The sequence below is a fragment of the Antennarius striatus genome, chromosome 3, assembly GCF_040054535.1.
Source record: "Antennarius striatus isolate MH-2024 chromosome 3, ASM4005453v1, whole genome shotgun sequence".
Taxonomy (NCBI): Eukaryota; Metazoa; Chordata; class Actinopteri; order Lophiiformes; family Antennariidae; genus Antennarius; species Antennarius striatus.
The window spans coordinates 12,351,428-12,495,606 of NC_090778.1; the positions used below are offsets into that span (position 1 = coordinate 12,351,428).

The 144,179-nt window shown below is 40.6% G+C and overlaps 4 protein-coding genes across 6 annotated transcripts; 2 read left to right on the forward strand and 2 right to left on the reverse strand.

The window, feature by feature from the left end:
* The first annotated feature begins 1,946 nt into the window (after nucleotides 1-1,946).
* On the forward strand, nucleotides 1,947-24,875 carry camsap1b (calmodulin regulated spectrin-associated protein 1b). Of its 3 annotated transcripts, none has more exons than XM_068311873.1 (18): nucleotides 1,947-2,345; nucleotides 4,365-4,531; nucleotides 7,639-7,901; nucleotides 9,467-9,628; nucleotides 9,742-9,822; nucleotides 14,694-14,835; nucleotides 15,034-15,173; nucleotides 15,369-15,465; nucleotides 15,793-15,949; nucleotides 16,666-16,751; nucleotides 16,858-16,942; nucleotides 18,040-20,341; nucleotides 21,147-21,283; nucleotides 21,365-21,579; nucleotides 21,940-22,072; nucleotides 22,146-22,258; nucleotides 22,409-22,527; nucleotides 22,764-24,875. In XM_068311873.1, the coding sequence occupies exons 2-18, from the start codon at nucleotides 4,366-4,368 to the stop codon at nucleotides 23,058-23,060; spliced, it is 4,695 nt and encodes a 1,564-aa protein (XP_068167974.1). In that variant the 5' UTR covers nucleotides 1,947-2,345; nucleotide 4,365; the 3' UTR covers nucleotides 23,061-24,875. The 3 variants fall into 3 exon arrangements, with proteins under 3 accessions (XP_068167974.1, XP_068167975.1, XP_068167976.1); XM_068311874.1 differs by having other exon boundaries at nucleotides 21,970-22,072; XM_068311875.1 differs by lacking the exons at nucleotides 1,947-2,345; nucleotides 4,365-4,531; nucleotides 7,639-7,901; nucleotides 9,467-9,628; nucleotides 9,742-9,822 and adding an exon at nucleotides 10,246-10,274.
* Nucleotides 24,876-27,846: 2,971 nt separating this feature from the next.
* On the reverse strand, nucleotides 27,847-107,806 carry kcnt1b (potassium sodium-activated channel subfamily T member 1b). Its single transcript, XM_068311876.1, has 31 exons — nucleotides 107,683-107,806; nucleotides 104,940-104,988; nucleotides 103,940-104,107; nucleotides 59,861-59,940; nucleotides 58,612-58,717; nucleotides 58,001-58,057; nucleotides 57,861-57,909; nucleotides 57,591-57,650; nucleotides 56,228-56,302; nucleotides 55,827-55,910; nucleotides 54,643-54,737; nucleotides 53,720-53,900; nucleotides 49,775-49,939; nucleotides 49,136-49,272; nucleotides 48,086-48,149; nucleotides 47,853-47,961; nucleotides 47,636-47,744; nucleotides 44,677-44,826; nucleotides 44,353-44,588; nucleotides 43,252-43,465; nucleotides 41,919-42,024; nucleotides 41,603-41,775; nucleotides 40,375-40,446; nucleotides 39,930-40,064; nucleotides 39,494-39,605; nucleotides 38,497-38,598; nucleotides 37,987-38,070; nucleotides 37,785-37,913; nucleotides 36,863-37,160; nucleotides 32,351-32,435; nucleotides 27,847-32,149 (listed from the first exon to the last, which is right to left on the reverse strand). The coding sequence occupies exons 1-31, from the start codon at nucleotides 107,747-107,749 to the stop codon at nucleotides 32,029-32,031; spliced, it is 3,672 nt and encodes a 1,223-aa protein (XP_068167977.1). The 5' UTR covers nucleotides 107,750-107,806; the 3' UTR covers nucleotides 27,847-32,028.
* Nucleotides 107,807-109,483: 1,677 nt separating this feature from the next.
* Nucleotides 109,484-112,685, reverse strand: si:ch73-29c22.1 (kelch-like protein 20). The gene is made up of 4 exons (XM_068311961.1): nucleotides 112,654-112,685; nucleotides 111,462-111,673; nucleotides 110,516-110,622; nucleotides 109,484-109,709 (listed from the first exon to the last, which is right to left on the reverse strand). The coding sequence occupies exons 1-4, from the start codon at nucleotides 112,667-112,669 to the stop codon at nucleotides 109,631-109,633; spliced, it is 414 nt and encodes a 137-aa protein (XP_068168062.1). The 5' UTR covers nucleotides 112,670-112,685; the 3' UTR covers nucleotides 109,484-109,630.
* Nucleotides 112,686-130,950: 18,265 nt separating this feature from the next.
* LOC137592172 (uncharacterized) lies at nucleotides 130,951-140,670 on the forward strand. The gene is made up of 13 exons (XM_068310122.1): nucleotides 130,951-131,073; nucleotides 131,761-131,874; nucleotides 133,466-133,558; nucleotides 133,929-134,042; nucleotides 135,016-135,210; nucleotides 135,304-135,475; nucleotides 136,723-136,906; nucleotides 137,116-137,225; nucleotides 137,335-137,718; nucleotides 137,859-138,035; nucleotides 138,394-138,578; nucleotides 139,151-139,374; nucleotides 139,917-140,670. Exons 1-13 carry the CDS (start codon nucleotides 130,951-130,953, stop codon nucleotides 140,518-140,520), a joined length of 2,679 nt encoding a protein of 892 aa, XP_068166223.1. The 3' UTR covers nucleotides 140,521-140,670.
* Nucleotides 140,671-144,179: the final 3,509 nt, after the last annotated feature.

The following is a 144,179-nucleotide window of genomic DNA, read 5'->3' on the forward strand; positions in this document are numbered from 1 at the left end:
ATATAATCACAAAACATTTTAATTCAGAGGTGTCGCGGGATATTGCAGTCTCTGACTGCCTTGTTCAGTTGTTCAAGCAATGAATGTTTTGACATTCACTTTTCACTACAGTACATTTATTATAGAAACAGGAGTGCCTTGCTGCTATCTCAGCTCCATAAGCTGGGATGTAGCCAGCAAGAATGTCATCACTCATTAATTTGAATTAACAATTTGCAATGACAAGCATAATTATTACAAAACTAAAAAAAACTTGCAACAAACTCCCTAAATGTCTTATTCTTTTTATTATTAGTACTATTATTATTATTATTATTATTATTATGTGTCTTCTTGTGCAGGTCCCAAGCCCGGATAAATACAGAGGGTTGTGTCAGGAAGGACATCCGACGTAAAATGTTTGCCAAATCAAACATGCGAATCGAACACATGACTTTCTTACCCGATCGGTCGAGGAGCGGGTTAACAACGACCGCCCTCGGTGCTGTGAATGAGACCAAGAGAGAAGAGAAGAGATCAAGAAGGTGGAGGATTTTAAGTACTTAGGATCGACAGTCCAGAGCAATGGAGAGTGTGGAAAAGAGGTGAAGAAGCGTGTACAGGCAGGATGGAACGGGTGGAGGAAAGTGTCAGGTGTGATGTGTGATAGAAGAGTTTCAGCTAAAATGAAAGAAAAGGTGTACAAAACTGTGGTGAGACCAGTGATGTTGTTTGGTCTAGAGACAGTGTCACTGAGGAAAAGACAGGAGACAGAGCTGGAGGTAGCAGAGATGAAGATGCTGAGGTTCTCTCTGGGAGTGACCAGGATGGATAGGATCAGGAATGAGTACATCAGAGGGACAGCACATGTTAGAGGTTTTGGAGATAAAGTCAGAGAGGCCAGACTGAGATGGTTTGGACATGTCCAGAGGAGAGATCGTGAATATATTGGTAGAAGGATGCTGAGTTTTGAACTGCCAGGCAGGAGGCCTAGAGGAAGACCAAAGAGGAGGTTTATGGATGTAGTGAAAGAGGACATGAAGGTAGTTGGTGTGAGAGAAGAGGATGCAGAAGACAGGGTTAGATGGAGGAAATTGATTGGCTGTGGCGACCCATGAAGGGAAAAGCCGAAAGGAAAGAAGATTATTCTTATTATTTGTTAGTGCTGTGTGTGGTTTTTTTTCTCTCCTGTCCTTGTTGACCTGTCTAGTGAAAACGACACCAGAGGCTCCGTTAGGTTCAGGAATCAGGAGCGCCGTGGACACCCCTCTGCGTCAGCGACCTTCTCCTCCTTCTTCGCGGTGTCTGACGACAGCATTTGGGAAGATGAGGCTCAACAAACAAACAACAAGTTGTTTCAAACTATAATTTATTGATCGAAAGTAGCAAAAGTCTGCGTCTGTGTACGTACATATGTACGTATATATCTATTTGCATACACATGGTTTTATGATAATTATTATTGTAATTATTTTTATCTGTGACGACTGGAATACCACCAGTTATCAAAAGTTATTTGATAACACATACAGTAGTGCTCCCTACAACTACGGTACCGCTTCAAAGTCCTCCTCGACATTTCAACACTAGATGGAGTCCTTGGTCAACGACAGAAGAACAGAACAAATGTATTGAAGATATTTTTGAAATCATGCACATATTTTCTGATAGTTACAGGTTCATTCTGGAAAAAAAAATGCACGAGGTAGAAAGACCATTTTCGTAGCTTCACTTCAGTTGTCGTCAACAGATTTAATTACAATCCAGTTTCATTTGGGTGAGGAGGGGCAATAACGTTTTTTTCTGGTAACAGAAACTGAACCCTGTTATATTTTGAAAAAAACTGTTCAATATACAGTACTTTGATAAACCAGACGCCGAGTTCCTCAGATTTGCTAAAACGCTCAGAGGTGATCACGCATGCGCAGTAATGCTTAGACGGAGATTGGGTTAATTACGTTTGTTTGAGCAGTGCGTGGATGTACCGCTGCTTGTCACTGCGTAGCCCTAGCCACTGAGATATGTGTATCTGTTTACCACTATGAGGTGTCTACTGTACAGATAGATTTTTGAAAACAGTAGCGCTGCTTATCCAACGGAGAGTCCTCCCATTTCTGCCTGGGGTTTCTTTCAGCCGAAAGCCTGCCGCGGAGCTGTTGTCACACAGGCCGCGAATCGAGTCTTGTTGCTGGGAGGGGATCGCTCAGACTCGCCTCCCTGTTAGCAAGATTAGCGGGCTATGATGCGTCGCTTCTGGCGGTGTATTTTCTTCACAGCGGATTACTGTAAAGCAAAACGGGTTCTGAGTTAATTGTTTACCCCGAGGGAACCGAAGGGTGACTTGGAATCACACCACACCTTTCAAGGTAATGTGTTGTTTCTGGCTAGCTAGCTAACGTCATGCGCGGGGCCGTCGGATGCAGTGGTCCTCCGTTCATGTTATGGTTCACACAAACGAGCTAACGGTTAGCTGCGTCTCTTTTAAATGTGCATGCATGGACATTGAGCTGATGTTAACCAAATACAAAAGAGTAAAAAGTAATAAACTAATGTTCTGTCGTTCAGGGGGTTCTCATCACACCAGCATACTGCGGCTCATATCTGTTAGCAGTTATCTACTTTGTTCAACAAGCTAGCGTTGGGCCGATACTTGACTTGATGACGTTAATGCTCTAAAATAACTCCCGGTTAACCTTTATGCTAATTTATTGGTATTATTGCATCACAATTACCGAAATTTACTTTTAGTGTTTTCGGTGAAAAGAAGGTTTTCAGGGAAAATGCCTGATGGAATGATAACAGCAGGTGTTTGCACACCAAAATAAGCGAGCTGGTGATATTGTCATGTTATTACTCTGGCAAAATCAAGACGGACTGTCAGTCTACCAGGGTGTGAGCAGTCAGTGTCTATCCTGTCAAGAACATTCATGCTTTTTTTTGTAAAATGGATTTGTTATACTAAAATAATTGTGGTTAAAACAGCTAATATAACAGTTTATCTAGACTAGGAGAAGGGAACTGTATAACACTAACATCCTCTTCTCTGTAGATTTGTACTAGCACAGTACTGTACCTACCATCCTACCCACAATGTACACAATGACCTGCAACTTTCATTCTTGTATTTAGCCCTGCATAAACCATTTGCCACCAGGAATGTGGTCTCACCTTTAGGGATTAGGTACAGGCATCCTTCGATTTCAATGATTCTGATTCCTTTTTTGATTTTTCATTCCTCTTTCGTTTGGGGGCGGGGGTCTATAAAACCATGCTTTGATATTAGTAATATCAAAGCAAACAAAAACTATACAAAGCAGCCTGTGCAAAGAATGTTTCATTTATTCTGAATGATCCGTCAAACAAATTACTGATGTCCAACTACCTAAACGCATACCCGGTTACGACAAGGTGCTCAGGGCTGACTTGAGAAAGAGGTAGAGGAAGATGTAGCAGACCGACATAAAGCACAAAACATTGTAGACTTGTTGATTTTTAAATACATAAGTGTTAGTATTAGCAATGTCAGTTGTACATCCTTCCTTGCACAAAATATTTCCGGCAAAACTTAAACACTCTGCTGACCTTGCGTTTTTCAAGGCAAAATAAAGTAACGTTTTAGCATTGGCTGCTGTGGTTCATGGTAATATCTGGCTAAAAGTGTGTGGAGGACACTACAGAGGCTGGCTGCATGTAATCACCGTGAAAACCCAAAACTTAATTTGGATACCAATGAAACTTGTTTTTGAACAGATTAACAGGACTTTAATAAAATGTCATTTGATCAGTATTTCAGATGCACAACTCTGGCAAGAACAATACTTTGGCATTGTGTTTTGACCAGCATGAAAAACTGTTGTTCTTAATGATAAACCAACAACAGATTTTGTTAACAGGCACAGCTCACCTCCAAATCAAAAACACATTTTTCTTTTTACCTAACTCCATAAATATATTTATGCATTCTGCTGAAAATTGTTACAAAAAGAAACTCCCCAGAATAAGGCCTGTGCAGTGTAATTTAACTTGAGGATCTGAGCTATGTGTTCTGTGGACTTTGCTTTTGAGTATTTTTGTTGCTTTGAGCACCCGAAGTAAGTATCATCTAGTCCCATGAAATTTCAGAAAAAGCAGACACCTTCATGACGTGCATCTCTAAAACTTGGCAGCTCATACAAAGGCAACCCACATGGACAAATGTATCTACATTTCTTTAAAATTTACGGGTGAAACTGATAATTGTAAAAATACAATTCATTGAAATGTTCAGTCTCTCCAAGTTACCAGCCATAGTGATGAGAGTAAAAGCTTTGCTGAAGGAATAATGTCCTGTTATATAATTGTATTTCTTCTTACTGTAATATTACTCTATATTTATTTTTATAAAGGATGGACGTTGATTTGTGTGTTGGTGGGGACAGCCCTAGGAGAAAAGTGGACTTGACTGGGGTCGCAGAAGGTACAATGGACGTTGTACCACTGGAACTGTATGATTCCGCCAGGGCAAAAATTGCTGCCAACCTACGGTGGCTTTTTGCCAAAACCTATGGCATTGGTAAGTAATTCAATTTATATTCACACAATGCAAGTACTTTTTAAATCTACAGTTGGCAATGACTTGTATAGAGATATCTTTGTATACCATTGCAAAGTGACTGAGTATCTGTGGTCCTTAATGTCTTCTATTGAAAATCTGTGAAATGAGCTCCCTGTTGAAATGATCAGTTTCTCTGGGCTGGCCAGTAAATGTTAATGAGTTCCATCTGTCAATGCCTGCTACACGCCACGCATGTTTCCTGATGTATTCCTTATTTTTTTTATAGAGCTGTTAATTTTTGTACGGTTATCATGGAGCTGCTTTCTCAGTCAGCCAACTGTAACTCCGTGGCCACATTGTGTTAATGGGAGACTGAGAGGTAAACGTCGCAGAGGATTTGTGGAAAAAACACATTGCTGGGATGAAATCAGTGGAGGAGACAACAGATGACTTTGGTGAGGAGATAATAAAAGCTGTGTCTCCTGCAAATTGTCACAGACAATGGCAGATTTCTGGCTAGCAAGATGGAGGCTAACAGTATGCTATCTGATTTGATTCAGTGAAACGTGGTCTTGATCCCTGTATACATTTCCATTGAGAGCTTCCAGACTGTTTATAATGACAGGGATGGTACTGAGAGCGGCAAGAGGAAATCCAATCCAATTTATTTATATAGCAACATGTGGAGGTCTTGTCTTCTTCTCATGAACTACATTGAACTGCAGGCTTTTGGGCTCTGTTCCTATATTTCTATCCGTAAACCCTACGTTAGTGAACGTAAGGTAATACACAGGTATGTACAGGCATTTACAGTTTTTAGTGTCCTAGCTTCCATTTGTCATCCTTCTCATTGAGAAATAGGGTTAGTGGACTGAGGTAATTTCGGGACGGCGCCCAACAGCCAACAGTTCAATGAAGTTCACGAGAACAAGACAGGACCTCCATGTTTCGTATTACCGCTCCGGTGCCATCCCTGTCTGCACAAACAGGAATTCCTCAATAGAAATGTAGCTATCGTGGATCATATCCATGATTCACTGAGGCAAATCAGACTGTGTCCAGCGTTAGCTCAGCTCCCTCATCTTGTTAGCCAGTGATCTCTAGCAAACAAGACACACGTTTATTAATTTCTGTCCATAGTCCTCCGTTGACTCTTCCACTAATTTATTTCCCATTTGCAAGCAATGTCTTTTTCTCCACAAATCCTCCGCGATGTTTACTGTTCGGTCTTACATTGATCAGCCCCATTAAAGCTGAGATGATGCATCATAATTGAATTTCCGTGGACCTTACTTAAAGTAGAAAACATACATTAGCCCCAAAACATGGCAGCTCAAAGGAAGGACACTCTCAGATGAGGCTACAGTTATCATTCTCTCATGGAAACAGAATATAGGCCCATGGGGTTTTTGGCCTGTTATTAATGGTTGGTGCTGTATTGATAATGCTACAGACTGAATGACTCAGTGTAATTTTAAACAGTTGAAGAAACACATTTACATTTGATATACTTGCTGTCATGATTTGAGTTAAGGGATTCCCAAGCATTTGTTAATCAGTGTGTTCTCTATTCAGATTTTTGATTGTGCATATTTATGTACTGCATGTGCCCAACTGTCCTACTACCCTCCATATGGGCTTGCTGCTCCTGTCTGAGTGACAGCCAGCCAAACAGCACAGACAGGAGAGTTAACTTGTCAAGGCTAGAAGCTCATTGTTGGTTCTTAGCTTGCTGTGTCCTGCTTATGCTGATCACAGTGCACTCTGAATCATGGCTGAGTGACTTTGTTGGAGAATATCCTTCATCTGTCCTCGTGCTCCTGCCATCCCAGTTAGTGAATTTTCCTTGTTCATTGTGACAGGAAGGTGGGGGCAGCTGTCAGACAGCATTATTGTTTGTCAAATGAAGTCAAACGTGTCTAGCCCAGGCTGGACCCCTTTTTTAAAAAATATTCTCTGTGTTCTCATTTCTTAATTATTTATTTAATCTGATGCAACTCCCTAGAAATGACCCACACTTCTGGGTATTATGGATAATAGATTAATGCACTTGGACAATGAAATCCTTGGTTCATGTAAATGGTGGCGAGTGAAAACATATCATGGGTTTTGTAACACGTGGAATGCAGTAAATAGGATCAATGTGAACTCAGATTTAACAGCGAGAGGTAATGCTGGGCGCTGTCTGCTGCAAGCACAGCAGTCTGTCGAGCCTAAGCTTGCCCTTCAGTGGGCTCAAGTATCTGGAATTTTGGAAAAAAACTATTTACTAAATGGTATTTTATGTGATGTTGATAGAATGAATAAAGGTGGTGCTCAGCTGTGAGGGCAGTTCAGTGAACAGTTCACAGCATGCATAAAGCAGACTTGTCTTGTAATTCATTTTAAAAAAGGCAATTAGTTGTGAACATGGTTTGCTATAAGGAGTCAACAAAAGAATAACATGAGAAGTGTATTCTGCACATTCTATGTGAGGGATCCCAATGGGCTTTGTGCAGGCTTTGGACATCATTCTAAATGTATTTTGTGCCAAAATGCGTGCTGTAACTGACATCATTATTTTGTGAGTGTTTGCCTGAATTCTTGCCCTCATATGGTTGTGCGTTCTAGTTTTGAGACAGACCTCACATCCAAAGCAACATAATCTCTTGTGTAGATCACTGAAGTCTTTTTGTTTCTGTGGCTCCAGCTTTGTTAATTTAGTGCTGGCAAAGTGTACTGCGTCACCTGAGACTCCTGCTCTTACTGTGCAGGGATAGCGTTCCTGATGTATTCCTGACACTGTAAACTCACTTTCACTTACAAATAGATGTTTGCTTTGGATAAACTGAAGCCAGCATAGAGCAATTAGATCGAAAGATTTATGATCATTACATTCTTGTAGCCTTTGACACTAAGAATTCTAAGATAATTCATTTGTTTATCTTCAGTCAGAGTCAGTATTTGAAAGGTATACCAGACAGGCAGAAAGGGGAAGTACATATATAACAATTTCTGGACAATTCAGCTTAAGAACAGCCTCTCGGAAACTGTTGTGTTTGTAAATTGAGGACTCCCCGTATTTAGTATCATTACATCCTCATGACTTTCTGTGGCAGTGCCTACTACTACTTTTTCCATTGCAGACAATATTCCAGAAGACCTGAGGGACCCGTTCTATACAGACCAGTATGACCAGGAACACATCAAACCACCAGTCATCCGCTTGCTTCTGTCCTGTGAGCTTTACTGCCGTGTCTGTGCACTCATCCTCAAGACGGAGCAGGTGGTGTCTCTTCAGTCCCACCTGTCTGTCATCCAGGCTCTGTCCAGGAAGGGCATTTATGTTGTGGAAAGTGACGATACACCTGTGACTGACGGGGATCTGTCCTCTATGCCCATCAAAATGGTGAGTGGCTGAGTTTAAAGTACTTTTAGACAAGTTTTAGGTTTTAGACATACACAATTTAGTCAAATGTTAAATCTAAATGTAATATAAACTTTACTTTGAAATGTCTGTGAGGATACATGTACAAATACAGTCAACCCTCGGTTTTCGAACATAATCAGTTCCAGAAGGCTGTTCGAAAAGCGAGTTGTTCGAAATCCGAAACTATTTTTCCCATTATAATTAATGTAAATAATTTTAATCCGTTCCAAGTCTAAAAAACAACTTTTTCTAATTTTTTTAAACTATTTTACACCATAAACTGCACTGTATACTGTTTACCATAAATAAAAAGGGGTAGAAATAGACAGTGTTTTATTTTAATAAAAGATATCCTATTGAACTTTGAACACGAATGCGCTACGGAGGAAGCATCCTGGGCATTCGAGTTCGCTTGGCTCCCGAATGAGTCGCGTTCAGGTACGCTCAGCTTCTTTCGGTTTGGTCGAGAGCCGAATTTTGGTCGAGTTCAGACACGTAAAATTCTTGGATTTTTCTGGTCGAAAACTGATTTGGTCGAGAACAGAAGCGTACGAAAACCGAGGTTTGACTGTAGAATAAAACTGTTGGGGGTCCATTACTCTATTCACGACAATATATTCTTTCATTCTAATTCTTTACAGATTGAGTAACTGACTGGTCCTGATGTTGCAGTGTTTTTTTCCATGTTGATTGTAGATTGACTGTCAGAAAGGAATGTCAAGCCAGAGGTGGTTTTTTCTGATCACAGTGACGTCAGTAGATGAGTTTAGTGCTTTTATCCTTGTCCATTAGGACAATCAGTCTGGACCACAGGTATTTGAAATATTGGGGATCTAATGTCTAAACCTTGTGACCAGGTCACAAGGTTTAGACATTCTTATATTTAGACATCACATTATTGCCATTATTATTTTTAATTTATTGATTTATTATGATCATTGAAACAAGCAGTGATAATGAGCTGGCCTGTTAGGGTTGTTTGACAAAATAATCCACAGGTCCTGGTGAGAAGGTGGAATCCTGAGCCGGACAAATCTTCTTTCCGAGACTCCCAGTATACTGAATTGACAATCATTAGCAACTTACTTTTTTTGGCAAAAGTTTCTATGAATTAAGCTAGTTCTGTATCTGTATACTACTCTGGTCATTTTTTACTCTTGAAGATTGTTGTAGTGTAGAGGAGTCGGATAGCTGAAACCTTTGACTCCTGTTCTACTCCTACAGACCTGACAGGTTGCCAAAAGCCCTGCATCATTAGAACAGAGTTCTGGGAGTGTAATTCAATTCTATGAGATTTTCAATGTAAGACAAAGCCTCAAAGTGAAGAGCTTTATATGTGATCGTGAGGATCTTGAATTCTACTCTAGATTTTATTGGAAACTATGAAAGGCATGCTGAAAACACAGGAGGTGCAGTTGTTGAAATTGTGAGGTTTAAATTAGGTCATTTACAAAAATGAAAAACCTGATCATTTTGTCATAACATTAATGTAAGATGGGTAATTTCAATAAAGTTCAATTGTCTTTTGTTGTTTCCTCACCAAGAGTGCTCACATGCCCATGATCGATTCCCTGATGATGGCCTACACAGTGGAGATGATTAGCATTGAGAAAGTTGTGGCTTCTGTCAAGCGCTTCTCCACCTTTAGTGCCACCAAGGAGCTGCCCTTTGACCTGGAAGATGCCATGGTCTTCTGGATCAACAAGGTTTGAAAACCTGGACTTAAGCAGAGATAAAGCTAAAATAGATTGAATGTAAAAAAGCATTTGCAGCCTCATCTTCTGTTGACTGCACAAGTGTGATAAGTATTCTTGTTCAGGTGAACAACAAGATGAGGGAGATTACAGAAAGGGAGCACAAAGTGAAACATCACCACCTGGAGTCCCCCAGTCACCAAAAGGTAAAGCCTCGCTGCATTTCTTGCTGTTGGTTCTTTTACAGGAGAGGTTTTCCAGTTGTCTAGAATAGCAGAGCCAAACTTGCCAACAGATTGCAACCAACTTCTCTATATTTCTGTCTTTTTAAGACTAAAGTACATTTGCTTTTTGATAAAAAATTTTTCCTCAAGTCTGACTTCAAGCAGGTGTCATCACAAACACACAAATATTTTCTCATGTAAAACTTTCGGAACAGCAGGTCCCTGGTTTGATATAGAATGTTTATCCATCCTGGCATTTTGGAGTTGTTCTGAATGTGCTTTTCCTTTTCTATTAAAATCAGAAGTAGATCCAAACCTTTGTCTCTGACCTCTGACCTGTTAATCTTTCTGTTCCTGTTCCTCATCTATCCCCTCCTCTTTTATTCCTGCAAACTGGATAGTCTCCCTCCAAATGGTATTGGAAGCTAGTCCCTGTAAGTTGGATGCCAGCGACCCCCCCCCCTTCCCTTAAGCCCATTTTCGTCACCCTCTCCCCCCTGCACGCATAGTTCTGTGTTGATGTGTGCACACACTCCACCATGGCTCATTCAAGCTCATTTGTGTTGCTTGTAGCCGGCGTTGAAGCCAGGGGAGACCACTGATAAATTTTTTTGTTTTGTTTTGTTTTTTGTGACAAATTTTTCACAGAGGTTTGAGGTAATTCTGACCTTTTCAAGTGTTCACCAGCTATTCTTTTAGCCATGTAATGTGTGCTCTCTCATTCCAAGCTCTAGTAAACCTTGTGGATTAACTGTGCTTGTAAGTTCTGCTGGTATTTGATTGCTCAGTGAGAATTAAGAGCAAATCCATTCCTACAACACTACTTAACTTTGCAGTCCCATCCCTGACCACCTCCTCTCACTGATCTGCTTTGTCATTCCTTTCTCTTCTGCTCTCACAAACCGTTTCCTTTGTGCTATGGGCTCTTGATAGTATTTCTGCATTTGTGTGTGTGTGTCAGCCTAATGTCATGCTCAAGCTGGCCCACTGCATGCTGGAGCCAGAGGACTTCTCCAAAGTGGTGTAGCATTCTCTCTTGGTCGGGAGAAGTCTCCCCAATGTAGAGATAATTTCTTGGTAGAGCTCCTCATCTTCAGATGGTAGCATTCCCTGTGATTGTGGCAACACCTGCCCCAGTTACAATTATTGTAATGTTGTGGGTCGGCCTCCCAACACACTGTAGATGTATCTGAATAAATATTTAATCCATGCTGTAATGTTTTAGTAAATCAAATAAATATCCTTGTAACTGCCAAGTTGTGTTTTGCAACTTGTGATCTTTTTGAATGGTGCATGGTGTGTCATAGCTCCACCAGACCCGTTTTGACCCATTTTAGATCTTGATCTGTAGCTGGGAGTACTGCATTTGTACTGGTACTGTTAGGGAGTGTAGTGCAAGTATCTATCGGCCCCTTTTTTTTTTTTAAACGTAGACAAGCAACTTTTTTTAAGGGCGTTATGACCAAGCTGCACGCTTACCATGACATTTTAAGGTTTAGCTTGCTCTGTCGAAAAAGTTCTTTGATTGATTAACTACTTTGTTATTTTCTACCAAATCTTTCTTTACTACCAAAATATAGATGCAAGGGCTGCAGTGAAAAAACTAATTGTTGCTTTTCCTTAAGATCATCATTTGAGGCAATCTTCATAGCTTCATACTAAGGATATAGCGCCGTAAAGAAGAAAACATTTTGCACCTTCCTACCCTCCGCCTCAGATGCTCTTTGGTGTGTGTGTGTGTGTGTGTGTGTGTGTGTGTGTGTGTGTGTGTGTGTGTGTGTGTGTGTGTGTGCGTGCGCACATGCACACACATGCTCAGTGAAACAAAAAAAACCTTCGCCATATCAGGAGTAAATACTCCCTGAACCCATTGTATTAATTGCAGTTAATTGCGCATTACATGTAGATGTTAAAGTGCCACTGCCACCTACTGAACTGGATGTGCAATTACAACCACTTAAGTAGTTTCACTGTACGTTCACCAGGGTCACCCCCCCCCCCAAGAAGGTGCGCCCCTGTATTTGAGAATCATTAATCTAGGGTATGTTTCTTTATTAAATTGGGTTGGGTACCATTTGGCTGAAAATTTGATACTGGTATCCAACGTAACCGTTTTTCATACTGAACACCCTCAGGGGTAACAAAACTAACTGCATTTTGAAATGTGAGTAGCTTTGTTACAAACACGAGTGAAAATGCTGAGTTTATGTAATGTGAGCCTAGGCCCTGTTATCTCCAACAGTACCTTATCCAGCCTCACTTGAAATGTTATCACTCATGGAGGGTTCACACTGTAAAGATTTTAGATCGTTTCATGCTTGACTAGATATTTTGCTCGGTTGAATTAACCAGCTTTACATTTTGCAATAAAAATATGAGTGTAGAAACAGTGATAAAGATGATCAGATCTCAGGTCACACACACACACACAGACACGCGCGCGCACACTCAGACTCACATTCTCTCTCTCTCACCTCTGTCTCTCGCTTTCAGAATTTTGCCTACAAACACAGCCATAAAAAAAGAATGGTACTAAAACATCGTTCAAGAGCAATTTCTCACAACCATCCAAGAACAGTTTTGTGACAAATCAATACCTTTTCCAGCGTGGAGCACCTTGCCATAAGGCAAAAGTCATAACTACGTTGCTCGGGGAACAAAACATCAAAATTTTGGAGCCATGGCCAGGAAACTCCCTAGACCTTAATCCCATTGAGAACTTGTGGTCAATCCTCAAGAGGCGGGTGGGCAAAATACAAACCCATAAATTTTAACTCCAGGCATTGAGTTAATTGACAAAATGACAGGGCGAATTGCAGAGGTCTAGGGTATGAAGAGTCAACACAGCAAATATTGACCTCTTGCATAAACGTAATGTAATTGTCAATAAAATCTTTTGAAATGCTTCTAGTTATACTTCAGTATATTACAGTAAAATAAGACAAAAAGATATCAAAGCACCGAAGCAGCAAATTTTGTGACAAGCAATACTTGTGTCATTCTCAAAAGCTTTGGCCATAACTGTAGAAGTACCAGTGTTGTTCAGTCATTCCTCTTTGAATTACAAGAGTACAGTATTTTCTGTACTATCAGGCACACTGGACTATAAGGCACACCCTTAATAATTTGTGTGTTTTATAATTTATTCCATATACATGGCGCACCGGATTATAAAGCGCACACAATAAAAAATAAATAAAATGTATTTGATAAACTGCAGCGGCTGTAGTTGCGCAATCCGTCCACTAGATAGAGACGCGCTGCTCAGGCAGTCATGATTGCATTCATGACTTCCTGACTACCTTTGAATGGCCCCAATTGTTATGTCAATAAACCATTCTGAGCCTCAAAGAAACCTGATCACTTGATCACTTTGCCATCTTAGAAAGAAGTCAACACGCATATTAAAAAACCTGACATTAAAAACTGGTTAAATTCATTACGAGTGCAGTCAGTGCTAACAGAGCGGATTATTGCCAGTTTCTCCGTGTGTTTCCACAGACTAATGGAGTGGACCGTCACTAGAATCCAGATTACAGCATAATGGCATTTTTAAGGTCAATTAGTTTAAGGTGGGTTATTTCCGAAGCCACAGTAGTTGGAAAATAATGAGATCAGTCAGTCAGTCAGTCAAACTTTATTAATAGATTTGTTAAAAGTTCCTTATGTTTTGCTACGTAATCACCGGTGCTCCTACAGTCTGCTCTACCGTCTGAGAGCAGCTCAGTCAGAGCCGGGACTTCGGTGACGCCCCTTGACTACCGTTGTTAGGGGGCGTAGGCCCGAGTGGCTTGTGAGGGGGCTCCTCTGGTGCTTGAGTGCGGCATGACTGGCCGCCAGGCTTTTTTTCAGCGATCATGTTTTTGACCAATATTAATATGAATATTAATCCATATACAAGGCGCACCAGATTATAAGGTGCACTACGGGTTTATGAGAACATTTTAAATGGCTTGTAGGTGCGCCGTATAGTCCGGAAAATACTGTAATTCACACATTGCTCACAGGAGGCATGAATTACCCCGCTATGCCTCTCAATCAGATGGCTCATATTTGTATAACTCTATTCCAATATCAGCTTCCTCCCTCTGAGGCCTGTTGAGGCCTGATCATCCACTCTGCCTTCATATCATTGCTCTAACACCACATCTTCACAATTAAGATCTTCATGGTTCCCATTCAACTTATTTTGTCAGGCAGCATAATTTGTTTCAGAATGTACTCTAATTACCTGGAAATGAAAGAGAGAGAAAGTATACAGTAATCTCTCGTTACTTGCAGTTACCAACCGTAGAAAATGAAATTCTGCAACAAAGGACAAACTATTTTATTATTTACGGTAATTTAAACGTTTATGAACCCTTCCCATACTGATATTAACCCACCTTATATCTGTATTACCATTTCCCACACTCTTATAGTCTGTTTTAAACACTTTTGTGTTAAAGAAAAGTGTTTCTTTAATACACACACAGATGCTATCAGCCCATAGCATGTGCGTGCTGTATCACGTGACTACCTACTAAAAATCTGCGATGTAGTGAAGTCGTGAATTTTGAAGCGTGAATAATCGAGGGTTTACTGGAATAAAGTATACCTATCACTTTTGAACTCCAGCAGGTATGGACGATGAATGAACTTTTGAACTCTTGGGGAGAACATGGATGTTTTAGAATCTATAGCATTAAGTCAAAAACCATCCGTGATGAATATATGCTTTGACACAACAACAGATATTTTATTCTTATGATCCTAGTCGTTGCATTTTTTTTTTTAAATCAGTAGTTTGATGTTCCATAGGGTGGTCTTTGGCTTTTGTTCTCAAAAAGCCTTCATTCTGTCCTGGTGGTTAGGTACGATATCGTCGGGAGCATGCCTCCGGTCGACAGCTGCCCTTCTTCCCACTACTGGAAGACCTGATGAGGGATGTTTGTGATGGGGCAGCCCTGCTCGCTGTCGTCCACTGCTACTGCCCACACCTCATCAAGCTGGAAGGTATTCTGTCCTTACATGCACAGAGGTTACACTTCAGTAATTATCAGTTACCCTTAAAGAATGATTTCATGAGACCATTTAATAAGCATAAGTGATACTATTCTTAGCACTTACTCTTGACTTACTGCCCCAGTGACATTTAATAGCCCCGAGGTCATTGAGTTGTGCCCTGGTCTGCCCCACTTTCTGTGTTATCAGATATTTGCCTGAAGGAAGTACCCTCCATAGCTGACAGCCTGTATAATATCCAGTTACTCAGAGAATTTGCCAACGAGTATCTGAATAAAAGTTTCTATTTGACGACAGAGGATATGCTCTACTCACCGCTCGTGCTAAAGGTACACACTCCAAGACACAACACAGTTTTCATGGATATTTGAAATTAAATTATCATAGAAACATGTGGTACAGCTGCCATTACCAGATCATTTTAACTTAATCAGATTACATAGGATTTAAATCTGATTTTTTGACATTATGAACAATCACCAGTCTATTTTACATCTTTATAATTTCTATTATTCTCTATGTAGCAAAATGTGATGGTGTTCATTGCTGAGCTCTTCTGGTGGTTTGAGACCGTGAAGCCAGAATTTGTCCAGCCTAGAGATCTTCAAGAATTCAAGGATGGTAAGCATGTATTAATATTTCCTTACTACACTCTGGATGTAACAAAATGAAAGCATTTAGTGTTTAACATACAAAGTTTGATGTTTAGGAGACTGTATTCTGTATTGTCAGCGTAACAGCTGCAAATCCAGGTTTAAATCTTTACCGTTACGTTTACGTTTACCTCTGACATCTGATGAAAGAAAATCTCACCAGCTGTAGCAGTCTTTCAGTTTGGATCAAATAACTCGTTGAGTTGCGTCTCATCATATCTCAAATTAGTAACATTTCATCATCAGTACATGCATTAAAATGATCAGCGCCTCTTTGTTTTTTTTCTTTCCTCAGCTCGAGCCATTGCTCAGCCTAAGAGTGCCCGCCCATCAGTGCCTATCTCCAACGCCACCAAGCGCAGCTTCCGGGCCAGCCCTGGTGTGGCTGATAACCAGGGTAGCCCAGAAGTCTGTAACAGGTACTTCCTGCATCCTGAAGACTCTGAGACCCTGTAAGTCTTTTCACTTTCCTTTTCTTTATGCCTCATCATTAAGGCCTGCTGTCTGTGGATTGATCAAAATAAGCCAAACCCTTCCAGTCAAACAAGACTCATACTTGTTACCTTTGTACCCACGTTTAAGAAATGTCTGTTTGTATAGTTTTGTCTGCAGCCAATCTTTGCAAATGCATGAAGTCTGTGATGTGGTGAAGTTGATCAATGTTGACAGTTGTGTGTGCTTTCAACATTAAATCAGATATCTAATAAAGAGTTCTACTGGGAACAGTGTCACATTAATGATATTTTGTAGATATTACCCAGCCCTACTTATCTTCATTCTATCTGGAACTAGTTAAATTAGCCCTACCAGGATGGATAATTATGCAGTGGTGTCTAACCTACATTCTTTTGTGTCCTCTTATCATGCACAAAGTTGTGTTTTTGGCTGTGTATACACTGCTTTCACGTGTGTGGGAGACTCAGTCGAGTTAGCTCTCTTTCTGGGTGCTACTTTGTCATCTCATCTATCATATGCTTGACTTTTTTCTGTGTTGAATTATACATTAACTCTTTGAGGAAAATCTTGTAATTGTGTTGTTTGAAGCTTAGCGAGTGTAGCTGGTGACTTTCTGTTAAGGTGTGGTGCTAATGCTGTTTGAATGTTTTTATTCGACTTGATTTCTAAAGCAAAAAGATTTTTGCTTGTTATCTCTTTTTTTGGTCTTCAGTAAAGGGGGTCCGTTCTTCAGCCCTTCCCACCCGCTCCTGCCCCTCAGACAGAGGCAACAAAAGCAGCAAGGTGACGATGGTGCAGGTGAAGCCAACTTTCTATAAACCTGTGAATCTTCAACTTGTAGTCGTGTGATTGGGACCAGCAGCTTTTTATACTAATAGGTGTGTGTGTGTGTGTTTCTGATTAGGTCTCAGAAATCGATCCAACTCTCTGACTCAGATGGACCGACAGCCCAGAGGATCTGTTGTTGCATGGCCCGACAAGAAGCAAAGGTACATAGTTTGAAAACCTAGAAATGAGCTCTGATCTAAAACACGTTTGTATTCATGAATTTTTTTTTACATATAGCAATGTATTTATGTCTGGAGTGTAAGAAGACACAGAAAAATCTGTTGATATTTAAATACTCACCTAAAGGTTCACATGTTTCTCTTTGTCAGAATTTGAATATTTCACTTTAATGTAATTTTTATGTAGGACATTATTTTTGGTAAGCATTTTTGCATATCAATCAATTTTATAAGGTACAGTATTTTCGACACTATATGGCACACTGAATTATTAGGCGCGCCTGCACCGAATGGCCTAGTTAAAAATAAATAAATAAATAAATGCATGTAATAGGCTCACCGAATTACAAGAAGCACTGGACTATAAGGCACACTGGATCATAAAGCGCGTCTGATTATAAGGCGCACCTTCAATGAGTGGCCTATTTTCAAACCCCTTTCACATATAAGGCGCACTGTCAGTTTTTGAGAAAATTAAAGGCTTTTGGGTGCGCCTAATAGTGTGGAAAATACTATAGATAGATTGATAGATAGATATATACTTTAATGATCCCAAGGGAAATTCAGGTGACATCTGCTCGCAAGAGATACAATAAATACACATAACAATGACAGAAAGTAATGGCACAGCCAAAAGACGTTGTATAAGTTATTATTATTATTTACATGCTGTTACATAATTATAACAACAGGAAACAGAAGAACCTATAATAAAAGGAAGGAAGCATAGGGACATAAGAGAAGAAAGATTAAACAACTGGAAACATGTTTGTGTTTGAACTGTTGGACATTCTAAAAAAGTTCTAAAAAAGTTATTTTTGTTACTAAATGGTAGGTATGGTTTTACTGTGTCTCAGTGGTTTAGTGGTCAAGTGATTGTTGTTGTTTTCCCTTCTTGTTTTACATAATTTTGGGACATTTAGAATTCTGACGCAATTTATTTTGGACTTTTTTCACTACTGTGCCTTATGAATAAAGAGGAGTAGAATTTAAGTATGCTGGTTAAAGCAAAAAAAAAGTTATATAATGTACTCTGTATAGCATCTTGAAAGTGTTGTCCCTTTGCTTTCATTCTGCAGGCCTCTGTCCACACTGAGCCCCTACATGTTCCACACCGCTACAGACAGTGATGCTGACATTGCTTCTGGCGACAGCGTGAGTCTAGCTCGTTCAATAAGTAAGGACAGCCTGGCATCCAACGTCGTGAACGTCACACCCAAACACGGGATGGCTCCCCACCAGCCATCGCATGTTCCAATTCGTAAAGTCAATGGCCACAGCCTGGGAAATGTTAACGTTGAGAATGATGAGGAAACACAGGTGGAAGTGGCGAGGGCCGATAGTTTTGTCATTCCAAAACAGGTGGATGGAACACAAGCAGCTGCCGAAGCGGGACATAAAGCATCCACAGAGTCCAAGCCTGCATCAGAAGGCTTTTACCTAGAACCGTTAATGCCTGCCGTCCTCAAAACAGCTAAAGAGAAGTCTGTATTCCTAAATAAGGAAGAGGAGAGTGGTGAGGGGTCCCACTCTTCAGGAAGAGGTTCTCTAAATCGAGGAGATGTATCTCCGTCAGTCGTTTGTAGGAAAGCCTCCTGCAGTCTGAACAAAACATTTACGCCTACAGTTGAGAAGAAAGACTCGTCGGAGGAGCTTCCACGGGACCAGGCAGCTTCCAGGACCGGCGCTACCACCAGTGTGGACCCCTCATCCAGAGAGGCAGCTGGGGGCTTTTACCTCCATTCAGACTCTGAAGAACCCATGTCTGGCCTTGATGCTGAGCTGGAAGACCTGGACGAAGAGGAAGAGGAGCTGGATGAAGCAGTTAACACTAAAGACTCCAAATGGCCCAGGAAAGCCTTTATTGAGGATGATGATGAAGAGGAATCAGCCAAACTACAAGAAGACATGAATGTGAAAGAGCACAAGGACAAAGACATGAACGGCGGCAGCGGTCGCTCCAGTCCCTGCCTCAGCGTTCACTCTCAGGCTAGCAGCATGGCCAGCGGTAGCGTTCGCATGACCTCATTCGCCGAGCGCAAAGCCCAGCAGCAGCGCTTCGGCAGCAACCACGACCTTCGCTCCAGTGCCTCCAGCTCTCAAAGGACCACTCCAGATGGATCAGAGAGTAGCGGGCCCCTGACTTCGTCCTGGAGGCTTAAAAGAGACCAAAGCCCCTCATCGCCCTTGGGCGGATGCTTTCGAGCCGGCGACGGTAGTGGAGGTGCCAACTTACTGGCTTCTGAGTTTGTCCAGCTACGTATGCAGCTGGAGGAGAAGCGGCGTGCAATTGAGCACCAGAAGAAGAAGATGGAGGTGCTATCAGCCAGGCAGAGGCAGAAGCTGGGGAAAGCAGCCTTTCTGCACATTGTAAAGAAAGGTGGGGGCAGGAGTGACACTTTAAGTCACCCACTCAAGGCCAACATCTCCAAAGATGAGCTCAGTGGGGAGAAAGGATCATTAACTAAAGATGATATGTTTGTTGACGTCAGGAGGGGGGATAAAGAAGAGGTGGCTGGAACCACCACAGCAGGTGCCTTAGAAACAGACAAGACCGATAACGGCGGGAACTCGTACCTGGAGGAGGAGCTGGACCTGAATGAATGCAGCCGCTCCATCGAGCTGCTGAACGAAGCCATCGGCAGCATTCAGCAGCAGATGATGCAGCTGTCGCTGCAGCAGGAGATGTTGATGAAACAGAATGTACAGTCTCCCCCTGGGGCGACGCCTCCTCCTCCTCTCACAAGTGTTAAAAATGGTGACTCTAAGGGGGCTGCGAGTTTTCACTTTGTGGAGCACCTGTCTGGCCCCAGCACCGTCCCTGCCAGGAAACCCCCCAAGCTGAGCTCGGGCCGGGGCTCCAGGTCCAAGCCATCGGAGCTAAAGATAGGCAAGGAGCAAAGCAGACAGACGTCCAGGACCCCCACCCCCACCCAGAGTGGATCAGAGACACTGCCACACGCAAGGCAGTTCGTCGGAGGGAAGTCCCCCAGGACGGAGCAGCCCGACAGCCCCAGAAACACGACGGCTGGAGCGACAGTCGACAGGCTGGGCTCCGGCCACATGCGGAGCGCCGCCTTCCGGCTTCACGATGAGGCTAACATGCGCCTGCCCACCCGAGTGGACCTGACAGCAGTGGTCAGCCCAGAAGTGTCCTTCAACGAGTGCCTGTCCAGCACCATGAGAGAGTCTGAGCTCAGCGCCTCAGATGGGTCAGCAAAACAGAACGTACCATCAGAGGAGGTCCAGCGCACCAAAGCCCACCTGATTGAGGTCGATCTGTCTGAACTGAAGGCTCCTGAGGAAGAGGAGGCTGCTGAGGACGGAACATCAGAAGGAGGTGATGGAGACCAGAAATCAGTCATGGGCTTCTTCTTCAAGGTAATTAGATCGCAAAGCAGTGATGTATTGTTATTGTCAGTGAAAGATGAACCAAAGATCACATCACTCTGACAGCAAAGGGGATGAAATGAGATGGTGACCTTGACATAGAGAAAACTAGGTCAAGGTTAAATTTCTACTTCTATACACTCAGGAACCGGATAAGATGGAAAGAGGGACAAGGCCACTGTGGGTAAGACCATAGATCAAAGCGCTATCCTTCTATCCTGTGATATTTTCGCACATATCTCAGGAACCGGATAAGATAGAAAGACGAAACAAAAGGCGATATATTCAGGGAGGCAAGGAGATGAAAATTAGATCACAACCTTGACCTTGAAAAACTAGATCAAGGTTACATTTTCACTTTTATACCTTGTTAGGTACACATCTCTGAAACCACATGACATCAAATGCACCAGTTACATGTTGGATCATGGGTCGTTTATTAAATGACCCTGACCTATGAAAGTAGGTCAGGGTAAAATTTTGGAATTCAGGGGTGTCGCGGGATGTTGCAGTCTGTAAGCCTAGTTGTTCAATGGGAATATACATTTTTATTAAATGCATTTTTTACTATATGACAAATGATACACCACTTTTAGTGATTTGTTGTTTCTGAATTACCTGATCAGGTACTAGTAGTTGTGCTTCTGTTATTTTCTATGCAGATTCACATTACTTTGTGATTTTTCTGTATTTAGAATATGTAATAATTTAGTCATGAATAGGAGGAATATATTAAAGACTGATTAATTTTTTTAATATGTAACTGATGCCCTGATATTTTTTTTTCTTGTGATAGGATGAACAGAAAGCAGAGGATGAGCTCGCTAAGAAGAGAGAAGCTTTTCTGCTGAAGCAGCAGAAGAAAGCCGAAGAGGCTCGACTTCGTAAACAACACCTAGAAGCAGAATTGGAGCTGAAACGAGATGAAGCCAGGTAGCTTTGTTCACCAAAGTCAAGAGTTGGATTCAGACGCCACTGTTCCAAAAGAAATGACAGCACTCTTCTTTATTTCAGACGGAAGGCCGAAGAGGAGCGCTTGCGTAAAGAGGAGGAGAAGACGCGGCGGGAGCTGATCAAACAGGGGTATTTGCGGCGTAAGCAGCAAGAGATGTTTGAGGAACAAGGCCTCGTCAAGCCCAAGACGCCCAAACCGAAGCAGAAGCACAGACCCAAGTCTGTCTTCAGAGAGGAATCCTGCAGCGACAATTTCTCCAAAGGCTCTTCCACATGTGAGCTTTGTGAAGTCACTGGTTTGACATTTAGCTGTTACAGTCGTCTTTATGTCTGAGCTGCTGGTTCTGTTTCTGAGCTGAGGGCGAGTCGCTCACTGCCCGCGTTTCCTGTTTTTACTACATATCTTACAATTCATGATGACTTATAATGATCATAAATTAAGAGCTTCCTTGGATTAAATGAAAGGAATCGTTTAATTCTTCCATAAATCTAGGAAGAAATTCATTGCTGTCACCATCTTACTAAAGGGATATGTAAAATTTTAGCTTGTTGGTCCGACTGGTGACATTGGATTAATTGCAGGTCTTTAACTGTTGTAGCTTCATTAACTGTCTTTTAAATTGATGTTATTCTAGACAAAACGATTGAAAGTGTGTGTCACACAGCTGACAACCTGAGCAACGCCCAGTCAGGCTCCAGCCTGTCCCTGGCCTCCGCCGCCACCAACGAGGCAGACAGCGTCAACTCTGGAGGGGCTGGCTCCCAGCGGTAATACGTGTTTCATTTTGAACTATTTCGATACATGTCTGTCTGCTATGTCTGATCATTTATTCTCTTTTAGCTGCGACTCTGTGGAGTCATTTCCAGGTAGTCGTAATAACAGTCGGATTGCAGAGAGAGACTGGGACAATGGCTCCACCGCATCTTCCATCACCTCCATGGCTGAATATACGGGTGAGCGCAAAGATTTCATTCTGTCTCAGCTACTATTTAGTGTCAAACGTCATAGAATTTGTTTCACTCTGTTTAGTTTTACTTTCATACGTGTTTCCACTCACCAGTCAGACTGTTCGCTGCGTCGTCTTACCATTTTGTCTCCTGTAGGTCCCAAACTCTTCAAGGAGCCCAGCGCCAAGTCAAATAAGCCAATCATCCACAATGCGATCTCCCACTGCTGCCTGGCTGGAAAGGTCAACGAACCACAGAAGAACCAGATCCTAGAGGTCAGTTGGACCAGACAAGGATGTGATTCCATGGATTTAGTGATTGATACCCGTAGTAATAATAGATGTTTATTCTAAGCCTGTTGGACGTGTAGCAATTTGACTTTAATCTGAGTAGAGCAGGCAGTAATACTCACTCAGAGTTATGGCAGCCTGATGCTGAAGCTTTCCGACAACAAACTGTCCAAATTTATAGTTTTCAACATTCTGACCTTCATTACATTCTTCCATATTAGGAGTTGGAAAAGTGCGAGTCCAACCACTTGATGATCCTGTTTCGAGATGGCGGCTGCCAGTTCCGGGCACTCTACTCCTACTTCCCAGACACCGAAGAGATCCAGAAGCTGACGGGCACGGGACCTAAGAGCATCAGCAAGAAGATGATCGACAAGCTGTACAAGTACAGTTCAGACAGGAAGCAGTTCACAGTCATCCCTGCCAAAACTGTGTCGGTCAGCGTGGACGCCCTAACCATCCACAACCACCTGTGGCAGGCGAAGAGAAGTGCTGTGCCAAAGAAAAGTGTAAAATAACAAAGCTGAGTGTTCAAACGCTTCTATCGCTCAAACCATCCAATCCCCATTCTGCTTGTTTTCTGACTAGACTGATGTTCAACACCCAATCAGTCTGGAAACCTGGTCTGGAGAGGCCAAACACAAGGAAGTCACTGATAGGTGGACCAAGGGAGAAACAAGGGAAAAGGTGTGTGTGCGTGTGTGTGTGAGAGCTGGTCTGAGGGAGCTCTGCTCGCAACAAAAGGATGAATGTTTGTGGGCTGCTTCTTCTCTCTGTGCGATCTGTTTCTTTTTAGTCCAGCTCCGTTTTTCTACGATGACCACGACTCAAGCATGTGGCTTTTTAATCGTCCATGTCTCTCATGCCTAGTGGATGTATTTATTTTTGAGTTCAACACTGATCGAGAGCATCTCTCTGGAACCGCCTCTCCGACGGAAACATTCGGGCAAAAAGAGCCAAGGACTGGGAGATGTGTCACTGTCGTCTGGAGGCTGTTCATCCCGTTAGGACTCCGGCTCTGCTCTGCTGTCCCAGAAACAACATTCTTCCTGAACTGTTGGATCTGTCCAATCAGACTGGCATTGCCGATTTTGCCTCACCAGAGATCTCCAAAAAACAAACAAACCTGCTGCTCTGAACTGTCTTGTTTTGTCACATGGAGTTTCTGAGGCCTCCCTCGGACGTCTCGGCCCATCATGCATTGTGGTACCGTCATCTTATTTAGTCATCCGCTTCCTAAGTAAAACGCTGATCTTGTAGCACTGGATATGTGTATAGGAAAAGAAACACGTTAACAGCAGTCGTTTTAAATGCTTTTATTTGTCAGAACAAACTTTTTCTTGAGGATGAATGATTTTTGGTACACAAATTATTAATTTTTTTTTTAAATTATTAAAGTCATGTGGTAAAAAGTTTGAGCTGATGTTATGTGTTTTCATCATAACAGCAATTCTCTGATGTGTAGACCTCAGTTGTGTTTTCTCTCCACTGGACACTCTTGAACTGTCCCGTATAAAGGTGCACTCATTCAACACTTGTCGACAGCTTCTGTCTAGCAATGTAACCCCTCCCCTCCCGTCACCCCCTCCCTTGCCTGAGGACTTCCGTTGGCCTGTACCACCTTTTGTCCATGAGGGCGGCTTATGTACAAACTCTTGTTTTGAAGAGTTAGTGCGCTGCTGTGTAATCGGTCTGAATGACAGTATTTGATATCTTCTCAAAGGGGTTTGTGTGTGAGCGTGGGGGGTTCTGTGGATCAGTGATGTACCAACATTAAAGAACATTCCTCCGACGTACTGACAAACACTGCCACGTCGTCTCTCTCTTCTTCACAGATCGTCAGAAGTGCTTTTTTAGAAACCATACATTGGCCTCGAGAACAACCCGAAGTGTTGCACGAGCACTTTACTTTCTGTTTTTTTGGGGGATTTTTTTATTTCCTGAATGGGCATAAAAACTGAGCACTAATCGGTCTGACTGCTGCTGCGCACGCCATAAATATGAGAAGTGAACAAAACACTAAGACTAAATCCTGAGGCGTGGGGCTGAAGGGCCTCTGCTGATGAAACTACTGCTGTCTCCAAAAACAACAGAATACTTGATTTCTTATTTGCTGCATTTTGATTTTTTGGGGGTGGGGGAGGAGGTAAATATTTATTATGTTCACTAAAAGATTGTATTGGCTTTTGGTTAGCATTTTTGTTACACCAGTGTTCTTCTGTCATCCTTGTTGATTTTATTTTTGACCCCATGCCATCTATTTATGTTATAAATGGAAGCACTGAAATTGAATACATTTTCAAGTGAATAAAAGTCACCTTTTTCATTTTTCACTTTTCTCATGGTTTGATTTGTTCATTTGTGTGACTCAGTTTATTTTCTCTCACTAGTTTTACACACAGCCCTGAGTTCGACCTTTGTGCAACAGTTCACCTCACAAATCTTTTTGTTTTTTCCATTCACCAACTGTTAAATTTTATTCACATTTTTTCTTAAAACTAATCTCACAACCTTGAATAAATCTCAATCCAAGTGGATAAAAATGTCTCATCCAACATGACCGTGGAGTTTCTAATCTGAGTCGTCAAAGTCAGTGAAAACGTCTTCAGGCCCTTCAGCGATATTGTCTCACCCTCTACCAACCAACTGGAACTGCAGCTTCAGGGCTCGGTACCAACACGCATCGCTGTGACTAACTCCACTTTGCCATGGCAACAGTGAAAACAAGGCAAATCCAGTTAGCGTGTCTCCACACTTGCTGTTTGTCTGGGTTTGTTGCTGGTAAATGTGCGTTTCGGCCAGTGCTGTTTTAGAGAGGGGAACGTTTTTCTGCCTGGATGAACCACCAGGTGAGGACCTTTAGTAGAGCACTAAGAATTAAAACACGAATACATCGAGCTGATTAAAGCCTTTAAATCAGCTTCTTTTGGGGTTAATTCCTTGTTTTAACAGATTTCTTAAAATGTTCATACACTCATCCTTGTATTTGTTTATTCTTGAAATTTTAGTTCTCACCTTTTTTTAATCCAGGAATTGTAATTATTCTGTGATCAGTAACTTGTCATCTGGTGATCAAAATGTTGTGTAAATATTGACAAATTTGATGATAGAATCCAGATTATTTTTTAGAACATTCCACCACAGATCGAAAACCAAGCTTCTTATGTTCATATTTACGTTCACATTAATAAAATATCATCTGTCTATATCTTGCTCTTTGTTGAAGTTGCCAAAGACAACCGATGGATGGCAGCAGAAATGATGACCAAACATTCCTCTGCATTGTTCTCTCTGGTAGACTCAATAAAGTCTAAACATGGGAACAAAGAAACTGAACTCGCAGCATGTAATAAATATTTACTTTTATGTACAACAGCCCTTCTCTAACATTTTGTCAGTCTAGTGTTCAGAACTAATAGGACCTGAAAGAAATGATCTCTCTCACACCTTTCCCTTCAAGATATTCTTCTCTGGGGATGATTGTGGAGGGCTTTGGGTAGATAAACTCCACTGTGCTGTGTAGTAACAACCTCACCCCTGTGATCAACCTCTCGAACCTCAGTTTGAGACAGAATTTGCTGACAGAAATGAATCCAAACTGTTTTAAGCCGACCAAATATCCTGAGTGAGCTCAACCTGACAGAAAACCAAATGGAAGTTGTGAATGAGTTCATGTTTAATGGCTTTATTAGCCTCAGGGGGATAAATCTGAGCAAGAGCAGGAGTACAGCTTTTGGTCCGGTGTTACGTATGCCTACATATATATTGTGTATGTGCTGTATGTAGGTATGAATGTGCATGTGGGTGTTTGTGGGAGAGATGGGTGTGGTGTGTCTGTGTCCTGTGTACTTTGTCTGTCCTTAGACCCAGATCATCCAATCCAGCTCCAGTGCCTGCCTGGAGCTGTCCATCAAGGAAATTCCAATTATCACTCCACCTGCTGCCAATCAATTACCTGCAATTACATGCCCCGCCCCAAACACACCCTATATAAAAGTCTTTTGTTTGCCATTCAGAAGGGAGCTTCATCAAGGAGTCTCTGTCTCATCTCGCAATGCTACATCTCAGCTCTCAGATCTCTATCTCTGCTCCATGTTCTGTGTGGTGAGTAACTGCAGTTTAGTTATTCTTTGTTAGTTATTTTTATGTTGTTAGTCCATGGCCTAGGGGTAGCTAGACGGAGGCCTTTATACATACCACCCTTAGTTGTCCTTTGTGTAGAAACACTAGTTAGGAGGATGTTGTCTTTGTTGTATTTTTGGTCAGTTTCTGACTGTCTCGGTAGTGTAGTGAGGCAGGGTTTTTATTTTCTTGTTTAGTTACCTGAATTGTTTAGTTTGTTTGTTATAGATAATTTTGTTAATTTTGACAACATCCATTACCCTAGACCATGTGACATTATTTTTAGTTTAGCAATCTCACTGGTTTTGTGTTAAAGTCTTGTCTTAAAATATATAAAATCACCAGTTGCAACTGAAAAGTCTTTTATGTTGGCTCCAGTTTTACATTTCAGTTCAGCTCGAGTTCCTGTTTGATTATTGTCCTGGTTTTTGGTTTATGTTACTGCCATTTCATCACATACTGTAGTAAACATTCTGCAGGGTTGTAACATCCGGATAGTATCAGCTCCCACACTGTTTTAACTGAGCTGGATTAGCCTGGGAACAGGATGACTGGATGAGTGCCACCTCAGATCTTCAGGTCTCTCAGGTCCACCAGGGTCAGACTACATGGAAACCCCTGGGACTGTTCCTGCGACACTGAAGACTTTTATTTTCCTTAAAGGTTAGTGAAGTTCAAGAAAAGCACAAGTCCTGCTCAACGAGGAAATTCATCTTTCATCTTCCAGATCTACAAAGTAGATCTGTTCTTTTACTTTTATGTTCATTTTTGTCTTTTAGAAAATTGTAAGACATCATGAATGGCAATTGAAACAAATAAAACATCTGCACACTCTGTTATGATTTGGACGTTTGTTTTTCATTTTGTAGGTCAAATGTTTTAAGAAAAATATTATCTGTTGCTCCAGAATAAAGTTCTTCCTTCCAGTCTTCCACTTTGCGGTGCTATCTTTGCTCCTGGTCATGGTGTGTTTTCTGGTGGTGTTGATAGGATAGGAAGCATTGCAACAAAAACTGTAATGCTTGGATGTTTTCAAGAAAATGGGGATGAACTGAAAGAATATTGTATATATATTTTTTAATATAATGATCAGATCCCCTAAGGGAAATTAAGAAAGCATGCCATCAAATGGAGTCATACAGTCTCTAGGAGACAGAACAATGACAGACAGCTGGAATGGAGGAGGGGCTTTGTGGAGTCACTGCTGCTCTCTTTATGGTCCCTTTTGGTGTACCAATGAAAAAAGTTACTTTACAAAGCAAGACAGAAGTTCAGCTGAGGGACGAAAGTAAACAACTGAAGGAATGCAGAAACAAGGCAGTGAATCATGTGCAGATGGAGGATCAGAGGCAGATAATCTTAACAGTCACTACTGATATAAATGCTGCACAAGCTGCAGATGGTATCAATCTTGACCCCTCCAATAGAATACACAATACAGTAGACCTTATATCAATCAACCAATCATTAAATCTTCTGAGTCAAAGATCACAAACGGGGATTTGTATGAGGAAGATCTCAAGTCTCCTGTGGAGATGAAACTGTTGAATCATGTGGACAATTAATTTGGTGAAGATGAAAAAGAGCCAAATCAATTAAATCACCACCAGAAATTGAAAGAGGCTCAGATTAATGTGGAACATCTCTGGTCCTCAAAACTAAATGACAAGACCTCTTCATTCAGTACCCACACGCACATGAAGCAACAGAAGATGATGTTTCAGGGCCCCATTCCCAGGAATAAGCCAACCAAAAATCTGATTCAGGAACAAGTTGGTCAAGGTGGTCTAAAATCTAGAGGACACATCCCATAAGCAACGAGACCGAGCAGAGAGGGAGTTAAAGAAGCTGGGACAAAGGCTCCCTCTGGTGGATCCTCACCTGATGCTGGAGCTGAACCAAAGAGAGGTGGGGGCAAACGTGAATCAACAAGAAGGAAGGAAGAGCTTTAAATGAACCCTAACTCCCTAAGTATCATACAGACTTTGAGTTAAGTCCCAGAAACCCTCATCTGAGGCAAAACCCCCTCCTGAATGAGCCAACCTGTAACCATGGAAACAAGAGAATAAATCAATTTTCCAAATGTCTATTCCCTCAATAAAACTAAAGAAATGAAAACTTTAATTTTAGACTTAAATGGCACATTTACCTGTTTGTGATTGTTGCCAGAAAAAGACTAGGGATGGAATAAAGATGTCTTTTCCTTCAGTTCATCTGGCTGCATGCAGCATTTATTTATGTTTTATATGTCGAAGTACACACACTTCTCATAAGAAATAGTACAAAATGGATCAACCCCTTTTTGACAGTGAAATAAAAACAAACTGCAGGTAAACATAGTAAGTAGGCTTCCGGTAACACCTAGACAACATGCATGTCCATTCATATAAATACACAGTATCAAATAATGAACCCAACTTGCAAGCAGCTGACTTGATTACGATTTTCTCTCGTTGTAGGACGTCACGTGAAACATCCCGCTAAAGGTACAAAACGGTTGTTATTGGCAAGCTGAATATCAAAACATGCTTTTAAGTGTTTGCATGCCCCTTGTGGTTTCATACGTCTGGACTTTAGGAGGACTGGGGTGAATTGTTAGAGGAGTGTGATTTGCTCTGGATCAAGATCTAGGATGATGTCCACCAATCAAATCCTCTACTGGAGTCTGTCACACTTCCACCTCTCAGCTCTCCAGCCCTGTAAACTGAGATCTCAATGAGACTCTTGGTAAAATATGTACTCTCTTGAGCATAAAAGCTCACGCCGACTCCTGAAGGATGAAAAGAAAAGTGAGAAAAGAATCCACCTAAGATTTCTTCAGCATCAGTACAAGAATGGCAATTAACAAAATAAGCTACACACAACTAGGAATTAAAAACAAATGCATGACATATTTCCCCTACGAGGGATAATAACATAAATTTCATTTCATATCACTGCAGGTTTGTCTGTCTTTGCTTCACAGGAATGCTTGTATACTATCCAGATTCATATTAAAGGGTCATGCTGTTGTGCTCCACACACATCTGCAGAGCTCAGTGCAAAGAGAGTTCAAGTCCTTCTTCACTTTTATCCTAAGAGGTGGAAGCAAAAGACACAAGCAGCAAACAGTGGCCACGTGCTTTCCAAAGGTCCCAAGAACTACCGTACTTCTCAAGGAGCCAAACAAGGTTCTTCCAGCCAGCTGTCAACGGTTTGAATGAATTAGTCCACTATCGTGAAAAAGAGAACTTTTTTTTTCTAAAGACCTGACAATGTAATGACAGAGGACGATCGGTGGTCTGTCTGCATTACTTTCTTCACTGTTGGCTGAAATGAAGTGAAACATCAACCGACGAGATACGTTTAGCACTGCAAGTCTCTCCCCTACAGTTTTGGCAGTTCTGTAAAGTGCGGGTATATTTTATATGGCAGAATCTATTTACAGCCTTTTTCCTTCAGTGAACATTGATGACGATTGGTCAGAAAGTTACTAGACCAAGAGGAAACTTCCTGCAGTGCAAACATGGTAAATGAATCAATAGTTACAATTTACAGTGACTGAACAAAACATCCTGCTGGAGGATGATAGATGAGGATGACAGACTGAGCACTGACAACACCACATACACACGGTGTGGTCTGTACAGTTACAGGAAAGCTCAAATACATTCCACATGACAAAATACTGGTATTTAAGTTCAAACAATCCAATACTGATACTTCTGTCAACCTTTGGGGATACTTTTAACAATAGTTTTACACTTTTAAAATGCACTTGTGCTGTTATTCATGTTATATTTTAGTGAGAGATGAGATGACGGATACCACTTCCTTCTTAAACAGTTATGCCATCACAGCCAAGTGACTGTTAGCATAGCTTAGCATTTAGGCACGAAGAAGAAGGAGCTTAGTACCTCTGAAAGTCAGCAACAGGATATTGTTTGTTTAATCCCATGATTCAAAGCAAAATTGTAAAAAAAATATCTCAATTTCTATCAAGTGCTCTCACCAAAGTATGAATTCATCTCTTTAAATAACAAAAACTAAAAACAACACTAAAACAAAGATAAATAAAACTGCTACATAAGAATTCAGCTTGTAAGACTTCAGAACTCAGAACAAAAATAACCTGCAATAAAGACATGACTTCAGTTATGCACATTAAATACATTTCTTAGCCCATATTTAGCCTTCATTAATAGAAACTGGGTTTCTCAGTGTTTTTGAATCGATATGTTGTCTTACTTTTTGGATGATACATCCGCTTATAAAAAGAAAAATAACAAAAAAAACCCAAAACAAAACATCCATTTGTTCATTTTCCAAACCCCATTTCTGCTTTCATGGGTCACGGGGGTTGCTGGAGCCTATCCCAGCGGATTTACAGGCGAGAGGCGGGGAGACGCTCAGGACACGCCGCCAGTGCATCGCAGATAACAAAACAAAACAAAAAGAATCAGCAAGGCTCTAAATTTAGAACTAAATGACACTGATATCACAGGTCAAACAGAAAATGGCACAAACTGTATAATTAATGTTTCAGTTATTCACAAACCAGTAGAGTTAACAAAATCAAACATGATTTGGGAGAGAGGTGAATTAAATGAACCCACAATTAACACTCACTGTTCAGCAATAACCACAACATAATTCAGTGTCCACAACAACGAATGGAATGCTGATGATTGTCACATGGCCAAAGGAACTCGCACCAACAGTGTTTAAATTCTAATTGATCAAAACAAAATCCGACCAGAGACAAAACCCAATCACACATAATACATTAACTCCAGTGCACATTCACTGTGACTTCATGGGAAATATTTGAACCACTAGACACAACTTCCCTTCTTTCTTCTAAAACACACTTGATGGAGCGATGTGGAGGGGGGGGGGTGTAGTTGCCCAGGTATTCCTTGCATTTAGTTAGCGATGATTCATGGGATGAGGGCAGCTCCACCCCAAGTGACATGATTTGTTATCTTGTGTGGTGCGTGCACAAAAAACCCCCCACCTTTGACTCTCTGATGACTAGTTGAAACATCTATCACATCTCAACCCTTTGGTTGAAAGGTGGGGGCTGTTTCCGGAATGTTAGTTGGCTTGATGGGGGTAAGTACAGAAAAAGGTGGGGGTCGATCACGAGGCACTCTTCATGCACACTCCTATAGCAGCTTCATTGTGAACAGCGTCGTCCCTTCTCTCCCCCTCGGGTCTCTGATTTCAAAGGTTGGGTGTTTTTGAGGTGGAGACTCATGTAAAGCACATTCAGTACGGACTGCCGACACGCCTTCCTCTGCACCAGACAAACAAGCTCTGTTGGCCCAGACGGGGCTCAGATGTTCAGGCTCAGGATGTGGAAGACTCAGGGGCGGGGGGTGTTCAGAGGTGAGTCTCATCCTTCGTCTCTGTGCCAAACTCCTGCTGGCTCCTGGTGCTACGAGTTTGTCCCACTTGCGAGTCATCTGGCACATGAGCCAGCGGGTCCGATCGGATAATGTACCTGTGAAGATTAAATCAACTTTATGCGCCAGCATGGAGCAGGTTTACTTTAAGTGTTAAAATTAAAGTCACTGCTGGAGTTTTATTGGCACTGTGTGACAGCACAGAATTTAACGTGGTTATCTACTCAATGCTGCTGCGGCTGCTGAGCGTCTGCTGACGGAGGCAGGAGGACAACTGTCTACATCTTTTAAATTCTTACACAATGTCGTTGAGCTTCAGCATGGTGTCAGGAGGGGGGTTGATGAGAACGTAGGACAGTGTGTTCTGATGGTCATTCATCTCATCTGGAAAAATAAAAAGACCACAGAGACGTTCAGAGCCACTCTCGAGGATGTCCTTGTCTCCCTCTATCACACAGAACATTGACCAGAAAATGAGCCACTCAATCCCAGAAAATATGAGCCTCCTTCTGGTTCTACCTTTTTTTTGGCACAGACAAAGGCAAAGTAACCCACACACAATATCAGAGTGAGGGGAGGGAAAGTCAGGAAATAAGTGGAAAGACTCTTTCTTTAGTCCGGGTGTTAATGAAAAAAAGCTTGTAATGATTTTAAAATTATAATTCAATAGTTTTAAGGATCCCATGACCTACGATGGTGGAAGAACACAAGTTAAGCTGACAATTGAGCTTTAAACGAAGAGCTGAATATCCTGATTAGTCATAATAGTTATACAGATATCAATATATCAATGCTCTTTTTCTCTAGCCATCATACTTTTTTTTTAAATGAACAGGTTACACCAATCAATATCTCAGTATGGCGCAGTTCCATATCTTGTTTCTTTAATTAACAAGGAACTTTGCATTCACTGCCCTCTGCTGGTCAAACTAGGTGACTGCAACCATTTCAAATTCACAATACAGTATCCTGTACATACTTTTAAAATATAATAAACTGTTGTTGGCTTTTGATGGCAGTTATGTGAATGATTTAGTTTTAGACATTATATATTAATAACCATGAACAATAGTGATAATATTGTTTTATTGCCTCGGTTAAGAACTGATTTCAACCTTAAATATTAATAGAAATCATGTCAGAGCGCGTGTGTCTGTGTGTGTTGGTGTGTGTTATCTGCTTTCTGGCGGTGGCTCCTACTTGCAGAGTGGACAGAAAAAGGGCAGAGGAGGGCACATGTGACCACCCACCTGCTTGTGGCCCTTTACAAAGCCAGGCGGGGTGGAGGAGAGAGAAGGGCTAATAGTTACTGACAGGGCAGTTGGTGGAACAAGGGGAGGCCCATGCTGCCTGCTGACTCAAACATCACCCCTCATGCGTAGCTTCAGAACAGAGCCAGCATGCAGACAGAATCCGTGGCTAGTCCACAAATCCATCTCCACTGCATTCCACACTGGACCAGCAGGCTTGGCAAGGCCATGCCGACAGACGACACTCAGCCCCACAGCCCCACCATGAGTGACGTGTGTCACACCTCACAAACACAAAGGACATGCTCTAGGGTCTGCTAGACTGGACCAAATGCAGAGAGAGTCCAACCAAGTTGAGAGTGAAGCAGAACACATTGGGAGTGTGGGAGTGGACGAGATCGACCTGCTGCTGCTCGATCAACACGTGGAGGTGACACTATGATGGTGTAAACGTCTCTGATGAGAGGCCAGAGGCAGAAGTCGTGACTGATATTAATGCCTGTTTCCCTTCAGATCCACTTTACTGTCACAAACATAGATTATACCATGGCCTCGCCTGACCTCGCATGAACACATTCATTCCTGGTTCAGTAGTGAGACAAAAACATGGATACTCAAAAAGAATGAGATCAAACACAAGGTTTATTATTAAGTTTACTGATGCTAATCAGTTCTTCTGAATATCAGAATGAACAAAAATCATGCCAATAAAGAGGGTAAGGATTCAGATGTGCACAAATATAATGCATAATAATTATAATGCTGTCTACTAAAGACAGATTAAATTCACTGTAATCTTTGATGAGCATCACCAGCTACTATTAATTATTCAAACATAATTGTTTTCACCGGTTCAGCTCTAATCATGTGTTACAGCCAACAGGAGAACAGTACTGCTCTGTTTTTCTCAGTTACTGTGATTTTATCTGGAGCCTGAGCTCTCATGGTGTAGATTTATCACCACTGGGTGAACAGCGACAGGACGAGATGCCAAACCACTGCAGCTCAGCAGAAGCATGATTTTAAGGTGATCTGGGTTTCTCTTTAAAATTTGATTCATAACTGTGTTTTAGTTCAGTGTGCTGCAGGACAGTCCAGATGGCGTCCTGATATTAAGTCAGTAAACAGGCTGTTAAACTGCAGACAACCAAATCAATAGTCTTTTGTCATCCTAAACTACAAATTTGAAGAAATGTATTTGCACGCTTTCTCTTGTTGCCTGTGGATGAGTAGCCATGGTATAACACTTTGAGGTGCTGGGAGGAATACGGAGCGGGAGAAGAGGATTCTGTATTTGGAACACCTTTGATACATGTTATGTTTACCCACACATATAGACGGTGTTCATGCTAATTTCACGTCTAACTTTCCATCCACAGACAGAATGTGCTCCGCTCCACTCTGGAAGCCATACTCTGATGCCCTGCAGTAATTCCACTGGGCAGCCATTTGGGACGTCACCTCACAGGAACACAATGCAGAAAAAACCAGATAGGGAAAGAGAGTGATAGTGATAGAGGCTTGCTACTGATCCACCACTCATTCTGCAAGGACACACATACACACATTCACGAGCGAGCGCACGCACGCACGCACACACACACACACACGCACACACACACATACACTCATGCAGTAACATTGCAGTACTGTGATGAACCAGCTAACCTGACGGTCTGGTCTCCTTTGTATACGGGTTCTCTGAAATGTCCTGCAACTCTAAGCAACGGCATTCACTGTTAATGGCCCAACTTGTTCAAATAAATTTAAGCGCAATTTAGATATGAACCGAAATAAGTCAAACAAACAGCATGAAAAACAGACATCTAAAAGTGGCTGTGTGTAACTTCGGGGCATTTATCCTTAAGGGATGCTGGTGAAAATGCAAAAAAAATTCTTCCTCACAAGATGGAAGTGACCACTCACATGTTATAAATGAGTTATAGACAGCACACAAATTACCTTGCAAATATCCTAGATTTACTCGATTCATGACATCACTCGCAGTGAGATTAGAAACATCCTCTATAAGCCAAAGGAGGGAAGATAGAAGAGTCAGAGAGAGAAAAGAGGAGAGGAACAGAGGAGGGAAAACAAGAAAAAGAAAAAAATCAGGGAGGCAGCGAATGCATATGCAATTTCAAAAAGAATTTATACCAAAGGTGAGAGCAATGCAGAGAAAGCCATGCATTTTGTGTCTGCACAGAATCACTTCCAAATTATTCATTTGCCACTTGTGATGCTGTTGTAGTGTTCTTCACTGACATTCATGGTTCTTAAGAAGATCTTGAGCATTTGGGGTTCTTCCTGAAACGTATTCCATCAACATGTTATAGCATATTTAACAAGTGCAACACATCTGGAGCATGATTCTGTTTTTAATTTGAAGCATGAAGCTGGGAGGAGAGAAAGAACTGAAGGACAAAAGATAAGAAGTGAGCAGAGATGCAGGCGTGACTGAGATGAGCTTTGGTGCTCCTGCATCTTTACGTATGACGTGTTCATGTCTACATTTGGTTTGACCATGAGAATGCAGGGGTGTGTTTATGTGTGTGTGTGTTTGGGCATACAAAGGAAGACATTGATGAGTATGGAACAGAAGGGAGACAATGGTTTATTGATGGATAATAATGACAATGGGTTGGGATGTTAATGATCAGAGCCCATCATGATCACAACCCCACAACTTCACAGATAATGAGATAAAATGGCAGAAAGAGTTGATTTTTGAAAACACAATTTTTGTCATGGCTGAAATAATTTAACTGGTTGAGAGCAGGGAGTGGGTAGAGCAAAGATGAAAAGATTTGACTTCATTTTTCATATTCTTTCATGATCGCATGTGATTAAATGTTTTTAATGTTAATTTGTTCAAAAAAAGTCCATCACATTTTTCTTACAATATGTGGTAATATATATAAAATCATTTTGTCTGATTCATAAAAAATCATCAGATAAATTACAAACATGTTCACGTTCACTTTTTTACTTTGTTGCTTCAAAATAAATGTTATGTAATTATCAACTAATTAATTTTCTATCATCTTTTTGACCAACACACTGTCACAACTCTGTATTCCTTGACATTCCATGACAGTATTCATTCTATTTTTTTCTCACCATAAAACTATGACTCTACCCCTTGAGGTTTGACTCAACCACTTACATTATTTCTTCCTTGAGAGTTAGTTTGGCTTTAAAGACATGCTCATAGAACTGAGAGTCTAATCTGCAACAAACATAATTTTAATTAGTGTCGTTTTCAGGTAACTTTTGCCTGGCCAACCATGATAAAATAATCAGACATTATAAATTCAATATCTATTTATATAAATTTAATACTTATAAGGACTACACACACACACACACACACACACACACACACACACACACACACACACACACACACACACACACACACACACACACGATTAGTTATCATAACTATTTGTTCTTGTAAACTTAATTACTAAATATATCAGAAACTACTAGAGTGCATAAGTTAACATCTACTTGAAGTCATCCATTGACCACCCTACTGTCTTTGGCTGCCAAACTCACCGTATCCCACAGTGGGAAGGCCGAGGTGCTTCATGCGATTCTTCACCAGTTCGGACAGTTCCTGTCGTTCGGAGCGCCGGTACAGATTGAGCCTCTGCTGGGAAATTCGTTCTGCTCTGCTAGACGGCTTGGCGCTCTTCCTGCTGAGCCGCCGTGCCCACTGCATGCTCTTCTTCCTCAGCAGCGGGTGTTCCGACTGGTCACTGGTGGTGGAGTTTCTCTGGGCTGTCCTATCCTTCCAGGATTCTCCACGCTCACGGCGGTCCATGCTCTGTTCCATGTTGATGGACATTTGAGACTGGGAGAGCAGGGAGGGGGTGTTAATGCTGTTTGTGGTTAGGTTTACGATGGCTCAGCTGTGTCCTGCCAAGTTCATATCTTTGATCCAGTTTTTCTTAAATAAATGTTCATCTTCTTTTTAAGAAGCCTGCATTGATGAGTTTATATATTGTTAAATTCCATAAAAAACACCGGGAGGGCCTTGTCTTTACTAAACAAAGGGTGACAGCTGGTTGATCAAATCACAAGCAAGCATATATTGATCTTACCTGTACATCCTTGCACTGGAACAAGAAAAAAAGACAAACAGACATCGAAAGAAAAAGATTGCAATGAAAGATTGGGGCATTCAAAGCAAAATGAAATCAACTAAAGCTCCAAAAACAGTACATAAGTAATAAATACAATTTATAAGGGCAGAAAGGGCATCTGGCATAAAAACTTTGTCAAATATGAGCATACATCTAAAAATGGAAAAAGGATGACGTGCTGTGGCAACCCCTAACTGGACAAATCGATAGTACATTTAGGAAATAAATAATATAGGGGTCAAACTGGCAGTGGCGCCGCAGCATCAGAAGCCAAAGTCGTGACCAAACCCAAAGAGATTTCAACTATAAATAACTAATGAAAGTGCTGTTACCTCAGAGGTGGAGAACATGTGCGACTCGGTGCGGTAGATCCCTATCGGGATCTCAGCGCTGGAGGAACAAAGCTTCTGGAAGAGTCTGCCATAAGTCCTGATCCACAGATCCTCCTCTGTTATCTTCAACTGGAAATGAGAGTTGATCAGACACCATCACACCCTCTCACTCACTCGCCACCAGTATCAGATTCATACTTACAGCACACAGGTAGCCAGAGCCAGGTGTGGTGTCCAGACCAAGGAGAAGTCTCGCAATAGCGATCATGTAGTCCTTAACAAACGACTGTCAAAACAATACAAGTATACATTTAATAAGTATCCCAACACACTGGGAACCTAACCCATTCAAAGTGAGAAAGACGGTCGATTCCTGGCCATTGGTAGTCGACAATCTCAGAGTCTGAGTAAAAAGTCTTTTTGGCAGCAGTTTTCAATCGTTTTTTATTTACAACAAATCTTTAGAAACGTTTCACAAAACAGAATGTGAATGTTCTTTTAAAGGTTTTCTATCCAAGAGGCACTTTTAAGGAGACCGCTTAACTATTTCTACTTTTCAGACAAAAAAATACTTCCTCAGCTCCTTCATGTTCTTCCTCGGAAGCAGACAAGAAACACGAAAACTAACAGCAATGAAATCATCAAACATTCAATGGATACATGACATATACATTTATTTATCTGGTTCCATTTCTGCCCACAGACGTCCCACCTGATAGAGCAGCGTATCCAGCATGCTGATGCTGAACACTCTGCCTGCAGCAAACGGAAGCCGGAACATGAAAGCCAGATTGGAGCCCTTATCACGTTCTATCTGAAGAGAGAAGCACACATGCGAGCGCGCACACACACACACACACACACACGTACACACACCCACAAAGCAGGAGAATATAACAGTGTGAATAGCTGTAACAGACAAAGAGAGCGAGAGAAAGAAAGAGAGAGCCAAGGGGTGATGCATCCCAGCTTAAAATCAAATTTTAAAAGGCGTTTCATTTAATCCTTATTTGAGACAAGAGGTGCAAGGGAGAAGGGTGAAGATATTTGAGGTTTGAAATGAAATAGGTCGCCCGGTTTTCACCACTGAAAACATCCAGTTTGTTTGAGGAACAAGATTTTAAAGTAAATTGAAGCTAAAAGCGGCCCCCAAAAAACTCAAACATAGTCAGAGATGAGAAAACAACTGTGATCATGAATCTTTACCCCTCGTTCATCTTTGATTGTCGTGCTTGGCTTTATTTTTTTCCATGCAAGGTCTATGCTCTGCAAAGTAGAAATTAAACGTAAAAAAAGTAACACAGCAAAGCACAAACTTTTTACAAAAAGCTTTGAGAACGTGAAATAGCTCGATTATATTATATTTTGCCAGAATTATTTCACTTCCCTCCTGTTGAAGCAGGGGGAAAAAGAAGTTCACCAAACAATTTACAGTATGTTTGGTGAATAAACAGCATCTATGTGTTTATTCCATAATATATAATAATGTCTAATCCTAAGACGTTTCAATGCAGCTTTATTCACTCAGGTTCCACTCAAAGGCCACTGGAAGAATCAATAAAGACAAATCAAGAGAACATAAATATTTGTAATCCAAGGTGTTTTAGACATAATTAAAGACATTACACAAATAATCAACATCTTGTCTGACTTTGAAATCCATGGACGGATCATTAGAAATCTAAACTCAAGTATGAGCAACGGCTTACCTTCTCCAGTTTGGAGAGTGCTAGTGAGTAGCAATCCTTGGCTCTGAACTGCATGAACCTCATGTTGGATGGGTGTGTCAGCTCTGTGATGATGCTGAGACTGGGGAACAACCTGTAGAGACAAGAGAGAGGGCGCAGAGAGATGAAATGCTTTGTGCATTTTGTGCTATCCAGCATGGCAGTGAATAATGCTTTTCATTTTGGTTGTTCAATAAAAGAATAGTTTCCGAGCTTTGGCAACTGCATTTTTTATGTGAGACGAACTCGTTCACCATTCAGGCAAGATAGACATTACAGTCCACAGCATCAGACTGTGGACTGATGAAGAAGTTAAATCATGTTTGATCCCAAACTTGGCTGAGCTCATAAAAACAGTCAACAACTCTGGAGCTGCACTCTCCCATTATACGTACTGTATCTACGCACTTTGCTTTACCTGAACATGGTCTGGACGTTGACGATGGTCTTGGCGTCTGCCATGTAGTCCTCCTCAGCACTCATGGTGCTCTCTTTGTCCACAACCACCAAATTGTCAGCATAGATTATACCACACTGAAGCAGATTGTCCAAGCTTGTCAAGGAAACAACAGCACATATTACACAACAAGATAACATCGGCGCTACATCTATATCTGATGTTTATTGCATAAGAACCTGGGGTGCAGCATGTTTTTCTAACTGAACTGACACAGCTGATGTTCACTTGCTAACATATAACCTGATTAGAGATAAGCAGAAAATAACAAATGCTGTTATTGCCGGTTTTTTATGGTAAACATTCAGCATGTGTCGTAATATTCAAGCTGTAAAAAAATAACCTGACGGACAGGATTATTAAATTTGTTATTCAAATGAGCAAATATATTGATATTAACACATACTTATCAATCGTGCCAGCCATAAAGTAAACCATTGGAAAGCAACAGATGGCCTCAAGGAAGTGGTTGTCTGGCCTGTGGAAACAGGAAACATCATGAATGGACATCCCTTTCTAATTACCTTTGCAACCCCCTGTGACACATTATGACAGTATTTCCTGAAATGTGTTTCAGGGCAGTAGAGTCGAACTTTCAACACCAATAACTGTGTTGTGTTGTTTTATACGGCGGCAAAGGGGGTCATGGCAGCACACTAAATTCTCTGTTGTAAAGTAGGATTTACGTGTTCACTGTTTTCGCTGTTTGTATCTCATCAAGAACATCTTTGGCTCTTCGCCTTATGTTTTCTGTTTCAGTGGCTGCACAGGGTTGGTAGAAGCTAATGAAAACCACAGTGAGTTATAGCAGAGAAAGGTCTAGTACACAAACACACACAAATATATATAACACACAAAATGGATTTCTTCTGCAGAGACAACAGTTGCTTATGAATAATTGAAAAAGCATTTTCTTTGTTATCCTGACGCAAAACTAACCCAGAGTTCCAGCTGCCATGATTTAATCTCGGCTAAAAGCTATTTGGCTTTCGTTGGGTTGGCAGTAGCTTTGTCCGCCTGGGAACCAGAGAGCAGTGGGTTCAAGAACACAGTGTGGAGGGTGGACTGGTAGCTGGAGTTCACCCCCTGGGCGCTGCTAGCTACCCATGGGCAAGGCAATAAATCCCTACCTGCTCCCAGGGAACACACCACATGGCTGCCAGTCACTCCTTCTTCTCTCTAGCCACATTTACATACTGGCCTGTGTGTGTGTGTGTGTGTGTGTGTGTGTGTGTGTGTGTGTGTGTGTGTGTGTGTGTGTGTGTGTTTGTGCGTGTGTGTGTGCGTGTGTGTGCGTGTGTGCATCTGTGTGCATTAAGGCCTACAGTATATGTGTGATATTCTTAATTGAAAAAAGAAAACATCATCTACACTAAGACACAAACTTGCACGCACAGAAACACACACACACACGCACGCACGCACGCACGCACGCACGCACGCACACACACACACACACACACACAAAAATCTTTAACACATTAATACACAAAATGAAGGACACACAGGCATTATATGTGCTGGTGACTCTATACTACAAACAGTCCTAGCTCTACATTATTATCGACACATCAGGACTTTCTATGATGAGAAAGATCAGACACTAGATTGGAGACGACAGTAGGAAGTCTTACGGGTAGTCCAGCAGCAGCACAATGGGGTTGAGCTCCTTCCTGGGTCGATAATAAGCACGCAGAGGGACAATGAAGTTGTAGAGACCGTTTCCTGCTGTCTCTGCAGACACTATAATCAGCTTATTCTTGAAGCCGTATGCCTTTGCATCCTCAAAACTGCTATGTGTACAGCCCTGGATGGAAGCAAGATGTCAGTCAGGTTTTAGTAGTGCTGTGCTGTCAGGAGACACATCCCATGATAACTGACTATAAAAAAAAAAATCTGTGTTTTATGGCAGTAGTTGTTATCCGGTTCTTTTTCTGCATCCAAATTTACCTTGTCGAGACGAAGGCAGCAGAATGGAGCTTTCTGTGGTAGGAGGTGGCACAGAGTCGGAGAGCTGCCGATGTAGGGCGAGTTGGGAGGATAGCCCTTTACAAAACTGATGGAAAAGAAATGAGAAACACCTCTGAGGACAATGTCTTAAAAAAACTGTAAGTGACACACTGTGTTTGTCAAAGCGGGCTCAGAAAATCAACCAGTAATGTTTAATATCTGTGAAATTGATTTCTTTTCTTCTGTCTCTCCACCTTTTATTGATGGGACCAGCACACAGAAATAGTGTCAATCCTCAATTGACAAACATACCAATACAAGATGGTGGAACTCAGTCCACCTCCCAAAGAATCCCAGTAAAACAATCATGGCTTCCGTTCCTCCACTATTTCATGTGAGTGCCCAGACAACATCTTTCTGTTTCTCTCATTTGAATCCACACCTGCTTAAATCGTTGATGTTTATTGGCTAGAAGAACTGGTTCCTGCTCAACATCGACTATATCATCAATTACAATGTTTCTGTAACCCAGTCAGTTTAGGTTGAGTTTAATTTGGTGTTAATGTGCAAACTTCAATCACCTCAATCGTTTTTACAATATAATTTAGCTCGCCAATAAAACAGATTCAGACATTGTTGAGAGATGCATTTATAACCGATTAACCACATGATGGCACTGTGGGACTTCAAGCTATTTAGCTTTTTCCTTGCGTCCTCCATTTGCCCAACTACAGTCTTGACAATTTCTTAAGAGGAAAAACTGCTCTGGTCTCAGGGGGGGGGGGGCAGTAACCGAGGCTTATGTATGACGTTGAGACCTACTGATGAGCCCATCAAACAGTTACATTTTAGTTGAGTTGCACACTGTGAGGACAAACAGCTGATCCATCCAATCTGAAAACCACGCAAAGACACAGAGAAAATAGGAACGACCTGCTGAGATAAACGGCTGCCACAGTGACTGTTGTTCAGAATCGCAAATGAAGCTTGAGGATGAGAACAAACAACATGATCTACAATCAAAAGGAAAGGAGCTGTCATGGCATCCTCATCTATCAGTCATATCTGCACCTTACATTTCACCTCACTATATGACATTATGATTGCGCACCTATTCCAAACTCATCCATCTCTCCTCTTAACACCAGTCAGATGTGAGAAAGTAAAGGACAGGCAATATCAATCATCTGCAGAGCACAGGACGTTTACGTTATCTTTTTTTTTTTTTTTACCACTGCAGACAAAAGAAAGCTGCTGATCACTACCAAAACCACCAAATGTCAGAAAAGCCTCAGGATCCATATTCGTACATTTTAAAAGTAATGGTACTTACTCTGACCCCACAGAGCCATCCTCATCCGACTGATTGGTTTCATCCTCTGATTGGTCACTCAGGAGGTCACAGGGCAGAATGGCAGATGAATCAGCAATCTCTAAGACAGGAGCAATGCTGGGTCTGCGGCTTCCAGAACCATTCTCCGTAGGCAAGGACAGTTTGCTGGTTTCTTCTGGTGGTTCGGGGTTCTGGAGGTCTATGGCTACAGTACCTGAAAGTTACATCACATGACTGTAAGAACTGTATGCTATTTGGCTTTTCAGAAAAACCATCTACAGTAGTTCTACAGTAAAATCTCATTAAAGTAAAAAACCAATTACAATTTTGAAATACCTGGAAAACACATTGGACATAAAGCGACAAGGTTAATGCGTAGCTTGCTCAGCACCTCAGGCACTAACAACCCTACCAGCATATTTTGCCTCAGTTTAGACTGACCTTGAGGAGAAAATGTTTTGCAATGTATTGCATTCTGGAGCTACAACAAATGCATGCAAATGGTGTTGATGTGGTGTATTTGTCACTGAACATGAGCCTAATACACATCATATTAGTTGTTTCTAATGCGATGTAAAAGGCAAGTACAAAATGTGAATATAATAATAACATGCTACAGTTACAATACAGATTTAATCTTTAAAAAATAAATTAAAATCAGAAAAGAGGAGAGACATTAACGATTCAAGATGGTACTCCAATCTATTACACAAATAAGTAAGTGTAAAGGGGTGATGCATCATGCACAAACTTACCAAATGAAGTGGTCTGATCAACTTTTACAGGTCAAAGAAAAACAATACAATAATGTCAGCCCAGAACATAAAAAGGTATGTTTGAACAAAAATACCTAACATGCACAACGGTCAGCCAAAGCACCCGGTGTCACAGAGGCAGCCATCATTCAGAGTGAGTCACATCAAAACATCCATTTTCTCTTCTTTTATTTTAAAAAATGTTTAACCAAATAGTGGTTATAAGGATGTCCTTCAGTATAACTATTCACAATACCCTTTCTAAAATAATTTGTCTTTTATTTTCTTTGACATTTCTTCTCCAACTTTCCTAATTCCAAAAATATTCTTTTGCCGTCAGTCTCACCCATGCTGGCGATAATGCTGCGTACGGGCAGCCTAGACGGGGCGTCATAGAGGCCAGCGACTGACAGGCCCTTGTTGTGCTTCTCCTCCTGTTTGAAGATGAAGGCTGAGTTCTCCTCCTTGGTGATGTTGATGTAATAGCAGGTGTCAGTGGCAGCCATGATGTGGCGGGGGCCAGGGTTCAGGAGTATGCTCTTATTGTCCTCTCGCTTTACTCCGATCAAACACACACCATACCTGTAGAGGTCAGAACAGGTACCTGCTCCAAATGTATTCTAAGATAAACAACTATAATCAAGATGAGTCAAGCAGAAGTTTTACTAACTTCTTGTGGGCATGGAAGGAGGCATAGGTGAAGCTCTTTCCATCATACTCTCCAAAAAACTTGCTGTCACACAGTCGTATGTGATAGACCTCGTTTCCGGAGCAGCGTCCGTAGGTTCTCTGCCACTGCTCTGGTGACAACTGTCCTTCTCTGAAACAGCACAAACAGAACACTTCTGTTACTGAAATGTGATGTTCAGATCTCTGCAATTGACCGCTGATGAAAAGCAGCCTTGGCACATGGTTAAATTTGAATGTCAGAATGTTTTTGTGGTGTCATTAATGGCATTAATTATTTGTTATTCTTAACATTGACTCAGCCTTTTCATGTCATTCCTCACATTCATAGAATAATGCATCTTAAAATCAAATTTAACTTAATTTGTAATTTACAGCACCCATTTCTCCAGAGACTGATAAAGTGATCTGAAATTTCATGACCGTATCTCTCAGTCATCTAAAAATGTGGTTACGAAGGCAAATGGCTACTTCATTTATCAATCAATCAAGTTTTATTTATATAGCGCTTAATCATGGCAACAGACATTTCAAAGTGCTTTAACAGACAGAGAAACCAAACTGAACCCTCCAGAGCAAGCATAACCGACAGTGGCGGGGAAAAACTCCCTCAATGAGGAAGAAACTCCGGGCAGGACCCAGACTCTTTTGGGCGGCCATCCGCCTTGACCGGTTGGGTGGAAAAGAAATCAAAGGAAGATAAGAACAGGGTAAGAGAAAGAGAGAGAGTGGCAGATAGGCCAGATAGAGTCAGTGTCAATATGGTTACAGTTAGACAGTTGGGGTTGTTGTCTTCAATACATGTTCCCCATTGGTAAATTCATGGTACAATTACAGCTGCGTGAATGACTATATGGCGGCACGGAGGAAGAAAGGAAGGAGGACCCCAGCCGATGGATAGATGAGGGGTGGTACTGGCGGGCTTGGAGGAGAAGGTCCATAGCACATGGGTAGATAGGGGTGATACTGGTGGGCTTGGAGGTGCAGGTCCACAGAGGAAGGTCCACAGCGGAAGGACGGATGAGGGGTGGAACAGTACGGTGGCGCGGAGGAAATATTTAGGCAATTTGTTTACTCCTGTACTTTCAATCAATGTGATTTAACACCTTCCACAAAAGAAATCTAATCCCATTCCATTCATTTCCGGCCTCGGGCCAGTACAAGTTCTCACAATGGAAATTAAAATGCCTGTGCTGTTTTTCTTTTTTATCATGGGAGCAGTAAAGGTATATTTTGTGAGCACCGTTGCACAGAAGACATTATTTCTTACGACAAGAAGCAGACTAATGTTTACCGACTTGACAGTGACAAGTTTCTGCAGTGGGAATTGTACAATAGTCAGCTGTGTAGACAAAAAACAGCCTGGTGCAGCAGCATTAGTCGTCTCTTCCAAATATTAATCTTATTGGACTGCAATCTGTCTACATGAATAATGACAAAAAGGGACACTAAATACTACCATTGTTAGAAAGATGGAACATGTAATTAATGAAAGACATTTTTGTCAAGCCTAAACAATGTCACTGGTTCAGTTAAATCTCAATAGGCAGAAGCAGAACGAGTTTTTTAGATTGTTTTTTCTTATCTAATATTTATCCGACGGGCTAACTGGGACCTTCAGAGGCTGTTTCATGCTGTCTCGTGTGAAAACGTGTGTCAGCATGACAAATAAAGATTCTGATTCTGATTATAACGTTATTGTTTCAAAAGCTCATTAAGTCCTATGGTGTTATCTACACAGCAGTCAATGTCAAACTGGGTCTGGATCCCCACCCTGAAGATCTAAAAGGTTTGGTGGGAAATGTGCCATGATCTTTTACTTAATTAAACACTCAGAGACATGACGCTGAAGCCGAAAGATTTTTGTCAGGAGTAAAGAACTAGTCTGTTTAGGTCTGTAGGTAACAAATTACTGTACTTGCATTTCTAAAGTTCACTTTTTAAGATGCAGCGTCTCATGTCTTTAATCTGATTGAATCCCAAGCACCTATAGAGAGTTTTCAAATCCAGCTGTCTATATAACTACAGTAGTTGACTACTAAAATAATCAGTACAATAGTCACAGATGATTGCTAGCTGTCTCATATCTGGTATATGTTGATTTTTTAGTATAATTGAGTCTGCAAATATAGACAAACAAAATGGTACACTAAGTCTCGGGTATCACAGTTCACAGTTGTGGATAAAATTGCTTGTGATACAATTTCTAAATCTGGGCTAAAGTTTCATATAAATAGATATACTTTATTGATCCCAAACTGGGAAATTCACAATGTGTGATACACATCTTTCACCAGCTATACACAATCTGATTATAGGCTGTCAAATTCTTTACAGCTTGAAAATCTGCTCGTGCCTAAGCATTTTGTGAAATAAAAAGTAATTCACTCTGTCAAGATATGTGATGTGGGTCATAATGACCACACTTTTCTTGAAATGAGATCTTGGTTACAGTTGACTCATTGGCGTCAGCATAATGTCATTTCAAAAGAGTGAGTCATGCTCCTTGTCTTAGGCAACTACCTTTGCTCTTACCGCCGATGCTTGATACTGTTTACGTGCCTTCGATCTCATCGATGACAAACCAGAAGTCACAATCATGGGAAACAAAATGTCAGTTGAAATGATCTATTGGATCATTTTGGCCACAAGGTACTCAAAGCGTTAAATACTAAAAAATTTAATCACCTCAAGTGTAATATCTTTGGTGGGAGAAATTACATTGTGACTGATTAAAGTGAGTTTTGAACTGCCAGGCAGGAGGCCTACAGGAAGACCAAAGAGGAGGTTTATGGATGTAGGGAAAGAGGACATGAAGGTAGTTGGTGTGAGAGAAGAGGATGCAGAAGACAGGGTTAGATGGAGGCAACTGATTCGCTGTGGCGACCCCTGAAGGGAAAAGCCGAAAGGAAAAGAAGAAGAATATAGTTGTGTCTACTCACTGTCCTCTGGAAGTGTGAACCAGGAGTGTGACTAAGGTAGATGTGGCCGGACATACACAGTTCAGTGCCAACATGGCATATTTAAACTCCTCTTCACAAACGACATGATCTGAAGGAAATGAATAAATTGCAAATACATAGTATGTTAGATGAAGCTGCAGTTGATGGACAATAAAAAGTCAAACTGTGCTTCTGAAGTATTTCTTCCCTTACATACCTGCAAATTTAACATGGAATTTATTTTCTGGCTTGAGAATCTGGACATAGAGTGGACAATTTGGAGCAAAATCTTTTGCAGCCCAAGCCCTCAAAATTGTCTGATGATCCTGAGAGAAAGGAAATGACTCATTTGTAAATGCAAATGCAAAGTTCTCGTGAAATTGCTCTTATTGTGCAAGTGTTTATATAATAAATTTAAATTTAATAACTAATCATGATAATGGAACCTACTGCAGCAGTTCGGTCAACCTCATTCCTGCTGCTGAGGATGAAGCAGGCCTCAGCGTCATCCATCCTGAGGATCAACAACATTTTTTAATCAAGATCCATATTATTAAAAAAGTCAAATGCTCTATTTAAATTTAAAACTATCCTATCCAGCAGGGACCACAGTATGGAGTGTGGACCGCTAGCTGGAGAAGTGGCAGTTCACCTTCTGGGCACTGCCAAAACTTTTGCCAGTCATTCCACAATACACAACCTTCTGGGTAGCAACACTATGAATGACATCACTGTTGCTCATACATTTTCTGGCGATAGAGAAAAAAAAAAAAAAAGGAAAAAAAAATTCCAATGTAATCTTCGCCAGTTTTCATTGCTGCCTGTGTGTAGTCTTTCATATGAGTAGATGCTGAGTGTGTTGTGGAATGAAATCCAATTACAGTGATTTCCAAGCAGTGGGCAGCCAGCTAGACTTGGAAGCTCATCCTCTAACTGCATTGCAAGATTGCAGGACATGAACGTACTGAAAAAGTTGACTGAGCTTTTAAGAAAAAATGTTTTGTCTCTCATCCAAGATGCTTCTTCAGTTCTGAATGGCTGATATTTTCAGATAATGAACTTAGTGGATGTCGTTGAGGTCATTACATTATAATGACAGTCACTGAACACAGAGATGTACCATTGACTGTGGCTTAGCAGCTGAATGGTTGTCCGCTAATCGGATGGTGAGTGGTTTGACCCCCTGCAGCCTACATGTCGGGAATTTCTATTGTTTGTGTCAGTCTTGATATGAATTGTTACCTCTCAAAAAGAGCAGGTGGTACCTGGAACCAATGCCACCACTGTATGAATGTTTGCGTGAAAAGGTGATTCTAGTATTTTCACAGTCAGTAAGATTAGAAAGACATTATCTCAGTAACATCCTTTTACCATGACCCGGATGACAGAGACTGAGACATCAACAGAGAACATATTCGACTTTTTGACACATTTTCATGTCACAAGTGGTCAACAATGGAACTACATCAACAAGATAATAAGTGCCATATCTAAACTTACTTGGCCCTCATCAGGTCCTGGTCTTTTAGGGCTGATCCTTGAAGGTAGATGACCCTCTGGGACCACAAAGGGATTTGAAGAATACGGCGAACCTGAATGTCTATCTCAGTTGGACACAAAATAACCACATAGTAATCCTGCAAACAAAAAGATTTGGAAAGCATTTGTAAAAATCACGTATGTAAAGTATAACATGGCCAAAAATAATCCATGCATCTACCCCCCCATATCATAAATTTATTACAAAACAATACAGCACAAGTATACTTCTTGGATTTTTGTTTATCTTTTGTCATTGTCATCCTGTTTATCACATAACAGGGAATCTGTACATGAAATTAAAACACATTGGCAATACTGTGACAAAAGCAAATGTCAAACTAGAATAGTGTAAAAGCTGTTCAGTTTTATTTAATTTGAATAAGACAGATGTTCAACGCACATTGACAATACTGCATTTTATACAACAAATACAAAATTATATGTCACTTGTCATATTGATTAGCTCAAACCAGCACACAAAAAATGCACACACACACACACACACACACACACACACACACACACACACACACACACACACACACACACACACAGATGTATACACACGTGTATTAAACAGTAGAGCATTTACATTACCTGCAGTCTCGGATGAGCATAGAACTCATTGAGGAAGTCCATCAGCAGGTCAATCTTGAGCGAGCTGACACACAACACTACATGCTTTTCCGTCTGTGCTCGGTGACGGCTGTAGTTTCCTCCTAACTTCTGGCTCTCCATCCACAGATAGGCAAGTTCTTCAAACTGACGAAGTGACAGTACACACAAATGGGATGTCAAATTTAAAAAGACTGAAATAAATAATGAAAGACAAATAGATTATCTGTCTGCCCACAGATGGTGAAAGCACTGGAGCGAAAACTGGTGATGCAGAATTATCAGTGTAAGCAGTGGGAGTTCATCTCTACTTCCCACTCAATTTCCTCTCCAAAGACTGTGAACACAACAGAACAATCAAAGAACATGTGTGGTCTAATAACCACCTCAGTTAATTGCTGGATCCACTAAATTGAAAGTGTGAAACAGCTTGCCTAAATTGAGTGAGACTGACATTTTTCTTACTAAAAGTCAAAATAAAGCAATAAATGAAGCAATTTTGTTTTACACTTTATTCAGTTTTTATTGATTTTTGAGGCCTGAGAATGCTGCACAAAATGTCCCTCAGTAGTTGATGGTAGCCCAATGAAGTTCAGTATTACAGGTAGTTTTCAACTTAAGAACATTCGACTTACAAACATTAGGAGAGATGAAAAATGCATGCTGCCATATCCGACTATTGTACAGTATTTTATCTCTTTTATGTTATTTTTATGTCCTAAATATCATAGTATTAAGGAATAGTACCTTCATATTTAGGGTAGCAATGGCATTTAATTACCTCAAATGGCAATTATACTGTAGATTGAAATTTAATAAACAAAGACTTCCAAACACCCCCTTCCCATGGGCTCACTACCTGTGGGAGGGGCCATAGGGGTCGGGTGCACTCTGAGCTGGGCGGTGGCTGAACGTGGAATGTCACCTCTCTGGAAGGGAAGGAGCCTGAGCTGGTGTGTGAGGTTGATAAGTTCCGACTAGATATAGCCGGGCTCACCTCCACACACAGCTTGGGCTCTGGTACCAGTCCTCTCAAGAGGGGTTGGACTCTCTTCCACCCTGGAGTTGCCCATGGTGAGAGACGCCGAGCAGGTGTGGGTATACTTATAGCCCCCTGGCTTGGCGCCTGTACGTTGGGGTTCACCCGGTGGACGAGAGGGTAGCCTCCCTCCGCCTTCGGGTGGGAGGACGGGTCCTGTCTGTTGTTTGTGCTTATGCATCATACAGCAGTTCAGAGTACCCACCCTTTTTGGAGTCCTTGGGGGGGGTGCTGGAGAGCGCTCCCACTTGGGACTCCATTGTTCTGCTGGGGGACTTCAACGCTCACGTGGGCAATGACAGTGAGACCTGGAAGGGCATGATTGGGAGGAACGGCCCCCCCGATCAGAACCCGAGTGGTGTTCAGTTATTGGACTTCTTTGCTCGTTACGGACTGTCCGTAACGAACACCATGTTCAGAGATAAGGGTGTCCATATGTGCACTTGGCACCAGGACACCCTAGGCCGCAGTTCAATGATTGACTTTGTGGTGGTGTCATCGGACTTTGCGGCCGCATGTCTTGGACACTCGGGTAAAGAGAGGCGCGGAGCTGTCAACTGATCACCACCTGGTGGTGTGTTGGCTCCGATGGTGGGGGAAGATGCCGGTCCGACCTGGCAGACCCAAACATATTGTGAGGGTCTACTGGGAACACCTGGCGGAATCCCCTGTCGGAAGGAGTTTCAACTCCCACCTCTGGCAGAACTTCACCCAAGTTCCGGGGGAGGCGGGGGACATTGAGTCTGAGTGGACCATGTTCCGCACCTCCATTGTCGAAGCGGCCGACCGCAGCTGTGGCCGTAAGGTGGTCGGTGCCTGTCGTGGCGGCAACCCCAGAACCCGCTGGTGGACATCGGCGGTAAGGGATGCCGTAAAGCTGAAGAAGGAGTCCTATCGGGCCTTTTTGGCCTGTGGGACTCCTGAGGCAGCTGATGGGTACCGGCTGGCCAAGCAGAATGCAGCTTTGTTGGTTGCTGAGACAAAAACTCGGGCGTGGGAGGAGTTCGGTGAGGCCTTGGAGGACGACTTCCAGACGGCTTCGAGGAGATTCTGGTCCACCATCAGACGTCTCAGGAGGGGGAAGCAGTGCAGCATCAACACTGTGTATAGAGGGGATGGGGCGCTGCTGAACTCAACTCGGGACGTTATGACTCGGTGGGGAGAATACTTCGAAGACCTCCTCAATTCAGGCGACATGCCTTCCCATGAGGAAGCAGAGCCTGGGTTCTCTTAGGCGGGCTCTCCTATCTCATGGGTTGAGGTCACCGAGGTAGTTAAAAAGCTCCTCGGTGGCAGGGCCCCAGGGGTGGATGAGATCTGCCCGGAGTTCCTAAAGGCTCGGGATGTTGTGGCTGTCCTGGTTGACACGCCTCTGCAACATCGCGTGGACGTTGGGGACAGTGCCTCTGGATTGGCAGACTGGGGTGGTGGTCCCCCTTTTTAAGAAGGGGGACCGGAGGGGTGTGTTCCAACTACAGAGGGATCACACTCCTTAGCCTCCCTGGCGAGGTCTATTCAGAGGTTCCGGACAGGAGGGTCTGTCGGGAAGTCGAATCTCAGATTCAGGAGGAGCAGTGTGGTTTTCGTCCTGGCCGTGGAACAGTGGACCAGCTGTACACCCTCCGCAGGGTCCCTGAGGGGGCATGGGATTTCGCCCAACCAGTCTACATGTGTTTTGTGGACTTGGAGAAGGCATTCAACCGTGATCCTCGGGGGGTTCTGTAGGGGGTGCTTCGGAAGTATGGGGTACTGAACCCCTTGATAAGGGCTGTTTGGTCCCTGTACGACCGATGTCAGAGTTTGGTCCGCATTGCCGGCAGTAAGTCGGATTCGTTTCCAGTGAGGGTTGGACTCCGCCAAGGCTACCCTTTGTCACCGATTCTGTTCATTACTTTTATGGACAGAATTTCTAGGCGCAGCCAAGGCGTTGAGGGTGTTCGGTTTGGTGGCCTCAGTATTATGTCTCTGCTTTTTGCAGATGACGTGGTGCTGTTGACTTCATCAAGTCGTGATCTCCAACTCTGACTGGAGCGGTTTGCAGCCGAGTGTGAAGCGGTTGGGATGAGAATCAGCATCTCCAAATCTGAGACCATGGTCCCCAGTCGAAAAAGGGTGGAGTGCCCTCTCCAGGTTGGGGATGAGATCCTGCCCCAAGTGGAGGAGTTCAAGTATCTCGGGGTCTCGTTCACAAGTGAAGGTACAATGGAACGGGAGTTCGACAGGCAGATTGGTGCAGCGTCTGCAGTGATGCGGACTCTGTATTGGCCCGTCGTGGTGAAGAAGGAGCTGAGCCCAAAGACAAAGCTCTCGATTTACCGGTCAATCTATGTTCTTGCCCTCACCTATGGTCACAAGCTGTGGGTCGTGACCGAAAGAACGAGATCCCGGATACAAGCGGCCGAAATTAGTTTCTTCCGCAGGGTGTCCGGGCTCTCCCTTAGAGATAGGGTAAGAAGTTCGGTCATCCGGGAGGGACTCAGAGTCGAGCCGCTGCTCCTCCGCATCGAGAGGAGCCAGATGAGGTGGCTCGGGCATCTGGTTAGGATGCCTCCTGGACGCCTCCCTGGTGAGGTGTTCCGGGCACGTCCTACTACAGGAGGCCCCGGGGACCACCCAGGACACGCTGGAGAGATTATGTCTCCCGGCTGACCTGGGAACGCCTTGGGATTCTCCCGGAGGAGCTGGACAAAGTGGCTAGGGAGAGGGAAGTCTGGGTTTCCCTGCTTAAGCTGCTGCCCCCGCGACCCGACCCTAGATAAGCGGAGGAAGATGGATGGATGGACTTCCAAACAATTCATCTTATGGAACCAATTGTATTCGTAGGATAAGGGCTACTTTTATGCATTTAGTGAAACAAAAGTGAGTCCCTCACTGTACAAAGACATTACCTGCAAAGGGAGTACCACTAGGGCAACACAGATGAGAATCACTACCAGCAGCTTAGAGGGCCAGATTTGTGGTGTGACGTCCCCATAGCCTACAGTGGAGAAGGTGACGATGCAGAAATAGAATGAATCAAACCAGGACAGTTGCTTTCCGGCTCTCTCTAGATGCTGGATCCCACAGGCTCTGCCAAGAAATGAGGCATCAAATAATTAATCACAATATTTCATGAGACATCCATTCTATATATGGGAAAAGTGAAAAACCTCATGAGGGAAATCTGCTTCAATATTTTTCAGCTCAGGATATTAGATTTAAAATCCAATGTACCAAGACCAAAGGGTACAAGTGTCAATCTAGGTTAGACTCCAGCCTATATGTCATTTATAATGACACGATTGATTGCTCTGTCAGTTCCACTTCACTGCTGGTGCAAATTCATTTATGTTAATTTTTATTGACCCAGAGACAGAGGGGAATGAGGAAATATCTACCTGGACATAGGTTATACTGGATGTTGAGCAATTCATAAGAAGGATGACAAAGGGTTTATATTAATAAATTGACAACTTTATTCAAAATATGCTCGAGTTATAAATAGAAAATCAATGGCTCACAGAAAATACAGGGTAGGTAAATGGTTATTTCAACACAAAGTTTTCTTACACATTTCTCTGCTGCTCATTGCTATTTTTGGTTAAAAAAGTAGTTTAAGATAACATATGTGTTGAGATTCCAGGGACATTAAAATAATATCAATTAATTTATTTACTCTTTGCTTTTGCCAGTAAGATAAGAGAAGCGGCATTACGTAATTAAAAGCTTTTTGCATCTGTGCAAAACAAATGTGATTCATAATTTTTTCATAATAAATTTCCTGGTCATCAAACGATGCATTTGTCCGACAACAGCAAAAGAGGATACTCACCCAGTGAAAACCAAACATAGCAGGGTGCAGATGAGGATGAATACTTGGTTGAACATTGCAGAGTGGGTTCTCTGGATTGCCCGATGGAAGTCATTCTGCACATAGGGAAATGGTTTTTAGATAGATATGAGACTTCTCGGTAAAAAGAGGAACCAGATTAAACAAGAATAAATTAAACCCTGTTCTCTAATCCCCATCAAAACAAATAATATTCTGCTTTCTCCAACAATAGCATAATGTCTTGGAGCTCATATTCAGCTGCACCTTGTTAGCCTGTTCTGTCTGCCACCTCTCTGAATTGTCACTGCTTTCTCTCCACGCGCTGCTTCACTTGGCCTCAGATTCTACCATCTGCTCTGCTACCGATTTGTTATGAGGATTGTACTCTGTTAAGGTCTCATCTAAATTAGAGCAAGAGCAAACAGACCTAGGCCAGCTGGATATCATCTAATCGCTTTAAATTCTAAGTGCTGTACCAGTCTCTTTACGCCAATGGCAAATCATTGCTAATATTGATACTGCAATACCAGAATTCCACATACCAGGGTATTTTCCCTGTTTGTGGTTCTGTTGCACTGCAGCATTTTGTCCTATTTGTTTTTTCCTTCCAGCATTGGCTTGTCTTTCTGTTAGCTATGCCTGTACAAAATGTACTGTGGTCTAGAAACTCTAATGCATTGTTTCATCATTATTTAAGTATTTGCATACTTGCATTCCTAACCCCTAGCAACTGCTGTTGTTCCAAAAAGATGAACAAATGAATAGATAAGTCTTTCTCCACACATATGTTTACCTGAGGGTGTGGTTAGTCTTCAATTAAAAACCCAAGTTGAATAAATTACAGTACATTTTTTATCTTTACCAACAGTGAGAATATATCAATTCAAATACTTGGCGTTAGCTTTGATAGCAAAGTAATTAGCAGCATCTACATTTATTAAAATTTACTGATGTCACTGCCAAAAATGTTGCATAAACTGATTACGATAATTACACTACCTACATAAAGATACAGTATGATTTATCCAAAAATAAAAAAATATAGCCAGCTGTCATAAATTCTGCTGAGACTAAATTGTATGAAGTTACTTTGGCATCATAAAAATTAATGACAACAGGAAGGAAGTGACTTTTAGTCATGATAACTACAGTTTTTACAGTAAAACAAACATGTGATCACTTACAATCATGTTCTCCAGGGCACCTTTGGCTAGCCAGCAATTCAGAAATACAGGGACGAATATATTTCTTAATGGGTGCCAGAAGATCTTACGGAAAGCAAGAAGGAAGGGTAAATGAGTGAAACAAATTAGTGACATCTCAATAAGTCAACCTATCAAACATGAAATCATTATTCCTTTGACAGAAAAATATTAATATAACCTTGGCAATTTTTCATGAAAGGCATCAGGACGGTATTATATTACAGCCCGGGGAGACATCACATTTCACTGGGGCATTAAAATCAGATTATTTGAGAGCTCAGAACAATCAAGAGAAAAATGACCACCGTTTAAATGAAGGTGTTTGTGCCAATGCGTTCTGGAACGGACTGATGGATCATTTATTACAGTTAATTACTCACTGTGATTATGAATGGCACTGTGTTGATCATCTCCAATATGAAGGATATCTGGAACATCTGCTCCCAAATGTTCCCCTGAGAAGGAAAACAGACAGGAATCAAATGAACCACTGAGAGAGAATTGTAATAGAAGGAATAATGAATGCTGGACAGAATCAGGTGTGGACAAATATATACGAGAAGCAAAAGAACAGCTTGTTAAAATGTTTTCAATACGCATTATTATAGTTAGATTTTTTTGTTTGTCCCTCTTATCTGAACCCTTGTACAACATATAATACAATTGGAAATTGTGTTGTTTTCCAATCAGAAAAAAATAAAAAGCTCTCACAAGTGATACTCGATGTTCTACAGTCTACACTGGGTGCTCTGAGGAAATAGTGACAGTTGTAGAAAATATGACAGAATGAGATTCACTAAAAGAACCTGGGTTCACATTTTCAGCTCCATATATTTGAAGATAACTGATAGCATCAATTCCATTACATTCATACAACCCTGTCTGAAACTAATAATATCATGGAACGTGAAGATTTGATATTTAGGTATTAAAATCTGATGTGTTATCTAGGTGGGGCTTATCTCTGCTGACGCGCTGAGAACTCATACATAAAGTGACCATTTCTACTTGTTCAAACTTATTTACATAGAACATATAAAACTGGTTTCAGCCAAGCAGGCTGAGAATGGGTGGAAGAAAGTGTCAGGTGTCTTATGTGACAGAAGAGTCTCTGCAAAGTTTATAAGACAGTGGTAAAGCCAGCCATGATGTAAGGATTAGAAACACTGTTGCTGAAAGGTAGACAGCAATCAGAGCTGGAGGTGGAGGAAATGAAAACGTTGAGGTTCTCTCTAGGAGTGACCAGGTTGGATAGGTTCAGAAATGACTTCCTCAGAGGAACAGCCAAGATAAAATGTTTTGAGACAAAGTTAGAAAGAGCAGACTATGATGGTTTTGACACTTCCAGGGGAGAGATTGTGAGTATATTGGTAAAGATAAGGATGTAGTTAGGAAGACATAGGGCAGTTGGTGTTAGAGAGGAGGATGCAGAAGATAGGCTGACATGTAAAAGGATGGCACGCTGAAGTGACCCATAATGGGACAAGCCGAAAGGAAAAAGATGAGATATAAAGGTGGTCTCGTAATTCATAGAGGAAGGTCTATCTGCATATACAGCCCTGTAAACCTGTTTCTGCTACTAGTCCTTTGGGCAGAAACTAGTGGGTGATGTTTCAAATTAGTATTACAAGTAGTCTGGTCCTGTCCTGTTGGTATTTACTTTGGCACTGAAACTTCAACTGGAAATGGAAGCAAACAACCTCAGCATGAAATAAATGTGTGCACTTTGCACCAGTTCCTTACCTTGTAGCTGAGATATGTGATAAGCATGGTCTCCAAGAAGCTTATTAAGGCCACTGTCACCTGGAGCAGAGGGTGATAAATGGTAAAAAAATAAACCAGACAACTACAAAGTGATCTCCCTAGGCTGTCAGAACCTCAGAGAGGAAGCTCTGTAATGCTTTTATCTACAGCTGACTGCTAGTGTGGTTGGGTTGAATCTTTCCTTGTGATTCAGTTTATGGAGCAGAATCTAATTTGAGGCCACTTTCATAGAAGCCTTATCACTCTCACCTGTATTGCCCATACAGGAACCCGTCGGTTAACCCAGAAAATGAATTCCCTGTCAAAAACCATGAAAATTTTTTCTTTAAACTTCAGTGCATCTACATACAATTGCAACCTCATTTTGTAATTCAAAAACAAAATCATACCATTTGATTTCTGTCGGCTCCGTTGCATTAGCTCCACTGTTGTTATGACATAATGCACTATGGAGAAAAACAAGGCAAACAGGAAAAAAATGCATGAGGGTGTGTGTGAATGCAAGTATGTGAGGGAAAACATGCCCACTCGGAAACACTTCCATCACTTAGTAAGTTGCTAAAAAGAACAAACCCCACGGGACTATAAAAGCTGCTGGCTGTGAGTCTAATGCACATATTTTAAAGTTTCCATATGGCTGCACAGAAGCAATGATGTATTGAAAGTGTTTAAAAGAAAAGTCCACGAAATTTAGATATGAATAAATGTTCTATAACATTATATCTGTCATTGCTCTAATTGTGTTGGATGTGGCAACAAGAAAATATTCCTGGGAACATTCTGTCATACAGCAATCAGCACATTTTCAAAGTAGCAACCGAATGAAAAGATTCTATTAAAGGTGACAGGAAGAGAGCAAAAATCCACATCTAAAGAAAAAGACAGCAAATGTGTCAAATTGTCTTTACTTGGAATAAATGATGCTGCCAAATATGACACAACATCCAACAGACAAATGTACACATTTAAAATAGAAAACACCTCTGAATGCGACTCTCACCATGAGCTGCCATTGACCTCCATGGGGTCATCCAGGCTGACTCTCACAATGTAGAGCACACAGGTGAGGATCTTCAGCGAGAAGTTGAACAGGCGGATTCTCAGGCCTTTAGACCAACAAAAAGACATGAGTCAACCCATGGTCAGGTAGCACTAAAACATTGGTTTGTTGAGATATTTAGGTAATAGACTTAATTAGAAGTTGAGCAACCAGTTGTCTATCATCTTATGTGGCTGTGGTTCTACTGCTGGTGTCATATCTGCCATTAAGGACTCTGAAACCACTTCAACACCAGTATTATAGCACATAAATATAAACTGAGAATTTATTTGTTCCTTTGATTCCTGGTCATAACAGCTTTCCTCTGACACTCACTTGCCAAACCTCAAAGTAACATCACATGATAACTTTTTCGGAATTGTATTTTGACAGAGGACAAACAGTAAGATAAGAAAAAGAAAACAAGAGGGTTGCACAGATCAGCCATAATGTTTATGGAATCATTTTCTTGATTGGGTAAATGCACGCAATGCTATAGTTGCAGACGTGAACCCTACATATCCAGGTCTAATGCTTGTCTGCAGGTCTGCTTGACAGCCATAGGGAGGTGCTAACTATGTTCCCTGTTGCTAATCAGATTTAGCAGCTACCTAATCTCTCTTGACAGGAAAGCTTCACATGAAAGCAGCATCTATGAGTCAAACTGGACAAGCAGAATCTCAACAGAACAGAACAGGAGACCCCTGCAGCCAACTGTGACATTTCCACTGAACTCTGCTGTCAAAGGCTGTGGTAGCTCTGTTACAATGACAAGTTAATGGAAGGACAGTGGAGTCATCTCAACCAGAGACAGGGTTACCATAGCTTACATTTTTTCAACCACATATGAGTAGCTTCTACACACAATACACTGGACTGACGAGCTTCACTAGTGTTTCTTTCAAGGATGTTGTAGCACTGGCAGTCTTATCTCTTAATAAGAAACAAAAAGCAGTCCCGCCTCATTATTCAGCAAATGGTCTTTCTGTCATTGCCGGGCCACACACCCAAAAATAAAGTTTATTGTGATGAGGCAATCAATACGATAATGAAACCCCAGAGATACTGAACATGCGTCATAAATGACTGCAATTTCCTTCATAATGCTTTTATACGTCCATTTAGCTCTGAGCACAACCAAGCAGCGAGCTTGTCATTTGCATTGCAAGAGTGGAAGGAAATGATGTGATGCTCTGGTGGCTGTACTTACTTGACCTTTGGTTTTTGATAAAGAAAAGCTTCAGTCTCTCCTTGAAAGTGTTTTCGTTCACATAGAACTCCACCTGCACCCTGTGAAATAGTGACAAATTGTTAATGGAAATGTACAAGTGACTGTGTGCATGAAATCTGTCACCAACATGAATACACACTGATATCACCAGAAAACGTTAAATTGGCTGTTTATAAACTGTTTATAGCATTAAAAAAATATGCTCAACCAGCAGCTGACGATTGCCATATCAGACACACATTAGTACATGAGTGATCTGATTAACAAGGAGCATGACATTACACTTTTAAAGTCCTGTTGTTGATCCATGATGTAGAAAATCGGCACTTTAGTTTCTCCATCATGCAGTTTTTACAACTTCTGTACCATTACTAAACAGAACTAGATGTTGAAAGAAAGTAGCAAAAATTATTTTGATATATTTTCATGATTATAAATAAATAAATAAATAAATAAATAAATAAATCTTCTTCTTCTTTTTTAATGAACTTGAAAACATATAAATTATATATATATATTTTTATTTTTTTCTAAAGTATTCCTAAGTGGTAATTAAATGCCATGGAGCTAAGATTATTGGAAGGTAGAGAGTATATAATTGATTATTTTTTCTTTTTCATTTTTCAAAGTGTCTTATTTAAGTTTTTAACAGTTACATTTCAGTAAAATCTTAAGTGCAGATACGGAGTGTGTTCAGACAATTGAGCGTGAGCATCCACTGAAGTAGCAGATGTGTTGCTGCAGCCACAGGCTTGATTTTCCCCGTGACCCTTTGCTGCGTGTCTTCCCCTTCATTTCTCTTAATGATGTAACCGTGCATCCTGCTAGTGTACAGCTACTCTTCCCAGTGGGACATCATTGGAAAAATGAGTCTTAAGTAATGGTAATGTTACATGTGATATTGCCATAATTGTGTTTGGTGAAGGTTTCCAGTAAAAAAAAAAGGACTGCAAAGCATTAGCTTTGGGTTTAACTAGCACACAAAAAAACTATACTTCCCATCTGACTATGGTAATTCCATTAAACATCCATTATTGCCAGTTGTGTACAGTCCCATCACATAATGAAACAAAATCAGCCACAAATGCATATTAGATTCAATCCTAATGTGAAGCACTGGTACGTTATCAATAATGCAGATTGTCAAATAAATACCACACAAAACCCTGCCCTTTCATCCTCTGACATCTCTCTAAAGAGTTCATTATAGAGATATGAAGTGCATTATGTTTGAGCTTAGGTAAGGATTTTCATCTGCTCTCCTGAGAAAACAATATGCTCTATGTGTTACTTGTATTTACCCTAACTCTTTATGCACATATTTAGTTGCCAAACACATAAACATTGTTTACTTTAATTTGTTTAGTTTGTGCAGCAGTCTATATCACTTTCATTCAGACAATTGAAGCTATGAACGGACGACTTGATTTATATTTTGCGCTAACACAAATGCATCCATTAATAATTGACATCCATTAAAACTGACAGCACTTCTCACTTATGACTCACATAGTGACAAATCAAAAGCAATAAAGGTCTCAGCAGACATAATGGACATCGATAGGCATGAGGTCTTGACCTAACTATTGCTTTAGCATGATGACGCAGCTTTTGGAGGTAGCCCCATCATCATGTTAAAAAAATAGACTGAACCATTAACAGTCTGTGAAAGGGAGAAATAACTTCTTGTCACTAATGAGCATGGAGGTGAATGAATAATGGTCTTGTGAGTTCTGGATGGACCCATAAAGCCATCTACCTTGACTGACATGCTGAAAATATAGGGGAGGAGGGAGCAGCTATTAAAGCAACCAAATCTCAAGGGAAAAATATGTGTATGGATAAAGGTGTAGGTGGAAGCTATTCCAATCTGTCCCTGTTTCTGATGTATCACCATGGAAACAGTTTCCAAGGAAGGATATGTTCACCTGCGTCTGTGTTGTGTTTATCCACTGCAAGGAATTAGCCATGGCTGCACACATACATGCATTCTGATGTGTTTTTGTCTATGATCACCCTCAACACACTCCCACCCCCTGTAAACACCCAAGCATATATATATATATATATATATATATATATATATATATATATATACATATATATATATATATATATATATGTAAACCACATGACCAAGTGTATCTAGCACTGTATTATCTGAGAAGCAGTAAAATTGGATGAGAGTGGATCGTTCTCTATTGATAGCTGTCAGACAGGCGCAATGTTTACCCAGATTGTCTACGGGTACCCTTAATTACATTTCCAACAGAATTGACCCTATCAAAAGATGAAATATGATATAATAAGATATTGATGCTCCAGCTGAACATCTCCCCAGATGATAACTGCTGCTGTGAAAGTATTAAATGGACTGCTGTGATTGGGACTTCATACCAGTCACCTAATGAATGCTATTATTTACCTTTTTTTACGTACCAGAAACAATGACAGGACATTAAAAACAATAACAGGACCTTAAAACACCATCTAATAACATAAAATACAGGTAAAACACATTTTCAGTTAACTCGTTCTCAATTATAAGTCAGTTCTAAAAAAAAATTCCAAAGAAAAATAATAATCAATTTCAATTCATTTCACTCGACTTTACATCCATCGTACATAATTTTTGTACTCTTAAAATTATACGGAAACCATAAAAAGCACATAATATCATGTTACTGTACAATAAATAAGAATAAAATTTATATCATATTAAAATACGTATAGTTCCAATATCTACCGATATCTAAGTGTTACTCGTGATTCACGTCATTGTTTTGAATCCAGATTAGTTTACGGTAAGATTTTGCTCCTCATAATTTAATCCGTAAAGAGAAAAAGACGAAGGACACACTTCAAAGAGTTTTTTAAGAATATCAAACAACAACAGTAAGAGTCAGCTCTTGTCTTTGAGGATCCACTGAATGGTACTGTAGCATGAAGCATGCTACAGTTCTTCCATTCGAGCAAAGGAAGAGGAGGAAGAGGAGTTATTGTCGTTGAGAGCCAGAATTGTGATCAAAAAGACCACTAGCACTATCTTCACTAGCCTTTGATTTATCATTCAAAGTATCCATGGTACAATTTAATTAATTTTTTAAATTTAATTTACTGTTTTGATCCCCGAAGGGAAATTAAGAATGCACACTCTAGCTAATGATTCAAACGCATGCATATATACATATATACATATATATATATATATATATATATATATATATATATATATATATATATATATATATATATATATATATATATATATATATATATATATATATATATATATATATATATATATTAGTGTGTACAGGCCCCTGTAGCACACACACATACACAAGGGGGCCTGTAGGCATGCAAGGGAGGTAGAGTGGCAGGCAGCTCCATCTGGTGCGCCTTAAATGAGCAATTTGTAAAGGGGACGGCACCTTGCTCAAGGGCGCCTCGGCAGTGCTCCAGAGGTGAGCTGACACCTCCCACTGTCAGCTCACCTCTGGGTATTTTTTTTGGGCGGGAGCGGGAATCGAACCGCCGATCTTGAAATTGTAGGACCACTGCCACCACCACCACCACTGCCACCACCACCCCAATGTCTGACACCCTGAGATGCTCACAGGGACAACAAACAAGAACAAGACAGGGAGACAAGTGTTGGAGATATGCGAGCGCAGCGGTGCTGCTCAGTGGGAGTTGTGGCAGAAACGAGAACTGCAGGACAATGTGCGGATGTGCGTCCCATGTTTGTTCATATCTGAATGTTCCTAAGTCGAGGACTACCTCTAATTAATTATACACAGGTAAAGTATGTCTATTGCTTGATAAAAAAAAAAAAATTCAAATAATTTAGAAGGGTTTGGGCCTTTTTTACAAGGCTAGAATGGATTAAATTTTAAATTTATCTTGTTTCTTGCTTTCTCTAATACTTTTAGCACAGTTTTGTTCACAATACAGCTGCAGTACTCTCTTCAGCTGGTCACCATAGTGACGCCCAAAGACATCCTGTGACATAATGTGACATACAGTCGCTGTGCCACCAAAGTCTTCATTTCCTCCTGCCACACCAAACTACAGTGCGCCCTTGCACGTTGTAAAAACAATGAAAAACAATATATTTACTACAAAGATTGTGAAAGATAGACCATCAGGCTGCCAAAACCACTTTGATTTCACACTGCTCCCATTTCCTGTTGTTGTTCTTTGGATATGCGATCCTGTTTACATTTACCTGTTCTCATGAGACCGCATGAGGCTTACATATTGGGCCACCTAAGAATGAAACTTGTGCATTCTTGTGACCCCCCAACCTGTGGGAGCAAAGAAGAGAATTGCTTTGGAGCACAGAAGCAGGACACAGACAATAATATTGTGCCTTCATTGTAAGAAACACGAGAAAAGTTTTACAAAATAATCATTTTACATATCTTTCTCACATCTCAGGTTTGTTTTGGGCCACCGGAGGGAAACAGATAAATATAGAATATTTCCCTTGTACCACTCTAAGACAAGTATCGGACATAAAAGCTGTAGAGGCTAAAAATATTACCCTTGAACATGAGTATTCACAAGCCACATTATCTTTGCTTCTGTTACATCAACTTTAATCTAAAACATCACATGGAGGTGGTGCTCATCCAATAGTGTAACTAATATTAATAGACTCCCAGCCAGACATGGACTTCAGCAAATGTGCAAGGTACTTTGAAAAATGATTCCTGAAGAATGTCATGAAAGAAGTCCAGCAGTTCATTTCATAATCACCTGGGGGGAATCTACTGTCTACCGACAAGTAGATACACACGAATGTACAGGTCGACTCTGAACCTGTGTACTATGTAAGATATTCTATACGAGAGGTTTGTAGGTAGTCTGTATTCACAGCGTGTGTTCAAGGACACACTTCTTGATAACCCTGAATATTTCTGTTCTAAACACCTTTGTGTGAGCTGGCACAAATGCACTACAATCTATTTTATCATATCTTAGCCTTGAGTCAGCCTCTCAAGATGCAGTTTAAAGAGGTTGTCATCCAAGGGCTAACATAATGGTATATGTACATGTACTGTATAATAAAGAGGCTCACTTTATTATTACAGATATTATTTACAAAAAAACTTAAGTTGACTTAAGTTGAGATTTTAAGAGTACTCATGTAGAATTACTACATTTGGATGGAATACTATACAAAGAAATGTAAATTCATTTTAAAGAAATTATAAAATGGCTTTTAAGCTTCTGTCTGCTTACATTTTTCATTATAAAACCCACTACCTACCAAGTGCATCTACTCAGAGATGTTGCAGAAAGTAACGGCTCTATTTGTTTAAACACCATTTTACAAAATGGAGAGTTATTGAGAGTTATTTACTGTTCTGAAGACATGTTACAAAAATGGCTAAATTTACACCTACCATCTCAACTATTCAGTAAACCAACTAATTCTTTCTTTGTCCTGATTTAGCACAAAAAATGCAAAGGAACTGTCCCTAAGCCAATATTCGTATCATTAGTAAAGTAAGTAGTACAAAGGACATCACACAAACTTTCTAACTTCCTAAAACTCCTATTAGCTTTGGAAACCAGGAGAGTTGCCAAACTTTTCACTTTTCCAAAAATTATGTTTTCTATTTTACATAGCATTTGCCCATTAAGAATTAAAAGTTTCTTTAATATGGCCCCTCAACGACTGACATCAGTCTTTATGGCTTCCAGAACATGCTGTGATGTAAATGTTCATCGATGAGGTGAGACCAATACCTGACATTCTATTTGACATTAGATTCCACATCTTTGCAGTCACAACAAACATATTCACACCAGACATTTGTTTTTCTGGTGGAACAAAAACTCAAGGAAACCATCAATCACCTGAAACTTGTGTTGCCAATCTATGGTCTTATTACCATTAAAGCATTGAAATTCTGTGAAAATCTCCATCAAGACAATGAAGGTTGAGTCTCTCTGTATATGTATGCAAGGATTTAATTTTATGTAACACAAAACACTCCGTCAGTCTCACTAGCTATTTTTAGAATCACGAAGCAAGGAGATACCAATAATGGTAAGAGAATTTCGTATGTCAAAACATATTTGTATCACTCCATTTAGTATACCCCAAAGGACCAGAACCCATTTTCTAACAGGAACAATTGTCCAACATTAGACTCAAGCTGCAGTCGATCAATACAGAGTGGTGAACAAACACTACTCTGCACAAGGTCTGTTACTGATATGAAGAGCTGCCAGCAAGTATCAACGACATGATGATTGAAATAAAAATCATGGACTATCCGAAGCTGCAAGCCATTAAAAAGATCCAGATCAATTTGAGTATCTTTAAAGTAATCAGCAGAATCTGGACCTGTCACTGTCACTACTGCTGCCTGTCATCAGCCCAACTGTTATCATCACTACTAGCATTAGTATTTGTAATTTCAATGGTTCCTGTATAGCAGTTTTCTAATTAGTAGCTTCATTACCAGCTTCCTCCACATATTATGAAACACTGCACAGATTAATAACTATGTTACATTGTGTCAGCTCCTGTTTTCTCTGTGTTGGCTTCCTGTCCCTCTCCCTGCTCCTTTGTGTCATTATCTCTCTCTGTCCCTCTCTGTTTTTGGATCTCCCGATGTTTTTGCTCGGCTCTGCCCCCCCTCCACTCAACCAGTCAAACCAGATGGCTGCCTACTATGAGTCTGCTCAAGATTTCTTCCTGTTAAAGGAAAGTTTTGCTTGCCTCTGTCACTAAAGTTCTTGCTCATGTGGGACGAGCTGGGTTTTATAAGAGCAAGACTTTCCTGCTTTACCTGGAAAATGCCATGAGATTTGTTATGATCTGGTACTATACAAATAAAAATGTATTAAATTGGATTAAATTAAAACCTCATCTAAAACAAATCCCAATCAAAGAAGAAATGTAAGTGTAACGGACCTATTATTTGACAACAGAAACTCACACAACATACAATGGTGTGGATTCTGAAAGATGCTTACTGTAACACAGAGAATGGAGAGCTGTTGCATGCGTTTCACAACTGTTCTTTCAAATTCCCTACAAACAGTAACAGTACCGGTAAAAAATTAAATGTCAATGACGATAAAATAATTTCATAGACTTAAGACTTACAAACAGGAGATCCAAAATGTATAACTTACTAGTATGAACTGATATGTTATACATCGTTGAACAACACCAGCATCCTACAATGGTAAGATGTAGATGCTAGGTTTATGTTTATATCATAACAGATGAAATACAGATCACTAAAATAAGTGAATTCCTTAATTTACTTTTTACAATAAGGCAACAACTGATTAAATATTACTCATAGACGGTCATTGGTTTTAGACGGTCATTGGTTTTTTGAGAGCTTACTCAATAATAGCGTTCACTGCACAACTGGAGTAAGCTGCAATCACTGTCGCTAAACAACGTAGCACATTGCTAAATTTGCAAAATTTACAACCAGTCTTGTACCTCCTCCATCGGGCACTCTCCTACTTGGATGCCAGGGTCTGTGTAGTCAGGGTGCTCTTTTCGACTTCTCGAGCGCCTTAAACACTATCCAGCCCCGGCCCCTGCAGGACAAACTTTCATCCAGGGCTGTGGACCCCTACCTCGGAAGCTGGATCATGGACTATCTGATGGACAAACCCAGTACGTCCAGATGGGGGACTGTTTATCATCAGTGGTGACCAGCAGCACAGGGACCCCAACAGGGAACCGTTCTCTCCCCTCTTAAATACACCCTCTACATGACGGACTTCCAGCACAACTCGGATACATGCTACATGCAGAAGTTCTCAGATAACACCGCGATTGTGACATGTTATCAGGGAGGGTGATGGGGCAGAGTACAGGAGGGTGGCGACGGACTTTGTGGGATGGTGTCACCAGAGTGAGCTTCAGCTGAACATCACCAAAACCAAGGAGATGGTTCTGGATTTCCTGCGGGCACCCCCCTCCCCGCAGCCAGTAGTCATCGGGGGCAAGGAGGCGGAGGTTGTGGAGACACATAAGTACCTTGGGCAGCAGCTGGACAGTAAACTTAACTGGTCGTACAACTTGGACTGTGTGTATAAAAAAGGTCAGAGTAGGATGTACTTCGTGAGGAGGCTGACCTCCTTCAACATCAGCTCTGAGCTGCTCAGATTGTTCACCCAGTCCATTGTGTCCAGTGTACTGTCCTACATCATTGTTTGTTGGGGTGGTGGTTCCAGAAAACGGGACACTGAGTGCCTAGACAGGCTTATCCTGGAGGGCTGGTTTTGTGATCGGCCAGGACCTGGACTCTGTGGAGACTGTTCTAGAGAGGAGGACCATGTCCAAGTTCAGATCGATCCTGGGTAACAACACCAATCCCCTGCACACCACCTTCGCCCAGCAGAGGAGCTCCTTCAGCAGCACACTGCCATCACTGAGCTCCTCTACAAAGAGACTGAAGACCTCCTTTCTACCCCGTGCCATCAGGGGGCACAACCCCTCTTTCAGAAGGAGGAGGGGTGAAGCTGAAGCAGCAGTGTCATCAAGGTCACCCAAGAGGGGATAGACAGGCGGGTTGAAGGCAGAATGCACTGTGGGGATACTCTGTGGGGGTCATTGGTGTCAGTCCATACAAACAATTTTTAAAATAAAAAAATGCATAAGTGCAAGGAACTGATGGGATTCACCAACAGATTAAAAGGAAATAATAAAATATTTCACTGCTACACAAGCACATAATTATATAATCGTAAAAAAAAAAAAAAAAAAACAAGTGAAGAAATTCTAGCACTGTCGCCTCACAGCAAGATGGCTCCAGGTTCGAGTCCTGTTCTGTGAAGAGTTTGTATGTTCTCCCCGTGTTTGCATGTGCTCTCCGGTTTCCTCCCACCTCCAAATATATGCGCTGCACCTGGATTGGTCAGTTCCAAATTGTCCATAGGTGTGCGTGAGTGAAAGTTCATCTTTCGTGTGGTTCCGCGATGTGCTGGCAAAGTGTCGGCAGTGTCTAGTTTCAAGTTTCAAGTTTCAAGTGTCCCCCCGCTTTGTGCCCATAGTCTGCTGGGATAGGCTCTAGCAACCTCCATTACTCGTGAAAGCGGATGAAGCGGTATGGAAAACGAATGAATGAATGAATGAAATACTAATCAGTTTGTGAGATATGTTTTAGAAATTAAATGTGATGCTGAATGAATGGATAGGACCCACTCCTATATATCCCACCTTATTTTGTTTGAGATGGGAGGTAAAGAATTCTGTACTGAAACAAATTAGACCTACACAGGTAAAACTGCTGGTACTTTGTTTTCAGTAGGGTTGATGCTGAGAACACCAACAAGATGAAAGGTACGTTGAATGTGTAGCTCAGGAAAATATTCAGCCAAAAAGTAAATTATGGTCAAAAATTTTCATAACTTATAATGGTAATTCATACAATAATAAGACTCTGCGATGAGCCGGTCCAGGGTGTATCCCACCCCGTATCCAGCTGGGATAGGCTGCGGCATAACTCGCAACCCGTATTTCAGATAAGCGGTTGAAGATGAGACTATCTTGTCTTGTCTTCAAGAAGATGAATGAATGAATGAATAAAATAATAAACATAAGCTGAATTTAAAATTTTTAGACTGTGTATTTGTGTATCGTGGCTACATATTTTACACATTTTTTTGTCATATCAACTTCAAAGGCTTTCATTATTGATTACAAACTTTTATATGACTAGTGATTTAACATCATGCAAATGCAGCTGACATTTTTTGAAGTCATCAGTAATAAACAGTACGGTATTTGAGACACCCATCTCTGCTCACATGATTAATACACGGAGATGTGTGAAGAAAGTTTTAAAAAAAGTAAAAAAAAGTACATAAATGCTTCCTTTTCACCATTTCCTGTGGTGTGACAAAATCTACATTGAACTAAATATTTATTTTGAGTGTTTACCACAACAATTGTTGAAAAGGTAGCCACAATGATATTATTAATTATTCTTCACCATTACCACAACAATCATTGTCTACACAGAAGTAATCTAACCACTGAAGGCTTTCTCTCCATTTCCGGGGCTCTAGAGTGAACAGAGCTGCATACACAATGTGCTTATGTGGTTGTGAAAATTCCATGCCATGCAAGCATGATGCTGCCAAGGACTTACTGGGCATTGGTTGAGTCCATACTGTATTCCTCTTGATACCTGGACGCAGCACACATGGACACAGATAGGCACAGATTAGGAGAGGGTAGGTTTGTTAACGCAATAAAAGGATGCCATTAAAATGCTACTGCAACTTTCTTTTCTGCTTTTGTTTGCATTTTATATCAAAATGTATTTCTAAACTTGAGAATTGTAATACAGAAATTTACTGTATCTGAGCTTGAGGCAGAAATACAAAACAAGTTTCTCTGCTACTAAAACATAGAACTGGTTGAAAACATTTGTTGATTCTGGGAGACGGGAATTTCACAAGCCTATTGGCTTCTACCCATCAGCGGTTTTTTTTTGGATGTTAGTGTTGATGTGGTAAATGTGATTCAAGTCTGAAGTTGGTTATAAAAAAACCCTAAATAAAAAAATAAATTAAAATAAAATAAATACATTTCAGCTTATGAAATAACTGACTGCCGCATTTAATGCAAACCACAGGAGATGAGAGAACATACCCGTTTTCTTCCAAAGAAGGTGCATAACACGAGAGGAATCACAGGATATTAGTGTGACATAATCGCAATTCTGATGTGCTTCAGGTCAAAGGTCAAACAGGGTTTAATTTACCACCGAATAAATTAACTTTCACATTACATTGTATTAAATTTAACCTAGAGACCAATTACTGAAGCTGCACCACAGAGTAATTTTCTCCATGACAAGTAATTGCAAAGCTATTTCATCTCTACACAGATCCATTGAGACAAAAGCAGTACAATTTTATCAGAAGGACTGTTTAACTTTGTGTAAATGATAACACATGGTATAATTATTACATCCTGCGAAAGGGATGTATTGTAATTTTCAGTGTTTGTGTGTTCGTCCGTCCGTCCGTTCATCCACTAAATATCTTCACAACGGTTGCGGATAGAAAGATGAAACAAAGAGCACATTACTCGGGCGGCACCGGGGATGATAATGAGATAATGACCTTGACCTTGAGAAAACTAGGTCAAATTTCAACTTTTGTACACTCAGGAACCAGATTAGATAGAAAGACGAGGGAGAAGACAAGTGCAAGATCATAGGTCAAAGCACTAGCTTTGATCTACAGTATGGTGTGAGATATTTTCTATCCTATATTTTTGCACATATCTTAGGAACCGGATAAGATAGAAAGACGAAACAAAAGGCGTTATATTAAGGGAGGTAAGGTGATGAAAATTAAATCACAATCTTGACCATGAACTAGGTCAAGGTCACATTTTCACTTTTATACCTTATTAGGTACACATCTCTGAAACCTCATGACAAATAGTGCCCTTCAGTGACTGCCCTTTAGAGGATGGGTTCTTCCTGGAGTTTCTTCTTAAGTGAGGGAGATCTCCCCACCATTGTTGCTTATGCTCGCTCTGGAGGGTTCTGTATTATTATCAGGACTGAAAGGTAAATTAATCTTTTTACCGACTTTGCAACAGTATCATACATCAATATACAAACAGTATCATACATCATGTCAAATGAGACAGACCGGATGTTGGCAACCCGCGGCTCCGGAGCCGCATGCGCCACCCTTGCGGGTCACTGGAGAATAATCACAAAATAAAAAAATAATCCTTAAAAGAAAAATATAGACGGATATTCTACTCATAGCTAAAAACATTTGCAAATAAAACTTATTTTTGTAAATTCCCTACGTTTCTTACGTTATTGATACGTTTAAAAATTTAGTCAGGCACGTTTTAAGACAGCTCAGATGCGATTGAGTGAGTTACCGATATGATTAACAGAGGCTGTTTTCCTGTTCACAGTTTTAGGTTCTGTAGTCTTTATTAATAATTAATTAACAATGTTTATTAATAATTAATTAACAATATTAATTATTTAACAATGCTTATTAATACTTATTAAGTTATTAGTTAAATAGCAGAAATCTGAACTGTTCCCTGTGTGGTGATTGCTCTCTGACCAGAATTACCGCAGTGGCTAAGGTGGTTCCAAAAAAACTCTTTCCCCCTGAATATATCTCCAATAGACGGTGATTACACGAAGGATTAATTCATTAAAATAACGAAAAACAAAAGAGATAATACAGAAAATTAAAGACATGTTTCTCTCCGCAGACAGTTAAGGAAACGACACGTAACATCACCAATTAGCAAATCAAGGACATTAATTCAACTCCAGCATTATCAATTAAACGTGATGAGTCTTGTGATGTGATCGATATTGAACAGACAGCGCTGTTGTGTAGGTATGTAAACTCCGATGAGCCGTAAGAAGAAATGATCGAATTAATAGCACTGCTTATTTAGAACATGATACCTAAACATGCTCGATAAAAGTCTGCAGAGGATCGGAAACACTGTTTTGTCATTAGAGCTCAAGCTGACTGTATTCATCAGGGATGTACAGCGAGGCTCTCTCACCTCTCCTCCCTGAAAGAGTCCAGAGACGTTCATCACCATGACACACTGAACGGGGATTATTTAGGAGCAATCGTTGATATGCGAGCTGCATTGGGGTGCAGATTTAAAGAGTTCATCAATGCAACAAAACATAATACCATTAATGTAGTAATGGTTGTTAAAGTTAATGCACCAAATACTGTATAGTACAACAGAGTAGTCATGCGGTGCGTCATTCTCTCCAGGATGCGCTGCATTGAAAATAAACATTTAAACTCATTATGCATTTGTAAACTACTTAGTCAATTTGACAGTAGGCTACAAGTTTGATTTTTTTTTTTGGGGGGGGGTCCAATTTGGCTTTTTGAACTTTTAATGTTGCCGACCTCTAATCTAGACCATCCACAAACAAAACTATATATTACATCCAAACTACACTTGATTTTTTTTAAATTTCATTCATAATCATCCAAACTGATTGTGGATGAAATAAGTCAGCAACAGTAAATGGATCAAAATAAAGTTTAGGTTGATAATGCTTGAATGTTTATAAATTATGAAAGCATGTCAACGTAGCAATGAAGGAAAATTAAATGAATCTCCACAATTAGCCATAACATTATGATCATTGACTGAAGCGAATAACAGTTAGTACTGATTAGTGTGTGGGATGAATTAGGCTGCAAAGTAACTAACTTTACTTTTTCAAAGTTGATGTGTTATAAGCAGGAAAAATGGACTGGCGTAAGAATTTGAGTGAGTTTGACAAGGATCTAACTATGATGAATATGACTGTGTCAGAGCATCTGTAAAGCTGTATCTCTTGTGGGGTGTTCCAGATCAATATCTATCAAAAACTGTCCAGAGAAGGAAACCCATCACTGGTGACAGGGCCATAGGCAGCCATGACCAATTAATGCAGGCTTGGGGAACGAAGACTGGTCTGTGAGGTCCAATCTAATGGACAAGATACTATCGCTTAAATTGTAGCAACAATTGGCACCTACATGATGTTAGGCAGGTGTTCATGTCAAGGCTGATCGACGTATGCTGTTTCAAAAGTCATAATTTTGCTAGTTGAATTTTGAAGCGTCGGCCACGTTGAGGGTAGCACGGTGGCACAGTGGGTAGCGCTGTCACCGTAAGACAAGACACCTCCAGGTTCAAGTCCCACTCTGTGTGGAATTTGCATGTTCTCCCCGCGTCTGCGTAGGTTCTCTCCGGGTTGGCCGGCTTCCTCCCACTTCCCACCCCCGGTTAATTGGCCGTTCCAAATTGCCCGTAGGAGTGAGTGTGTGTGCGTGTTTGTATATCTTTGTGTAGCTCTGCGGTGCACTGGGGTTGCACCTGGAGTTTGCCCCCGTGACCTGCGCAAGCGGATGAAGCCGTCAGGAAAATGAACAAATGAATGAAAAGCCACATAGAAAGTTTCTGACATAAACTGAAGTCATCATAAAATACATGCCTTTTGAAATTGGCTAATGGAATGTCCATTAAACCCAGAAAGAGACAAGGTCACAAGAGAGGACATGTGCATTTCCAGTAATTAGCCAAAACATTTTGCCGAGTCAACAGCAGACTCAGTCAATTACTTTAGTCCCCCGGACCAAATGAAGTCATCAGCTATGGGATTCTACATATAGCCAAAATGGATTTTTGACAAAAGAATGGCATAATGTTCTCTACACTAGAACGTTCCAGAATGGCTGTAAGTGGTGTCATGACATGGTGTTTGTCATTCACAGAGGATCTTCAATTACAATTGTAAAACTCCTTGTAATCACAATTTGAGGTTATTTTTGATTATGAGAACCTTTTTCTTCTCCTTTCAGCTTTTCCCTTCAGGGGCCACCACAGCAAATCAATTGCCTCCATCTAACCCTGTCCTTTGCATCCTCTTCTCTCACACCAACTACCTTCATGTTCTCCCTCATTACATCCATAAACCTCCTCTTTGGTCTTCCTCTTTGGTCTTCCTCTAGGCCTCCTGTCTGGCAGTTCACTGGGCTTGCACTAGGAGCTAGTATGACTAAGCCACTGTAGCTCAGTGCAAAAGAATTGAGCAAGCCACAAAAAGCCCCACTCTGTGTCCAAGACAGTGGTGCACAGGCAGATGACCAACGCTCATCGAAATTTTTTTGAAAATGGGGTTGTTTTCCTGCATTCTGAGGGCAAAATCTTCTGTTCAGTTTACCTACAAAAATACACTAAAGTCAACAGTTCAAGCTGAACTATCTTTATTTCTGTCCTACTTTATGCAGGTATGAATGTGAGATTCGACAATTGAAAACTTCCATTCACTATGTGAAGATACAGTCATACAAAATATTACTCAATGTTTACTTGTAAGTTTTACTTAGAAGACATTTTAACTTTGACCACCACAACACCATTGGTATGACATAGTTTATTTTATTTTTTATTTTTTTAAATTCAATAACATGATTTTTCATTTCAATTTAAAAAGGCATGAAAAATAGCAAGCGAGGTTAATACATATTTACATGCATCGCTGGTTATTCCTGCTGGTCATAGGGAAAAAAAGTCTAAGACTACAAACAAGTATTGATAATATCTTTCATTTACCTTCTGATCGGTCACTCCTCCCCCCTCTCAGCATTCACCATTTGTTTATTAATGAGGACTTTAACACAAACTCTACTATAAAACACTGGATTCTTTTGATCGATCGACCTCGCCTTGTCTTACACCAATTCACGGGTTCAGTTTGTAAAAAAACAATATTTTTGTTTTTCATTGGACGAAAGGAGGTGATGACCCGAGTGCATATTCAATGATCGGGAGCGTTCGGGTCACTTCGGCTATTTCCGTCGGCATGCTTCGGCTAAATTCCGTCGGCATGCGGAAATAGCGGTGCTATTTTCGCTTGCGCCGCTCGCTAGCGGGAGTAGAGGCGCCAGCGCCGTTCGCTAGCGGAAATAGCCTAGCGGAAATAGCGGGTGCCGCTAGTGAGCAGAAATAGCGAGCGAAAAAGTTGTAAGTTTTAGCCTTTTTTCCGTAAAAATAAGAATGCCACTGTGGCTACAAAGTCTAAAAACCTTGTAGCCAATTTGGAATTTACTTCGCCTATGGCCATTCGCAACATCGCCCTGGGCTTGGCTAGCGCAAGCCCAGGTTCAAAACTCAGCATCCTTCCACCAATATATTCACTATCTTGATTACGAGAACCTACAGTCAAAATATTAATTTGCCTGACATCTTCCAAACCCCCCCCCCCCCCCCCCCCAAAAAAAAAACCAAGCACATTTTCTGGCTTTCATAGATTTTTCTATTGTTTTGTACAGTTTTGTACACCTTTCCTAAAATGAAAGGAAAGGTGTACAAAAATGTGGTGAGACCAGCAATGTTGTTTGGTCTATAGACAGTGTCACTGAGGAAAGACAGGAGACAGAGCTGGAGGTTGCAGAGATTAAGATGCTGAGGTTCTCTTTGGGAGTGACCAGGAAGGATAGGATCAGGAATTAGTACATCAGAGGGACAGCACATGTTAGAGGTTTTGGAGATCAAGTCAGAGAGGCCAGACTGAGATGGTTTGGACATGTCCAAAGGAGAGATAGTGAATATATTGGTAGAAGGATGCTGAGTTTTGAACTGCCAGGCAGGAGGCCTAGAGGAAGACCAAAGAGGAGGTTTATGGATGTAGTGAAAGAGGACATGAACGTAGTTGGTGTGAGATAAAAAGATGCAGAAGACAGGGTTAGATGGAGGCAACTGATTCGCTGAAGGGAAACGCAAAAAGGAAAAGAAGAAGATAGAATTTTCTATTGTGTCAAAAACTCTAATGTATTTTCTCATAGTCCAAAAGCAGGTTAGCATCCTGTCTTTGTCTTTTAGTGAGACATTTGAATTTCTGTCAACTTCTGATAGGAATTTGGATGCTGGTTAAATGAAAGTGCTTCAGGAAAATGTTATTACTGTATCATAACCTCTTCATTCTCTTCTGCAATGGTGGAGCACAGTCTGATGTAAAATATAGTGATATTCGATGAGAAACAACAAAACTTAAAGTGGTGGAAATCTACTGCTAATTTATAAGTGCTATCCTCTACTTTGTTCTGTTGTCTGGTAAGGGCATCTGGTATCACGTCTTCCCTTCAACCACCCACAGATAGATGTGCAGTGTTCATCTGGGTGCAGCTGGCTTGCTGATTTGGGTATGTTTAAATGCAGCCATGTCTCCATTACTACTGAAACTACTCTCGTCCTATTGTGCTACTGCTACTTGTTGGAGCACTTCTTTGCATTTACAACTACCTTTGACTGTAGTCAAAGGTAATTGTAGATGCAAAGACGTGCATCTTTGACTGAGGTAATTATAAAAAAATATGAAAAGCCTTTTCTTCCAGCTGAATCAAAAGGCTTCCCTTTTCAAGTTAAATTCCATTAGTTATCTTGTTACTTTATTTTAGACCTGTAATGCATATAGAAGAGCAACAATAAATAAGAAACGGCTGTCATGATCATCTGAGACTCGATAAATTACTTTTTGTGTAACAGACAGATGCACTGTAAGTAACACATCACACATTTCCAATCACATGATTGGTAATATTGAATATACAAAATAGTGGTGTTGCAAAGCCCTTAGAAAATGATTCTGATAATCAAAGATGGAGCACATAACAACAATATCAGCACTTCTGCATTGCCTTTACTGTCCATTTTGTGGCAGTGTAACAAGTCTTTAAAGAGCCATAAAAATTATATCTGTCTGCTAAAAAGCTTCAGCAGCTTAGATGTTCTTAAAAAATAAGTTCCTTTTGCATATATGGGACTCAAACTGAAACACACTAACATGGTTCTTTCCTTTCTCTCATAAAAATAAAAAACCCTAATGTTCATGCAGTTAAAATTAAGATGCTCTTCAATCTTTATACTAATAATGACAAAAACACACAAATGTGAAAATACAAACAGCCTCACCTCTTCACAGCAGATGTGGAATGACAAGCACGACTTGAGCTCATGAGACAAGTGCAAAACACTAAGTATGCTTTCAATTAGATTCACTCACAGCTGCCTCCAGGACTGTCTGATATAAAGTGGGAGGGCATATCACATATACAACGTCTCTGCAGCACTTTCATGGACAAATGGGATTTGTAGTTCTGAATCTGGTAATGTACAGCAGCAAGCTGTCCAACATTCTGTCTTATGTCACAGTTCCACTTGGAGCTTCTCACGTGCCACAGAGACCCTTCATGCTCACTGCAGAAATATGACTGACTAGTTTCAGAGAAGTAACTCAACACCTAGTTAAAAATGAACACAATCTTTTTCTATAGTTTCATTATATACTATGAAGCACTGATGTGTACATACACAAAATCAGAACCAACAGCTGCATGGCTTATTGTACCATTCTCTTACAAAATAAAAGTTGCTGGAAAGTGTACACCAAAGTCTTATTTATGATAGACCACCTCACACACGTCAGGTCAACAGCAAACACCTCAGACCTAAAATAGACTTCAGGTATATTAAATTACAAGTAACCATAGCAACAGTACCACCGTATCTCTTTTTCTACAGAACCTGCTAGTTTAACTATTGACTGTGAGCAAATGCAAATTAAATTAAAGAATGGATTATAAAATGTGTATTTCATGATTTGAACAAGACTATTTAACTCTGCTTTTTACATAATTTATATGTTTCCAAAATTATAACCATATACCATAATTTGACAGGCCAATTTTTCAAAGTGTTTGCTTTAATGCATTTATATAGACTTCTGAATTGAATTTTCAGAAACATATAGATGTATCAGGGCGGCACGGTGGCGCAGTGGTTAGCGCTGCCGCCGCACAACACGTCGGACCCGGGTTCGAGTCCCGCTATGTGCGGAGTTTGCATGCTCTCCCTGTGTCTGCGTGGGTTCTCTCCGGGTTCTCCAGCTTCCTCCCACCTCCAAAAGCATGCGCTTCAGGTTGATTGGCCGGTCCCAAATTGACCGTAGGAGTGAGTGTGTGTGTGAATGATTGTTTGTTTCTATGTGGCTTTCTATGTGGCTCGCGGTACACTGGCGTCGTGCCCAGAGTGTCCCCCGCCTAACGCCCTGAGACTGCCGGGATAGGCACCGGCTCCCCCGCGACCTGCGTTAGTGGATTAAGCGGGTTGGAAGATGAATGAATGAATGAATAGATGTATCAGTAGAAAAAGATGCATCATTGAAATGCGGCTCTTTGATAAAAGATTTAATTCAATTGGGAATTTTTCTCCATTTCCTTGTTTTCTGGCTCAAGCATCAAATGAAATTATTCAGTGTGAGATCTTTGTTGGCTTCAGTTCCCCTTCTCACTTTCCTCTGTCCCTCAAATTTATTCTCCTTAATTATCTTGAGAAACAGGAGAAGAGTTGTGATCTGGGTTACTGACCCTTAAGCCATTTTATGTAAATGCAATATACATACTGTAAACAATTATTTACAACACACCCACGCACAAACCTGATATCTCAGTGCTACAGAACCTTAATTAAAGGCCTAGCATTCATTGAGATGGATTCTTCTTACATCAAAGGTTCATTTAGTTTAATTGCATGCATAGCAACCAGGGAACTTGTTATTAGTTTCAACTCTCAGAACAACCTCTGAGAGATTTCATCCTCCATCTTTAATGAACATTAATGATGGACAACAGGCATGTACCACAAAGGAACACATTAAGACCCTGCAATAAACCGTTCGTAGACAAATCAAAATGAAAGTATAATTACTTTGTAGAAGCAGGCTACTATAAATAAACTTCAAACAAAAGAAAGGAGGGCATATACCAGTCCGTGCAACAAAAAAAGTGGCATGATATACAATTAGTTAAAACTAGGGTACAAATGAACAGCAACTCATTAAAAAGGAATGTGAACAAACAATATGATGGAAAGTTCACAGCAAAACATGCAGTGATTAAATACTAATAATAAATCTATAAATTCATATGTCATGAATAGTGGGATCGATATCTAAATAATTGATAGATATCAGTTAGCTAACTGAATTAATTAGTCTAGCATCCATGAGGGATTGCACTTCCTTCTGCTTAGTGATCAATTCTATGTGAGTGTGCTCACAATGAGGTCTATGGAATATATTCAATACTGGGCTTGCGCTAACCATTCGCCACTTCGCCATAGGCGAAGTAAATTCCAGATTGGCTACAAGGTTTTTAGACTGTGTAGCCACAGTGGCGTTCTTATTTTTACGGAAAAAAGGCTACAACTTACAACTTTTTCGCTCACTATTTCCGCTAGCGAGCGGCACTCACTATTTCCGTTAGGCTATTTCCGATAGCGAGCGGCACTAGCGCCGCTATTTCCTTTAGAGGTGCTAGCACTGCTACTTCCGCTAGCGAACGGCGCTAGCGCCGGTACTTCCGCTAGCGAGCGGCGCTAGCGAAAATAGCGCCACTATTTCCGCATTCCGACGGAAATAGCCGAAGTGACCCGAACGCTCCCGATCATTAAATATGCACTCGGGTCATCACCTCCTTTCGTCCAATGAAAAACAAAAATATTGTTTTTTTACAAACTGAACCCGCGAATTGGTGTAAGACAAGGCGAGGACGATCGATCAAAGGAATCCAGTGTTTTGTAGTAGAGTTTGTGTTAAAGTCCTCATTAATAAACAAATGGTGAATGCTGAGAGGGGGGAGGAGTGGTGACAGACCGATCAGAAGGTAAATGAAAGATATTATCAATACTTGTTTGTAGTCTTAGACTTTTGTTCCCTATGACCGGCAGGAATAACCAGCGATGCATGTAAATATGTATTCACCTCGCTTGCTATTTTTCATGCCTTTTTAAATTGAAATGAAAAATCATGTTATTGAATTAAAAAATAAATAAATAAATAAACTATGACATACCAATGGTGTTGGTGGTGGTCAAAGTTAAAATGTCTTCTAAGTAAAACTTACAAGTAAACATTGAGTAATATTTTGTATGACTGTATCTTCACATAGTGAATGGAAGTTTTCAATTGTCGAATCTCACATTCATACCTGCATAAAGTAGGACAGAAATAAAGATAGTTCAGCTTGAACTGTTGACGTTAGTGTATTTTTGTAGGTAAACTGAACAGAAGATTTTGCCCTCAGAATGCAGGAAAACAACCCCATTTACAAAACAATTTCCCGGCGGACCCCGGGACCCACCCCCCCATCCCCGCGACGAGCGTTGGTTGTCCGCCCATGCGCCACTGTCTTGGACACATATGGCTTTTTGTGGCTTGCTCAATTCTTTTGCACTGAGCCACAGTGGCTTAGTCATACTAGCTCCTAGTGCAAGCCCAGCAATAACAGGGTCTTAACTTCTACGAGATGTTGCTGATGAATTTTTAAAATTAGCTCATTGTGTGCTTCATGCAAACTGGCATCAAGTTATGTAATACTTGGGAGAAAATATCTCTGTGACCAGTATCCTTGATACAGGAGCAATACTGCAACTCACGCCAAAGCAGCAAGTAACACAAAAAACATGTACTTTTACTTTTGATGTGAAATGAACAGGAACTGAATTCTTTATTGGCTGTGCTACAGCATGAGCCACATTATTGATATCCTGTCACTCTCAGGCAGCTGGACCGAAATACCAAACTGAAAACATTTTAAGACCCAGAAAGCTCTCACGTATCTGACAACATCCTATCGTTATGCAGTAGGGGGTTTAGGAATATGATGAAACCTTTCCTTTCACCATTTGTTAAAATAAAGTGACAGAAGGACAATCTAACTTAAGAATTAATTTAGTAATTGAAAATAAAACAATTCCTTCTTGATTAATAGTGGTTGGTAATAGCTGGTCAATGGATTCCTTCAGTATCACAGCCTCAACAATTTTCAGACGCATTCATCGACCCTGAAATAAACAGTTGTATTGCAATGTAGCTGCAGTCAGTGGTGTTTGATTGACTGGCTTACGAATCTGTTTTCACAGCCATTGCCAGCGACTGCTGACCTGCTGATCACACAGATATCCAGTCATGGTTGTGGATAAGCACAACACAGACACAACACTGTGAAGATCACCCCCATTGATGACATCATTCCACACTAACTCATTTTTGATTATGTGAGATTATTATATACCATTGCAGCTGTAGCTGCACCACTAATATTTCTGCCCATTTCATTCTCATTAACTTTTCCTCACCTCTTCTTCATTCCTGAGCTCCATTTCCATAATCGCTGTCACCAGTTACAGTAAACGTTAGTCTATATTTTTGGACTTAAGGAGTAGCTGATCCAGTAGGGGACAGTGTTATGTTGTGATTTTTTTTCTTGTCATTATCATTTTTACATCCCCTGCTGATCAGTGTTATTAGGTGTTATTAATAGCGCCTCATACTGGCTTCACAAAAAGCTTTGATAAAATTATGTTCGGTACACAAAAACAAAAGACACTTTGCCCTAAAGTATTTAAAGAAGCACATGTTTCCACCTTTCTGAACAAACTACAAACTACATACAGCACACACAAATGGTCCTCAAGAAACCTTGGTTGGCAGCTTTCTCAGTGGGTCTCTATTATTAATGGGCTTGTGAAGGAGGAATAGCAGCATTTTATTAATATTTTAAAAGACTTCACAAAATATAGCCTCATTTTTACAACTTAGGTGACAATACCTCTAAACTTGCCAGATTAGTATGCATCCCATTTAATGATCTCCACCATTTTTACAACGCCAATATCCTGAATGAAATACAAGTACAGTACTTGCTTTTCCGACACAACTATTGTTGTGGTTGTTATCTGAAAAGCATTTATAGAATCACAGATGTGTGTATGTGTTACAGCAAATGGTATGTGTTACAGTGAAATTTAAAAAAAAAATGTTTTGGCGTATATACAGAGTGAACACACTGCACCACCAACACACCGTGTGTAAAGTTGTCCCTAAAAATTTGCCAAAAAATGCAATCTTGCTGTTCTCAGCACAACCAACTTTATATACGCAAAGATAATACGAATTTCAGAAATTCTCTGATGTTATTTTGTTCCCTGACAGAAAGTCTTTTTCAGTTTTTGCAGGTTAAACCCATCCTCCACAAACCACAACGTAATTTGTCTACCAAATGGTACAAGGTGGAAGGCTGCAAGCAAATTTTCTTGAATGGAACAGATGTGATGAAATACAAAAACAAAGGTACATCAGCTCAATCACCTGTGGTTTGCATTTTTATTTGATCCATCAATCTGATCACAATTTCACTTCAAGATCCACTTTGATTTCTGTGATGCAACATTTTCCCCAAACCCTATAAAAACATTAAGATTCATTAAAATGTTAAGGGAATGCAGTATCATCTAAATTATGTAATCACGACACACTGCAGCATTAAATTAAACCAAGAAATGCTGCGACTGACGGCAGAGCAGAAACTATTCAGCTGTTTGTCATGACACCGACTCATGCAGGCGCATGGCTTGTGTTTATGCTCTACCGTAATGGAGAAAATTAAGCCTGAGACACCTGGTGCTGAGCGATAAAACCACAAGTCATGGGTGGATAGATTTAATGGTGATGAAATATTTAGAATATTGATCATGGTGCAACTTTTGGCAAAGGTTATTTACGATCCAAGTTATTTAGAAGACTTCATGCACCATTCAGCCGTCTACGGTGTATGTACTGTATGTGCTGAAGCCGAATGGATTCAGAAACATGCGACTTTGGTGCGGATCTGAGGCAGCTACCTTTGGCCGGCATCGCTCCCAAAAGAGCCCATAGTCCGGAGAGGATTGGAGGGATTGACCCAGGTGGGCTCTGGTGTTTTCTGCACTTCAGTCTTCACGTCTGGGTCGATCTCCGATGGCGAAGGCGTCAGCTTCGCGCCTGCCATGGTTCCGGCCAACAGTTTCCCTCCTCCTGGTGTCAGAACAGGCGGCTTCACTCGGAGACTGACGCCGCTGGAGAAAACCGCATCTCCCGTCTCGCTGGTGCTGCGCAAAGGTGGAGGGGGAGCTTGTGCCTCTGCCGCATCACGAGGTCCTCAGACACAGTGAGGCGAGCATCGGCTTGTGTGCTGCTCGTCGAACGTTCCTCCATCCCTGATAGAGATGTGAGGTCTTCTTGCGTCTGTGAGATTCACGCGTCGTCACGGAAGAACGTCAAACGCTCGGCCAACCCCACAGGCACCCCAAACTATTCACACAACCGGTGATCGGCAATTGAAACGACGCGTAATTACTGATGAAGACACTGATCAACAACAATAATCACTAACTGGAGGTCTTAGTAATTAAAACACATTTTCTTTAAAGCAAATTAACGTTGTTTAAAAACCGAATTAAATTTTAAATCAAGCCATTATTACTATCGATTTACCTCCACTAAATCATAAACTAAAATGCAATTAAATTTTAAATCAAGCCATTATTACTATCGATTTACCTCAACTAAATCATAAACTAAAATGCAATTACATTTTAAATCAAGCCATTATTACTATCGATTTACCTCAACTAAATCATAAACTAAAATGCAAACCCAATATCGCAATACACTATCATGATGACGTGTCATTTACAATGACTTAATTAAACAAAAGATGTGTCCACTATCAATGAAAACAACTGTACTATGACGTCACATTTACAACACCTGGGCTTGCACTAGGAGGTAGTAAGACCAAGCCACTGTGACTCAGTGTAAAAGAATTGAATAAGCCACAAAAAGCCACATTCTGTGTCCAAGACAGCGGCGCAGCGCACTGACGACCAATGCTTGTGGGGGGCGGGGGTACCCCACAGGAGGGGTACGGGCCTCCCCTGGGAAATTTTTTAGAAAATGGGGTTGTTTTCCTGCATTCTGAGGGCAAAATCTTCTGTTCAGTTTACTACAAAAATACACTAAAGTCAACAGTTCAAGATTAACTATCTTTATTTCTGTCCTACTTTATGCAGGTATAAATGTGAAATTAAGCAATTGAAAACTTGTATTCTCTATTTGAAGATACAGTCATAAAGAATATTACTCATGTTTACTTGTAAGTTTTACTTGGACTAGAAGACATTTTAACTTTGACCACCACCAACACCATTGGTATGCCATAGTTTAGTTTTGGGTTTTTTTAAGTTCGATAACATGATTTTTCATTTCAATTTAAAAAGGCATGAAAAGTAGCAAGCAAGATGAATACACATTTACATACATCACTGGTTATTTCTGCCGGTCATAGGGATTAAAAGTCTAAGACTGCAAAAAAGTATTGTTATGTCTTTCATTTACCTTCTGATTGGTCTGTCACCACTCCTACCCCCTCTCAGCATCAACCTTTTGTTGTTTAATTAGGATTTTAACATATAACTTTACTATATAACATTGTATTCTTAATTTCTTTCGATCAATCGTCTTTGCCTTGTCGTACACCATTTCGCGGGTTTAGCTTGTAAAAATAGAATCTTCTTGTTTTTCATTGGATTAAAGGAGGTCATGACCCGAGTGCATATTTAATGATCAGGAGCGTTCGGGCCACTTTGGCTATTTCCGTCAACATGCGCCAACGGAAATAAGGGGAGCCCCCAGGGAGCCACTGTGTAGGGGTGAGCGATACCGGGAATTTTGATATTGATCCAATACCAAGTAAATACAGGGTAGTATCGGCCGATACCGATTCGATACCGATACTATTTGCTTGGAAATGTCAAGATCATTGACCCCCCCATGACTTATTTTATTATAATTGTGACAAACACAGCACAAAGATTTTTGGCGATACAAATGTTTCATTTTTTATTAGATAAATACAATGCAGGCTTTACCAGTATAAAAAATAAAACTTCTACTACAACAACTAGTTCAGAACAAAAGTCAAGAGAGTCAAACCAAAAAAAGCAGCAATGTAACATAATGTTATTTCAGGCGTTAACGTTTGTTTAACACCTTAATGTACATGGTTCACAATAAGTTAGAGATTATTAGAGACTCATTTTTGGGATAATAAATATTACACTAATGAAAATGGTGTTTCTTCTCATTCACTAAATAACTTTTATTTATATCATTACAATTCAGACCAAATAGGAAAGCAGTCACATAAATAACAATATCAATAACATATTGTGAACCTTGTATTTTTATCTGATTACTTTAGTTATAGAATTAATCAATAGATTAATCGACAAGATTTTTTTCAACTGGGTGAACATATAACCATGGAACCAATCTCCTAAAATTGATACCCAATTACATTGTGAAAAACAGATTACCCGGGTATAGTTGATTTTTTTGGCTGAAAAGCCTCTGCCAGAGTCCATTGTCTCTGTCCGGAGGATGCAGCAGGTCAGTGGCCAGGTAGGGGGAGGGGCTAAAGGTGTGCCTGAGTCACTCAGGCAGAGACTCAGGCCCCGTCCACACGATGACGGATTTTTTTAAAACGCAACTTTTCTGTTGCGTTTACACCTTCCGTCCACACGACAACGCAGATATCCGGAACGAAAACGCAACTTTTTAAAAACACTGGCCGAGGTGGATTTTTTTAAAAACGCTGGGCCTGCGTTGTTGTGTGGATGGCGTATCCGCCACTTTTTAAAAACGCTGACGCCTTGCCTGCGATGAAAACCGCTGTGATGTCATATTTATGAGCCTGTGTGTTGTGACAACAAAACACGGAGGATTCCTATTGGATAAAATTTGCTCAATACTGCCACCACATGGTTTGGCATGCTTATAGCTGTCTTCGAAAACGCACTGCTGCGTTTACGTGTGGACGTTTTTTTTTTTGAAAACACTGTCGTGTGGACTCGAATCGTTTTCGATGCATTTTTAAAAAGTTGCGTTTTCAAAAAAATTCGTCAGCATGTGGACGGGGCCTCATAGAGCAGCAGGGGGCGCTGGGAGAGAGAGACAGGGGGGTGCGCTATTTGCGCAGAGAAGCGGCGCTTTGAGGAAATTGGTGGAGGAGCGAAGTATCGATCCCAGAACAATAGTATCGATCCGATCCCAGTACTTGCTTAGTATCGATAATATCGATATTTGGATCGATCCGCCCACCCCTACCGCTGTGGGTCTGGCCGCTGGAGTGTCGGGTCTGTCTGGGGGCTGATGGCTTCCGACGGGTCGTCGTTGGTCCAGCGAAGCGGCGGAAAACAGAAAGACGCATTTTGGTTTTGAAACGGTGTCGGAAGAGGAGAAGGCACAGAGAGTGTATAAGGTGTTTGAAAATGTGGCGCTGACGGAAATAGCGGCGCTAGCAAGAGAAAAAGTTTGTTATGGCTCGGGGATTTTCACGAGTCCAGAAAAGTTGTACGTTTTAGCCTTTTTTTCCCAAAAATAAGAACACCACTGTGGCTACATAAGCTAAAAATCTTGTAGCCAATCTGGAATTTACTTCGCCTATGGCGACGTTGCGAATGCCTAGCGTAAGCCCAGCAACACACCCAATGAAGGACAGAAATCCCCCTCAGGGATTTGCTTCTGGTAATGTTTGCTATGGTAACAGCAGCATGGCAATCATCCAGCAGCTTCAGGAGGGCAGAACCAGACTCTTATAAATGAATTTCCCTCTTTCTCTGCGGAGTTTGGAGCCTCTGTGTTTTCAGAGGATCCTCCATATTTGATAGCAAAACACTGTAAGTGTTCAGTGGTAGATTTGTGTCAAATTTAGGGCTGTCAATCATCCATGTGGTTGCTGAATCCTTGATAAGTGAATAATGATATAATTAGCAGAGGTCTTTGAAATCATATATTGATAGACCAAAAATCACAGCTTGAACTATGGAAAATCTGCCTAACTAGTCAAAGCTAAATTATACATGGAACACAGTTACGATCATTCATTAGCCATGGGTTATTTTTCCAATTCATGTGATGATCATGTCTTTGATAAATAGATGAATGAAACAGGAAAATGGATGCAACATTGCCAACAACCCACTGACCAAAACCTCCTTATTCTGAGGTTAGCATGTGCCCCAGACGTAAGCATTCATAAGAAGTCAACAGCAAACTTAAAACTTATTAATCTTTAACTCATAACCTGAGAGGGATCAGAAGCTTTGTAAGTAATTTCTTTTCTACATTACCACCCAGGAAGCTGATGTATGTGTTCCCTTTGTTTTTCTTTCTGTCTCTTTTTTTGCTAGACATTAATTCAGTTCAGGCACTTGTATAAATTGCTGCTCCAGGTCCATTAACAGCCATGTACTTACAGGATACAGTTAATTTCTAATGTGGCCAGTGTAGCACTATGAGCTGAGCAGTCAGTGCTAATACGCAAGAGAATCACATAATAAAATTATACTAACCTTGGGTTGAGGGAAGCACACCCTTGAAGAGTGGGTCACATACAGTATTTAATCTGCATTCCCCCCAAACTGGGAGAGGTGATAAAATGAACACATCTAAAAAACTGTTATGACTATGTTATGGTTGCACTGGCAACAATAATGTGTGTGTGTGTGTGTGTGTGTGTGTGTGTGTGTGTGTGTGTGTGTGTGTGTGTTCTAAAGTAATTTTTTTGGAAGGGGGGGGGTTCTTTAAGGAAAGTATCACTTTGTGAGTGTCTACTACAGTGTGAAGTGTTTAAAACCAAGAACAAGGAATCCAAATCCAAAAAAGCCAGGAAGTGAATGCAGTGATAGATGCATTGGAAAGCAAAAAAGATGCAGACATCAGCAGCAGAAGCTGTTGTGGAAGCATAGATTTGAGCACAGCCTAGTGGTCAAAAGGAGAACTGCATGTTGTAAACGCTGACAGCTGAGTGAAAACACACCAGGCTACAGTAACCGGTTATGAGCCACTGCTGGAGAAATGTCATTATATAAATATATATAGACACCAGTGTCATCATTTGTTCCACTCCTGCAAAGGCACTAATGCTGCACCCACAATATTTACATGCTTCTTAAAAGCTGGGAAGAACCACAGACCCAACTACAAAACAATAAGACAAATCAGGGTGTAGACAAAAACCCTAAACAATAACAATTATCTAAACTGAAGAATAGACATGTCACATTAAAGCAACAGGGAGGGGCAGAGACATGGCACTGTCACACGTATGTAACTGAAATAAAGCAAATTCGGAGCTATTCAAGTGGATTTTATGTAACTGTTTAACATAAGAAATCATATCCAGTTAGATTAGAAATGAATCCATATCCACCATTATGGAAAATAATATCTATGTTGATAGCTCATAAATGATAATAACAGCTTGAGTCTGAATGCCAGGAAGTTTCCTGTGCCGAGGCATTAGGAGCGATTACTTAATTTGGCAGAAACAATGTCATTACGCTGGCAACACTATACCTTGGGCATAATGATACAACAGTAGATGATCTCCTTAAAGAGATTTTAAAAAAAAGAAAAAAAGCATGGTTCATCGTCTGTCATGACATTAAATATTTCTTTACTTTAATATCAGTGGTCGGTCTGAGCCTGGACTCTGTGGAGACAGTTCTGGAGAGCAGGACCATGTCTAAAATTAAGGCTATCATGAACAACACCAGTCACCCCCTGCACACCACCTTCTCCCAGCAGAGAAGCACCTTCAGCGGCAGACTGCTGTCACACAGCGCCTCCACAGACAGGCTGAGGTCCTCCTTCGTGCCCCGTGCCATCAGGGGGCATCATGACTCTCTCAGGAGGAGCGGGGGGGGGGGGGGTTGGCGAGGTCAGCACACGGTGGAATGGATTTTATTTAATTTTATACTGTTTATATTTTAGTTATAGTTTAGTATATGTCCTGTTCATGCTACATGTGTCTGTTAGTGTAGTGTGTGTCTTGTGGTATGTCCTGTGATGTCAGTGTTTCTTTTTCTCCTTGTGTTTATCCAGTATTTATTCGTTATGTAATGCCTGAGCAGTGAATATGTGCAATTTCCTCCTCTGGGATTAATAAAGAAATTAAAATTAAAATTAAAATAAAATTAATAAATACAGTATCCATCTATCTATTTATCTATCTAGTTGTTCGTGGAACTTACCAAAAGGACTTTACCATGTGAAAGCAATTCTCTGGTTGTTCAGGTGAAGTTATGACTGAAGAATGATTAGCCCACCTGGTTTATACTGAATATTTTTATATGCTATTTTTCAGCATAAATGCGAGGACAAAACAAAAAAGTGTGAGGCATATTAGTCAGTCAGTCATTTTCTCAACCTGCTTAATCCGCTAACGCAGGTCGAAGGGGAGCCGGTGCCTATCCCAGCAGTCTCAGGGCGTAAGGCGGGGGCCACTCCGGGCACGATGCCAGTGTACCGCAGAGTGGTACACTGGCGAGCCACATAGAGACAAACAATCACTCACATAAACACGCACTCCTACGGTCAATTTGGGACCGGCCAATCAACCTGAAGCGCATGCTTTTGGAGGTGGGAGGAAGCCGGAGAACCTGGAGAGAACCCACGCAGACACGGGGAGAGCATGCAAACTCCGCACAGAGCGGGACTCAAACCCGGACCCCCCGTGTTGTGAGGCGACAGCACTACCCACTGCGCCCTTGAGGCATATTAGACAACACTAATAGCTGTTAAACAGCTGAACTCTGAAATGCTAGGTGTATAAACTTGAACAGATACAAGGACTAGCAAGATGAGTGCTTTCCAACCATGGAGGAGAAAAGATAAAATAAATATGTCACTGCATACGTTAAAGTAAAATGTGGTTGAAGATACTGCTCAACAGAACATGAAAATGATCCTGAATAACAGAATAATTTTCACACACCTTATTCTACATTATGGTATTCACATAAGTTTGATGGTGAGCTGTAGATGATATTCATATATTTCCTTTTATTTACGACTTCAATTTGAGAATGACATTCAAATGGAGACACACCAGGAAAGTTAATGAGACAGATAATTTTATGTCTTGTGAGGAACCAGCACCCCCTTACACCCACCACCCATACCTCAACCACCCCCACCCTTTACATCCTATGCTTCAACATAGATGGCTGTGATAAAGCTTCCCCTGTGAAAGCACATTAAGGCAGTGAGCTGGCACCGCTGTGGGTGAGCTGTCTGTCTGCGTACAACATAGCCATAGAAAAGGAGGAAGTCTAGTCGTAGCCACTGGTAAGCTTACGCAGCACACATACACTCACCCCACACATACACAGGCCTGCTTCTGCTCTCCGACTGCTGTTTTGCCAAAGGCTGATTCATGTGAAAAGTAACTATTATAGTGGTCATAACCTCATGCTCTCTCCTACAAATGTCTGACTGTAGGTTTTATGTAAAGTCAGTTTGGCAGAGCCAGTGGTTCACCCTTAAAAAACCCCCAAAAAAACTCTCTGTGGGACCATTTAATCACTCCTTTCAACTTTTTATTTTGGCCCTGACACAATCAGAGAGTACTTTGACGAATGGGGGGGGTGCTACTTCAGCACGTGCAATTACATGTGCAGCATCACCGAACGTTTTGCCTTTTTTGCATATCTTATTTGGCTTTTATTAGACTGTATTGAGGACAAACGCGCAGCATTCAAGTATTATGAAGATTATGAAGATCAGAACTGTTCCCATCTTGATGCTGCACAACAAGAGGTTGTGTTGTTCTCATTTGCTTATGAGACAAAACCCCCCTGTTATTCACCAGCCTGTTTGCAAAGACTTAGAGAAAAATCTATGTTTTTCAAGAAGATGTGAACAGCAGGGGAATTTACTCATTGGATTGTGGCAGAAATGTTTATTCTCTACTTCAGTAATAAATCAAAATAGTGTCTGAGTAGTATTGGCGAGTGTGCCCAATTTTTTAAAGTGTTCACACCAAGTTTTCAAGTTTTCTTTCACAAATCAGCAGCATTGCCTTGGACCCCATTCCAATTTCTGACTCCATATTGACTCACATGGCTAAAAATCTTATTTAAGAAAAGAAACATGATTCAGTTGAATGTACCATTAGAGGAAGTTGCCCTGAGCCCTTTGTGAGAAAATAATGCTACAACCTGTAATCAGTGAGCCATGGCAACTAGATGATTGGCAGCTGATGTGTTGGCCAGATAAAAGTCAAACCGGCAGGTAAGTACGTCATCACAAGAAATTATATCACAGCTGGTATTTCTGACTACAGAAATAAAAAAAAGTGGCAATAGTGAGTCATAATTCATTTGCATTTAAGCTAGGCATGGGAAGTGACACATTTCAGAGATATCATAGCAAGTATTGATTCAGTTTGTGAGTCTGATTGCTTATGGATTCCCTCACTGTGTATGGATCAAAGTTCCATTCAAAGAAAATAAAGCCAAGCCAGTTTTCATTCTCATGACAAATGTTTCACTATAGGCTTGGAGTCAGAGCTTAAAAAAAGCGTGAATTTACAGAAGAAACTGTCCATGCCTGCCTTAAGCTGTATGTAACCTTTAATATTAATCTTTAGGACAGCAATCAAGGAACTATCTGCTTCTTGCAGCACTGAAAAAGAGCAAAAACCTATCATTAAACCTCTTTCTTTGTTCATTTTGCATCCCTGCACAGCAAACTTGAAATGGTTTTGTTGGCTTAAGGATGAGTCAAAGTGAATTTAGCCTGGCAGCTAGCTGTTGTTTGCTGTTAGTGTGACATCACTCCAACCATTAGGATGACCTCACTATCAACATCACTGGATTTCACTGTGTGTGTTTCATTCTTGTGAATAAAAAACACCTCTATATGTTGTGCATATGGTGTGTTTATTAATATAAGTGCAGCAATGATTGTTTATCGTGTTCTTTTGTAAAACCTTAACAATTACTCAATAATTTCCTGTGTGTATGAAATTATTCTGAACTGGTACAGCAATCATATGTTGCATCATCCCCACAGTGAAAGGAAATTACTGACACAGTCATTTTAGAGGCAATTAAAATCTGTGATTTATTTTGGAAGAGATAAAAAAATTTAATTCGATCAGAGAAAAAAATGTAGCCGCAAGAGGGCACAAGCCAGTGTCTTATTGTGCCGGTCCCAAGTCTGGATAAATACAGAGGGTTGTATCAGGAAGGGCATCCGACGTAAAACTTTTGCCAAATCAAACATGCAAATCAAATCCATGACTTCCATATCGGATCAGTCAAGGCCCAAGTTAACAACGATCGCCATTGGTGCTGTTCACCTACAGGGTGCCGGTGGAAATTGGATGACTGTTGGTCGAAGGAGAGGAGGAAAGTGTGTTCATAAGAAGAGAATAGGAACACCAAGAGTATAGGACTGAGAGTAGGGACATTGAATGTTGGAACTATGACATGAAAAGATAGAGAGCTGCTTAACATGATGCAGAGGAGGAAGGTAGACATACTGTGTGTCCAGAAGACCAGGTGGAAAGGTAGCAAGATTACAGGTACAGGTTTAGGAGCAGGGTTCAAGTTGTTCTATCATGGTGTAGATAGGAAGAGAAATGGAGTAAGAGATATCTTGAAGGAGTTAGTTGGGAATGTTCTGGAGGTAAAAAGAGTGTCAGATAGAGTGATGAGTCTGAGGCTAGAAATCGAAGGTGTGATGTTCAATGTTGTTAGTGGGTAAGCTCCACAGGTAGGATGTGAGCTGGAGGAGAAGGAGAAATTCTGGTCGGACTTTGATGAAGTGATGCAGAGCATACCTAGAAGTGATAGAGTTGTCATTGGTGCAGACTTAAATGGACATGTTGGGGCAGTAAACAGAAATGATAAGGAGGTGATGGGCAGGTTTGGTATCCAGGACAGGAATGCAGAAGGACAGATGGTGGTTGACCTGAAAAAAGGATGGAAATGGCTACAGTTAATACTTTCTTCCAGAAGAGGCAGGAACATAGGGTGACCTATTAGAGTGGAAGTAGGAGCACACAGGTAGACTACATCTTGTGTAGACGGTGTAATCTGAAGGAAATCAGTGACTGCAAAATAGTGGTAGGCCAGAGTGTAGCCAAACAGCATGGGATGGTGGTGTGTAGGATGACTCTGGTGTTGAGGAAGATGAAGAGGGCAAAGACAGAGCAGAGGACGAAATGGTGGAAGCTGATAAAGGAGTGTTGCCTGACTTTTACAAAGGAGCTAAGACAGGCTCTGGGTGGTCAAGAGACAACTACAGCTAATGTGATCAGGGAGACAGGTAGGAGAGTACTTGGTATGTATCTGGAAGGAAAGTAGATAAGGAGACTTGGTGGTGGAATGAGAAGGTACAGGAGTGTATACAGAGAAAGAGGTTAGCTAAGAAGAAGTGGGACACTGAGAGGACTGAGGAGAGTAGACAAGAGTACAGGGAGATGCAGCGTAAGGTGAAAGTAGAGGTAGCAAAGGCCAAACAAGGGGATTATGATGACTTGTATGCTAGGTTGAACAGTAAGGAGGGAGAGACTAATCACTACAGGTTGGCAAGACAGAGAGACAGAGATGGGAAGGACGTGCAGCAGGTTAGGGTGATTAAGGATAGGGATGGCAGTCTATTGACAGGTGCCAGTAGTGTGATGGGAAGATGGAAAGAGTACTTTGAAAAGTTGATGAACGTGGAAAATGAGAGAGAAAAAAGACTAGAAGAGGTGGTTGTTGTGAACCAGGAAGTAGCAAAGATTAGTCAGGATGAAGTGACGAGGGTATTGAAGAGGATGAAGAGTGGAAAGGCACCTGTGGAGGTATGGAAGTGTCTAGGAGAGGTGGCAGTAGAGTTTCTGACTGGGCTGTTCAACAGGATCTCAGATAGTGAGAAGATGCCTGAGGAATGGAGGAGGAGTGTGTTGGTGCCCATTTTTAAGAACAAGAGATATGCAGAGTTGTGGCAACTACTGAGGAATAAAGCTGATGAGCCATACAATAGAGTTAAGGGAAAGAGTAGTTGAAACTTGACTAAGGGCAGAAGTGAGTATTTATGAGTAGCAGTATGGTTTCATGCCAAAAAAGAGTACTAGATGTGGCATTTGCTTTGAGGATGTTGATTGAGAAGTACAGAGAAGGCCAGAGGGAGCAGCATTGTGTTTTTGTTGATCTGGAGAAAGCTTATGACAGGGCGTCCAGTGAGGAACTGTGGTATTGTATGAGGAGGTCTGGAGTGGCAGAGAAGTATGTTACAGTGGTACAGGACACGAGGACTGTAAGACAGTGGTAAGGTGTGTTGTAGGTGTGACAGAGGAGTTCAAGGTAGAGGTGGGACTGCAACAGGGATCAGCACTGAGCCCCCTCTTGTTCGCTATGGTGATGGACAGGCTGACAGACGAGGTTAGACAGGACTCTCCATGGACTATGATGTCTGTAGTGAGATCTGGGAACAGGTGGAGGAGAAGCTAGAGAGGTGGAGGTTTGTCCTGGAAAGGAGAAGAATGAAAGTTAGCCACAGTAAGGCAGAGTACATGTGTGTGAATGACAGGGACCCAAGTGGAAGAGTGAGGTTACAGGGAGAAGAGATCAAGAAGGTGGAGGATTTTAAGTACAGTATTTTCTGCACTATAACGCGCACCTAAAAGCCTATAATTTTCTCATAAACCTGCAGTGCGCCTTATAATCTGATGCGCCTTATATATGGATTAATATTCATATGAATATTGGTTAAAAGCATGATTGCTGAAAAAAAGCCGGCAGTCTGGCCGGCAGTCATGCCACACTACGCCACCAGGGGCACCCTCACAAGGCACTCGGGCCTACGCCCCCTAACAACTAGGGGCGTCACCGAAGTGCCGCTCTCACTGACCTGCTGTCTGACGGCAGAACAGTCTGGGGAGAGCGCCAGTGCCTGGCTACGATTCCGTAGCAAAACGGAACTTTCAACAAATCTATTAATAAAGTTTGACTGACTGACGGATCTCAGTATTTTCCAACTACTGTGGTGCTGGAAATTGCCCACTTTAAACTTAATTGGTCTAAAAAATGCTATTGTCGAGTGTCAGTGCTGTAATCTGGAATCTAGTGACGGTCCATTCTATTAATCTGTGGAAACACGGAGAAACTGGTGTAAAGGTGAATGAAAGACCTCAAAGCTGAACTTCCAGCTTTTTCTGAAAATTCAAGAGCAGTCACTGCTAGACAAAGGTGACTGGTGGTGCTGCAATAGATTTGCAAATGTAGTTGATACCTGAAATAACACGTTGGGGGGGGGGGGGGCATTTAGGCTAGTGTATTCTGTCTGGCAGCAACGTGCAGTGAGATTCACGGCGGTGAGACATCGATGTTAAAGTCAGTTCTAGGAGTAAAAAAGTATCGTATTTGTCAGTAAATTAGGAGCCTGACATTAAAAACTGGTTAAAAATTGTTTAGGACACACAGCACAGCAGCAAATAGCTGCACCTCACCTCCGACTGGACTACCGATCAATCGAAACTATATTTAATTAATAAACGAAGAAGAACATCGGAGCTTAAATATCTGCTTCGAATTTCAGATCAGGAAATACTGTAAGCCGCCCTGTTCGAACTGAGTGGTCCACGAATTTAACAAGGTTTTAATGTCAGGTTTTTTAATATGCCGTATTTTGCAAATATGCCACTTTGTCTGGCTCAAAGAACTGACTTTTTTTATGTCAGTGTCTCACCTCCGTGAACCTTGATGTCTGTGTAGGTTCTCAATCATCCAGGTCATGGTCATCCAAAAGCTGTTTAAGTCAATCCACTGGACATTAAAATTCTTGAAGATGTTTCGTCTCTCATCCAAGAGACTTCTTCATTCCTCCCCACACATCACTGAGAGCTATAGAAATAAAATCTAATTTGACTATGTTTTTCGATAATTTTGTACACCAGTATTTTGTAGTACTTTTATCAGTAAATCTCAGCAGCTAAGGAAAAAAACCATGCGTGTTGACTTCTTTCTAAGATGGCAAAGTGATTAGGTGATCACGTTTCCTTGATGAGGCTCAGAATGGCCTCATTGAAATAACAATAGGGCCGTTCACAGCTGATTAAGGGTACTCACAGTCATGAATGCTCTAGCTACTGGACAGACAGCCACTAGTTTTTAAATCTATTTCTTTTTTTAATATTATATGCGCCTTTTAATCCAGTGCGCCTCATAGTGCAGAAAATACTGTACTTAGGGTCAACGGTCCAGAGCAATGGACAGTGCGGAGAAGAGGTGAAGAAGCGTGTACAGGCAGGATGGAACGGGTGGAGATAATTGTCAGGTGTGATGTGTGATAGAAGAGTTTCAGCTAAAATGAAAGGAAAGCTGTACAAAAATGTGGTGAGACCAGCGATAATGTTTGGTCTACCGACAATGTCACTGAGGAAATGACAGGAGACAGAGGTGGAGGTAGCAGAGATGAAGATGCTGATGTTGTCTTTGGGAGTGACCAGGATGGATAGGATCAGGAATGAGTACATCAGAGGGACAGCACACGTTAGAGGTTTTGGAGATCAAGTCAGAGAGGACAGACTGAGATGGTTTGGACATGTCCAGAGGAGACAGTGAATATATTGGTAGAAGGATGCTGAGTTTTGAACTGCCAGGCAGGAGGCCTAGAGGAAGACCAAAGAGGAGGTTTATGGATGGAGTGAAAGAGGACCTGAAGGTATTGATGTGAGTGAAGAAGATGCAGAAGACAGATGGAGGCAACTGATTCCCTGCTGCAACCCCTGAAGGGAAAAGTCAAAAGGAAAAGAAGAGCAGGGGATGAAAAATATGTGTCTACTGTATATTATTGTGTAGTGCAAAAGACACACCCTCCCTAGGACATATGTTGCTGGCTGGCAGAGTGATGTGTTTTCAGGTGTCCTGTTCTCCGGCTTGACCCACAGTCCAAATATTTTTCTCGTGGGTTTTGTGCTGCTACTTTGTGCAGTTTTGAGTCTAGAAGGGGCTTAATGAGCAAACTGCTACAAAGGTAGGGTAGGACACCAAGTGGCGGTTCCACATTGAGACTGTGCAAAATCAAGTTCAATAACCAGATGTACAGTATATAATTCTGATAGGTCAGTTCTCAATTCCCTACAAAGATCAACAAACTGAACCAAAATTAACATGTACTGTATAATAAGAATGAATAAGAAAAAATTAGCCATCGTACATTACTATTGTATCTTTGGTTTCTGAACAGTCATCTGATGCTTTTTCTTCTTCCACATTCTGGAACAATGCTGACAACCTCATCAGAATGCCTCCATTATCACAGCTGCTTATTAAGCGAACTCCACAGATACCAATTAATGTTGCAAGGCAGAGTATGGGGGCTAAGCCACTAATACGCCAGAGATTTCTAGTCACAAGATGCAATGGCCCGGAAAAGAAGCAAGCTCTGTAGGGTGTGGGAAATCTTATTTTTCTCCAAGCAACCTGCCTATGATAATCTGCCCTCTATTTTATACCAATAACTCCTTTTGTGCTGTCCCACTCAGACTGTACACTGACATTCTGAAATGTTCAACACTATTTCATTTGTAGAAGATGAATAATAGTGCTCTATAAAGATTTATGCTTTCCAGCTCTTTATTTTTAAGACACTTTTGTTCAAAGCTCTGATGAAGGGGAGAAAAATCTGAGAGGAAATAGCTGAAATGGAGCCCTGTCCAAATTGCTTTTTTTTTTCAGGATGGCAACATCTCAGCTCTCTCTCCATTACAACCACTGTTCATATTCTCGTTCTTTCTCACTGACTGCACCAGTCCTTAGAGTAGCCCGCCCCTATAGAATGTGACAATGTGTTTTGAAGCCTCTGCTTCAATGTTGTAATAACAATAATCCTTAAACTCACAGAGGGCCAAACACATAATCACTCTGCAACTCATCAGAACAAGTAAAGCACACGTTCAACATTGCTCACTCTTGATGTGTTGACAGCAGTGACTATTGCCACCTATATATTCTAATTCCAAGCAGTGGTGAAGGGACGCAAGGGGGAAGGGAATTTGAAATCAATCTTAGAGGTTGAGCAGAGTTCTTAATTGAGATCTTGGATTAAACATGGATGTAATCCTTTATCATCGTCACACATCACTGCCTCCTTTTTCTCTGAGTGTTTTTTCACCTCTTTTTCTGTCATTTATTCCCTTCTTCTTTTTCCCCTTGTTTAGTTTTTTTATTCTTTTTTTCCGCATTCCCTCTGCTCATCTAGTCACTAGCCTCTAAAACATGTTCAGGTGAAAATCAAGCCATTAATCCCCGCTGCTACAGAATTAGTGAAAACAAACAGATGCTGCCTGTATCAGTCCTTTCATTGTGTCAGAACACAAGAAAGAAAAGAAGCACTGATTGCTAAACACTGCAGTCTGAATTATGAGATATATTTTCAGAAAAAAACGGTGATTGACGGTGATTGTCAGTAATAGTTGAGACGCCTTCTGTGCTGTTCCAAAGCTGTCATGTTGGACATTTTCACAGCAACTTGAATGAATGATCCATGTTCAAAACTAGTTGTTGCTTTAGAGTAAAATATTCATCAATGCTGGGTTAAAATTTCAAGAACCATGATATGACTCACAACAGGTGCTAAGAGTTGATTTAGTAACTAATACTCCTCACTCTGACCTTATTCATTTTTCTGCATCCTGTCTTGATTGGAGCAGAAAAAAAAACAACTGTGGAGAAGCCGAGGAATGATTTTCTCCCTGTTGCACTGTTTAACACTGTCGGCAGGAAGAAAAATGTTTAGTGATTTGTTTCTACTTTTGGTGTTGACTGGGGATGTCTCCACCTCTGCTAGCTGACAGATGGAGAAATAAAACCCATGTCTGTAGACTTGCGTGTATAATCAGGTACTCACAGGTGAACACACTCATACACAAGTACACACATGGTGAATGCAGTCTCTCTCTCTCTCTCTCTCTCTCTCTCTCTCTCACACACACACACACACACACACACACACACACACACACACACACACACACACACACACACACACACTCACACACACACACCAAATGCTTGTCAGACCAATGACTTCGGCGTGATATCTCCTCTTCAGCACCCACACAGCCAAGCAGTCATTATGGCCCTCTAACACCCAACCCTGGAGATAATGACAGCTCAGAAGAGAGACAACCCCCACCCCCACTTCACTGCACACCCACATCCACACCAAAGACAGGAAGAAATGAGTGGAGATACGACACTCACTCACACCACAGCAATGAAGGGCTCCCTACCTTAATATCATTACACTGATACACATCTTGTACTTACCGCGAGACAAGAAGACACACATTCATGTGAACATGCACTTCATCACACTTGATGAATTAATTCATTCTACATGGTTGCAAAGGGAAGTTCAGCTCTTACTGTGATGTCAGTCTTGCTGCCTTTGCTTTGTACAGTTTTGGGGACGTTAAGATGTGACTTTTTTTGCATGGCACAGTAACACATATAATTAAAATATGTATCTGGATGTAGAACTAGGCGATCTTGATCTCCTATGTTTGTCAAATGTAACAAGTTTCTATGCCTCTTTATGCCATTCCTCAAAGGAAGTTAAAGTTACAAGAAGCAAAAATAACAGCAGAATAATAATATTAATCCTAAATTCACAAAACTGAAAATACCTAGTCAAAAGCTGCTTGTGCTGACTGCACAAAATAATTGTTTTTGTCTGAACTTTAAAGGATATTAGGTCAAATTTTATGTTTTCATGATCACTGCAAGTTGGGAAGCTATTTTTTCTGTGTTGTGTGAAATTATTAAATGTAAACAGTTAAAACTCTCCATTTATTTACGGTTTGGCTTTTTATGTGCTTTTCTGTAATGATTCTTAAAAGGGAAGGGTTGTTACAAAACAATGATTGGTGAACAGTGGTAATGTAGAGCACACGTGTTTTACAATTATTAAATGAGATTTCCTTCAAATGTCAGTTGCTGCCATTGCTACAGCCTGCATGAGCATCTGGCTACTGATCCTTCGTGAACCCCCTCTAGAGATGTATTATGCTTAGAGTGTTAACAGCACCGAAGACCCTAACCCTTTGCTAAAACAAGGAGGAGAGGGTTGTGGCTCTAACATACTCTCTGGGGGTTAATTTGTTCAGAAGCTTCACTTTTGACAAAGCGTAATCACCGGACATAATCAACATCCTAAACCACAAGCATGCCAGAGCTAATAATGTAAAAAAAATAGAGCATCCCCAAAGCCCTCTGACATTCCGCTTCTGTTCCCAGTCCACAGCACAGAAAGCACTAATTACAGAGCAACACCATACTGTTCTATAAGTCTTTCGTGTCCTCATTTAAATCCAGACACAAATTATGCAGAGGTGTACATGTGTGTGTGTACGTGTGTGTGTGTGTGTGTGTGTGTGTGTGTGTGTGTGTGTGTGTGTGTGTGTGTACGTGTGTGTACGTGTGTGTGTTTGTCTGAGCATGAAGCTGCATTTTATAGCTGTTTTGTTGTTACAGACATAAAGGCTGCTCTGTTTTTCATGGCAGGATCTGTGATTTACTGTAAAAAGCACTGTGAAAAAGACTTAGCGAGTGTTTAGAGACAGACAGCAGCGGGTCATACTGGCTGTCGTTATATGGAGCAAAGGATGAAAAGCTAACAGAATTCTTGTGAAATTGAGCAAAATGTTTTATAACTGTGTCCTCTTTCTCTCAGTGAATGAGGCACAACCAGCACTTTGTGGTTCTGACTGGCAAGTATGATGCATTGATCTCTATGCACCCACAGTAGAGTCCATCACACCATGGCTGCTGCAGAAGCTGTGGATGTAATCTCCAGAAAATCTAAGCATAGTTTCCGAACATAAAAGATACAACAGGGGTTTTAAAGATCTTTTCTAAAACACCCAAAGGTTCTATTGTGAGTGAAACCAAAAGGCTGCCAAGGCAGCTGGTCACAGAGAAAAAGACGGCATACAAACAATCTCATAGGAGCAAGTGAGAAACAGAAAACCTCACCACAAAAGCAAGACTGCAATTATAAAACTTGTGAGCACACCTTTAAGGACACTACCAACACAAAAATGGATGTTAATTTGAAGAAGCTGCAGGAGTTTAAAGTCATTATCTATTTCACACAATGTGGATGATCTAAATGTTTCCAGTAACAGTCTAATCAAATTGTGAATCTAATGAGGATGACACACAAACACACACACACACACACACACACACACACACACACACACACACACACACACACACACACACACACACACACACACACACACACACACACACACACACACACACACAGCTGGCAGTCAGAGGTTGTAGCAGATGCCAAAGTAGACTTTCTTGATGCCCGGGTGACACACTGTAATTATTGATGGTATTCCCGTGACTGGGAAGGAAAACCAGAAGGGAAGGTGGTGCCTTTCCTCAAACACAAGCTACATCTGCAGTTCAACTAGAGAAAATGGAAGCTGGAATCCCTGATCGGTCCTAACATCCAACATTAATAATGAATTTGAACACACCCTTCAACACACTAGCACCGAAAATGTACTTCTACCAGTGTAACCTTATTATAGTATTTTACCCAAGCTTATTACAAATCAAACTGCACATATAACAATAGACTGAGGATCCCCTCGGCACATTCCCAGCTTTGGTTTATTTCATGGCTCTTTACCCTGATGGTAAGAACATCCCATCACATGGCAGTGGTTCAGTATTGTTTTGTTGTTTGCTAGCAGACAGTTAGTGAGAAACCTTCACACAATTTACAGTCAAGAGAGACAAATTGTGCAAAGGCTGATATGTTGACAGAGAGAGACATATTGCTTTTCTCTCCGGACTGGGTGTGGCTTCATTGTGCTGCGTTTCTGTACGATACAAGACACACACAGTGAGTTACCCAGCAACAAACCACAATTACACTTTGCAAACTAATGCTGATCAGCAAACCAAAACAAGTGGGATGAGCTCAATGAAACATGAAGCACATACAAGCGCACAGACTCAAACACGCACACACCCACACCCACACACACCCACACACACACACACACACACACACACACACACACACACACACACACACACACACACACACACACACACACACACACACATGCACACACCACAGTATGCAACATACATCAAAATATACTTGATGTTACTATATGTTGTTGACGATGTATTCATGTAATTACTGTGTAATGTAATCTCCACAGTAAGTTGCTGTTCGGAGCATTTCTTATCCTTAAATCAACAACACCGATAAATTGTGTGTAGCTCCAAACAAATAAAAAATAAAAAATCAATCCGTACCGGTTTAACAAGTATTCCCTGGGAAGCACAAGGGCTGATACGTGAAGGGGAGTGGACAAACAGTGGAGCTGTTCTCACACGTAGACACAAGGTTCTACACTGATGTCACACACAATGACAGCAGATTACTGGAGGGAAAGGGTGACTGAATGGAAAATTTTCCAGGAAATTCCGGCATCATGTTGATTGCTCATTCACACAAGATAATTGAAAAACACATCCACTTATTCCTGAAACATAGCTGCTGCTCCAGACAACTGAGAATCTGGAGTCCAGCGATAATACAGACAATTTACCATCTGTCAACATTATAAATCAAGTGTGCTGTTAAACTCTAGAACGGCTGTGCAAAGTGACAAAACAAACAATGAAATATGATGTTGGTTCAGTGACGTAACCCTCGTTGTTCAAGTTGAACACCAAGCAAGTTTTGAAGAGGAGGGGTAGAACCACGATATCAGATTACATGAGTCGGGGTTATATGTTTTCCACAAGAAAACCAATTACAGGATGACATAAGACATGAACATTTCGGTGGCAAAGATTTAACTGACGCATCTGTACTTTCATGTCTAACAAAATGTACTTTACAACTTTAAGGTGATTAGCCCATTCTGTCTTTGCTTTGTTTTTTTCTTTATAGACAAGAACTCAGCTAACTCTAGACCGTAAAGAAAGTATGATTGTGCTTTGATGCTGTTACTGTACTACAAGTTAGTGTAAAAAACAGTTTTAAAGAGATCACTGAATAAAACTGACGTGGATTTGACATTGTGCTAGAAGTAGCATATGATTGATTGATTTGAAGTCAGACAAAGTTAAGCTCTCCATTCACTAGTGGTGAGGCAGTGCTGACTGACTGCTGATGTTTCAGTGAGATGCTTGTACTTCAGCACCACGGAGAGTTCCACAGCGCTCCAACATGCTCGTTTCATTCTCAAAGCAAATACAGTCTGATTACAATGGAACTCTTTCATTTCAAGATCTCCTTTCTGGATGTTGAACTCCTTCCTATAGATAACAGCCAAACAGACAATTGGTTTTTGCATCCAACCTTCAAAATGAGAGAGGAAAGACTCTAAACTACACCACTAGGCAATTAAACAAGGTCAAATACCTGATCAATGGTAGCACAACTTCTTAGCAAATGGCAAAGCTCTTACTTTTTTACTAATAAATCTCACTCAAAAGTTTGCTTCTATTTCCACTGCTGTACACACCTACACATAAAACCAATAGCTGAATACAAGTACTGCCACATTTCCAGCGGGCTGTCATGAGGAGCCAATCTGGGAAATGCAGGAAAACAGGAGCCCAAGGAAAAGTGGGAACAGCAGTATTTAAAAAAAAAAAACCAAAACACTGAGTAAAAAGTGAACGTGTGAAATATGATCACAGGTCAAAATATGTATTCCAAGCATTATTTTGACAGTAGACATACACAAACGCCAGCTCCGCTTTCATGCTACCTGTCATCATTCTGAAATGTTTGGTCTCCCAGCAGCAAGTCCCTGAATCGATAACGAGGCGGCAGAGGAGGCACCTCCGTATCCACCTCCGCCATCTTGAGGGACGAGATGTCCAGAATAACACCAGAGTTGCTGCTGTTGTTCTTCTGCAGGGTCTCAGTGGATGGCCTGCAGAACAAGAAGAAGAGCAGCATCAGCTCATAAACTTCAGCAGTCCGTGCCTGTGGTTTTCAGCTACTTTAACACATAGTGGACACTAACAACAAGGCAAATGCAAATATGAACAAGAAGTAGTTATTGAAAAATTTACTTGTTTCAGAACCGATTTAATGGTATGGGAAAATTGTAAGCTTTCACAGGGTTCGATACAAAAGTGAACATTTTTGCAATTAACATAATCAATTACCAATACTGATATTAATATTGAAGGTTATCTGATAACCTTATTGTTACTAGCAGGACAAATCTTCATATTTTGCCTGTGAAATGTAGAATGTACATCTGAGCATTAATTTGCACAGTAGGGTAAACCTTAACTTAAGATATTTTTACTTAGTAAGAGCTTTGCCATTTGCTCAGAAGTTGTGCTATATTAATATTAATATCAATTTTAATGTTAATATTAATATTCATCTGAGCAGGACAAAGAACTACTTGCACACCGTCATGTACTATCCTTTATCTGAACCAGATGATTACATGCTACTGTCCTATTTGAAACACATGATGTATTATTAGATCACCTGAGACACATTAAATACATTATTCAAAAACAAAGCAAAACAACAAAATGGCATTTTTGCTTAAGGACTATGCTACAGCAGAGGCAAATATGAGAAGACAACCTACCTCCTTACACGGAACATTACGCGTGCATGTATGTGCGAACATCTAGTGCCTGCAGTATTAGCTGCATATTCACTGTGACATGTTTGTTTATGTGTTTGCACTGTGTCACTTAATGTTACATGTAGGGAAATGAAGTGCTTCAGGAGATTACCTGTCACCATGGGAACTTGATGATCGGCGTGGGGGGCTCATGACTGCCTCTTGTGGGGGGTTTCAATGACAAAAGGCGGGTAGGAGACAGTGTGAGGAGAGAGAGAGAGAGAGAGAGAGAGAGAGAGAGAGAGAGAGAGAGAGAGAGAGAGAGAGAGAGAGAGAGAGAGACAGAGACAGAGACAGAGACAGAGAAATTAATTTCAATTCAACTCTAAGTCTTTGCTTTTTTCTCTTTCAGCTTCAGTGAGACCTCAAAAATGTGCCATTCTTTAATCAGATCTGGAGTCCTCAGACACACTTTTGCATTGCAGTGCAGTTTAATATTAATTTGCTTGCATTGCTATATATTACCATGTGAAGCAATTCACTTTTTATAGCATATATGTTCTGATAAAGTGGAAAGCAGCACTTCAAGTGGGTCTGTCTACTATTATATTAACTGAAGAAAAGGTTTAATGTGTGCAGCTATTATCCCCTTGTTGAGGTGGTGTTAAAACCATTTTCTGCTCCTGAAGCAAAGGAGAAAATAGTGTCAGAAATGAGACACTGATATTTCTTCCACACATAGCAGATGTAAACGTGTGAATGTATGCTCACTGTGGCTGAACAAGATGGAATGCTCCTTGTGACTGTAAATGGGAGCACAACGCATAAGAAGTGAAAACAAGGAAGAAACAGTAAAGAGTATGGGGTAATGGAGACATTGTGGAAACCTGAATGGGAAGATTTAAGCGTACAAAAGAGACAAAGAAAAATGCACCACCGTGAAAATGAAATGTGGTTCGTCCTCTATTAAAATACAAAGTCTGCATTAGAAAGTTGATTTAATGGATGACGCAAAGTGATCACAATAATACAGTGGCTTTCGGTAAGATGCTTTTTCCTCTTAATGGAATGAGGACCGCAGATTCAGACCAAAGAAAACAAATGAAGCGAAGAAAAAACAACAACAACCCATAGAGCACGGGGCAATGAAAAAAATAGAATACAAAAAAGCCCTGTGCCAGAATAAAAAAAGATTCAAAATTGACTTATATAAGGTCTGTGGAAATTTCTAATCTTCTTTATTTTGACTGTTCAAACTGTTACTGGATGTTCATGACAGAGGTCACATTTAATGTACAGATCAAAGACCAGATACATTTTATCTGAAGAAAAATCACAGTTTAAAAAAAATGTCATGATACTCAAACTTTGTTAGTGAGATGTCAAGACTGAGTAGAGTATTTCAGAGCTGTGTGACACCAGTGGGTTCATCCCAAACATCTGCATTAATGCATTAAAGTCAACCACTGGAGTGGCAGCATGCTAATGGCTAACTGAGCCCACGGTTACGAATATGAAAGTCATTATAAGGTTATAGTGAAGAAATGCATTAGAATGAACAAAATCTTACTAGTGTCACTGAAATTACACAAATTAAATTAGTAATATTTAAATTAGTAGTCATTTGTAAACTTACAAATGAGCACCACTGTTACTGAAGGTACCGTCGGGCTTCCTGGAGACACATGAAGGCACCATGGGTCGACTTTCCGGGGGACACAGGATGTTCGCCATCAAACGGGAACCAGACACAACTCTGTCATCCTCGACAAATGGCGCTGGTGACGATCAGGAGCGCCGGCGGTCAGAGGCTGAACAAGTTCAGCGTTCAGTTAAGTCAAATCCGCCTGCGGACCATCCTGGAGACGAACGGGGATTCAAGCTAGCGGTCTGCGCGACGCGTTGTGTTCAAAGACCCGACAGCACACCTGGACGCGCGAGCCCGAACCGGCATCCACACGTGACACTTCCGTGTCGCATAGCAACAACTTTGTTTGCGAATTTTAACGAAATAGCGGCATTTTGAGTTGATTGGTCGCGTTATCCCGATGCTGTCGATTATCAACTTGATTTTTTTAAGAAGGTGTCCATCGGCCACAGCCGTCCCCAGATGCTCCGTCGTAACGACACAGTGGTGAAAATCCCCGCTGCTTCTTCGGACTTTCTCAGTTGCTCTTTTCTGCCATATAATAAATACTAATAATAATAATAATAATAATAATAATAATTGCATCTAAGCTGTGGTAATCGCATAGGTAAGTGCACTGTCCCCGGTCAGTGATTCCATCGCTGCATCAGCATCTTCCTTCGTAGGACGGAGCAGCAGAAAGTCGTTCCCCAAGCCGGAGCCTCCTGCAGGAGCTTCGCCATCTGCCGGACAACCACGACACGATCTGGCGTCTAGTGGACAAACCTGTGCTGCCAGGAAACTTCTCATTAAAGGCTTTTAGCGAAATTAATTTACCCAACAATTCCGTGGTCTGATCGCGCTCCGTCATTGTTTTGCCTGTAATTTCTGCCAAGTCTTGTCTGGGTTTGAAAGAGACTGTAGGTTGGAGTGCAGACAAAAGATACTTATTGTAATATAAGCGATGTAATAATGTGAAATGTCAGCGTGAATTAGTGTCAGGTACCTTGTGGTGAGGGGTATAAAGGGCAACTTTGATAATGCAGAATCGTAACTGAAGAGATAGCTCTTATAAAAAATACATTAGCCAAGCTAATAAATTAAACAGCTGGTATAAACATGATCAAATAAAAAAACACCAGTGCATTATTAAAAACTGTACTCAATAATACTGTCTTTATTTTTTGTCTCCTTATTTTCCAACATAAATAATGGAGCGTACGCCGACATGCAACTTCTAGAAAATCCCAGTCTCTTCAGACTATATATGACATTTTTTTTAACATACCTGGAACAGCTCTGTCTTCTGCTATTTGTCTCACCATGGTCCCCCTCAAATTGAAAAAAATATTCATTCTGTGTGCACAGAGGTTTAGGTGGGAGACACCGCTGACTCGTGTGTAGCTCCAGAAAAGACGTGTTGCTGTGTGTGCGCTCCTGCGCTCAGCCTCTCCACATTTCAGACCATTATTCTCCAGGGAGAAGAGCTCTGAGCGTCATCAATTTAAAGCCCACACAGCCACTTGTGCTTTCCCAGGCCAGCAGTCACAACTCGATCCCTCTCTCTGATGTCACTTAGGATCTCGATTCCCACATAATTCTTTTCCATAACTTCATCCAGCTGATTCTGTTATTTTACAAGCCGTTGCTTTACATATTGTAGGATGTTATCATAAGCTGAATGATGAAAAGTGAAGGAGCTGCTATTTCCATCCAGCGCTGGAGCGTCATTTGTAACAATGCAGCTATTAACATCAGTTGATGTGTATTCAAAAAAAAAAAAATCAAAGGTGTAAAATGGGACAGCAGTAGAGCAATAAATCGTACAAAATATTATTATTACGTTTTAAAATGTTATTTTTCAGCCTCTTGAACTATTTCACCTTGAAAATATTAAATGCACTTTCCAAACTTTATTACATTCAAAGCATCCTTTCAGAAGTCAAGGTTGAAGTTACAACTTTAATTTCAAAAATAACAAGTGACGAAAGACTAACTATTTTATCACTTTCAAATCTGACACTTTCTATGAGTACAGTAAACACCAGCGTGTTTTCTATGGTCACGTACTTTCTTTACTCAAACACGTTTACTCAGTATCAATAATGTATCAGCACACATATCAACAGTTTTTTCTTACAAGGAGTGATTCTGAACCATTTTTGTAACACGTTAGATCTCTCTGTTATGTTTAAATTGTTGGGGGTTTTTTTTTTAATCTAATCCATCCATTCATCCATCCTGTGGTGAGACCAGCAATGTTGTTTGGTCTATAGACAGTGTCACTGAGGGAAAGACAGGAGACAGAGCTGGAGGTAGCAGAGATGAAGATGCTGAGGTTCTCTCTGGGAGTGACCAGGAAGGATAGGATCAGGAATGAGTACATCAGAGGGACAGCACATGTTAGAGGTTTTGGAGATAAAGTCAGAGAGGCCAGACTGAGATGGTTTGGACATGTCCAGAGGAGAGATAGTGAATATATTGGTAGAAGGATGCTGAGTTTTGAACTGCCAGGCAGGAGGCAAAGGGGAAGACCAAAGAGGAGGTTTATGGATGTAGTGAAAGAGGACATGAAGGTAGTTGGTGTGAGAGAAGAGGATGCAGAAGACAGGGTTAGATGGAGGCAACTGATTCGCTGTGGCGACCCCTGAAGGGAAAAGCCGAAAGGAGAAGAAGAAGATCCATCCATCCATCCATCCATCCATCCATCCATCCATCCATCCATCCATCCATCCATCCATACATACATACATACATACATACATACATACATACATACATACATATATCAGTCTTGCATATTTCAGATTTACTAGGATTAAAAACAGAGGAAATCTCTATCCAGATTCTTTAATATGTCATAAATATCAGCCAAGATATTTATCTGATTTTTAACAAAATATATATACACTGTTCATTCTGGGAAAAAACAATCTCGTTTTTCAGTTTTTAAAGGACAAATCAGTTTTATTTTCCATTGAGTCATCTCTGCTTTGTAAGATGGGCACACGGAAATACCTATAATTTTAATGGTGACCCAGTCACCTAAAATGTACTTCAATTTGCAACAGCAGTTTGTTTCCCGCAGCTTTAACCAACATTGCAATGTCTCACGGTGGAGTGAACTCTTCAATTATTCAGTCATTATGCTGCCTTACTTGAACAATATAACAATATGTCCTGGAGGCTGGGTACATCCATTAGGCTGTTTCTCTAACACCTCAGTCATGTTCATATTATGTGAGGATTGTAGAGTCTGAGTAAAGCACAGCCACTCTCCCTCCTGGATGCTTGCTCTTCATGCTTCCAAAGTGTCTAAAAACAGATAGAGATAGAAGGACTCAGACAGTGGAGTAGCCGAAAGGCATATATAATATATAGGAGCCTCATACAGTGCGTGAATCATAAAGTGACTCCATGGATTTTTCTGACTAGGAAAGTCAGACTTGTGATGTAAAGAAGTTTGGTCCTGACCTTGAAATTAATTTGACAACTTCATCGTCATTAGGAGATAGATAATAATTTTACATGAATTAAAGTGAATCTCCATTTCATTATCAATGAGTGGGAGTAATTGCTGTTATCACGGGCCATTGTCGTTTTCCTTTCTTATTGTGTCTTTATATAATGTCTTCTTTGACTTTGGCTAGCCAGAGTCAGCAGCTCAGCTATTTTACAGTGATTGAATGACACATAATGTTGCACTATTATGAATGCTCATCATTCCAATACTTTGCTTCCTCATGACTGTGCCACTTAAATGTATATTCAGTTATTTATGACATTTAAGTTGCGTCTAACATCTCTCTTTTATTAATCACACTAAGAGAGTTCTTAACCCGCTGCTAAAATATGTACTCTGAAGTTTAGTCACACACATCACTGCGTTTTTGTATTAAAAGTTTGGTCGTCCCTGTTCCATGTTGTGTCATATTTAAACTGAAAACTGTTCCCCTACAGATATTTCTAAATTGTAACTCACTGCTGCTACTTTCTCTCAATAGTTATTAAATTCATATGTTGTTTCTTCATGTTATAAGGATACATAAAGGATGAGTAAACATTAGGAAACCCACATCAATGATCAGCAAAAGGAAATTGCAGCCCTGGATTCTTCTTACCTCCATGTGTTGGTTTGGTGACAGTAAACCTCTATTGTTTTAAGATTGGTGACACCATCAGAGCCCCCCACAGCCATTAAGGTGCCATTTAAAACTACAAGGGACATCTGGGGTACAAATAAGAAAGAATCGCTGTGAGAAAATTATATCAAACTTTATCATCATATTACTTTAAATGTAATACATTTCTGACTATTTTTTAGATTTTGTAAGCTAGTCGGGGTTCCCCTAGAGAAAGACACAGACTGTAATTTTACACTGATAAACATATACTCCTAACTTCATGCATGTGATATTTGTTGCACACACCACAGAAAATACATCTAAAATTTCTTTAGTGGTATAGACTAATTGTACATATTCTTACTAGTCAACTGGCCCATCATCCGGTCTAGACTGAAATGTCTTTTATACCAACTGTTATGAACTGTTATGAAAATGAATCCTATGATTTTCTTCAGACTAGGAAACTGATTTTCACCAGTTTCCTAGTCCATTACAAATGTTGGTGATTCTGAAACTTTCCTGAAGCACATTCTTTAAGTATGAGTGAAATTAATTATTTTTTATTTGATGGATTGTTCTTGTATTTGGTGAAAATATCCATGTCTCCCTCTGTATAATGTATAATACCATGGATGGATGGATGGATGGATAGATAGATAGATAGATAGATAGATAGATAGATAGATAGATAGATAGATAGATAGATAGATAGATAGATAGATAGATAGATAGATAGATAGATAGATAGATAGATAGATAGATAGATAGATAGATAGATAGAATGTTTAAGATAATCTGTCACAAATGGTTTTAACTCTCTGTTCTGTAGCCATGTCCGTGATATTACCTCTGTTTTCTGTTCCTATTGTTTAAATCAGAGGGCAGGTCTAACATCTGTTGTGTAACCCATTGACCCATTATTCATTGACCCATTACTCACGTTGTCCCGCTTGTTCCTCATATGCTTGACAGGAGTCCACGTCATATTGTCTGGGTTGAACCTCTCAGCGGTCCAGAGCTCCAAGTTGAGCTCATCTTTGCCTCCAGCCACATAGATGTGACCCAAGTACACAGCAGAGCCAGCGTTCTCCCTAGGACTCAGCATGTGGGCACATATTGACCAAATGCCATCCTCTGGGTTATAGCGCTCCACTGGGTGATATTAACAGGGTAAGAGGAGTCAGAAAAAGCCCAACATGCCATATGAGACACAACTCTACATACAATCACTGTTAAATGAGTAACACTACCTACAAAAGACAAACAGTGTTTATATTGTATGTATGTTAAAGCTACATTGATCTATTGTAATTTAAGGTAGGCACAGAAAACTAAAAATATCCTTCAGTCAGCAGAGCCCCACTGAAATGAATATACGTTCCTGGTATTCCAGTAATATCTGATGGAAACTTTGATTGGTTGGTTTGTTTCCAACCACTTCCATCAACTGTGAACTTGATTGAAACCCAAAAAAGGTTGTGGGAATTTTAATGACATGAACTTCTCACAGACTGAAATAGTCTGTGGCAAGTGGCAGCACAACATAAGTCTTGTTTATCTTTGGCAAGGTCAGGGGTCTTAGGGATAGATGTGTGCATGTATACAGTACAGTATGTGTGCGTGTGTGTGTGTGTGTCTGTGAGAGAGAGAGAGAGAGAGAGAGAGAGAGAGAGAGAGAGAGAGAGAGAGAGAGAGAGAGAGAGAGAGAGAGAGAGAGAGAGAGAGAGAGAGAGAGAGAGAGAGAGCGCGAGTGGGAGCAAGAAAATATGGACTATTCAGGGAAAGGTTAAGCTTGTCGTAAGCCACCTCAATCCTGTCACACATCAAAGAGCTGTCAAAATAAGCAAAAAAGGAACAAGTCAATTGAGAAAATGTCTCCAAGAACTCTTATTTGTTTGCAGGCCACATTTTGAATGTAAACAAATGTCCAGTTATATTTTGAGAATTCATATCAGAAAAAAAAATCATATTGGTGAGAATAAAAGCATTCCATAGACCACATATTCAGAAATTTTTAATAGTCATTTAATTTGTCTATTTCCTTATATTTTAGAGATTTAAAAATTAGAAAAAAAATCTGATTTAACTGAATAATTTGTATACTTGAGGTTCAAAATTAAAGATTATCTCACCTGAATTTAAAGCCATATCACCGTCATTCCCTCCTATCACATACAGAAAACCCTCTAGCACAGCTGCTACTGCTCTGGTGCGTCTGGTCAGCATTGGTACCTGCCTGCGCCACGCGTTCATGTTTGGATCATACCTAGAACAATAACACAAACATAGTAAGACCAGTTTACCTGGTGGTCTTTTAGCTAGCTTTAAAAGTAATATAGTGGAAATTAGATGATTTTATTTTATTTAAAAGAGGTGAAAGCACATTCAAAACTTTTTTTATTGTATTTTCAGAAAAAGTGGGCTTTTATTGCTGGATTTGATGTGGTAAATGATAAAAAGGCTGTGCCGCTCAGCGCTGATGGGTCATCTCAAACAGCTTCATTTCTTTACAGCAAGAAGATTCTGGTAAGTGGAAGTGATCTTTATTCCATCCAAGCTGAAGTACCTGTCCACAGTATTTATGGCAGAAGTTCCATCATGCCCTCCAATAGCATACAGGTATCCATCCATTGACACCAGACACACTCCACTGCGGGGGCTGCTCAAGGGCTCTACATCTGTATTCCAAGTGTCAATGTCAGGGTTGTACCTGGTGGTCAAGGAGCAGATATTTGCAGAAATAAAATCAGATGCTAACAGTAACAGCTTAGGTAGAACAAAAGAGCAATCTTTCACAGAAATATTTGTTTTTCAAACGCTTTGTATGCTTGCAATTTTGTGCTTCTGAGGAACAAATGACACATTCACACTGGGAGAAAACATTTCAGTCATGTGGGAATATGTATAAACATCTGTAATAGTTCTTTTTTCTCCACTTGCAGGCCATTAAGATTTTTTTTTTCACTTTTCAGAGTCATTACTGAAAAACCCATAACCCCAAAACAACAGTTCCGCCTTATCAACCAATTTTCTCTCTGGTGGGAAGTCTGAAATTCCCTTAAAATGTGACAGCAGCACTGTCAACGCCAGATTGGGTAACCACAATGAGATATTGTGTTTTTAGCTATGGCTGTTCGAGCTGTTGGTGAGCAGCCAGCTGAGGATGATCATTATGGGGTCATTCGGTTGGCATTCACTTAAGGAGTGGCAGTCTGTGGGAATTGGGAGCAGAGCCAGCTCTTTTGAGACATTTAATATGTGGGAGTAGAGAAAGTGGCAGAACATAGGAAGGAGGAGAGTTTGTCCTGGATGTGTGTGCAAAAGTTTATATTTGGCTTTCTCCTCCTGTGGGAATAGATACTTAGACAGCATGTAAAGATGAGGGAAATTCCAGTCAATGGAAATAATATGAAGGAAAAAATGATGTCCATATTCTATTCTACTACTGCACTGTGTGTGTACTCCCTTCTATTCCAAGTTTGTCTATTTTATGCCTTAATACTGACCTCTACTGTTCATTAATGTTAAGAACAACAACAAATCCATGAGAAGCTATTTTTAACTCATCAATCCCACTGATTAAGTATTAAATTACTGAGCTCAAAAATGTTCAGTTACAGTAAATTAAACAGAACCTCTCTCACCGCTCCACACTGCTGTAACATCTGAGTTTGTCTTCTCCACCCACTGTGTAGATCTGACCATCCAGTACACCCACTGCCACATTGTCTCTGCTGTTGACCATACGTGCTGCTGGTCTCCACTCATTATACTCAGGACAAAACTGCTCCACCAAACTGGATGGATTGTCTTGGGTCCATCCACCAACTGCCAAAAATATAAGAGTAAAAAAAAAACTTTTTTGTTTTTTTTGAACGAATGTTCTTTCACTGACCACCTCTATGGTGTGGTCATGAAAGGGAAAATGCAATATTTAAACTGTTCATGTAGCGGTGTGTGTGTGTGTGTGTGTGTGTGTGTGTGTGTGTGTGTGTGTGTGTGTGTGTGTGTGTGTGTGTGTGTGTGTGTGTGTGTGTGTGTGTGTGTGTTTGTGTGTGTGTGTGTTTGTAGAGAGAGAGAAAACATAAAAATCTTTATATTTTATCACATAAAGACACACGACCAATTGAAGGAAGTAATAATGCTTAATGTGCTACTCAGGTTTCTGGCCAAGCAGCACTGCATACCTAATTTCCACATTTGGGTTTGGATGAAGGTGGCAGAGAGCACTGACTAACACAGTGGGGCTGAGGCATGTTTATTCTGAAGGCCATAACAGATGATTCACATCATTTTCTACTGACGACACATTCACTGTCCTCTTGCATTTGTCATGCTTCTTTTATATATATATATATATATATATATATATATATATATATATACAGTATACACACACACACACACACACACACACACACACACACACATACACAAGAATTCATAGACCACAGGCTAAATCTTTCCAAAAGTGTGGATTCAGTATCATTTTCTGTCAGGCATTCACACCGTCATGACCTCCTGATGGCAAAAACAAAAAAGCCGAGGTTGGACACAGTAAGATAGTCATTATAAACATAAAAGATCCTCAAGGTTATGGGAAAAAAAGTGAAGATGTAGAAAAAAAATTCACCAGCCGTGAGCCGGAGGATCCAATTGGTTGTTCCTTGGGACCATCCTTGGCAGATGTAGAGTTGTTGCAGGGAGATTCCTCATGACTAAAGACCCCCGCCTGTGTGGTCACGACTGGGTTTTTCAACTGGACAACGCTGCAAATCACGTCTGCCTGACAAAGGACATTTTCTAGGGAAACAACATCACTCTTTGGAAACCTTCCTGTGTGCTCCCCTGATCTAAACCTAAAGGAGAGCATTTGGGGTTGAATGGCAAACAAGAGTGGACACAAATGGACACCAGTTCCAGGGAGTGGATACCCTCTGTAAAGCTGTCTTCACCACCTGGAGCAATATTCCAACTAGCGTCCTGGAAAGACTAGCATCAAGCATGACAAAATAAATTATTGAGGTGATTAACAAGAATGGCGAAGAAACTCTTATCTTAGTCCTTTAAGGAGTTTTTTTTGGAGTCGTGGTCTGAAACTTTTGATCAGCTAATGAACACCCTATTTCAGTTAGTTGCTCTTATTTCACTCCCATTTACACACACACACACACACACACACACACACACACACACACACACACACACACACACACACACACACACACACACATATATATATACAATGTATATATATATATATATATACACTGTACTGTATATAATATATATATATTATATTATATACAGTATATATTATTATATTATATTATACACACATTTACACATGCTGTTATTGCTGTTGTTACAATTTATATTACCATACATAAATATAGTATGGATATATATTATATCTATATTGTGTGTGTGTTTTGTTTTTTTTGTGTGTGTGTGTGTGTGTTTGTGTGTGTTTGTGTGTGTGTAAAAATGTGCTTAGCAAAGCAGAAGTACAGTCTTGTGAATCAGAAGTAATTGAAGGAGATCCTTCAGTGCAGACTGAAGCATTAAGGCTTGCGATGCTGTCTGTACACCTGATGGAAGTCACAGCCTTAAACACAGTAGACTCAAAATGCAGCATAATTTACATTTTAAATGCCACATAGTGAGAGGATGAAACAATAACCTTCATTAGATAAGCTTTACACAATCTTTTGTTGGCATGTAAAATTTTCTTTTTTACATATTACATGTAGCCCTCTCATTCTCAGTGTTCTGGTTGCATGTATCACTGTTTACTGCAAAATATGCATGAATGAAAAAGAATTTTGCTATTAGCATACATCAGCCTACACTACAAATGAAATCTCACCAATGCAGTAACTAACCTATGAACATCATATCGCTTGAGAAGTCTTTGGGGGGAACTTTGCTTAACTGCCTGTGGAGGGAATGGGGACTCGTCATTTTGCAACAGCTGGAGGACCCTCTTCTGCTCTTTTTGATCAATGCATCTTGGAACTCTGGTTTTTCCAGCTCTGCCCTAAAGCATACGATTAGGCACACAAAAATAAATTGCCATTAACATCATACAATCTGATCAATTTCTAATTACTTACAATTATACAAAGGATGAAATATGAATTTAAATGGCAATTTTGCATTAAATATTAAATATGCCACCACAGAGTCCACGTGCAGATTCATAATCTTACCCTTGTTCATTGTAAACTCCCATGGTTTTATCTCCTCAGGACTTTCCTCAGGGTCTGCAGTCAAGTTTGATGTTTCAGAGAAGGTCCTTGAAGACAGCCAGCTCAGGAATAATTGCTTTGCTTCCCGAAGACTGTCCTTAAATATCAAACTGTCACAAAGTCCTTCTCTAAAGGACAACTTGACAGCACCAAAGAGTAAATCCTCCTCCTTCTGCCCATAGCAACACCACTAATGTCCCTTCTCACCATGTGACTCATGCCACCATCCCTGCATCCTGAAACCCAAGACACACCCTTGTTTGAGCTTCTTTTGGACAACTGTCATACCAGAGGAAACAATAAGTAACTGGAGCACTGGTGTACGTTTACACCACAGGCAAAAATGTGTCATAAAAGCTCAAAAATATTGCTTTTCTTACATCAGAGGTTTCTGTTAATGTGGATGCAACATACAACATTAGCACCAACATTAATCGTCACTCTTTCACATTTTTAACAGAGTGAGTAACAGATCTATTACTGACCTCCTCCTTCAGCTCCCACCTGCAAATCTCCTCCCATTCCATTGCTTTGTCTTTCATTCCTCTGAAGGTTGCATGCCTACCTATCCTCCAAAAAAACTATATTTATATCTGTGCCTGGTGGAAACACCTCAGTTGCCACCATGATTAATTCTGTGTAGGTCAAGGAAGATAGGTCGGAATGCAAATCCTGTGTAGTCACGGCTGCTCTGCTGCCAGAACTTGGCCTTCAGTGGGATGACTAACAAACTGTGCTCGAATCATTAGCATTAAATGAGTCAGAAAGATAGAAAAGATTAATTTCCTAAAGACTTCAATCCTGTGTAATATTGATCAAATTCTCCTCCCATTCCTGTGAGAAGTTGCTGACAGAAGCTAGAACATGCTGTTAGAGCGTTGGACCTCATCAATCCCAACATCCTCATTAGAAGACATGTCTGATGACAAGAATGTCTTTGTCACCTCTGACAACATGAGGCTATGTGTCATGTTGTCAGGAGATAGCAGTGTCTGAGCAGCATATTCATAGAGAGTAAACTGCGATTTTTCTTTGAAGAGAAAACTTATTCAAGGTGTCAGGTGGCATTGAAGTTGTGAATTTGCCCGCTTAGGTAGACAGTGACAACAATCTGTCATCAGTACTGACAACAGATACATCGGATTCTCAAGACATGAGGATCTGTCTTCCACAAGGACACGAATGAAATTATTAAAGCTTACTTCCCCGAGAAATCCTTATTCTTCCTTCACAGAATCAACAGTGAGATCCAAACACTGTTATTTACTATTTTTTTAACCTCAGCAGTGGGACCTGACCCACTGCTGGAGTTAAAAAGCCTGTGTGATCCATTCAGTAGCAAAATCCCAACATTTAAAAATGATTTATTTGATTCTGTGAGTCTTTAGTTGTCTTTGACCTGTGATATCAAGTGAAACTATAAAAAGTGAAAAACACCAATAATATACTGTAGGTTGCTGAAGAAAAGCTTTGTTTTAAAGAAATAACCAGGCAGCATATGACCATCATTCAAAATGAAATATACAGTAGTTCTGTTTTCAGTAATTACCTATTCGCTCAAATATTCTTGACTCAAAACAACATCAAGAAAAATATTCAGAAGAAAAAAAAAGGGTACCTGCCAAAATTTGTCAAAAAAAGTAACAAGCTAGTTTTGTAGGCCAAACTACATAGCACATTATGCAGCAGAACCAGTAGTAGACAGTGATAGAAAACCTACTGTCAGAATCTTTCTGCTGTCTCACACTACATATGAACTTTAAAGACACACTCCAACATTTTGACAACTTGTTTTCAATTTTACACAAATTGCATTGACAGATTTATTTCAAACATTCTTCTGTCTGTACTGATCAAAGCAATAGAAACATTTAGTCTCATTATTCCACTAAAATTCCTTCTAACTGGCAAAACCATGTATTTCCTCTGTTCAGACTGAAGTTGTGGTGTAATTCTAAAGCAGCTTATGCATCAGAACTATTTTTAACAAGCAGCTGGGTCCAGTAAAGTCATACGGTGCTTCGGTTGTCCTGTTATTACATTCATAGATCTGACCTGGAGCCAGGATGTCTCAGTGAAGACACACAGCTGTCTTTGAATTTAACTATGCAAACATATCCTGCTCTACACTTTACACTCAATTTTGTTTTTTTGGGAAAGTGAGTTAAAAAAGTCCTAAAAGAAGGGCACAACACATTCATTTTGAGGCAATGAGGAAGGTGACCTGCCATCGCTTCATTTAAAGATGACATGAGTTTACGTAGCAGTATGGTGGTCACATGTGAGGGAAAACCTGAGGCAGCTGTCTCTCAGATTGTCCTTCTCCCGCTGATGACACATTAGCCAGCCTGCAGCTGTCTCTGGAGACTTCCCGCTGCTCACATGTCATCACAATAAAGAGCAGAAGGAATCCCTAACCTTAACACGTCATCTCCCCTCAGAATGTGAGACTTTATACTCGGGAATGTGTCCAAGGTGTAGGGTGGGAATGCTAGTTACTGATTTATGTTTCTGGGTTAGGTTTTGGAGATGTTCCATTGGGAAAAGTGGGGGTTTAGAAATATGAAAAATTAAGAGTGAATCAGAGACTAATTTTAATCAATTATCATCTACCATGGGTATAATAATTATTGCTAACAGGAAGTTTAATTGGGAAAAGTGGAGGATAAGAAATATGAATAACTTAAGAGTGAATCAGAGACTGATTGAAATCTATTATCATGTGCCATGGGGAAAATAATTATTGCTAACAGGATTTTTGTGGCAATGATGTAAATGAATAAAATCCCTGATTTTTTTGTCTGAAAGAATTCAAATATCTGACTTAATTAATATTTTTAATTTATGCAGATTAATTTAATTATTTATTTATTTATTAATTTTTATTTAATTTATAGTAGTAAGAACATTTCTAAATCTATGAAGTACAAATGTATTTTAAAGAATGTCTTAAACTGTACGCATATACAAAGTGCAATTTCAAATTACAAAGAAGTTGAATAAACCATCAATGTCCAATTAAAAAAAAGCCTGAAGAAACTAGATCTTCATCCTAGACATTTGGTTTGGAAACCAGTTAATGTGCAACGAAATTTATAATTTAAAGTTAGATGTTAAAGGCTGGTTAGTAATAAAAAAGAGACTGAACTAGGTCTTAGTTACTGTATGTACAAATATAGAAGAGACATAAACTCAGTTAGAGCTGCTGTCAGGTCAGCTCAAACCCTCCCATCATGTGGTGTATATTTTGAAATGTAGGGTAAGTGCCAATGAATGCCGTGCCTCAGAACTGATATACGTACCTTGATGAAGCCTCACTGTGCTCAAACTGTCAATTTATGTGGCTGAGGTTGGTCATTAACGTGTTACACTTGACGCAAAAACCAGTTTGGGGGAAAGTGATATTGAGGTCTGGTGGATGGATGTCAAGACGTTATATAGTTGACAGCTGTTGGGTTCCTTTGGTGATGTTTAAGGGGGAAGACGGAACACAGGATCAGACATGCAGAAAGTTAGTGCTCGATTGTAATAAAAATGTAGTTTAAGGAATTAGCCAGATCTTTCATCCTCTTCAGATTACCTCTCAGTTTGGTTCTGTTGTTTGATTGAAATAATCTGAACCAGAATTTTCTTATATTTAATGTTTCTTTCAGTTCATTATTGTGGCAACTTCTGTGAACGCATCAGTTATAAGTAATTCTTTGTTCATTTTGTTTGTTTTTTCCTGTTTGTATTTCTGAAATGAACATTCAACCTAAACTCTGTTTCATGCCTTATTGTTCATACTGCCTCTGTGACATGGTTAGTTTATTCTAGCAATGCTTTATCCAAATTAAATTGAAGAAAACCTCTAAATATAGTTTTTCATGTTTGATATTTTACCACTGACATTTTAATTTGAGAATCAGAGAATCAGAGTCTTTATTTGTCATGCTGACACATGTTTACATATGACAGCACAAAATATGTCTCTGAAGGTCCCAGTAAGCCCGGTCGATAAATAAGATAAATAAGATAAATAGGATAAGTTAAGTAAAGATAGGTTAAAAATGTAAGATAAATAAGAGAACAGAGAAAAGTTAAAAATGCTTAAGAATTTGTTTTCAAAAACTGAGAAATATCAACCTGATGTTAGTGAGTAATCCAGGTCTAGTTGTCCAATGCTTCCCTGTGAAGCCTTTTAAATTTTCTCTCGTCTTTTTCACAGCAGCTGCCGCATTTTCCTAACTAGCAATAAGACTGAAACTTAACAGAACAGTTCTAGAGAATTACAAACCATTAAATCAAAGAGAAGGAGGCTCACTGTCTCAGCAGTCTGTGTAACTATTTTCACCAAGATCCTGATCCATTACAATATCAAATACGCACATATGGTTGACTATCAACAGTAAAAGCTATTGCACATCCTATAGCTGAGTGTGGGCAGCTTTAATGCTCAGGTGTTGATTAGTCCTGAAACTCAGGGGCTTAGCAACCATCTTCACGTCTTTATTGACCTTCCAGACAGGTCTCAGAAGAACCTTATATTCAGCCCACACTCCACTGTCAACCACCATAACCTCCTGTGCATGTGTGTGTCTGTGTGAGTGTGTGTGTTACTTTACACCACAGTATAGTGGATGATTTAAAGTCATGTTGATCCTTTTAAACTATTAGCTACAAATTATAGAACTGGCTGACTTTCAATGTGGCCTCTTCCCATCAACAAATTGCATCAGAAGATTCTTTACATGTTCGCAAACTGACTTTTGCTATTTGTAGTCTGACTCAAATGTAAGGGTGGGTGGAAGGTAGGCTGACTCAGCAGACATCTCGGCTTCCCAAAGGTGATTTTTTTTTTTTTTGTTGACAGTGCTTTCCATTTACAGCTGCAACTCAAGCAAAAATTCAAACAAACAAAACTTTACAACGTAACTGGAAATATCTTGATGGAACTATGGAAGCACAGCCTGATCTTTCTCTGGAGAAGAAAGGAATGTTAACAAGAATTTAACATATTAATTGTGTTCAATTCAAATTGAAAATTATTTTTGTTGTGAAATGTTACTGTAGAGGTTTAATCAGGCGTAGTAATACTTATAAGAGCAGCTCTCTTTTTTCATTTAAATGAACTCCGAAGTGAGACATGTGTCTCTCTGGCAGCCAATTGCAGCATTAAGTTTATCAGTTGGCATCGGACCACTTTGATTCTCTGCTGTTTATGTCGAACAGCTAGTTCACAATGGTAACAGTTGTGATCAGAAATAACAATAAATAAATTAATAAATAGGTATAGCCCAATCTTTCTCTTCTGCACTCGGGCTGTTTTGGAAAAAATAGGGGCGGCATCTCCTCAGTAAAGATCCTACTGTGAAATAAATGAAGCTGGAGACCGAGAGTGGCACCCCTTCATGTTAGATACACTAATCTGCCTGTAGCACTCCAGCAGAGATTTACTGATGACTCCTCTTCGCCCTCTATCACAGAGAAATCATCTGAGCTGTGAGAACAAACTATGGATGCTTGTTCTTATCCATCTTATCCTTCTCTTTTTCTGTTTTATTTTGGGTTTGAGCCCTTACATGAGTACCCCAGTTTATCTCGGTGGGAAGAGTTTTAAAGAAGAGCTCCTGTCTATCTTTTATAAAGTTCAAACCTTAAGTCTAACCTACAGTATTAACATACCGTAATAACCCCTCTATTCTACTTTGACATCAGTCATTCTCAGACAGCACCAGTAACAGACCAAACATTTGTTTTCCAAGGAGGCTTAGGGTGCAGGCTGACTCTAAAACCCAGCTCTCTACAAAACTGTCAAGGAAATCATTTTAGAAGCGTTTGTGTAACCCTGCAAACAATCCAATGACCAACAAACAAGCAAGGCACTTCCTCTGTCCCATTAGGGTTCAACAAAATGTGTCATTATTTTTCCATTTTAGATGAATGCTCATACTTGTTTGGCAAAGTTTTTAATGCTGGATGCCCTTCACGCAGCTATCTTCTGCATTTATCCGGTCTTGGGACATAACCCTAACCCTAACCCTAACCCTAACCCTAACCAAGGGGACCATACACGAGAAGCATGGGCTCTGCCACTGAGCTACATTCCACCTTCCTCACACATTTTCACTACTGTAGTAGAAAATATTATGATTAAAATAAATGCAGGCTCTAAAATAAGATTCAATGGACATTGACCTTTCGGCCAGTGAATTCTAAATAAACAAATAAAGTGGAGCAGCATACATTGGAAGCATGTACTCTACCACTGGGCTAGATTCCCAGCAACAAACGTACAAGCCTTAATGCTGGTTAATTGTGTTAAAAAGTCAATTGTTTGTAAACAGTACCATCTAGTGGCTTTATCAAACTTCACTCAAAAATTACCCTTCAGTGACCATAAGCAACTGTAAAATCAACTGGACAAGTCCAAGTATAATTTGTGAAGATTAAGTTAAACTTAAACTCTACCAACCAATTTTCAATAAGCTTCTAATGGGATGAATTGTTAGAACTTCTTCTGTTCAAGGTCTTCTGAGGACATCTTCCTCCTCTTCCATCCCCAGCTTTGTGTTCCTGCCACCCAGCTACTTCTTCTTTTTCCATCTTATCTTCCTCCACCTCTAGATCCTTCTTCTCCTATTTATCCACCATGCCCTTCTTCCCCAATCTATCTTTCCCCTCCATCCCAAGCTCCTTGTTCCTGTACCTCACTCAGAGGTACCTCACACCACAGCTCCTGGTTCCTGTCAGCCTCCCACATTCCCTTCTCGCTTATCTTCTTCAATCTGTGGAGTAGCCTTTTGCATTGGATTGTATGTTTCTCTCTCTCTCTGTGATTTCAGGACCTAGAATGAAGAAGAGATGAGAGAGATGCTGAAAAAAGAGACGAGATACTGATCCAGGATCAGGATTTTAAGATGAAAGCTATAAAATGGCTCAACAGATATTTTATGTTTCCCTTATAGTAAATTTCCAAAACCCAAAATGGTGGAAAACAAAATGTTAATCATACATGATGTTAACAACCGTGGTTGTAGTACATATTTATTTGACCTTAGCAGCCACTAAAACAAGTGTTTGAGTCCCGCTCGGTGCAGAGTTTGCATGTTCTCATGTCTGTGTGGATTCTCTCCAGGTTCTCCGGCTTCCTCCCACCTCCAAACACATGCGCTTCAGGTTAATTGGCCGGTCCCAAATAGACCATAGGAACGAGTGTGTGTGTGCGTGTGTGTCTGTGTATAGCTCCTCGGTGCACTGGCACTGGTGCCCGGAGTTTCCCAGCCTCGCTCCCTAACAAGACAAGCTGGGATAGGCTCCAGCTCCCTGTGCAAGCGGATGAAGTGGGTTGAGAAAATGAATGAATGAATGCATTACAGTGCGCTCGTTCCTTGCGGGTAATGCGTTCCAGGAACCACACACGATTAACGAATTCCGCGATAGAACAACAAATTATTTATCTTATTTTTTACGGTAACTTAAACGTTCATGACCCCTCCCCATACTGATATCACTTTCTATCTGTATTACCATTTACCACACTCTTGTGGACTGTTTAAAGCCCTTTTGTGTCTCGCATAAGTCTGAGACTCACGGAACATAGCGCACTTCCGGATGCCATCAGCCAATAGAATACGTGTACAGTATCATGTGAAATTCGCAATGAACTGAAGTCGCGAGCGTTGATGCGCGAATGCGTGAGGGCACACTGTATATGTATGTTTTTGACATACAAAATAAGAGCATTAGTTCAGTGAATACCATGTGTGATGAGTGGGAAGACCGTTACAACAGGAGACATACTTTGATACCCTTTCTTTTGTTACCCCCAGTGAACTATGGAAATTTTTAGCAGGTTGAAAACATTAATGCTCCGTCATTTAATCTTATAAAAGGGACCCTCACACACAACCTGTAGTTGGATGTCAAGGAAGTGCCAGCTTGCCACATGGCTACGTAGTCTCCAGCTGACACCAACTCAGGGGCCCTGCTGCTTTGCACAGATGGGAGAGGACAGGAGTGCTATCCAATGACACAGTACAAGGAAGATGTGTTATTTTTACACCCAAGATGGATGGTGGCCCATGAGGTCGTACAGTTAGACCAAATGTCAGAAATTAATCATGTTCATAGAAAAACCTCAAAACTGAACAATCCTGGTGAAAAGTTTGTTATCATTTGGTGCTGGTATTGGTAACACTGGTCATACTAGAATATTGGGTAACTGACATGATCCTGACCTGAACAGCTGACAAAGAGCACCACATCTAGGTAGCAATTTACCTGATCAGTAATCCCTGACACAAACAATGCATTCATTCTAAGTTTGTCCTCCCTCCAGGTAGTAATTTCTACAGCGATATAAATCTCTGGTGCCACAGTAAATCAGTTTCATGTACTCTCAAGAGGTAAACATAAGTAGCAGCGATCTAAAGGTCACCTGTCACCAAACAGTTCCTAATGCAATAAACTGAAACATGACAAAGTGCAATGTGCTAATGTTGTAAGGAGAGCAATTTCTTTTCTTTTGTGCATGTGTGTGTGTGTGTGTGTGTGTGTGTGTGTGTGTGTGTGTGTGTGTGTGTGTGTGTGCGCGAATGTGTGCGTGCCAGAATGCTTGGATTAATGCTTAATGTCCTAAAATCAATGAGCAATAAGCCCTGCTTCCCCATTGGCCAATTCCCAGGTTTCAGAAAAGTGCTGCTCATCCGTTTGATGTGTTGGTATTAGATTAATTTAAGCATAGACCTACCATGAAATTTGATGCACTGGTGCAATAAGGCGGCTCTCTACCACAGTGCCTAGTAACAACAGCAGGGTGTGCTGTAGGTCCAGTATTTGGTAGAAGGTCGACCGCAGCCTCTTGTTGGAGACCTGAGCCACAGTAAGTAGCCTTGATGTAGTGTTCCTGACAGTGGGAACAGATGATGCAGCTCGTCAGACCGAGTGGTAATTAGCCACAGAGGAAAAACAGACCACCGGAAGGCCGCAAGAAGAACTGCCAGCCCACTCTTGTATATGCAATATAATTATATGACAGGGAAATAGATTATGTTTCGGTCTGAGCAGTGTTATTGCGCCCTCAGGTGGTGAAACATTGATACGACAAGAAGACGTGACAGCTGTTCAGTTACAACGAGCTGTTTGTTGTGACGCTGCTTTGGATCCACTCCGTTTTGTACTTTCTGATTTATGCATTAATATATTGTAAATGTATTAAGTTCACGGTCGAAACCATGCGGCACAAGAAAGGAAACAAGAAAGAAATAAGTCTGATAGCCACCACTGTGAAATGAACAACCTGCAGTTTCTTCATAAAAGAGCATTCACTGATTTATGAATTAATTACTAAGAGACTTTAAATTTTATATTAACGATTCTGGTAAATCTTCTCCACATCAAAGGCTCATAAATCACCAAATGTTCTTGAACAATGAATGAATAAAGTTTTGTTTACTGTGTAATGTGTACTGTTTGGTCAAGCTGACATCTGCAAACAAATCAGCACAAGCCAGATGTAGATTCATCAAAAAAAAAGTGTAGATATTTTTTCAATAAACTGATCTCTTTTTTTAGTCACAAAAAGAAATAAGTGACTGGCACCAGCGAGAATAATTGCCAGTTTAAATGAAATAGCCACTTTGGCCTCCCTGTCATGGCTTTTGAGACAAATACATAAAACTTACATCATGTCATTTTGGAGGGCAATTTTATATCAAGACACCTCTCAGAAATCATCCTAGTGGAGCAGAAAAGAAAAACGGGCCTCGGGGGGATATTTAACTTCTGCGACAAACCTTTATTTGATCCAGGTAGGTTCACTGACAGCAGTGCTCATTTGTTCAGGAAATTCTGTTCACATCCACAGTTATTGCTGAGGGGCATCTGAGTGGTGCTAATGGGAGAAAGGAACACTGCTTTTTCATGACAGTAATTCCTTGAACAGATTTGACTTCTTTGACAGTCGGGAGGAAATTGGAAATATTGTAAGATAACTAATGTAGTACAAAAAAAAAAAAGACCCGCTTGATTTGAGTTGGGAAGACGGCAAAGACTGCATTACCATTTTTATGTTTTTAATAATATTCAATCCATAAATACTGTACCTGCATTTCATTTCATATCACAATCAGGGGATTGATAATCTAATGTTTGAGGTGATTATATATGTCTTATATTTTGAAGTCCTTAGGTTAGCTTGTGCTACCTTCTCTTTTAATTTTGGAAAGGCCTGAGTTTCCTGAGTGGATATTTCTGCTTTCTGTTGCAGGCTGAGCATGGTGTTGCAGTCAAGGGCTGGAACTCTTTCTTCCTTCACACCGGCCACTGACCTGTAGTCAGCTCCCCTGCTCTTGGTGCCAGATGATTCTTCTGCAGTACCCATGTGACTTCCTGTTGAACTCTCTCCTGCCACCAGTACCCAGCCTCGCTTTCCTGACATGCTCACTTACTCTCAGAACTTCAGTTTTCCAACTTTTGGATTTCCCTGCACCTGGACTTCCTGGAATCCCAGTTTTCTCGATTTCCTGGTTTTCAGCACAGTCCTTATATCGGATGGGTTCTTGGAAAGGGTTTAAGTTGGAGTCCACATTATTATTCCAAAATGGGCTGTCTTGGTTCTGCACTTCCCCCCACCAGTTACCATCTTGACTCACCGTCTCTCCTCCCTTCACCCGCTGATCTGTCCTCCAAGCCGGCCAAGTATCAGGACTGGCCACGGATTTTCGCAAGGACCTATCACACACGTTGCCACCCACCATCCCTCTGCCTTCCAATAAAATGTAAAATCTCTCCCATCCCGAAAGAGAGGCTATGGAAGCTTATGTTTCTGAGCTGTGGCCGTCTGGTCTAATCCACCACTTTTCTCTTCTGGCTTTCAACAAGGGCAGACGTATTCCTCCTTGTCTCCTGTCTTCCCTTCTTACTCTCATCACTGCTTATCTTGTTCTGTCTGAGAACTCTGTCTGCACTGTCTCTTCAAAACCATCTGGACCCATTATGGGTAAGCTGGGCTCTCAATGGGTAAAATAATTTTGACAAGGAATGCTGGTCCAGGGGAACCTATCTGCTCTGAAGGGATATGTGCTGCAGTCTACATGAGGGATTCTTGGGAAGATTGGAGAGCTGTGTGTCTGACGGTTCGTCCGGTGGAGGACGTTGAAGATATTTATCTGTTTGGATTTATGATAACAGGGCTTCTGCTCCATCGAGTGAGTGTTGCCCTGGTCGATCAAAAAAATTGGGAAGACGGCAGCAAATTAGGGAATCCAAAGGCTTGAGTTCTTTCCCTTCACTAGATACGTGTTGTTGACTCTTTGGCAGTCTCATCCGCATCACAGACGGTGATGAGTGGAAGAACACTTTTTACACTCCCCTCAGCCACTTTTACTAAACCCCTACAGTTTTCAACATCTTTTGAATGGCATTTAATCACTGTGTGTTCATCTTTCTAGATGACATTATCATATTCTACAAGTCCCTTGACGAACAACAACATATTACCTTAGTTTTGCAGTGCCTGCTGGAAAACAAATTGAATGTCAAACTACAAAAGTGTGAGTTCCATGCCTCCTTTGTCAGTTTCCTTGGGTACATCATTGTTTAGGAACAGATAGAGCCAGACCCTGTCAAGATTCGAGCAGTAGCAAAATGACTAACCCCCAATACCCTTGAAGAGCTCAAGATATTTCTTGGCTTTGTGAATTTCTACTGTTGCCTCATCCATGACTATAGTAAGGTTGCTGCCTCGTTCATCTGTCTCAACTCCATCATGTCCCTGTCCCGTTGGACCCCTGACTAAGCTTTCTCTGCACTCAAGGCCTTATTCACTAGTGCCCTCATCCAGACCCGTCTCTACAGTTCGTTGTAAAGGTGGATGCCTCAGACAAAGGGGTTGGAGCCGTTTTATCCCAGTGAGGCCCTAACTCCCACAAACTATACCCCTGCACCTTCTTCTCCTGGTGTCTCAGCTCAGAGCAAAATTGTAATAGTGGAAATCGAGAGTTTTTGGATTTTGTTTTGACTCTGCAAGAGTGGGAGCATTGGCTGGAAGTTTCTGAGCTGCTCTTCTTCATCTGGATGAACCATAAGAATCAGGCTTATCTTCAATCTGCTCTACATCTGAACCCACACCTAGCTCACTGGTCCATGTTCCTCAGCTGAGTCAATTTCACCCTGTTCTACCGGCTTGGAATCCAGAATGCAGATTCTAGCATCTAGGATCCAAAGGCCATTGACTGTATGGTGAGCACTACTACCAAGGCTATTGAGTTGGTGATGAGGGAGGCACAGAAGGACTCTCCAGACTGAGTGAATGGCACCCAACCTGCTGTTTGTTGCTCCTGTGGCACGCTCTCACGGTCTGAAATGCGGACATTTCTCTAAATTTCCTAGTCATCCTAGAATCCACAGAACGCTCCAGCTCATTAAACTGCATTTCTGGTGGCCTTGTGTCAGTCAGGACACCAGGGACTGCGTTGCAGCCTGCTCTCTCAGTATCTGCAGCAAAGCCTCTCATCAGCTACCTGTTGGTCTGCTGTGCACCCTACAAATCCCCATCTGCCCTAGGTTTCACATTGCGGTGGATTTTGTGAGTGGTTTACCTCCTTCTGAAGGTAATACAGTTATTCTCACTGTGATTGTTTCTCCAAATCAATTCCCTACATCCCACTGCCCAAGCTACCCACTGCTCTGGAGACAGCTAATTTCCTAATTAATCATGTATTCATACTTCATGGTATCCCCATGGACGTAGTTTCTGATCATTGAGGGTGGAGGCTGCTCTTTGCTGCATTACTGCGCACCACCCAGCTTCCCAGAGTTCTTTTCTTCTAATGATTGAATATGCTTCCAACTCCCTCTCCTGTTCTGCCACAGGTATGTCCTCGTTCATGGTATTATGGTTTTCCACCCATCTTGTTCCCCACACAAGACGCCATCCCTGTGGTGGCAGATCACCTCCTTTGGGATCTGAAGGACTGTCAGGGCAGCTTTCACCCACTCTGAGGAGTTGAATAAGCAGTTGGCTTATATCATACCATTATTGTATTTTTGAAAATCTGTTCCCACCATTTTCTATCATCACTAATATCATCAGTTGTTCATTAGAAATCAACAAAAAGATATGTCTGTATCATTCAGGCCAAGTCTCATTAGTTTTCCACCTCTTCTTTCGCCTCCTCACCTGGGTGCCATATATCCTCTTCACAATGCCAACTCCTCTCACCTATTGGAACAGCTTCCTCTGGTCATCAATCAACCCTCTTCTTATACCACTCTTTATAATACAGTCCCTGCTAAATTCTTCAGTGTCTCTGAATTGTAATTGTAATTTTTTATCTTTGCCTTATGGATATTGACCTGTAAGTACCTGTTCTGTCCCCAACCTGAATTTTGCTTTGTCTTTCATCCTCGGCCACGGGATTTTTTTTGCCTCCCATCTGCTTTGTGTTCATTAACTCACATGAGGACTGTAATAAAAAGACCGTTAAGTATATAGCAATTAAGTATAACCATAAAATACATGTACACCTCTCTGACGATGTACTGTCATCAAATACATATTGTTCATTTTAAATATTGATATTTTAAAGTCCTGGAATATCCGACAAACTCCATGGAAAATGTACCAGCACTGAACTATGCCTTCATACATGCAGGATTTGCCTCCTTTTGCCAGTCTGTTGACTCCATATGCTTATATGATTCATCTGTCAAAGTCTGGGAATTTCTGCTTTTGGTAACTGCTGCTTTATATTAAATACAAATTATTCAACAGACAGAGTAGGAGGAAATGAAATATTCTTCCTACTTGGTTCTGAGAGAGAGGCAGGAGGGATGGTCAGTAATCTGAACTGTCCCCTGAGAGGAGGATGTTACATAAGTTGTCTGCAGCATGCAGTGTATATGGCTACGACACAGGATCGATTTGTACCTCACTTCAAAATGTTCTTTGAGGCAGCTTATATATCTCCATATTGATCACTGATGGCTTTTATAAATCTTGGGTCTTGAAAGATGCTGAGTGGAGGAAAGTGATGAATCACCTCTCCTGCAAAGCGGTGCTCACATAATGTGTCACATCATGGATACTCAGGGTGGAGGTGTGTGGCAAGCCCATAATAAGCTGACACACTGCTTCAGTGAACATGGCAGGAAGAAAATGCTGGACAGCCAAGCCAAATACACTCAGAACCCCAAATGGTTTATGGACATGATGGATCCAGCAGGCAGACGGAGCATGTAGACCTCCAGCAGCCCTTCGGCAAAGCCCGAGGGAAACGTTATAGAGCTGTTCAGTACACAAAAGGGGGATCAGCCTTCGTGAGTGTGTGTCTTATACTTTTGACAAAATGTAACAAATTAGGTTACATTTATGATGGTTCAAATATATAAAATCTGTATAGTGACTGATATTCTGCTGTGGAAGTTTAACATTTAAAAAAGTAGGTTAAAACAATCCAACTCTGTCCTGAGTGTTGACCACATCATATATCTTCACCAGTCAATGGATTTGGATTTACTTGGAATAAAAATCAAACTATTTATTAAATTTCCAAGATGACCTGCTATGTGGACCTTAAGTAGGTGATGCTTTGTAACCCCCTGTGTCGTATCCACTGCTTGATATGTAAAATCTCCCTCTTGTCTCCTTTCCTGTAACAAATAGATGGCATATATAAACCAAAACTGAATTAATCATATGCTTGGGGTTTAGTTGCCTCAAAGGACTCTATCTTTGGAAAACTTTAACTAAATCCTCTCTTTGCATGAAAATATAAAACCTTTGGGAGCTTGGCTGTCTTTTCCAAAGACATTGGCAATGACAGCCAAAAACTATTAAGATTCTATGATGTTGTCAGCTGCTAAATTTGTGAACCTAAATGTTTCTTAAGGTGGGGAAGGCTTCCTGAACCCATCACACTGTAGCTTTAGCATACAGTGTGAAGGTCAGTGATGAAACATGGATGAGGAATCAGTCTCAGCTAATATCTGTCAAGTGATCCAAAGGTGTCGGTTGCTCAAGTGTCACTGGCCGGCGTAGAGAACAGGAGATCAGCAGCTGTGAAGGGATCAGATCACTTGGTGGAAAGACTTTCAGCTCACGACCACTCAGAACTACAGGTAAGATCTGTGTCCTGCAATTTGATGTAAAATTAGTCAATAGAAAGAAAAGCTTAAACCCTTAATTACAGATTAGAAATGAATACCAAGCAATGTTACTTTTAACAGCAAAGCTATCAGTAATAAAAGTAAAACAACATGAGTATGACTGTACACATTGTCATATACCATGCCTTAACAGTTGTAGATGAATATTCAAATGACTAACTGGTGTTTCAATGAAACGCAATGTTGGGAAAGACGTTTTTCTAATGAAATATCATATTCAAAGAAGAAAGATTAAAAAGATTAAAGATCCCTTTACAAGTCCCCCGTAGGGCAAATTATTTTTCCACTCTTGTTGTTAGTATAGTGATCACAATATTCATCTGTACTTTTTGACCTTGAGATTTCAATATAGTACAGTATTTGTAATCTGAATTTTTCTTGTGCTGATAGTCTGGACGAAAATGCAGAATTTGCTCTGGTTCCAGGGAATTAAGTGTGAAATAAAATGTATGACAGAAGCAGTATAAGTTGTAAGAATTATTTTGAGGAGTTTACACAGCATTCAAAACAAATAATTTGTAGTTTTGCAGCCCTATATCTCTTGTTATTTACCACCTGTAGCTGTAGGCAGTCATGCACACCGTACGTAGGCTGCTAATCTCAGGACATGGCTGTCTGCCTGCTGACTCCTGTCCTAGAAGCACTGAACGCAGAAGATATCATGGCTGCAGACGCAGCTATCAAGTTGCAGTTTAAGTCACTGACTCCCTGTGGAAGAAAAAGGATGGCTTGTTGGATTACAATTAAAAAGGATTTGTGTCATCTTAATTCCTTTTTCACCAGGTGGATTTATCTTGTTTTAAGCACACAAGACCAAGGAGGGTTAAATGATTTTATGTATGACTTAAATTTAAATGCGGGACGTAATTAAAATTATGTGGGACATCATCCATTTTTGTGAGAACATAGAAGTGAGATGCACTTCTACTGTATGTTCTCACAAAACTGGTTTACGTCCCACATCTCCACTGTGATAATAACAGGATGCATTTTTCACCCTTAGATCATATAGCTGGCATTGCTGATCTTAACTGAGTATTAGTTTATTGACTTTAGTTGATCTGACTTAGTGATTATTTTTCTTCAGACTTGATGACTTCAGTTAATTGAACATCTTCAAAACCACATTTTTTTCAACATTTAACTCTTACTTATGTCTTCTTCTGCTGAGATTGAAATATCTTTTGCTGGTATTCTATGAAAATTAGTTTACTAGTTCTTTGTTGTTGTTTTACTGTTTGTTAATTGGTATAAATATTTTCACAAAGTTTTCAGTAATATGTAAAAATCTTTATATACAGTAGTTGTTTCTCAACAAAAATCCTTATACACGGCAAAATACTCATTCTGACTATAGCTACGTACCTTTGAAATTATGAAGACCACCACAATGATCGTATGATACTTATGATATTTGATCAGATTGTTGCTGTATGTCCAAGTTGTTACAATGTGGTGCTTTACTCGACATTCATGTTGCATGATTCTGTGTTCCTGTCTCTGAGCTGATGTACTGATGAATCTCTATCTTGTCCTGTATTAGATGGACACAGCGAGGAGAATTAGGAGAAACAGTCGAACTCTCCTTCAGGATCTCTTGTACAGAGGAGTCCATGGAGGAGACAGAGATACTCCCGTAAGTCTAATTTGCATGGCTGATCAACTATCATCAAGGATAGTCAGAGGAAGTTTGGTGATCTCCTGTGTTGGTTTGTTTGAATGCTAGAATTTTGAAATGTTTCCTACATATTTTGATGAAATTTTGTGTTAGAGTGGATCTTGGGATAAGAAGTGTTGATTAGATTTTGAAGGCTGATGAGCAGTACTTTGCAGAATTTCGGTCATATTCGAACATTGCAAAATATGGTCATGATTAATATTTGGAAAATCATGAAATTACAAACTTCCAAAAAAAACCCCAACCCTTGTTTGATTTGTAACTGAATATCTTGTTTTTATAGTGCATGAAATAGTCAAACAGATTTTTTTTCCTTGTTATTTTACAGATCCCTGCTCAGCCTGGTAGAAATGATAAAATGAACCACTCTATTGCTAGTGTAATCAGAGGGAAGAGCAAACTCCTCCTTCTGGAGAACCCTAACACCGTGGAAGTGTACAAGGTTAGCATCCAGCTTTTAGAACACACCATCATCATCTAGTTTATGCATTCATTTTCTTCCAAATGAATCTAATTTATGGGCTTTTGTAAGTGGGACATGGAGCACACAGAATAGTACATTAAGAATAGAAAAGAACCAATCAGTGAAATAATAATCAAGTAAATTTTACTGTCGAGTTAACGAGGAAAAATGAATTGGGGTGGAATTCTGTTGCTAACTTGGTGAATAAATTAATTGACTGAACACATACAGTACATCCACCTAATCCTAACAATTTATTTGGAAATTATTTTAGAAAATCAATTCATGCTCAATAATGAAACTTTTAGCAAGTAAAACTAACAGAAATGTTGTGATTCAAATATTAAAGAAGAAAAGACAAACATGTTAAAATCAAATTTGCTTATTCTGTTTCCATATAATAATCCTGCCTCTTGCTTTCCAAGAGTATTGATTCATCAGTGATTTGCTTCTATTCTCCATCCATTAAAACATTATCTTATGTTCAACTTATCAAATCACAATATACCATAATACTGAAGTGCAGACCATTGCTGGACACATGGAGATTGACGATGTAAAAAGAAGTTGCGTATATACAATACCTTGTCTCAGGCAGATATTTTGCTCATTTTTTGGCTTCTAACCCTCATGCAGACTCCAACAACATTCAGCTAATCATGAATAAACTCTAATAACAGGGATCCAAACAAACCACTGATTTCATCAGGGTGAGTAAGAAGTCCTGTAAACACGGATCACAGTTCGCAGAGCTCGGGGAAATCCATTTTATTTGTTCTGGTTTTAAATCAAAGTCTAAGAAATAATAGAAGTATGCTATTTTTAGTAGGATTTCAGCCTTTCAATATAATGTACATGTCACAAATCATCAGAAGTCAAAAAGAATATGAAAGGTCAATAAGAATGTAGAATACATTTACCTCTTTACTCTTTTATATTGTGCCCAACATAGCTTCATGATTCAACAGCCTGTTCTAACAGATCTGTTAAAGATGGCATTTACCTCCCTGCCATCAAAACCAAGCTCTCAAGTCTGCAGTCCATGAAAACGGCATTAAGTCAGTCCTGTCCTTACCTGTATGACAAAAGGAGAGGCTCGTTCTCCTCGGTTGTCTCCCAGGGAACTGGAGGTTTCCCCCCCAAAAAGGTAATCTAACTTCTAATTTCTACAAATTATATTGACATTTCCATTGGAAGTGAAAGGTTTTACTCATTTCATCATCCCCTTGTTTTAAATCAGAGCTATCTCAAGGTACAAAAAGAGGCAAAGAAATCCAATGTCACTGTGACAATGATCTACCTTGGACAAGGCTGTCGGGGGACAGGGTTGACACAAGATGAACTGAAGATACTCCAGCAAGTCAATGGAGGGGAGAACATCTGCGTCTTTAAAGGCCTAGTTGCTCCAGGAGGTAGGAGGTGTGAAATGTAATGCAGTTGCCTACAAACACACAAAGCAGTAGTTTAAATATAATTTCAAAGAACCTGCCCTTCAATGCCTTTATTATTTCAGCCATTCTCAAAAGAAAAATGCTATAATTTCCCTTTAGTAAATATACCACAATAGAATGAAGCTACAGATGTTGAAACTCCTTGTTCTTTTTCTGCAGTTTATTACTCATCTGCCCTCAGCGTAACGTTGTAAATGATAAGGACATTGGCCTAAGGCAGTGTTTGAGTTTACTGAGAATAGAAAGCAGATTTGTGCCCTGATCACATAAAGAAATCAGGAGACAAGATGAATTATTTAGTCTTTGCAGTGGGTACACGTGGATACACATTGTACAGCCAGCTCTGTGAGGAGAGAATGTCAAGCAGTTGGAAGAGAAGGAGGGATTTCTCCTTGGGACTGTCTAGCTGATGTGTTTTCTAAATGCTCAGTCGCTGCATGACATATAACTGTAAAAAATAAGAAGAGGGATGGAAGCAGATTTACCATCTGTAAGATTTATAGTCATGTTATATTGATTTCACACAAAAAATTTAGAACAATTGTAGGTGACTGCAGTGTGACTGTTGAGAAATGTTGTAATTGTAATTCATTTTCAAAGAATAAAAAGCTATAGGGAACCATGTTTTACAATGGCATAGCCTTCCTCCTGGGTAAAAGATCTCTCCTCTTGCTCTTTCTTTGAATTATACTCTACTCAATCGCTCCAACTGCTCCTCTTAACTCCCCCTATGAGATGTGACAATGTCTGACTTTAGTCCTGATGCTTTTCATTGTTAAAATAACGTGATGGCTGTGGCTCAAGCGGTTTGACCAGAGGCCCACTTATCAAAGTCTGCAAGTTAACATTAATTTTTTTTCTTCTTCTTGTTCTTCTTCTGACTTGGTTGAACAAAATAGCAGGGAAGGAAAAGCCACAAAATGTTTTCGACCATACTGTATTAATATTTTATTTCATTGTATTTGCCTGTATAATATTAACATAGTACAAACTTGGAAGAAAGTACTGTATATTATTCAGCTTGGGTCATACAGTACAGACACGTAGACATGGATTGAATATAATGACAAAATTTACTGATAGACAAAAAAACACAGCTTGAAAAATAAAGATCAGAATTTGTGGTACTACTCATCCTTTAACAAGTGCATTTACAGTCCTGGTCCTGGTTTATTTTAAAGGTAATATTTTTCTCCTTGTATTATTAGAGCAGTTCCAGTTTGTGTCCCAGAGACACAGAGGTTACCCTTTCAGTGTTACCTTATATGTCAATGGCCTCATCGTGGCAAGAATCAGCTCCTGCTGTGAGTACCGATACGCTCCTGGCTTCCAGCAGGGTAGGAAGAGCTGCTTCCGCTTGACTTGGCTGGCTGGAGGGCTACCATGCTACAGGTCAGGTTTCATCCTATGGGAAGATGACAGCATAGATGGATAATGAGAGATTAGTCCCATATGAAACAGACTGAGTAAATCCAATGCTCTGACGATATTATATGTCAACACAGGAAGGAAAAAAATGAATTCAGTACAAGGGAACATTATTAGTGGTTAAGCAATGAAAGAAACATGAGTCATCACAGAAAGTACATTTTTTATTCCAGATGTACTACTCTGAGAAATACATACAGCTCTTGTCAGCGATTGGACAGGGGTACAAAAGAGAACTTTATTCTACCTCTGAAGGGCCCTGGTAATACCACAAACCCTGGAAGTGAGTCTCACAGTTTTCAATTTATACTCAACTTATCAACATTGATAACAATTTTGATCCAAATGTTGTATTTAAGAAGAAAACATCTTTCATTATATTTTCAATCCAGGCACCATTCAGTCATGCCCATCATCTCCTTTATTTATCCCAGCCAAACCAGAGACCAAATCAGTGAGAAAGACAAGAAAGCAGACCAAAGATGGCAGTGGTGGATCGACAGACAGTGAAGACCACTCTGTAGCTAGGATTAAACAGATTTCCAAGAAGAAACAATGTGTGGGTCAAACTAATCAGAAGGAGAGGAAAGGCAGGACTGCCAGAAAAAATAGAGACGGACAGGATGGCAAGAGCTCTGAGGTCTCATGGCAGTCAATAGAGGTTAAAAAATATGATGGCCAAGCATCATCTGCCAGACAAGATCAGGAGACCACCAGTAATATCTCAGCCCTGCAGACGGAGCCGCCGCGATCAAACAAGTTGGACAAAGTCCCCGGTGAGCACTGACTTCATTCCAGGAAAAGAATAGTGGTGAAAAATCATTTATGGTTTTTTTTTTTTTTTGCGGAGATCCAGATGGCCCCCTGCCTTTGTACAACCAAAAGTGAGGAAGAACGAACATGTTTCTTTTTAAAGATTCATTGCAGGATGAAGAAGCACCGACTCAGCAGAACAAGGAGAAACAGAAGGATCTGGGATCAAATGGGAAAAAAAGAGATGGAGAAAGACTGAAGGACTTCTATGAAGAATGTGTGGAAATGAGCCACATGCTGGAGCAGGGCCCAAACAAACACAACTGGTTCAAAGCAAACAGTGAGTAAAATAACAGCTGCACAGTAGGAATGAAGTGGAATTCCCCAGGAGTGCTGAATGTGATTTACACGATACATTCTAGCATAAAATTCTGAATGTTATAAAGAGACGCATCGAATAATCTCTGTTTGAGAGGAAATGAATGATGTGTGGGAGAGATTTTGCAGACAACCACACAGAGGCTTGCATACATAAATGTCTTTTCTCCTAAACATGAATGCTAAACTACATCTCATATTTCATATTTACTTGCAATCTCGCATCAAGCATAAGCATAACCATCACTGCTTGCACTAAGCTTTATTGCTTTATTTATTTTTATTGCACCTGAGTTGTCTCTTTCTCTTCGTACGCCAAGTACTGGAGAGATGCCGACTCCAGAAGAGACTGTCATCGTGGCCCAAAGTTCTGGACTCTGATGTGGAGCAGAGCGGAGAAAGTGACACAGTTTCACAACCTGATGGAGAGCCTGAATTAGATGGCACCGCCAGCCAAAATGCTGGCAAACAAGAGCCCACTAAGGAACAAGACCTGCAGGCACAGGTGTGTGTACAACATAAGTCACTGTGGTGAATTTGTGCTGTTGCCAGGAAGGCTCTTGGCACTAAATCATTCTAGCACCTACATGCTCATTATATGTTAGTGCTGAATCTCATTGCCAAATAACACAATAAAATGTCAAAGGAAAAACAATTTATCTTTTCAGTGTTAATAGGAAAAAGTAATGCAGAATAAATCATACTGCAATAAAAATGAAAATTGGAAATTCTAACGTTATCTGCTCACTGTTTTACATTGAGCAGATTTAATTGTCATTGTATTTACTGAGTTTACACCACATAATATTAGATATAAAACTCTAAAAAGAACATCTTTTTCAATTACAGGATAGATTGTCACATTTGGCTGCTAAAATTCTAATTACTCATTCTATTCTTGGACCAATTAATTATCAGGATGTTTATACATAAAGGGTTTGTCAGTTTTGTCAGGGACAGGCAGACTTTATCGGTCTTATCGGCTATGATGAAAGACTTTCCAACAGTTCCTAAAAATTCAATGTTTTGCACCATTTCAAACCAAAGCCATAACTTCCTCTTGGTTTATCAATGTAGTTGGATGCCATGATGAAGGTGCTGAGCACATCTGAAGAGGTAGAACAGCTGGTTCTGAGGAATACGGACCTGACAGATGACCTTCTGCTGAGCCTGGCGGGGGCCCTCAAAAGCAGCCTGTCTGAGGTCACACTGCTGAACCTGAATCTCAATCTCATTGGCCCATATGGTGCTCACATCCTGCTGGATATTCTGAGGGTGAAGGCTCAGGTCAGAGGCTTACAGTAAGTACCACAGAGATGTGTTACAACAGCATGTGACAAAGGAGAACAATTTAATATGAACAGCACAGGAAAGTGTTCCAATATGACTTTGGAACTTTCAGTAAAACTCAGCAAATTTATGTAGCCATTTTTTTGTAGTTACATGACATATAGCAATCTCTTATTTATTTGTTATCTTTCTATTAACTGTATATTCAATGAACACTTTAGAGTGCTTCAAACACACTGCTGTAAGAGCTGAAAGTTTTATTTAAATGAAGATTTACAGATTTATAAGAGCGCCAAGCTCTTTATAATTATTACAACATCATTTGAAAAACTGAATACAAAGTCTATCCTACTAACAGGGAAATGTATATAAAATATCCCATGAAATGAGCAAAATTTTCTGTAGAGTAAGCAAACAATACGTTAATGTATCATCGTCAGCATTATGCACAACAGAACATTTTCTATCGAAATAATGAAGGTGCTCAACCTCTGAATTGAGCTGTTCTGGAAACGATCACTGAATTAGTTTCAATTGTCTTCCCTTTCTACAGCCTGTTTGGAAACAAACTGCGTGACCATGGTGTGCTGACACTGCTGAATGGAATAGCTGAGCTGCAGGAGCAAACAGCAAGAACTGCTATGGTCATCCAGCAGTCGATGCTTCTCCCATCAGAACAGAATGTGAATCTCCAGCTTCCTGAAGGATGGAACTCTTTTAGGGTGTTCACACTTTTGGAATTGGACATTGGTGGAAATGGCCTGAGCAGTGAAGGGGTGAAGGTGTTAGCATCATACATGAGGCATCACTCATACCTTCAGTACCTGGGGCTAGCACAGACCTATGGTGTTGATCTGGCTGCCTGGAAGGAACTGTTCAACAGCCTCAAAGGAAACAATGCTCTGACTCAGATCATCTTGGATGAGAACAACTTAGGAGACCCGGGGGTCAGGCTACTGGCTGAAATGCTGAAGGACAATATGAGTTTGAGAAAGGTGGATTTGGACAGAAATGACATCAGCGACGTGGGAGGAAATGACATCATGGGGGCATTGCTATGCAGGATGGAGTTCCCTCTCAGGCATCTGAGCCTTCAGGAGAACAACATCAGCGCAGGGCTAATGAATAGGATACAGGAAGAAGTCAAACATAAGTGATTTATGCACAGGGTAGGGGAATCCAAATCAAGAGGTCCTATGTGAAAAAAAGAAAAAGAACACAACCTATGAACTTCTTTGTTTATATTTTGACTAATTATCTTGGCTTTCAAACACAACTATAAAAACCTCTTCCTTCCTGCAGCTGGGTGGCCCTATAAACTGCTGATTCTGGATTCTGCTGATTTCATGCATTTTGAAAGAGAACTCAATAAAATGAACCTTTTTCTTTGAGATGAGGTTAGATTTTTACCTTGAGGTTTTTTCTGAGGTGTTTTTTTTTAAAGTCACATCATCTATTCTCATCCTGTCATTCTTGTCTCCCCATACTCAGACAGATAGAGCTTCTCTTCAGAATCTAAAACATAAGGAGGAAAACTAGGGCAAATTCATCTGAAATCTGAAGCTGCCATCTCATTGTTATGTCAACACACACATAGTCAGAATAACTATGTTTGATCAAAGCTTGTCAGAGTGGTAATTACCTCATGCTCCCAGGGCTGCAGGTCATGATTCTGTTGAAACCAATCCTTCCACATTTCATGTGCAGCCGTCACAAATTCCTTTGTATGGAAAACCTGGATAAAGATCTTCTCCAGGGCTACAGGAGAGTGACAGGCTAATGAGACTAAGACAACTAAAAGTTGCATCCAAAAAGGCCGTCCTGCTTTTTGTACAGTATATGACACAGCAAATATATACGCATAAGCGTCTATATTTGTGGTTTTGTGGTGAGGACTATTTAAAACCTTTTAGAGTAAATAAAATGTCTGATTTGGAAGATTTGTAGCATGTAACGTTTAACAAGCAGGACAATGAGATTAACACTTTCTTCAAAGGGAGTCTGAAACTTTTTTTACTCTTGTAAGATTTTGGCAGCTATATATATCATAAATAAATATTAATTGAACACATGAATGCCTGTCCGAGCATAAGCTGATAAACAAGAGCCTCTTTCGTGATTGTCTTCTGTCACAAGTTAAACTCAGATCATTATTCCCTCTGTACTATGACTGGTGGTATTTGTACAGGGCATGGGACAAGCTTTGTTTAAGCATTTAAAAAGGGTTTTCAATGATAATAGCTCACTACAGAAATACAAATTTAGTTGAAAACAAGTTCTCTAATCAGGTCTTTGTAGATACTGTATTTCTTGATGCTTCAGCAGAACAGTTATATAAGATCTCATTGTACTGCAGTAACCCAAGATGTAGTCCCAAAACAATCAGGGTGAACATGTTATCTATCAGTGTTTTGCTGATAATAAAATACCAAAATTACTAATAGGTGAATTGACATTGCAGAGTATCTGATACTGCAGGCGATGCTGTGAGATGAGGAAATGAAAACTGGAATGTCTTTGTAACTGAGTTTCTTAATTGTGACTTAAGGCAAAAACAAAACAAGTGAAGTTAACAATGGTTACATACTAGAATGGGAAGTTCAATGATTCAGACTTCCTTCAAGTTTCCTGTCAGGGTGTAAAACATTTTTTTCCATCTCAAAGCTCGTGTAAGTCAGTGTCTCACATCATAGCGCTCTAAAAGGCATTAAGCCTTCACGTCTTCTAATTGTGTTGATCTGGATACAAACAGGTATGTAAAAGTTTTTCAGATTTAGAATTTTTTTTTTTTTTGCCACAGCAGCTGCATGATTCTAGGGTCTTTTGTCTGCCCATTGGAGCACCAGCTTACCCCAGATATTAATGTAAAGACAAAATTGATTGCTAGGAAGTCCATTAAATTCATGATTGTCAGCGGAAGAATTTAAATGACTTTGATGTAGTTCTCACTTTAGGTCAACCACCTGGTCAGAGTTGATTGGATTACTGGCCATTTCAATCCTGGGCCTATAAGTGCAGCCTCTACTGAGAAGATGTAGACAAGTTTGTATTATTATGCATTGACAAACAGAGAACATCTGTGCATTGACTAGTCTAACATTTTTTTATTTTTATCACCACCCAAATGAACACTAACACATGAACACTGCAGTGAAAGCTTGGATCTACTTACAGCATTTTTGAAAGGAGGACAGACTGAGTCAGTAATAGACTGTGACTAGAGGAAATGGATGAGCAGGGGCGTCTGTTTGTGTACACTGATCCTGTTTTCATCCCACACATAGAAATCCAGGTTCTGTGTTTGTGCTTATGAAAGGCCAGGAATGGTGGCCTTCTGTCAGAACAGCAAACCCACTGTTGGCTCTTTTACAGCTTGATACTGACTGCAGTCACTTTTTGATTTGTCTTGCTAAAAGCCCTGAAACGTCGCCTGGCTCTGCGGAATCCCTCTGCCAGTCAATGTGGATCAGATAATCAAGAACAACATGATGATGTTTTCTTGAATAAAAGTAGTATTAAGAGCATTGTCTTTGATCAGCAATAAAGAGCAGTTTAAGTTGAAGATGACTTAAGTTTTCTGCACACAGTGCTGAGAAGGGATGAATGTGGAGAGACCTGGCTTGGGATGAGAGCGAATATTTCTAATTTTAAAGTGGTCCTGTTATGAAAAACACAGAAGTGATTGGCAGGAGGGATAGACATAGCCTGACCTGTCTGCACAAGATCACCCTTTTCTCCCCGGGTAATGGCGTGTTCATCCCTGAGGTGAAGTTTGTGTCCAGGCTAAGTTGCTCAGAGCTAAGTTTCTCTCTCAGTTGTTGTTCAAATCAGCTTGTATTGGGCTAATTAGTTAGTTTACGTCAGTCTATAATGTGTAGTCTGCCTGTGTGTGTGTGTGTGTGTGTGTGTGTGTGTGTGTGTGTGTGTGTGTGTGTGTGTGTGTGTGTGTGTGTGTGTGTGTGTGTGTGTGTGTGTGTGTGTGTGTGTGTGTGTGTGTGTGTGTGTGTGTGTGTGTGTGTGTGTGTGTGCACATGGCATGTGATGTGTCAGTGCTGTAGTGTTGGAATAGAAACAGTAGGACAGAATGGTGTTTGCAGTTTTGGTGCACGCTGCATGTTGCTTTTGCCTATTGCTATCTGTTTTCAGTTACCGCCACCAGCTAGTCACCTTTCACAGGGGATGAAAAGAGGAGCCGAATGCGTAAGTCTCTTCTGCCGGTGCATAGCCTCTCCATGGCCAAAACTTGTACACGCGTCCTTGTGGCCACACACAGTAACTCCTACCTTGCAGTTCCAAGCAAAGTTCTATGGGATCTTGGAGTAGCAGGGGGCCCCAGAGACATGGCATGCAGGTATTGCTGCCTGTCAACCCCTGTCCCAGCTATGGGCAAATAGCTATGACCTCAACGGCAGACCAGGTGGAAGATGGCAGCAAAGACATGCCACATCGGCTGAGAAGTCAGATGAAGGCTGCAACACAGGGCGATCTCCAGTTTGTAGTGGACCTCATGCCACTGGATCCATGTCATTCTCTGTCAAGGATTGTGTGATGGATGCCGGCGCATCAGTCTCCCCACGTTAAAAGAAGTCATGCGCAGGCGTCCTCCCGAAAGGGAACCCATCCCACTTTACACCCCAGATACAGAGCCCTGTGACAATCAGTAATGAAGACGGGGCAGGATTGTGAAGTCTGGCAGCCCCTAGCCACAACCCAGCACACAGACGATGGGTGCAAGATGATCGTTAAGCTCTTGGATGAAGCAGAGAGAGCTTTTTGGTAGCTGCACCCATGACTGAGCAGCCCTTAGGATCCACTC

Coding starts and splice junctions, on each gene's coding strand:
- si:ch73-29c22.1 (XM_068311961.1), bottom strand. Junction 110,623..111,461: donor TGAGGAACAAGCGGGACAAC/GTGAGTAATGGG, acceptor TTTGTACCCCAG/ATGTCCCTTGTAGTTTTAAA. Junction 109,710..110,515: donor CACCAAACCAACACATGGAG/GTAAGAAGAATC, acceptor ATCTGTTTTTAG/ACACTTTGGAAGCATGAAGA.
- LOC137592172 (XM_068310122.1), top strand. CDS start 130,951: ATGGTTTATGGACATGATGGATCCAGCAGGCAGACGGAGCATGTAGAC. Junction 135,211..135,303: donor GAGGTTTCCCCCCCAAAAAG/GTAATCTAACTT, acceptor GTTTTAAATCAG/AGCTATCTCAAGGTACAAAA. Junction 138,579..139,150: donor AACAAGACCTGCAGGCACAG/GTGTGTGTACAA, acceptor TTATCAATGTAG/TTGGATGCCATGATGAAGGT.
- camsap1b (XM_068311873.1), top strand. CDS start 4,366: ATGGACGTTGATTTGTGTGTTGGTGGGGACAGCCCTAGGAGAAAAGTG. Junction 9,629..9,741: donor TGGTCTTCTGGATCAACAAG/GTTTGAAAACCT, acceptor ATTCTTGTTCAG/GTGAACAACAAGATGAGGGA. Junction 15,950..16,665: donor CCTGAAGACTCTGAGACCCT/GTAAGTCTTTTC, acceptor TTTGGTCTTCAG/TAAAGGGGGTCCGTTCTTCA.
- kcnt1b (XM_068311876.1), bottom strand. CDS start 107,749: ATGAATATTTTTTTCAATTTGAGGGGGACCATGGTGAGACAAATAGCA. Junction 55,911..56,227: donor CAGTGCCATTCATAATCACA/GTGAGTAATTAA, acceptor GCTTTCCGTAAG/ATCTTCTGGCACCCATTAAG. Junction 47,745..47,852: donor ATTCCATGTTAAATTTGCAG/GTATGTAAGGGA, acceptor CATTTCCTTCAG/ATCATGTCGTTTGTGAAGAG.